Consider the following 144,179-nt stretch of genomic DNA (forward strand, 5'->3'; position numbering starts at 1 on the left):
GGGGGAAACCAGTCCAGCGACTGGCTCCGGCTCCTATTGTTTAGAAGGCCTTATATACCTTTTAGATTGTACATAGAGATCAATGGGTAATACAAAATTATGCAGTGTTAGCAGCCCAGACTCTTATCAAAACCAGGCTTTTCTCTCTGCATACCTAATTGTATACACAAGTCTTAGGTGATTTACATCATCTTCCAGCAAAAGGGGCCAATTAACATTTTACAGCCTTTTTTCTGATAAGGGTTTGTCAACCAGAAGACTTGTGTTGATCTTCCCAAGGTTTGGTGCCACTCTCAGAAAGTACTAAATAAAGTTACATTCTTACATAGCAAGGACACAAGAGGAGTGCAAAGAGAAGTAATTAACTCAAAAGTCTAGTGTTGCTGACATCAGAACTGCTATATATCTTTTTCCATATCCCGTTTACATTGATTAACATCCTCCCAGGTGCCTAAAAGATAAAGAATATGGAGGCCTGGCAGCAATCATTGAGTCAACAGTGAAATCCTGTCACCAATATAATTTTTAACTCTTTAGAAAAGGCTCTGTATCTTTAAGATGCTTTTAAGCTTTGTGCCTCTCGCGGTTGGGGGCTGCAAGCAATTCACAGGCTGTAAGAGGTCCAGGGAACCTGTTAGGCAAGCTAGAGAGCAATCAGAGGGGGTTAACTGACACATCCCTTTCAAATGCAGAAGACTAAAGCCCTGAGTTGACTTTTTTTTCCAGAGAATATCAGAAAAGTGGAAAAGCAGGCAGATTCTTATTTTGGGAGGGTGGATGCTCAGGAAATTCCAGGGGGAAAACCTGAGGTCTGATTAGCCTTGCCATCAGAGCTCTTGCCGCATGACCTTGTCACAGGTAGAATTCCTCACGCTGGCTCCAGGCATTCCTGGATGACTAATGTGATAGCTCAGAATTTGTGTTTATAAACTGCCCTTTGGAATTCAATGACTATCTGCATTTTCCACATTATTTTTCTTTCATTTTATTTAATATAATGACTGACTTTGAAATTATAAGTGAATATCCAACACAGTCTATCAGGTTCAGGTTTGGGGGCACTAGAATCAGACAGACTTGGGCGAGCCATTTATTGGCGAGTTGGCTTTTTAAGGTCTCAATTTCCTCCACTATAGAATGGGGTGCATAACTGTGTCTTCCTCCAAGGATTTAGTCCTGAACCTACTTGCCGGATGATGCTTAAAAAATACTTAACCCAGGGCCCGGCTCTTCACAAATACTAAATAAACATTAGGTATTCTTTTATATGGACTGAAGTGACTTAGCATGCATGCACACATTCTTTTATATATCTTTCATTATTTTGTTGTTGTTGTTGACATAGCCTCTAGAGAGCTCTTTATCCCCTAACCAAGCTGCAAGTCAGTCTCCCAGCAGAGCATGAGGGACACTCTGTAGAGGTCATTAACGAGTTCACTTTTGCCAGTTCCAGTTTGGTGTGTATACTCAGCTGGACTCATACTTCTTCCTCTCCACTGGATTTTTATGTTCGACACCTCCTTAGGGGACAGTTCCAGATCAGGTGTCATTTCACAGCAAGAAGCCAAATTGTATGACTGCTTCCATACACTCAAGAGCATGCACGCCACCAAGCTGACTGTTGCTGCTGGCAGTTCCCAGAACAGTGTTCCAACCTCCACATCCACAGGAGCATAAACCACAGACTTGTAAAAGGGGGCACTCCTGGGAAGCCAAGCTTGGGAGCTAATCTCTGAAATAGTTATACTTTTCATTGCCTCATAGATTATGTCTAATGCCCTTTTCCAGGGTATAAAATAATTGTCAGCACTTCTCTACCATAAACAGCTTCATCCTTCCATAAACCAGACCAGCTGCCCAGCTGGGAACGTTTTTCTGCAAGACAACGATGGCTCCTGAGGCTTCTGAGTAGCCAAGCCCTGGATTTAGTCCTCAGCTCTGCACTTCTCTGAAAGATGCCCTTGAGTCTTCATTCTTGCTCAGTGTCCTGTGAAATATGCTCAGGCTGCCACCACCTGATCCCAGTGGCTCATTACCTCCTGACCCTGATCTGTCAGTCTACTCTCCCTCATTTTTTCCTTCATAAACACAGCTCAGACATCCGTTGGGCTAGACGAGCGATGATGGTTGAGGTTAGGACAGGGTTCAAAAGTCAACAGAGGAATCCAATTACTTCTTTGCAGAAGCAAATCCAGTATGAATTCTAAGAGTCAGGTATGCTGCCTGGGGTGCAAGGTGGTGAAAATCCCAGATGGAAGACAAAAGAAAGGACTCAGTGAGGCAAACAACTTCCAGATCTGGTTCTCAAAACTAACCATCTGGTGCTATGGAAAAATGGCAATGCGTGCTGTCGTACTTATGAGAGTTCCTGAGCTCCAAAGAGAGAAGGAAATGGAGAACTAAAAATTCTTCCCCAAACAGGCATACCTCAGAGATATTGTGGGTTGGATTCCAGACCATTGCAATAAAGTGGAGGATGCAATAAAGTGAGTCACATGAATTTTCTGGTTTTCTAGTGCTTGCAAAAGTTATGTTTGCACTGTGCTACAGTGTATGGGGCTTCCCTGGTGGCTCAGAGGTTAAAGCCTCTGCCTGGAATGCAGGAGACCCGGGTTCGATCCCTGGGTCAGGAAGATCCCCTGGAGAAGGAAATGGCAACCCATTCCAGTACTCTTGCCTGGAGAATCCCATGGAGGGAGGAGCCTGGTAGGCTACAGTCCATGGGGTCACAAAGAGTTGGACACAACTGAACAACTTCACTTTCATAGTGTATTAAGTATGCAATAGCATTATGTTTTTTAAAAAGTATATACTTTAGTTAAAAATACTTTATTGCTAAAAAAAAATGTAAGCCATTATCTGAGCCTTCAGTGAGGTAAAGGGTTTGAAAAATTTTGAGGATTAACAAACTGTGACATAGAGCAGTGAATATATGAAAAATTTGTACCTTCCCCTTAATTTTTCTGTCAACCCTAAACTGTTCTTTAAAAATAGTCTCAATAATAATATTTTTAAAAGTGTGACACAGAGTGAGCAGATGCCCTGGAAAAGGGACTTACTTGATACAGGGTTGACACAAATTTTCAATTTGTAACAAAATATTGTATCTGTGAAACAGTAAAGCCCAGAGCAACAAAGTAAGATATGCCTGATGGAATTAATTCTTGTGAAAAAACTTAGGACTTCATGTCTTTTGGCTGAGATGTGACATGTTCAGGGACACTGAACTCATACAGCCTCATGTGTTTCTATTTTTAAAAACAAAATGAAAATAGCCTATTTCTTCAGGCTCTCCTCAGGCAAACTGTTGGACTAGTTTAGGCTGTTCTCCAGAGGATAATTTCTTTCCTTTGGACATCACAGGCAGGACTCGTAAAACACCAAAATCCACTTGAAGTCACATATCTGGTATGGCTTTCAGTAGGCTAACGGAAGTTAAGAAGAGTAACAAAGTATAGTTTTAAAGAATCACAGTGAATCTTTCATTAGAAATCTTTCTTTTAACTTGTTTTCCCCTGTAAGGGTCTTGGTTGCTATGTGCGGGCTTTCTCTAGTTAGGGCGAGCAGGGGCTGCTCACCAGTTGTGATGCAGGGCTCCTCACTGTGAGGGCCTCTCTTGCTGGGGATCGTGGTCTCTGGGACGCGCGGGCTTCAGTCGTCGCTCCACGAGGCCTTAAGTTGCAGGTCCCTGGCCCCAGAGCACAAGCTCAGTAGCTGTGGCTCATGCGCTTAGCTGCCCCGAGGCACGTGGAATCTTTGCAGACCAGGGACTGAACCCATGCCTTATGCATTGACAGGTGGATTCTTAACCACCGGACCATCAGGGAAATCCTAGAAATCTTTAAACAGGAAAAATAGTAGTAGTAATGATTCTGATAATATTTTTCCAGAGGGTGACAACTTAATTATTGATAGGAGAGTGAATTTCATGCCTAGTTATTTTTAAATCAGTTGATTACATCAGCGTGGTTATCCTCACCGTGACAGCTTATGATTAACTGTACATGCCACAGGTATTTTCTCACAGATAAACTGAGTGCTGAAAGTCAAAATGATGTTCTTGTTAGAGCAGATCAATAGGAGGAAGAATTTCCCTTTAACATATCTCTTGCACATGGCTGGAGGAATGATGAGTTATGTTTAATTATTTAAGAAGGAAATTCACCCAAATGTCATTTTTTCTTTTTGGTCCTTTGGGGAATATTGGATGTGAAAGATGGAAAAATACCTTTGAACAGATGCGTAAAAGCCAAAAACTCAACAACTAATATTTTTCTGCCTCACAAACCTCCAACATCTCCCTGATGATAACAGGTAGATAGGAGGCAATGAACTGCAAATTGTATGACCACATTTTGGTGCTTGAGGTCAGCCCTCTTATTTGATGCCATCCTGTGTGAAATGATGGAATGAGTGATTCAAGCAGACGGAGTCAGGCAGCAGGTGAGCCCAGGTGAGACATGTGACAGGGCTCTTTAAAGCTGAGAGTTCAGGCCCCCTTTCCAGTACCCTCTGGCCTTTCTAATATTATAATAAAGTGAATGTAAGATTTCACCAAATTTAGAGGGCTCCTCTGACTCATTTATTTGACTCCTTCTGAGGTTGCATGAAACTTTTGCTTCAGGACACTTTTAGTGGTTGAGTCAGGTTTCAGAGGACCATTAAGACATGCAGCTGAAAATGCATCTTGCAGAAGTGAAGGAAGGACACAGAATTTAGGGGGCAACTCCCCAAACATAAATGCTACAGCTCAGTCAGCAAACACTGATTGAATGCCTACTACATGCCAGTTACTATTCTAAATTTTGGAGACACCACAGTGAGTAAAGTGAAAACAAACAAACACCCCTGCCCTCTAAGACTATATGTTGCAGTAATGTTGTTATTGTTCTTTAACTACAATTAGCACTTCTCCTTTTAGGCCATTTCCACATTGTATTGTCAAACTCTATTTGTATTATACAGGGATGCATTTGGCTACAAGTAAGAAAAATTGACCAGAAATGGTTTAAACAGTGTTTTCTTTTGTACTTTGCAAGAGGCTGGATATATATTGCCTGGAGGCTTATGCAGTAGCTCAAACGTATCATGGAGGATTTAGGCTGTCTCTCTCTTAATGCTCTCCCAGGCTTAGCATGATGCTACTTCTCATGGTTTCAGGATGGTTGCTGGAGCTCCTGTCATTAAGTCTCTACTCACAGCAGCAAGAAGGGAGACAGGTATGAAGCCAGCTGTGTCTAAGATTTATTTAGAGAAGAAACTTTTCACAGAAACTGTACCAGCATACTTCAGATTATGCGTTATTGAACAGAACCGTGTCACATGACTACCCATATCTGCAATGGGTATTGATTGTCTTCCAGTGAGTCAGTTGTGAGGCTTATTACGTGAAACGACGCTCTAGACTTGGTCACATAGTAGTGATGATAACCAGTACACAGACACAGTCCTTGAGTACCTTCTCTCAAGTACTGTAGCCAAGGTTGCGCATATGATTTGTGAATTTGTGTACAGTAAGTATATAGTATTCACAGCCTTGACGGTGAAGGCAGTCAAGAAAGGTGCCAAGCCAGCTAACCTGTAGTGTAGATAACGGAGTCAAGTGACATTTAAACATAAGACTGGTTAATTTTTGCATTTGGTAATTTTCTTAATAAGTAGCTAAACGCATGCATGTCTTGTCAAAGTACACAATGTCCTGTGCATAAGAAGCTGAATAAGTCAATAACTGGATGAATGAACAGCCTGGTGAGACTGGCACTTGCAAAAGGCTTCCTGAAATGCTACATGAACTACTGCTTTGACCCTTTGACTCATTTGATTGCTTCTTTCAATGGAAATTATTAATATGTCTGAATATCATCTTAATTGACAAAGTTAGCATGTTTTCTTCTCTGTATCAAATTTACTTTAGCCATTGTAAAAGCAATACATGTTCATCATAGAAAATTTGAAAAATAAAGTAGACACAGAAAATAAAATGACCTAATGCCTCAATCCCCCTTCATATATTCACTCTATTGCATTTCCTTCTAGTCTGCTTGCTGTGCATTCTGAAGAAATGAAGTATAGTTGGTTTACAATATTGTGTTAGTTTCAGGTGTACAGCAGAACAACTCAGACAGATAAGTATTTATTCAGATTTTTTCCATTAGAGGGTATCACAAGATATTGACTATAGTTCCCTGTGCTATTCAGTAGGTCCTTATATAACAGTTTATTTATTTTAAATATAATAGTGTGTAAAGTTAGCATGCTTTTGAAAATTCCATTCAACAGTCACTTATCAACCAATGGTTATAAGAGGTGAGAGAGATGCAAAAATAAATACGATAAGGAGCAAATGGTCAAGAAGAAGGGAAAAGTGAGCAAAGGGGTTTTATTGGATCCTGAAGTGGGTCACGTAACTTTGCCTGGGGAAACGAGAGCTGTTGTGAAGTGTGTGTGTGCTTTTCCATGGTGAGTGGAGAGGGAGGTAAAAGGAAAAGGAAGAGGAGAGAGGAGTGAGAGAGGCTATTTCTGCCTCAGGGAAAGGCCTGTGAGGGTCACATAGGCACGCGAGTACACAAAAAAATAAGGCAAGCATTTTAGTGTCATTGCGTGGCAGAGTGAAAACTTGATGGATGTTGGAATCAAGCATATCTAAGTTTGAATCCCAATTCAGGTTCTTCCTTGTGAGACCTGTTAAGCTCCTGAATGTCTCAATTTCATTGACCCTAAAATGGGAATAAAAATACCTCTGTGACAGGGAATCTGGAGGATGAAATACGCAATGACATTTGCACAACTTTGGCTACAGTGGTTGAGATAAAGTACTCAAGGACTGTCTCTGTGTACTGGTTATCATCACCATTATGTGACCAAGTCTAGAGCGTCGTTTCCGGAGAGTAATGGAGACAAGGAAGGAAAGGTCAGCAAGTGTAGGTCAGGGAGGACACGTGGCAAGGTAGTCAGTTGCAAAACACAGCAAGTCCTCTACATAAGAGCAAGTTCGGAGGGCACGTTCTTAAGTCCAATTTATTCATAATGCCAACAAAGTTACCCTGGGTACCCAAGTGACACAACTGGCTATACAGTACTGTACTATCTATAAAGGCTTTATAATATAATAGGTTTCACACAGGTAATATGCACATTGAAAATAAAGAATGCATTCTTAATCTTACACTACCGTGCCTGGAAAGGCACAGTAGTACAACACAACAGCTGGCATCCAGGGTCACGTCTGCATCTTTGAAAGTTCACAACTCAAGTTTTGTGTGTAGGGGGTTTGCTGTCTGTCCACAGATTCCTTATACCCTTCTAGGCACGTGCTGCTGCACCTGCTGCTCTTCTACCAGGAGGAGAAAACTCTTTCTCCAACCTCTGAAATCTGGGCTGGTCTAGTGACTTATGTTGACCCAAAGGGTGTAGAATGGCTGACTGTGTGAGGAACTGAGGCCCCAGGAAGCATTTCCATCTTTGACTTTGACTCTCTTGGAATCCAGCTGCCTCTAGAGCATTTCCCAGCCAAACCTGTCACACTGTAGAGTCTCTGAAGAGGAGAAGGGAGGCACGCTGGCTGGCATCCCGAGGCAACCGTCATCTGGGGCCTGCCAGTTCTTAGCTGATCTGCCACCCAACAAACACAGAACACGTGAGTAAGCCTTGCAGATGCCACCGGGAGACCCAGTGTTATGGGAAAGTGTGTGGCTATTATTTTAAAGCACTGGGTTTTGGGGGTGGTTCCTCGTGCAGCGATAGAGATCTGAAAGGGAAGCCAGGAAGTTAAGTTTATCCCAGGAGAAGGCAAGAAATTGTTGGAAGATTTTAGACAAGATAATGGCCTCAGCAGAGTTTTATTTTACAGATTTCATCCCCATGTAGACATAGAGGGCACTCTGAATTGGGTCTTACCAAAAAGAGGTCGAGAAGATAGGAGACGTTAGGAGCAGCATAAAGGTAGAAACTTTATGAGGAGTTGGAAGAAAATAGGGACCACCTGATGCGAAGAGCTGACTCATTGGAAGAAACCCTGATGCTGGGAAAGACTGAAGGCAGGAGAAGGGGACGACAGAGGATGAAATGGTTAGATGGCATCATCGACTCAATGGACATGAGTTTGAGCAAGCTCTGGGAGTTGGTGATGGACAGGGAGCCCTGGCGTGCTGCAATCCACAGAGTCGCAAAGAATTGGACACGACTGAGCGACTGAACTGAACTGAACTGAGGAGAGCAAAGATAGGGTAATTTTTTTAACCCTTGTTTTTTATATTGGTGTACAGTCGATTAACAATATTGTGATAGTTTCAAGTGGACAGCAGAGAGATTCAATCACAGATATACAAGTATCCCTTCTCCCCTAGATTCATCTCCCATCCAGGCTGCCACGTAACATTGCACAGAATTCCCTGTGCTATAGAGTAGGTCCTTGTTCGTTATCCATTTTATCCATTTTTTTAGGTGCCCGCTCGGTCTTTGCTGCTGCACAGGTTTTCTGCAGTTGCAGTGAGTGGGGGTGCCTCTCCGTTGCAGTGCGGGCTTCTCACTGCGGCGGCTTCTCTGGCTGCAGAGCACGGGCTCTAGGCACATGGCTTCAGTAGCTGTGACAGTTAGGCTCCGGGGCCGTGGCTCACGAGGCCCACAGCGCTGGCTCCGGAGCCGTGGCACACAGGCTTAGTTGCTTCGTGGCATGTGGAATCTTCCCAAACCAGGGTTGAACCCATGCGCCCTACATTGGCAGGAGGATTCTCACCCACTGCGCCACCAGGGACGTCTTGGTTATCCATTCTAAATACCGTCGTGTGTACATGTCAATCCCATATTCAGATATGGCAATTTTCATGAGTGTGCAGCCTCAGAAGGGCTAAAGGCTCTACAGAATTCTTCTTGAAATTCTTAAAAATTTCTGACCAAGGAGCCCATTTTTATTTTGGGGCAGTCCCTACAAATTCCATAGCTGGTTCTGAAAAAAGAACTTACAGAAACACCTCCAGGCTCTGCATGTCAGGGAAAACCAACCTGACGCAGTATATTCCTGGCTGGGGCAGCTTTGAATTGCTCACAGCCTAGCTCAGCATTCGCGTGAATGTTGGAGTTCCTCGGGGGCAACCGAGCTTCGGCTACTCCCCTGCCACACAACAGAAACATCAAGAATAAGAAAAACATTTTCTGATCTCCCTCCCCAAAGCCACCTGAGTGGCCTTGAATGAGTCAAGCTTCTCCAGCCTCCTCATTCATGAAATGAGGTGATAATTCTGTGCCTCCCCAGCTCACAGGACGGTGACAATTAAAGGACAGCTGAATGAAGCACTTTAAATTCCCTGCAAAGGAATGCATTCAGCTAAACAGAAGTACTAAAAATAATGCACGTAATTCTCCAGGCAATGTCTGCAGCCCGGGTCCTCCAGTGTCTATGACTGCATGCTCTTCAGAATACTCAGAATCAGGCAGCCTGACCCTCTCCTGAGACATAAGGAGACGGTAGTAAATAGACAACCGTTGACCAGGCTGCTTCTGTGTTAAGAGTGCAAACTCTTTTTGTTTATTTACACTGTCTTATAGTTTAAATTTTCTGTATTCATTAATTCATCAAAAATTTATTGAACTCTACACTTTACTATGTACCAGGCGTCATGCTAGGTGTTGGGAGAGAGGAACGGATAAGGATACCTGCTCTTCATAAGCTCCCAGTAAACTGGAGTTTGACACAGAACAATGAGGGTGACATGCCAATGTTAAAACAGCCACAAACTGGAAACGCTATCAGAACATGCAGAAAGAATCCATTTATAGTGGCTGGAGGAGAGAATGAGGGCTTCCCCGAGGAGGTAACATTGAGTTGGTAGGAAGTCATGTTGACATGTCAAGAAGAAATAGAAATTCTCAATCTAGAGTGAATTTTCAACATTGGAAGATAAGTTCAAATTCTGAAAATAATCTCACACTCAGAATGCCATATACATATAGCTGCATTTTTTTTAAAAAACCACTGTATTGTTTTTGTTTTCTAAAAAACCAATCTGGATTTATTGTGTTTTCCCATGATTCGATACTGAATTGCCTAAACATCAATGAATACTTTGAGACCCTTAAACATTCTGAGTAAAAATGAGAGATTTAGAAATAGATAATTCATAGATTAACGAAAGTGAAAGTGAAGTCGCTCAGTCGTGTCCAACTCTGCGACGCCATGGACTGTAGCCTATCAGGCTCCTCCGTCCATGGGATTTTCCAGGCAAGAGTGCTGGAGTGGATTGCCATTTCCTTCTCCAGGGGATCTTCCCGATCCAGGAATCGAACCCCGGTCTCCCGCATTGCAGGCAGACGCTTTATCGTCTGAGCCACCGTCACAAAGTTAATCTATGTTTAAATTAAATAAGTCTAAATAAATACATTAAAGAGATTTTTAAAATCCAACAGAGTGATTTTTAAGTGAGTATATCAGTACACACTTGTGAAATGTTAGTAATTCGACATGGCTACTCTGAGGGATGGTGTTTATAATATATTCCAATAGTGCTACTGTTGTTCAAATTATTTTCTGCAACTATGTCACTGACTCAATGATTGAAGGACTTCAGTAAGAACAAACCTAAAGAATGGGGGGAGGGGGGAAGAACAGGGGAAAATTTCTCCCTAGAATAAGAAATCACTTTGAGATAGAACCAGATTTTGTATCAGAACTCCATCTCTCTGGCCCTCAATTTCTTTACAAACAAGGAAGGTCTATAAGCATGGACCCTGCCTAACCTAAAAAACCAAGAAGATTCAAATTCTAGAGTTATATGACATTGTTTCTATGAAGCATAATGTAAGTATCTTCCTTAGGATGAATTTGACTTCATATCTGAGCCTAAGCATATTAGGTAAACAGAGCAAACTCTATATGGGGTCATAAATGAGCAGTCATTGTTGAAACTGACTTTTTGAGTTGTATATAGGTTCTGAAGGTAACTCAGTGAGTGACTTTTTAGAAAGCACAATGACTTCCTTGTTAATCTGAAGATATAGGGTCCCCAGATGGCTTTTAAAATGCTACCAATTTAGAAACAATTATAGTACTAATACTAGAGTCACGACCCAAAGTGTGTTTTATAAGATTTCTAAAAACAACTGATAACGGAGATCAGCGTTGTAAGTCATTTACAACTGCTCCCAAAACTTCACCCAGTGGTACATTCCTATGGACTTTGCCACTCAAAGTGCTTTGCATGAGTCATCTCATTTGAGCCTCACAGCAGCATGGCAGGGTGTATTTTAATGTTATTCTCAGTTTTCAGATGAGGAAATTGAGGATTATCTGTAAAACAATACTGGACCAGTTGTTAACCTTCTTGAGCCTTAAATAAGCTACAGGGCAGAGTTTCAGTCCCATAGATCTCGAATCCCAAGTTCTCCCAAACTCACACACATATTTAGGCTGCTAGACATCTTCATCTCCCTGATGAATTTATTAAAGCTATGTCAAGCTCGTCTGAATGTCTGGAATTGTCTGAACAGCGGTTATTTCCTCGCCCCCGGAGAGGCCAGTGATCTGGGCTCATAAAAGGATTTAGCTCCCAGGCTATTTCCTGTCCTGAGGCTTCCCCTGGGGGCCATGTGGTGTGTCAGGCTCCTGGGCCCTTCTGGCGGAGTCGGGGTGTGGGGAGGGGCCTGTGGCAAGGCTAGAACAGAGGTGTGACCTGCCCACTGCCGACCCCTTCCTTCAGGCGTGCTAAGCTCCCCCCTTGAGACAAGCCGCCTCTTGTCAGCGCTCAGGCCTCACACTGGAAAAGCCGGGTGGGCGGTGGGGCAGCTCCTGGCCCCCAGCTGCCTTCACCCGTCTCAGACTTGCTCGCTTTACCCACAGACTCTCTTGTCTCCCCTCCACTCTCATCTTCTTCCTCCTTTTGTCACACACCCTAAGTGTCCACAGACGTCAAGTGTAGAGAAAGACACGTGGTGTTAATGCTTCAGCGCTGGCACACAGGGACTTCCTGCAGAAGATATGGCGCCTCGCGGAGCTGTTTTGGAGGCTGCCCATCTATATTTATCACCTCCCTGTGCTGCTTCTTGATTCAAATAGCCTGACAACTCTTGAGCTGGCATGATGCCACCTAGGGTATCAGTCAACGAGCCATCTAGCCATATCAAGGGCGGCTGTTAAGAGCAGGAATCCTGGCCAGGAATTTCTAAACTGCTGCCTGTGAAGAGGTTCTATGCGTTTTGGCTGGGGAAAACTTCCAAAAATAAAAAGTAGATACTGTGACCATTTGTTTGGACTTTGTAGATGAGTTATCAGTCACCAGGGGCCAGGATAGGCTGGCAGAGAAGACAGCATGAAATTAAATCTAATTAATCACCCTGACAGGAAGACAAAAACTCTGTTCCCAGAATAATGGTTGGAAATCTAAGAAATGGAAAAAAATAAAAGCATCTAGCCTTACTAAGATATATTTAATTCTTTGGAAATTGAAAATCCCGCATGGGGATTCCCTGGGGATCCAGTGGTTAAGACTCCACACTTTCAGTGCAAGGGGCTTGGGTTCTATTCTTGGTTGGGGAACTAGGATCCCACATGCTGCTGGGCCTGGGCAAAAATTTAAAAAGAAAGAAAATCTCAGGGGAATAGAAGCATGCAGAAAGTAAACAATGTAGCGATATGAGCAGTGTGTGCACCCCTAGAATTTAGGTGGAAGAGGGTCAGAGCAAACTTTGTTCCAGCTTTGTAATCAGCTTACTGCACATGGTGTAATTGATTTAGTTGCTAAGTCTGTCCAACTCTTTGGGACCCTATGCACTGTAGTTCACCAGGCACCTCTGTCCGTGGGATTTTCCAGGCAAGAATACTGGAGTGGGTTGCCATGCCCTCCTCCAGGGGATCTTCCTGACCTGAGGATCAAACCCAGGTCTCCTGCACTGCAGGTGGATTCTTTACTGACTGAGCGACCAGGGAAGCCTGCACATGATGTTTGCTTATTGAGACTTTCCTGCTGCTGCTAAGTTACTTCAGTCGTGTCCGACTCTGTGCGACCCCATAGACGGCAGCCCACCAGGCTCCCCCATCCCTGGGATTCTCCAGGCAAGAACACTGGAGTGGGTTGTCATTTCCTTCTCCAACACATGAAAGTGAAAAGTAAAAGTGAAGTCGCTCAGTCATGTCTGACTCTTGGCGACCCCATGGACTGCAGCCTACCAGGCTCCTCCGTCCATGGGATTTTCCAGGCAAGAGTACTGGAGTGGGGTGCCATTGCCTTCTCCGGAGAGTTTCCTGATGGAGGAGCAAATCCACTGCCCTTTTAAGTCGGAGCTCTGAGTGGCTTTCAGGGTTGAAAGCCTGGCTGAAAACCTTTGAAGGGTGTGAGATCTTTCACTGGGGCATCACGCATACATTTTTAAGAGCAGGGGCATTTGAGTCAAAACCTTCTTCATGCATGTTTCCCATCTGTCAAAAAGTAATGACAGAAACACAACTTTATAAGATGGTTGTGAAGAATAAAGAAGAAATTATACATAAAGAGCTGCCTGCTATTTAGTACGTTCCCAGTAAGTACTAATGGATGTCTCGTTGACCCACCACACACATGACTCACATACAGTCATGGAGTTTTTGTCTTTAAATATTCTTGGGTGTTTTGAGGCCGGTTTCCTTTTTCCTGGTCTCCCAGTGGTGTGCTAAAGCCAGCTTGTACTGGCTTGCAAGAGTCAACTGTTAAATTTTTAGGGATTTTAAGATCTGATTTTTAAATACTGCCAATATTTTAAAAATAGATGAAAAGGGAAGTGGCAGTTGCTCAGTCAGGTCTCACTTTTTGCCACCCCATGGACTGTGGCCTGTCAGGCTCCTCTGTGAATTCTCCAGGCAAGAATACTGGAGTGGGTCTCCAGGGGATCTTCCTGACCCAGGGATCGAACCTGGGTCTCCTACACTGCAGGCAGATACTTCACCATCTGAGCTACCAGATGAAAAGGAACATATGATTAAGTAAATTACATGTAAAAGTTGGATACTCAAAGTTTCAACTTGATACTCAAAATTCAATACTTCATAATTGTTTCACTGAATTTTACTGTTACCTGTACTCCTGAAGTTATTGACGTCTGTCTCATCTGTGTAGTAAACACTCTGAATAATGGCGCCTATCAGTGCACCCTTCCCAGCTGTGTTCCCTGACGTCTCTCTAGTGGCTTGAAAACAGAGAGCCCTCTAGTGGCTGCTGTAGGCCATTGCCCTACAAAAATAGGCAAATGCTATAATTGTTTTTCCCAGAGCCAATCACTAAATACTTACCATAATTTTACATATTCTTTCTATGTTTGGAAAAATTGGATTAATTTTATCTGAGTGTATATAAAAGTAATTCTGATAACATTTTTATGCTTTGTAGAATCCAACTCTTCGGAATGAGTCAGGAAACAAAAAGGAGTCAGACATACTGCGTGCCCTAGTAGAATTCTTTTATGAAGTGAAAAAAATGCGCCAAACAACAGAATTTCCATTTTTAGTGAAAACATAATGTCTATAAAACATTTACTAAACTTTTAAATGGATGTGAATTTATCAAACCTTTTGATTTCTTCTGGTTATTTTTTTAAGTATCTGAAATTTTACCTATTCTTGATTTGGAGGAATTACTAAAAATCCTACAGTTACTGCTATTTGTCTTCATGTACATAGAGAAGTTTCTAAATAAAAATACTGTGTCGATGCTGCTTTGTTTTTTAAAATGAAAACTTACCCAGCTCAGTGCCTGGCACAGGCTAGAAAAGGAGTGTAATAGAGGAAGGAGAATGAGATTTTCATTTGGAAGACTTGGGGCCAAGCACTGCTCATCCCTTAAGTGTTTGAGATCTTGGGCAGCAATCAGTTAAGCATCTGGAAAGCCAGCACAACATGGGTGTGTACTGCTAACAAGCCACAGGGTGTTGGGAGGACTATAGGAAGGATCCTGACACACAGTAGATTCTTCAACTCTTGTTAATTTACTGTGGAATCTAATTAATGTTTATTGATTAAATGAATTTAGGTCAACGGAGTATTAAAAGAGCCTCAGTATATGCAAGGGAGGAAAATCAGAAGACCAAATTTCTTTGGAGTAACTCACTTAATTTTGTCTGAATAAAACAACCTGTCTCCCAATTTAATAATCTAATGTCTCCAGAAGACTTTTTTCACCTTGGCAACTGCCCACCACCTACAAAAACAAGTTTCCGACTCTATTCTCCCGGTTCCCTTTCTTTACCTGACCTTCAGAGTCTTCCAGAATCCCTCTTCACTCTCTTTTTTCTTACCTTCTCTGGGGGTCTAGCCCAGGTGCTCCACTCCAGCCAAGCCTGATCCTTATCACTTTTTGATTCAGCCATATTCTTTTTTAAAAAATTAATTTGATTGGTGTGTAATTGCTTAACAGCATTGTTAGTTTCTCCTGTACGGCAAAGTGGATCAGCGGTATGTATACATGTATCCCCTCTTTGGATTTCCTCCAGTTTAGGTCACCGCAGAGTGCTGAGCAGAGTCCCTGAGCTATATACACAGCTCTCATTAGTTATCTGCCAGCCCTGCTCTTGATTTCAAATTTCTTCACCCAAAATGTCACCCTTTCCACTTCCGCATAGAGGAAGAGAATGATCATCTTTCAGTCACAATCGTTCATTCTTTTTTCAATACTTCTTGGTGATCTTCTCATACCACCAAGATGAACTCTTGATTTCCCCAACCTTTCACTTCCTAAAGTCCTTAATAACAACACCTCTCATTAGTGCCTTGATGTTTTGGCCTATCAATATGAACATATTTATCTCGTCACCTAGAGAGTCAACTTCTTGATAGTTCGATTTTCTGTAACTCTGCTCATCACCCAGAGCTTAGCACTATTCCAGGCAAACAGTGTGCACTTAGTAAACGCTGAGACCTGCAGGTGACGCTCAGCTTGTTTTTTCCTCCCTAACTATCTTTTTCTTTCCTTTACCTTTTTATAGATTTGAGAGGAAAATTGCAGTTTGGGAATTCAATATTCCAGAAATTTTAGATTTAATATAAAACAATGAACTTCTGGTTATTAAATAGATTAAAATAACATAAAAATCACTAAATACGTCATGAAAGAACATCAGTCATCAATTTTTCCCACTAGAGAAAGATCCTCTCTGCTTATATAAGGTTCAGGAAGAATAAATTACATGAAAAACAGCTCTAAGACCAAGACTAATAAATCAGTTCGTAATGTTATAGCTCTTCAGTTGACTTTCTGTCTAGCTGACTTACTTTTCAGGCCCCACAGGTACTGTTTAATTTAGACTACTGGGGTTTTTTTCCCCCATGTAGCCAGTCTTCTCACCCACAGTCCGAAGACAGCCAGAATGAAAAGTCAGAAGTAACAAAGGAAAGCAGGAATTATTTGCAATTTTTTTCTAACTGAATACTTTGTCCTTCCTCTTTCTCTCTACTAAACCTTTAGTACAATCCTTGAAGTGCTAGGGTGCTCTTTTTAAAGTATGGCTTACATTTTCTGAAACAATGAGTGAATGAACGAATGTGCCACAGCTAAGTAGACAGAAGTCACACAGGTCCAAGTTAGTTTAAAGGAAAATAAACATATAAAGAGACAGGGAAAAAAAACAAACCAGATCTTTCATGGCGTGTAACCCTAATGTGCTAACAGGAGATGTACAGCGTTATGATTCAGTCATATCCCTCATTGCTACATATGCCACGGTTTGCTTACATGCCTTGCTTCATGAATCGAGATGTGTGTCACATTTATAAAAGTTTATCCAAGATTGAAAATCAGTTTGTGAAAGAGAGTGTAAGAAACAGGGCATTCGATACAATCAAAATTCAACTGACTTCCAGCACATACATTTTTTTCATAGCAGATTGAGAGGGCATCTTTAATCGATAATCCTCCAGGGGTTTATGGAATTAGAGCAGGGATAACCACTTGTACTTACAGACTTTCATTGTTCTGTCCTGATTGGATCAGCAAATCATGAGCATCTTCTTTTATCAACATGAGGATTGCACAGCAGCTGGTAGATAGTCTCAATGGGGAGGGCCAGCGAAATGTAATAGAAAAAAAAAATGAATTCTTAACAAGAAATCTGCTTGTTAAGTTGCCCTCTCAAAGCTCTCCCAAATTTGTATTTTTGGCTTGACACCAAAAATAGTCAGATTGCTTCAAACAAGTCAGTTACTCTTCGCATATAAATGAAATAACTTTCATTATTCCACTGTCACGGCCCATGGTCATCCATTGTCTTCCCATTGTTACAAGTTCTCCCTCTGTCTCAGTCCCCTTAATTTTTTTTTTTTTTTTACCACTTTCATCTTTAAAAAAAAAAAAAAAATCAGAAGCCCTTCCTTATAAATTGCATTGACTTCACTCCTATTTCCTTCCAGTTTTTGTCTATTTTAAAATGAAGTTTCTGGCCCATTTAGACACAAATTTGGCTTAGTGACTGATTGGTTATTTCCGTGCCTGCCATGTAAATTTAGAACAGGCAGTCAAGTGGAAGCGCTCAATGGTTTAGAAGAAAATCAGAGAAGAGGAAGAATCCTGTAAAGTCATCTAGAGTCTTTCGTTTTCCTGGTAAATAAAAAATGAAGCAAGTCTCTTTCCCCTCCCTTAAAATAAAAACTGGCAAAAAGAAAGACTCTCGGCTACAAATTTAATCAGAGTTTTTGCAGCTGGCCACCTCAAAGCTTGAGCAGGGTCTTTGTAAAAAAGCCAAAAAGCATCTGTAAGAAGTCTGTGCTTCTGGCTCAGGTGGCTCAGCTCTCAGTCTCCTGTTTCTGGCTTGCTCCCTTCCATGCTCCTCTGCGTCTTCAGAGTCTACCTCCTTTAGTGTAAAAGGAGGTGGCTCACACAGAAGAAGCATCATACTTAAATATGCAGGGAAAGAAAGCTGTCTTAAAATATCCTTCATTGTTTTCCGTTTTAACTAAAAGAAACACGTAAGTCAGAAAAAAATGGCTTATTCATTTTGGGTGACGTTCTTTTTAGAATTCAGTGCTTCAAGGAAGAAAAGAAGTTTAATTTGTAAGACATTTGGAAAATACAACAAGGGATTAAGTTGACCTCTGGTATCTAGTTGAATTCCATAAATAATGGTTTCTCATAAGTGGAAGCTGGGCATATTTTCAGAACTAGTATATCAAAGGAATCCTCAACACATCGAAAATCACCTGTGTGTCCCATTTATGGGTACCTTTGATCTATTTATGAGAACAGAGTTTCAGTTTAGCTTTTTCTTCTTGTCTCCCCTGACAGCAGGACCATGAGCTCTGTTAGGATCTGTTTTTTATGTATATTTTTCTTGAAACAAACCTTTTTTCTTCCCATTATTAAGTCATACTAACCAGATCTGTGCTAATAGCAGGGAGTGGTGCCATCACCCAGCAAGCTCTGAGCAGCAGGCCCACTATAGGTCCCTGCTACTGAGTCATCAGTTTCCTCTCTTAACTGATGTCTTAGATCTGCTAAATTCCTTTCCGTAATGTGTGTCATTGGTTTAAGCAATTTCTGTTCATTTCATTGAATTCTTGTCTGTCTTTTCTGTTTTCCACTAACTAGAATAGAATGTCTTACAAGGCAGAGAAACCCTGGCAACTTCACAAACAAAACAAATAAGTGAATAAGCTAAAAGCTGTGATTAGGCCTTGACTCAGTGGTGTTTTGCATTCATGAACAAGATTGCTAATATCTCTAGGAATGTGGTCCTAAGAAACACCACAAATATTGCATCAAATTCATTCTTGTATACATTCTTCCCTGGTGACTCAGATGGTAAATAAACTGCCTGCAGTGTAGGAGACCCAGGCTTGATCCCTGAGTCAGGAAGATCCCCTGGAGAAGGGAATGGCATCCCACTCCAGTACTCTTGCCTGGAGAATTCCGTGGATAGAGAAGCCTGGTGAGCTACAGTCCGTGGAATCGCAGAGTCGGACACAACTGAGCAACTAACAGTTCAATTCATACATACTTCATCTCCTCCCGATCCCCTTTCCTGCTATGCTTTTGTTTAATGTGGTTTAAGATTTCTTACTGTTTTAAATGAATCGATGAGGAAATCTGTGGAAATATCTGAGCCTTAGGACAACCGGGGACATTTTTGAGGTCAAAGGAACTTTTTACCTATTTAAAGCTTCCCTGGTGGCTCAGCTGGTAAAGAATCCGCCTGCAATGTGGGAGACCTGGGTTCAATCCCTGGGTTGGGAAGATCCCCTGGAGAAGGGAAAGGCTACTGACTCCAGTATTCTGGCCTGGAGAATTCCATGGACTGTAAGGGGAATTTCCATGGGGTCACAAAGAATCAGACAACACTCAGAGACTTTTACTTTCAAAGAAACAAAAGTCCTTAAGACAATGATTCCTCAAAGTGTTGTTCTTTTGAAAACTATTCAGTTAAAGAGTTCTTTACCACTGCATGGATGATAATAAAATGTCCTTTGCCTAATTAATAGTTATTATTGGTTAAGCTGATTGAAGTAAGAGAATTATGGCCAGCTGTAAAACACTCTTCATGAGTGGTAAGAGGAACTAGCAGCTGGTTTTCCACTTGGTATGTAATCGTGTCCAACCCTTTGCAACTCCCATGGACTGTATCCCACCAGGCTCTTCTGTCCATGGGATTCTCCAGGTAAGAATATTGGAGTGAGTTGCCATTTCCTTCTCCGAGGATTTAACCCACCCGGGGATGGAACCCCGTCTCTTACGTCTCCTGCATTGCAGGTGGATTCTTTACCCACTGAGTTGTCTGAGAAGCCCTTCTACTTGCTATAAATATTTTTAATTAAAATTTGCTCACTGGTTTTCAATTTGTGTAATAGCAGGAATGTTTAGTTAGTTACTGTAGGGATAAAGGGATGTCTTTCCCTTCAAGCGCAGCTTTTTAATTCTGTTAACAATAACTATGAATAATAATGGTAGTTTCCTGCTGGGTGATAAGAAAATGAGTTGCAGAATGAAACTCTCATTCTTTTCTAATTCCCAAGAATTTCACGGTTTTAGTTGTTCACTTTTAATATTTGCATTTCCAGACAAAGAGTCGCTGCTGTCCATCAGGAGTTCTTAGAGTGAGGATAGTGAATAGATGTATGTTAGAAGTACCTAAATGGGGCTTGCATTAGAAGTACGGGTACCCCCCCCACACACACATAGTCTGAAATTCTGCGTTTTTGGCCTCTAGGACTTTCTTTCCATACCCTTGACAGTTCCCTTTCATCTCATCATCCATTTGATCTCAAATACTGATGTTTTCCAGGGTCCAGTTCCCAAGTCATTTCTACTCTGCATGCTCCTTTCAGATACACTCAGTTTCTTTGTTGTTTTAACACATTAATGGTTAATGTATTAATGATGCAAAATGCATATTGTCTAGCCCTGCCTTCTCCCTATGCACTAAGGAAAAGCTAGTGAGTCTGCTGCTGCTAAGTTGCTTCAGTCGTGTCCGACTCTGTGCGACCCCATAGACAGCAGCCCACCAGGCTCCCCCGTCCCTGGGATTCTCCAGGCAAGAACACTGGAGTGGGTTGCCATTTCCTTCTCCAATGCATGAAAGTGAAAAGTGAAAGTGAAGTCGCTCAGTCGTGTCCGACTCTTAGCGACCCCATGGACTGCAGCCCACCAGGCTCCTCTGTCCTTGGGATTTTCTACTAAGTACTTAATGGTCATTTGTTTTCCAACATCTGCTTTTTTTTTTTCTATTTTCTAATATCGGTTAATCATACCACGTAGCCAAAAGTCTGTGGGTTGCTTGAGAATTCTTTTTTCCCCTCACATTCTTGATTATATCTAATCAGTCTTCAAGTTCTGATAGTTCTGCTTCTTAAATATTTATCAGTTCTGTTCTCTCCACCTTTATCTTCACTGCTACAGCCCTTTATCTGAGCTGGGAACATTTTTGCCTAAAATGTTACAATAGCCTCTTAACTGGACTCCTTATTCTTAGATCGGACTTCTCACATTCATCATCTACCTAAAATGAAATTCAACCACATTGCTACCCTCACTAAAATTTTTCAATGGCTTTCCACCACCTCCAGGATAAAATGTGGAGTTTTTCACATGGAATTCAAGGTTATTCTCCATGTCCCAGACTCTCTTTTTTACCATCCCCCACTTCATACTCTAGGCTAAATGGTACTGAAGTGTTCTAATCCCTCACTCATCAGCCTTCAAAAATGTAATACCTTAAACACGACATTCTGATGAAGTTTTCCACAAAATCATTGTGGAAATCAGATTTAAAAAAAAAAAAAGCATTCATTACTTTTGTTTTAATGAGATAGATACTTTGTTAATGAAAACAGGAGATCTTGTCTGTTTCTTATTTATAAATGATAGTCAACCAAAACTATTTATTCTCCCCAAAATAATGACATGATGGAAGCACTCCTTATTGGTTTACTTATTTTACTTCCAATGACCTTAGACTTTTGTTTCCAACATCTTCCGAAGATGAATAGCTATTATAATGTATGACAATAATATAAATAACGTATGACAATAATATAAATGATCTTTCTAACACATTACAAAGAGACTATTTTTGCTTTTTTTTTTTTTTTTTTTAGCTGAGGACCAGGATTTAGAGGTGAATCTATAGGTCTCAACAGTCACGAAGTACATGGTTGAGACTGTTCATGTATACAAGTTGTCCTACCCCTTGGGAGAAATATAAAAAATTTCACAAAACAGAATGTTCTTTGTAACTTGAGTTTCTCTTTCTTTAAAAATTTCCATCAGTAATGCAGACTGACTTAGTATGGAAACCTCTCTTGCTAAAAATAGATGGAGGTGCTAAACAAAGTGAAATACAACCTAAGGACGCACTTGCACACATACAGGAATAAATAGCTGATATTTTTTAATTGACAGGGAAATTCTAAGTCATCAGAAGAGAAAACTCTCAGCTAATGGTGACAGCCTTGTGATCGGATACCTTAGAAGATCCTGATTGGCAGTTAGGACTGATAATGTTTCATTAAGAATAGTAAGTTTAGTCCTTTGTTGTGAACTGCTACTGTAACGGAAAATGCCTTGACATGTATACGCAACATCAGAAAGGATGGTAAATGGGTGACAGGAAAGTTTGTTTTGGCCTAAAGCTGAGTCGGGAAAAAAAAAGCTCTATTGGAAAACTGAAAAGCCTGTGTCAGACACAGACATGGGATCCAAATATATATATTACTACCTTTGTGTAGGATTCTTTAGGTTGAAAAATAACAGTGATGTGATTCTGGACCAAAGAACACTTTAGGGTAACCAGTAGAAGCAAATAGAAAACTGCTTGTACCAGCAGTTCAAAAACACAGAATACTTAAGACTCCCGGCAGAGACAAAAATTCCCAACTGAAGATGAATCCCAGTAGGAAAAAATTGCTAACTACTGGACTGACATTTGTTATGTGGGAAGGGTAGTAGATACAAACACTGGAAGGATTAACACTTTGTAACAATTTGAACTATTAGAGCAATCTAAAAAGACTGTAAAATAAATTAATGTATGGATATTTAAGAGATAAAAGAAAGACTAGAAACCAAAAGCAAAGAGAGAAGTCAAATATGAAAAAGAACTAAATAAAACTTATAAAAATAATACAACTAAAAAGGGAAATAGTGAATTGGATGACATTTCTAAGGAAATAGTTTAAAAGGAAGAATAGAGACACATAGAGATGCCAAGTATAGAAGAGCAGTTAAGAGAAATGGAGAACAGAACGACAACCAGAAAACTCTAATGGCAATTCCAGAAAGAGAAAAGAAGAAATTATATTTAAGGAGAAGATAGATGAAGAGGTCAATATTAATGAAAATATGAGTTTACAGACTGAAAACACACAGGTCTTAAGTAGAATAAAGGAAAAAAAAATTCCTATATAGATACATTGTAGTGAAACTACAAAATTCCAAAGACAAAGGAAAAATTTTAAAAACCACCAGAGAAAAAGCACAGATTACCTACAGAGAAACAATTATTACATTGATAGCCATAATGCTCTCAGCAACAATAAAGGCAGAAAGACTGAAAATATCCATAAAATGCTAAAATATGTAAACCTAGAATTCTATACCCCAGGAAATGTCTCCAAGCATGAGAATAGAATAAAGACATTTCTAAAGAAGGCTAGGAGGTAGCATTTAGCACTCTACACACCCAAGTACTGTGTGTACACCAAATTACTGCTAAATTACTCAAAGATATGTTTTGGCGAGAAAGGAACTGAATCTGTAGTGTCAGACTGTGGCAGCAGGGAGCAAAGAAATAGTAAACACATCATTAGATCTAAATAAGTTATAACTAAATATGTATGTATGTGTGTGTGTTATATTTGGATAATTGGAGTACATTTTAAAACAGTGTGTGATATCTCTATTCAACATTATACTGAGTGTCCACTCAGGCATGGTGAGACATAGAAGGTTAAACTGGGAAGAAAGAAACAAAACTACAACTATACAGAGATTATCTTATTGATTATGTAAAAATCCCACAAGAACCTACAAATAGAATATATGAGTGTCCTGAATGCTTGCTACATACACTAGTAATATATTAAAGTTAATTATATTCTTAATGATCTGCAATACAGGAAATGTAATTTTAAAAGATATCATTTAAAAGAAGAACACAATTGCTGGTACTTTGGAATACCTCTTAAAATATGCAGAAGTGTATGAGATATTATGGAAAGATCTTAAAGGAGACTTAAGTAAATGGGAAGATTATAAAATGCTAATAGATTAAAAATTCAATATATAAAGATGTCAGTTCTACCCATTAATTTTAAATTTACTTTAATCACAATAAAATCCCAATGTGTGTGTGTGTAACTAGAGAACTGATTCTAAACATTCAGTTAACCAAAAAAGAGACAAGAATAGCCCAGGCAAATTTTTTTAAAAGGATTACGCTGCAGAGAAACTCACTACTACATATCGTTATTTATACTTTTTTAACAAGCACAGCATTAGTACACAGATAGCTAAGTAAAGCAGTGAAACAGACTAGAAAGGCCGTATATGGAAACTTGATCTATGACAGAGGAAGCATTGCAAAGCCACAGGAAAGGATAGTTTTACTCAATAGTCTTGGGACAAATGGTTTTCCATGTGGAAATAATACAATTTGATTCCCACTTTATACTACACAGAAAAATTAATTCAAGCTGAATTAAGACAAAAATGTAAAAATAAAACCCTGAAACCCTGAAGCTATAGGAGGAAAAAAAAATGACAATATTTTATAATCATGGAGAGAAAATCTTTAAGTAAGACACAAAAATTGCAAATCATAAAGGAAGAGAGTTAAAATTTTAAATTTTTTAATTGTATTAAAATTTTAAATGTCTATTTATCAAAAGATGCCACAAAAAATAAAAAGAAAATCTATTTATCAGAAGAAATTGTTTGCAATACAGTGTAATACTATGCGGTGTATTTACCTATCTGATAGGTAAAATGTTGATAAGGATGTATATTGAAAAAAAAGCATGTTGTAAAATATGTTCAGTACAATACTTATATTCATCAAAATTGCACAAAACAATACTGTATGGTATTACGAGTATATTTACTGGAATGAGTTGCCATTTCCTTCTCCAGTGCTCTTCCCGAGCCAGGGATCAAACCTGGGTCTCCTGCATAGCAAGCAGACTCTACCATCTTAGCTACCAGGGAAGTCCCTTTATATATTATAAAAATGTAAAGATGTGCATGGAAAAGACACTTGCCAACCTTAGGACAGTGCTAATCATTGGACATGAAGGATTAAGCAATCTGAAAACCAAAATGACAAAGTGTTATTCTAGGTAGTGGGTACTAGGTAACAATTTCATTTTTTCTGTATTTTTCCTGTGTGTCTAAAACATCTCATAATTAAAATCTAAAAAAGCCTTGACTTCTAAATGAAAAATATGTAGGCACATGTGGGCATATATTTGATTAATCAGAGGATATTTATAAACAGTGTGTGATACTTCTATTAACATTATATTGGCTTTTTTTTTTTTTTTCCTTTTAAAAAGATTTATTTATTTGGCTGCAGTGGGTCTTTGTTGCCATGCACGGGCGTTCTCTAGCTGTGGTGTGCGGGTTTCTCCTCCCAGCGCTTCTCTCCTTGCAGAGCATGGGCTTTGGAGTGCTGCTCTGTAGTTGCGGCACATGAGTTTAGTTACCCTGAGGCATGTGGGATCTTCCAGGACCAGGGATTGAACCCAAGTCCCACGCATTGGCGGCTGGATCCTTATTCAGTGGACCACCAGGGAAGTCCTTGTATTGGATTTTTTAAGAAACAATGGCAATATTATTCTTATAAGAGTCTTGTGCCTTAATCTGGGCGACCCTCTGGACTCCTCTGTCCATGGGATTCTCTAGGCATGAATACTGGAGAGGGCTGTCATACCCTCCTCCAGGGGATCTTCCCAGCCAGGGCACAAACCCGAGACTCGTTTGTCTCCTGCACTGGCAGGCAGCTTCTTTACCACTAGCGCCACTTGGGAAGCCAATTACTTACATTACCCAAGTGTTACAACTACCCTGAGTCACCAGCTTTGATCGATAGACGAGTGAACAAACCATGTTTTCAGTCTGTGGGCACATCTGTGTCCCTGTGTGATCCTCTCTCTGAAGATAATAAGTGTACGGAAGATGGTCAGAATGGAATTGAAAACTGGAGGTAGATAAATCTAGTCTCCTAATAAACTGAATTACTGAACATGTCAAAGGGCATAGGCATAACTTAATAACATTAGAAAATCCAGCATGAAGCAAGGAGTTGTGGATGGCCGAGTCTAATTTACATTTGGAGAGGTTTTGGTTTACATTTCTCTTTTAGATGAGGCTGCAGAAGAGGGCATGAACAACAGGGCTGTTTCAATATTTTTGTCTCTCTCGGACACACCCTGCTGCCTCTCGTTTGGCAGTGATGTTCTAGCCTTGCATGCTTGCTGAAGAGGTGTTTGGCTGCTAAATACTAACGAGCTTTTCCTATTCACTTCCCACAAGCCAGATTTAGGAATTCTTTCTATGAGGGTGACTGAGCTGCCTGAGGTACTGCTGGCAAAGCCAATTAAAGACCTGATCTGCCTGAATAAAAATTATGGCTGCAAGGTTCTCCACCATTTGGCACAAGACTCTCAAGCTCTGCCAGTTCCCCTCCTCTGCAGCCTTTGTCTCTCTCCAGCTCCTGGCAAGGGAAGCCACAAGCCCCTCTGGATTCCCTGGTACTCCCACTACCCCTGCAGTCTGTGTTTACTCCTGGGATAACCCTTGACACTTGGAACACAGCATACATCTTCGGATTGTGTGTTTATGATTTGTGGCCCCTTTAAGGCCAGAACTACATCTTAAAGTATGCAGGTGACTTGCTCACTGTGGACCTACGATGTTTATGAAAGAATATATCTGTTGAATGCCTACAATAAAAGAAATTATAGGACTACATATACAAAATGCCTTTGTCTATTCCAATTTAGTGATCCTGGAACACACACACACTGAAAATATTTTTGAAATTGCTTTTGTTTTATATTAATATCTGTTACACTTTCCTTAAACTGATGTAGCATTCTCTATTACTTTTAAAAAATATTCTAAATTGTGACATTTTTGTTATTTAAGGGCTTCCTTGATGGCCCAGATGATGAAGAATCTGTCTGCAATGTAGGAGACTCAGGTTCAGTCCCTGGGTCAGGAAGATCCCGTGGAGAAGGGAATAGCTACCCATTCCAGCATTCTTACCTGGAGAAGTCCATGGACAGAGGCTGACGGGCTATGTCCATGGGGACAAAAAGATCCGGACATGACTGAAAGACTAACACTTTCACTTTTTTAAAACATTTCTGTATTACTTTTAAAAGATATTCTAAATTGTGACAAAATTTTGTTATTTTAAGGGTGAATGTGAATTTTGGAAATAGCTAAAAGCCACATAGTTTATTTTAATCAAAACATACAAAAGCCATCACATGGGATCTCTCAAATCTGCCAGAATTCTGTGTAAAGTGCATGAGTTTCTTCCTAGCCTTGGAGATAAAATGTTTATCAAGGATGTCTACTCCAATATAGGACTGTTTCACTCTGAATTCCTTTATATGAAAGAGAAATTAACTATCTAGTGTAGGCTGTGACTCTTTGGTTATTTTAAAACTTGTAACCAAACAAAATTAATGTAATTAAGAATGTATAGCTAGACAGCATATTAAAAAGCAGAGACATTACTTTGCCAAAAAAGGTCCACCTAGTCAAAGCTATGATTTTTCCAGTAGTCATGTATGGATATGAGAGTTGGACTATAAAGAAAGCTGAGCACCGAAGAACTGATGCTTTTGAACTGTGGTGTTGGAGAAGACTCTTGAGAGTCCCTTGGACTGCAAGGAGATCCAACCAGTCCATCCTAAAGAAAATCAGTTCTGAATTGGAAGGACTGATGCTGAAGCTGAAACTCCCAATACTTTGGTAACCTGATTCAAAGAACTGACTCATTGGAAAAGACCCTGATGCTGGGAAAGATTGAGGGCAGGAGAAGAAGGGGACGACAAAGGATGAGATGGTTCGATGGCATCACTGACTCGATGGACATGAATTTGAATAAACTCCTGGAGTTGGTGATGCTGCAATCCCTGGGGTGGCAGAGTTGGACACAACTGAGCAACTGAACTGAACTGAACTGAACTGAACTGAACTGAACTGAAGAATGTATAGAGTTCCTAAGAATATGTCCTGCGTCAACAAATTGGCAGACATCAACCTTTTCAAAAAACAATTTTAGTTGTTTATTTGACTGTGCTGGGTCTTTTCTGCTGCATGAACTGTCCTCCAGCTGCGGAGAGCAGGGACTACTCTATAGCTGCAGTGTGTGGCCTTCTCTCTGCCGCGTCTTCTTTTTTTGCGGAGCGTGGGCTCTAGGGCACACAGGCTTCAATAGCGGCATGTGGGCTCAGTATTTGTGGCTCCCGGGCTCGAGAGCACGGGCTCAATAGTTGTGACGCAGGGTTGAGTTGCTCCACACATGTGGGATCTTCCTGGATCAGAGATGAAACCCATGTCTCCTGCATTGGCAGGCAGATTCTTTACCACTGAGCCACCAGGGAAGCCCCCCGACAACAGTTTTTTTATCTAACCTGAGGCTCAGAAAATTACAATTCAGTATCTTCAGGCATTTCTTTAGTCTTCCAGCTCTATAGTAACAGAATCTGAAACCGTCATCTTATTGTCTCTTTGCAAGAATTTCTGGCTGACCCCAGCATGCCTATGGTAATCAGGGTCAATGGTTGAGCTCACTTCTCTTATCAGTTTATATTTTCATCCATAATTATAGATTGTGTTCATGAATAATGAATACTAGACAATTGTCACCTAAACATTCCATAGAAGGCCTGTGGCTCATCAAATAATGTTTTCATGATTTTTGGTTTTTTACTTTTAAGAGTTTCTGTTTATATTATTGTTGTCTAAAGTATTAATCTATTGTTAACAAGGTGCTTTGGTTCTATGTGTCATGTCGGTAGAAACCCAAAAATAGCTAACTGAGAGTTGATGAAATTTGTTTCTTGTTCTGTTTTCCCCCACTTGAGAATATTAGGTTTTAATGAATAATTCAGTGGCTTAAAGTTAATTCCCATATCACTGCTATCCCTCTTGAACAAACCAAACAACACTAATAAATAAATAACAGAGATACCAGAAAATTTGAGATGTTCTCATAATCCTAACAATACTATAGCTGAAAACAAGTTCTGGGAACTCAGAAATTAGTCCACAAAGACACTGGGGGCTTGATGCTTTAATGACAGCTCTTGTATGTGGCCCTTCAGAAATGTAATATGATAAAAAGTTGCCTATTCCTCTTACCTTCTTTCCTAGCAATCCTAGTTGATTATTTAACAAATGTTTGTTACAAGCCTACTATGTGCCAAACATCATGTTCGACACTGGACAAAATATTTCTTGACTCCAAAGAGTTCCAATAACTTCAACAAGTGTAGAGGGCTTATATTTCATCTATGAAAAAATATTACCAATGACCACATACCCATGAAGACTGATATACCTTAAACACATGAAAAGAAATTGTATAGCAATCTAAAATGAAACAGACAAACCTGCAAAGTTAGCCTCTATCCTGACAATTATAATAATATATAATACTTGGAAATTAACCTCTATCCAGTGTTTCTTTGCCAGTTTGTGTTGTTACAACAAAGTACAGTAGACTGGGTGGTTTATAAACAACAGGAATTTATTTACTGAAGTTCTAGAAGCTTGGAAGACCAAGAATGGGATGCCAACACAGGTAGGGTTCTGGTGAGGTTCCTCTTCCAGGCTGCAGATGGCTGTCTTCTTGAATCCTCACTTGAAGGAAAGAGGTTAATAAACCTCTCTGGGGTCCCTTTTATGAGGTTGCTAATCCTACCCATGGGCTTCCCAAGTGACTCAGGGGTAAAGAATATGCCTGCCAATGCAGGAGACATTGGTGAGTTTGATCCCTGGGTTGGAAAGATCCCCTGGAAAAGGAAATGGCAACCCACTCCAGTATTCTTGCCTGGGAATTCCTACGAACAAGGAAGCCTGGCGGGCTACAGTTCATGGGGTCACAAAAGAAGCAACAATAACAGTCCTGCTCATAAAGGCTTCACGTCTTCCCATCTGCTAATACTGTCCTGTTTGGGAATGGAATTTCAGCGTATGAATTTTGGAGGAACACAAGCATTTTGTTCACTGTACAGTGTATACAAGTCTTAGGAGGTAATTGCTGTTATTACTCCTTTATACAAATAAGGAAACTGGGCATTACTAAAGTTCCACTACTTATCCAAAATCACATCACCAATGAGAATTTAAGCACGGATTTGACACAGGTAGTCTGACTCAAGAGCCCAGGGTGAAGACATTTCCAAAACGCTTTTTGTTTAATAGGATGCAAGGAACTGCTCATATTCCTCCGATGTTTAAATACTTGTGAAATGTCTTCTCCGGAGTGGAAACTTGTGTTCAGCATGTCCCATAAGATGCCGCTTGTGGCAGCCTTGCATTTTTAAAAATACATGTTTTCAGGCTCAGACTCTTCTTTCAAATGGGGCACAGCATGACCATTCAGAGTGGTCACTCTGGACTTCTCAAAATTGAAAGGAACTTTATCTTCTTGTTGAGATAGGTTGGAGCTAGTAGCTTTGTTTCCATTCAGTTCAGATATTCCACTGTTTATTGATTAAAATCTCGTACTTGAAAGACAAAGCACTATGAAAGAACCTAGATAATTTTCTCCACTCAAACACAGGCAGGCATGTTCTGATCAATTTCAGGCTCCTGCTAACCAGGCCGCTGTGACGTTTCTATACGTGACCCTTCTGGATATAATCAGCATTATTAGTAAGCACCGTAAGTTAGGATGATATTCATCTGTGAGAAACAAGAACCCAATAAACAGATAAAATATCAGTTTTACTGTAGATGGTCCAAGGCTGAGGCAGCGTCTCTAAAACGTCTTCAAACAACTAGATTTTTCTCTTTCTACTCCATCAACCTTAATGATGACTTCCATTCTCACGGTATCATGATGGCTGCTCTACTTCCAGCCATCACAGGCTTGTTTCAAGCAGGAAGAATAGGGGGAAAACAAAGCAATAAAAAGCCCTCCCAGTCCCCAGGGGCTTCCATCTACATTTCATAAGCCATTACTGAGCTACATAGCTACTCTTAGCTGAGAGAAAGGTTGGGAGTTGAACACATTTGTTTCCTAGTCTCAGTAGTAGTTAAAACAAGAGGGAAGGGTTGGAAAAGGTATTGGAAGAGCCTTGCAATGACATTGACTATGGAAGTCATTTGCACATTTACCTTGGAAACTGGAAAAACTAGGGGTGGTTTCTATGTCTCTGTTTGTCTGTGTGACTCATCACTTATTTTGGTAATGAAAGGCCTAAGAAGATAATCTGGTCATTATCTTCTTGGTAATCCACTTGGTTACTTCAGGGAGAAAATGACAGGGCACAACCTTTTGAGGTGGCACCTTTGGGGCATGTAACAGCTCACTACGAACCAGAAGAGTATAGTATCCCCAGCTGGCTTGGTACACACGCAGAAAAGGGGGCCTGTGGGGAACAGACAGCAAGACCACACTGGGTTCCACAGGGCCCGTGGAGCTTCACTGTTGCCACCCTAGTGGTGACCAAAGGTGTCACCGTTGTTTATACTTAGTTCCCGAGAATTTCTCGAGTTATCCTTCCAGGGAAATGAATATGAACATACCACTGATACTGAAGAGATCTGAATGGAATTCTCACACCTTATCCCTGGAAGCAACCTTGAGAATTCATTTAGCCCATGCCCTCTTATGTTCCTCTGAGGACACAGAATCCCATGAAGTTATTTGCACTGGGATACCCAGATGAGGGTCGCTGGTGTCCTTTTCTATTCTACCACTTGGAGGAAGTGGGAGCACTCCTGTAGTATATCACCACAGCATTCAAACTTCCCACAGGTAACATTGAACTGCAAACGTCTGTCTAGTTTCCTTCACTTCTACCCTGTGGCCTTCCCTAGTGGCTCAGTGGTGAAGAATCTGCGTGCAATGCAGGAGACCCTGGGTTTGATCCCTGGGTTAGGAAGATTCCCTTGGAGAAGGGAATGGCAACACACTCCAGTATTCTTGCCTGGAGAATTCCATGGACAGAGGACCCTGGTGGGCTATAGTCCACGGGGTACCAAAGAGTTGGACACGATTAAGTGACTAACACTTTTCACTACACTGTAAACTCTCATGCAGGCGTGGACTCCGTCCTTCTTATTCGACGCAATATTTTTCTAAGATCTGATACAACTTTGGGACGTGATGTGTTTTTATGGAATGAGAAAATGGAAGACTAGATGATTTACTCCTGGCAGAGGTTGTCATCTTTTTTCCCCTGACTACCAGTATTGTCAAGGCCAGAATCATTCAGGTCATTGGCAGAAACTGGGTAAAGAGTCAATACCGAGTTAGACTAGGGAAGATCCTCCTACCTATTCCGTTTCTGACCCTCCTCATCATCCACTTTCCCAGGACTGAGGGGTATTTATAACTCCCTTGTTTTTGAAGGAAAATAGATCTTCAGGAAAATGTTCCTTTCACAGAGAAAATAGGGCTTACCTGACAATGCTGTAGACCTAGAAATTCTGGGTAGAAATTAAAGCAAATATATACTTTTAAGTCCAGAGTTAGAGATTATAACAGTATCTGTCACAGTAAATCCTAAGGAACCTTCGTTGATCTGGCTGGGGTGATATGGAATGTATAACCAGATCATAGAATCTTCTAGCTTATATGCTGTATCGGGTTGGAGCCCAGTGATAAAAACACCATATTTTGCCATATTGTTGGGGTCTGTTGTTTATCTTGTGTTCCCAACTGATTGCTTCTGAGAGATGGCAAAGTGTTTTTAAAGTTACAGAGGTGATTGTTCTAACTTCCTCCTAAACAGAGATGATATCTAGGGCTTCCCTGTGGCTGAGAGGTTAAAGCGTCTGCCCGCAATGCGGGAGACCAGAGTTCGATCCCTGGGTCAGGAAGATCCCCTGGAGAAGGAAATGGCAACCCACTCCAGTACTATTGCCTGGAGAATCCCATGGAAGGAGGAGCCTGGTGGTCTACAGTCTACTGGGTCGCAAAGAGTCGGACACGACTGAGCGATTTTCACTTCAGTAGAACACCGAGGGCCAGAGTATGTGTTCTGATTGCAGATTGCCAAGTCAGCAAGGCACGTGAGTAGTTGGAAATCTTTCAGTTATTTGTTATGCAAGGTAAGAATGTGTTACTAGGAAGACAAATCACTTGTTCTTTCTAAATTTATTTAGCAACACTTATGTTCATGTAGGATGAAGTATCATGAAATTAGCAATCATACAGATTTTGAAAAGTCAGAATTGGCTTATTTCAGTTAATTCTTAATAAGAGATAAGTCTCTCCCTAGTGGTTAGAGAAAAGATTTGAATCCTCTTAAAGGCTGTAAATTGAATATCATTGCTTTGTTTCCTGCTAAGTTACAGTCTAAACCAAATAGCTCTTAATGTTAAACTGATTATCCTACTCATAATTTTTTCTTATTATCATTCATTTTAAAATACTGGTGGGTCTCAACTGTTTTCATTTTACCAAATCAAGCTGATTCTCTAAAAATTATAATAAACAACTCATTTGAATTTTTAAAAATTTTGTATCAATAGTTTTTGTCCACCTATTCCACAAATAGGTGATAAACATAAAAAAAATGACCAAAATTATCTGTGTTTTTTCCTTTCTAGGTAATAGCTTTCTTTGAAGACAATTTTTTTTTTTTTTTCAAACTATCTACCCAGGTCTCCTTTTGGCAAAGATATATCACCTCTCCTACTAACATCATGGGACTTTACAATGAATTTCCCATAAACAGACATTTGAGGATTAGCTCATCTGGTATTAGACTATAGTTTATAAAAGGAATCAAGTTTGCAGCTTTTTTTCGTTTTTCTGACTCCTGTCTTAGCAAACTTTGATCACTATATCGTCAATTTAAAATACAGTATTATCATTTCTAAAACAGTGACTCAATACAGTATAATAATGCTAGATGTTGCCAGTTCATAGTGGCCATATGAAGTTACCTCATTTGAAAGCAGGATTTGAAAAGTCACCATTTAAATAAAAATGACACTCAAATTGAATTCTAGCAATAGTGATTTTTCTAGCCCATTCAGACTGCCATAGCAACGCACCATAGACCAAGTCAGCGCTTTCTCACAGTGGTGGAGGCTGGGGAGCCCAAGATCAGGGCACTTGCAGGTTTAGTGACTGGTCAGAGCTAGCTTTCTGGTTCATGAAGTGAAGTGAAGTGAAAATCGCTCAGTCATGTCCGACTCTTTGCGACCCCATGCACTCTACAGACTGTATAGTCCATAGAATTCTCCAGCTCTTTTTGCTTTGTCTTCGCATGGCAGGAGGTGGCAGAGGAGCTTTCTCTGGCGTCTTTTTGAAGGGCACTAACTCCCATCCCACCCACTTAATCACCTCCCAAAGGCCTCACCTCTAACACCATTAACTTGGGGGTTAGGATTCAACATATAAACGGGGAGAGAGGCAGGGACAGAAGCATTTGGATCATAGCAGTGATCTCCACTTTTCCCAGATTTTACCTAAAGCCAAATGACCTCTTTGGGGAGGAACTACATCTAATTAACTTCAACCACATGTAACCTCTGTGTTAATTGCATATGTATGTAATTTTTATTACAACCAATTATGTAAAGTGTTATTTTTCCTACTTTACAATTGAGAGAATGGAAATGTAGAGAAATTAAATAACTTGTCCAAGGTCACCCTGCTAGTAGGATGCGAAGGTAGGATTCAAATGCAGACCTTGGTCTCTTTATCCAATATCTGTTCACTCAACAAATATCTGTTAAGCATGTACTATGAGAGGAATAGTATGTGAAAGACTGAAGGAGCAAAGAAAGTAAGACAGAGTCACTGTTTTCAAAGAAGTCACTGCTACTTTTAAAAGAACATGTGCTATGTGCTAATTTGCTTCAGTCCTGTCCGACTCTTCGTGACCCCATGGACTGTAGCCCACCAGGCTCCTCTGCCCATGGGATTCTCCAGGCAAGAATACTGGAGTGGGTTGCCATTTCCTTCTCCAGGGGATCTTCCAGACCCAGGAATCGAACCAGCATCTCTTACGTCTCACATTGGCAGGCGTGTTCTTTACCACTAGAGCCTCCTGGGAAGCCCTTTAAAAGAATAAGGAAGTGCCTAGCAACAGACTCACAGGCTAGCACAGGGAGCCCCATCGTGTGTAAAAGAAGAATCGTTTATTCACTTGAATTCTCTAATGAATAATGCCCTTCCTTCAGAAGAAAATCAGTAAGTGAAGCCTCCCAGAAATTCAGGACTCTCAAATAGCTAGCTCGTTTCTTTCCTAATTGACTTATTTTCTTTGAGCGCAGAAGTGACGGTGACTCAGAGACTGTATTAAGAGACCAGCCCGGGCCCCAGGCCATGGGCCTCGAAGGGGCCTATTCCTTCAAGGCTGGCACATCCCACCTTCACCTTCTCCAAAGTGATAAGCTAGCAAAAAAAAAAAAAAAAAAAAATTCCTTATCAGATCTGCTTGTGTTAGCAAAGGTACAGACGTGAAGTCTAAAATGGGAAGATCCTGAATTGTATACCAAGAAACTACCGATTAGTGTGCAGACAATTAAACTGTGTTAGAAACTCGGGGGGAACACTTGCTTCCTTTCTTTCCCTTTCTCTCTCTCTCTTTCATTTATTACAGATACATTAGAAAGAGACCCTTGGAAAGATTATAATGATGCTATCACTTTACCCTTTCTCAAATGCATTATCATTGGCTGCAATAATCTTTTGTGGCTTCCCTGGTGGCTCAGAGGTTAAAGCATCTGCCTGGAACGTGGGGGACCAGGGTTCAATCCCTGGGTCGGGAAGATCCCCTGGAGAAGGAAATGGCAACCCACTCCAGTACTCTTGCCTGGAGAATCCCATGGAGGGAGGAGCCTGGTAGGCTACAGTTCATGGGGTCGCAAAGAGTGTAATGGTTGTTTCTCTTCTCTAGTTAGGGTGTTAGCACTGTATGTGTCTCATTTAGCACCAAGTACTCCACACCCAGAATTGTACCAGATGCAGTACAGACAGTAAACTTATTCAACAAGGATTCATTGAGTATGAAGGAAGGAAGGAAGGCTCTATTTTATCAGAACTTTTATGAGGCTAAAAACCGTATCCTCTAAAAAGAAATTAGCATACCCCATTTTATCAAACTGTAATTTTTTTTTCTCATTTCATTTCTCTGAAGGACTGTTCTATTTCCTTTGGCAAAGAGAGAGGGTCAAAAGGTATATGACCCTATTTTAAGTGGTGAAAGATATTTCAAATATTTATTTCTGGATAACAAACATCCTGAGAACATGATGACTCCTCAATACCAAATGTGTATTAATTCTCCTATTCCTGGGGTGGACAGTTCTTTTGTTTCATGTTGTCTACTAGAGCTGAAATGTTAAGGTTGCTTCTTTACTCCTCACATCTGCAGAATCAGCTGTGATGCTTGGAACAGCTGAGAGCTGACCGGCGCCTCTGTCTCTGTCTCTCCACGTGGCCAGCTCAGGCTTCCTCCTAGTGACATGGTCCCAAGGCAGCTGGACCCCCCCACACTGCAGCCCTCTTCCAAGAGAGAGGAAGCAGAAGCTCCCATCCTCCTGAAGCCTTGACCTGGTATTAGCAGAGTCAGAGCCAGAGCAACCGACTGGTCTAAGTCAGTCACAGGGCTGGTCCAGATTCAAGGGGAGGAGAAATAGGCTCAGCCTCTTGGTGTGAGGAATGGCGTGCATCTATAAGGCATGAAGCGCTCGATGGGGGCACGCCTTGGAGACCAGATTCTATCAGAGCACTCAGGTGGTTCTTCCAGGGTGGCCTGGCTGCCTTGTGACTGTCGCGACTGTGCACCAGAATGTACCCTACAGGGATGATGACCAAGGCAGGGTGTGCGTTGGGCAGATGTTACACTCTCCTTGCTTCTCACTTGATGCAACTACACATTAACATCACTTCATTGCTTTGGTGTGGCGACAGCTCCAACTCACTGCTGCCAGACACCTCTCCATCTGCCTTAAAATATGACTAATTACCATTATAATGATCCTTCAGCTTTATTAAACAACCGTCTTCTGCAAAATCAAATGAGATTTGTAAAGACTTCCTCATGAATCATCACACAGCATCCCTGTTGAGAGTTTGAAGGAGGTAGGTGTGCTCTCATTTTGGAAAGGAAAGAGGTGCAACAAAATGAAGCCCTGGAAGGTTACCAAGCTCATAAAGCTGGTCAGATAGAAAGAAGGGAAGAGGCAAGGGAGGAGAGAGAGAGAGGAGAGTAAGAGTGTGTGTGTGTCCTCAGGGAAATAATGGAGCATCATCAAAATTATTCTTTTTCTCTTTAACGCTATATGGCAACCACTTAAGTATCTTAGGGCTTCCCTTGTGGCCCAGCTGGTATAGAATCTGCCTGCAATGCGGGAGACCTGGCTTTGATCCCTGGGTTGGGAAGATCCCCTGGAGAAGGAAAAGGCTACCCACTCCATTACTCTGGCCTAGAGAATTCCATGTGCTGTATAGCCCATGGGCTGTAAAGAGTCAGACATGACTGAGCAACTTTCACTCACTTCACTAAGTATCTTAACATACTAAAACATTTCCTGAAGCAACAAACTTCTGATATAATCAAAGAGTTGCCCCTTACCCCCTGCCAAAATTATTGTAATAATTTTATCAGATTCAAATTGTATCAGATTCAGATTAGTGTTGCTTCTTTCTAGCTATATGTCCTTGAAAAGTACTGTCCCTCGTGTACTGATAAGTGTAAGTTTTAAAGGTTTGTTGTGCAGATTAAATGAAAAGCATCCACGTAGCACATAAGGTATGGTAGATGGCTCATAACAGACACTGAATCATACTTTTTTTGATCTTTGGGGATTAATAGGTTACTTTAAATAGAAAAGATTTTTTAAAAACCTTTCTCTATCCTATATGTAGTGATTTTAAAAAACAGAATTGATTCACAGTTACCTGGTCTGCATGTTATATGCAGCTGAGTCTGTGTAACCTTGGACCAGTCAATTAATCTCTAGCTATTAGAATCCTCCTCTGTGACCCAACAGGACTGAACCAGATGATCTCTAAGGTTTTTTGCTTGTCTGACTTAGGTGGCTCCCTGGAAAGAAAAAGTCTTTCAGTTCTTTTCTGAAGCCATCGTTTGTGACTATTTTGCCCTCTAGTGGCAAGAATCAAAGAAAACCATTCCTCCTGGGAGAACGTTTCATGCTCACTGTCCATCAAAACGTGCTGTTTTGATGAATGCTCAGACTTGCTGCAATATTGTTCTGGTTGTATAATGCAAAAAAATCACCACCCCCCAAATTAGCCATTGGAAACAACGAACATACAGCTTCTTCGTGGATCAGGAATTTGTGAGCAGCTTAGCTGGGTGCCTGTGGCTCAGGGTCTCTTAGGAGGCTGCAATCCCATTGTCAACCAGAGCGGCGCTCACTGGAGAGTTGGCCCACATTAGGAGAGTGAGAAACTTGGCTTAAAACTCAACATTCAGAAAACTAAGATCAAGAGATCCAGTCCCATCACTTCATGGCAAATAGATGGGGAAACAATGGAAACAGACTTTAATTTTTTTGGCTCCAAGATCACTGCAGATGGTGACTGCAGCCACAAAATGAAAAGACGCTTGCTCCTTGGAGGAAAAGCTATGACCAACCTAGGTGGCATATTAAAAAGCAGAGACATTACTTTACCAACAAAGGTCCATCTAGTCAAAGGTATGGTTTTTCCAGTAGTCATGTATGGATGTGAGTTGGACTATAAAGAAAGATGAGCACCAAAGAATGGATGCTTTTGAACTATGGTGTTGGAAAAGACTCTTGAGCGGTCTGTGGCTGCAAGGAGATCCAACCAGTCCATCCTAAAGGGAATCAGTCCTGAATATTCATTGGAAGGACTGATGCTGAAGCTGAAACTCCAATACTTTGGCCACCTGACGTGAAATGACTCACTGGGAAAGACCCTGATGCTGGGAAAGATTGAAGGTGGAAAGAGAAGGGAACGACAAAAGATGAGATGGTTGGATGGCATCATTGACGCAATGGACATGAGTTTGAGTAAGCTCCAGGATTTGGTGATGGACAGGGAAGCCTGGTGTGCTGCAGTCCATGGGGTCATAAAGAGTTGCACACGACTGAGCAACTGAACTGAACCGAACAGAGATGTGCTTCCAATCTCTCTTAGGAGGCTGATAGCTGGAGGTTTCAGTTCCTCCCCACGTGTATCTGTAGGGGTGTTGAAGACAAGGCAGGTGGCTTGGGGGAAGAGGGCGGGTAGGAGTACGAGAGAGACATTTCCAGATCATGACTGAGAAAAGCATGAATATCTCCATGGCATTGTTGAGGTACTAGATCCAGTTTCCAGGTAGGTAGGGCAATAAATCCTTTTTTTCATTTGTTACTTTGAGTCCCTATGACCTGCAGTCAAAGGAATGTTGTAAAGTATACCTTATACCTATATACAAGTGTACTAAAGTGTCCTAAAACTATAATTGTGGAAGGCATTGCCTATTTAAGGTAAAGGGGCCCTTCCAACCCCATGCCCCTCCTACAGAGCTTTTAACAGCAGGCAACTGGAGAGCTCTTAAGATCGGATCCCGGCTTCTTCTTCTTTCTTTGGCTGCGTTGGGTCTTAGTTGTGGCACTCAGGACCTTCGCTGTGGTGTGCAGGCTTCTCTTTAGTTGTGCTGTGTGGGTTTCCGAGTGCAAGGGCTCAGCAGTTGCAGCACGTGGGCCTAGCTTCCCCACGGGATGGGGGATCTCAGTTCCATGACCATGTCTCAAACTTGCGTCCCGAGTTGAAAGGTGGACTTTTAACCACCGGACCAGCAAGGAAGTCCCCAGATCCTGATCCTCCTGGGGTTCTGTGAAGAGTGTGACAGGCATGTGAACATCCCATCAAACTGTAGCTGAAAAGTTATGTGTACCAAAATACAGGCGCTTCTCTGGGGAAAAGATCTGTAGATTTCATCACATTAGTAAACGGACTGGTAAAACAAGAGGGTAGATCTCTATTTGATGATTAAAGGCAAAGAATAGTGTTAAAGTCTGAGTTTTCATGTCTCGAAGTGTGTCAGATAGCTAGACTTTTCAATTGGAGATTTTGAAACAGTGGAGAAGCAATGTCACCATCTTATTAACACCATGAAATGACTTGTTTAAATAAAAACCCATCTGATGTTTAAAATACTTCATCTGAAAGTTCATTTCATTGTGGGCCATCTGCAGTTACCACTATCTGAACGATGGAAGAGGCTTATAGATTTAAACGACTAGAAATTGCTCCCTGGAAAAGTTCAAATATCCCCCCAAGTGTCATGTAAACAAGTAAGACTGTAGTTTGCTTGTTCTATCTGCATAAAGTAATAATTCTCAGTAGTACCAATACATTCACACGCCACTGAGCAGATCTTGAATATTCATGCATGCATTAAAAAGCCTTCTGTTGCTATGGTGGAACCTCATATTGTGAAATGTGCTCCAGCTTTCCTTTAGAGAGAATATTATAACGGAGAATTAAATCAAAAGCTGTTGCTTATCAACAAGAACAAGCAGGAAGAGAAAGAGGGAAGATTGCCCTGCAAACAGTGGGAAAGTCTAGATTAGATTCCCAGTGAAATATTGATGTCTTGTGGGCCTGGCGTTTGGAGAGACTAATATTCTAGAGGTAATGTCTTTAGACCCCAATTATCTACTGTATATGGGCTTCTCAAGTGGCTTAGTGGTAACGAACCCACCTGCCGATGCGGGAGATGCAAGAGACACAGGTTCAGTCCCTGGGCCGGGAAGATTCCTGGAGAAGGGAATGGCAGCCCACTCCACTATTATTGCCTAGAAAATCCCATGGACAGAGGAGCCTGGCGGGCTACACTCCACAGGGTCACAAAGAATAGAACACAGCTGAGTGACTGAGCATGTACACACCCCTCCATGTGATTCTGAAAGTGGCTAAGGTTTAAGAAACAGTAATCTGGGCTTCCTTGGTGGTTAAGACTCTGAGCTACCACTGTAGGGGGTGGGGTTCAATCTCTGGTCAGGGAACCAAGGTCCTGCAGGCTGTAGGGGCTGTGCGGTGCACCCGAAAAAGACATAGTAATCTAACTCAATTCCTTTATTTCACAATCCAAGAATCAGAGGTTGAGTAAATGCCTACTCAGGTTCCAAACTTGTTAGCAGCCCCGGCAGTAAACCACAACTCCTTACCCAGAGAGTTTGCTAAGCATGGCCTTGCAGGAAGAGGTGGAAATCCTGCAAAGGTTATTTCCCTGCAGCCTGACACGTGAGACATCCTGCTGCACTGCAGAAAGCGTTCCAGGACTGGCCGAATATGTTTCTCAGAACTGGTCCCTCTTCTGGATTCCCAGGTAATGCAACAGGAAAGAATGTGCCTGCAGATACAGGAGTTCAGCGCCTGAGTTGGGAAGATTCCCTGGAGTGGAAAATGGCAACCCACTCCAGTATTCTTACCTGGAAAATTTCATGGACAGACGAGCCTGGTGGGCTACAGTCCATGGGGTCACAAAGGGTCAGACAGGACTGAGCAGGCATGCACAGTCGTGGATCCCAGGTTTCCTAGGCTTTCATCCAGAATACCTCATTTTTATTGCCGTCACTTTGTAAAAGACAGGGTAGTAGCATGATTAGTTTACAGATGGGCTTCTTTATTTTTTTTTTACCTGTTATCATGAGATCCCTTTTTAATATGCAATCATTTTTATAGTCACAGTTATTATTACTGTCATTCATGTTGATAGATAAATGTTGATTTCAGATTTTAAACCTGTCTATGAGGTTGACAGAAATAGAAAGCAGTTTATCTGTGTTAGAAAATAAAAATGTGCCAACCCTTTGTATGTGGGAAACCCTCCTCGATTGCTTATTTTTTAAAAAAATTAGTGAAAAAAGCCACAGAAGATTACTGTGGAAAAAAACTGTTTTTTATCTCTGATAAATGAGTGTAGAATGTTAAATGGAAAATAACACTTATTTGCCCACTTTTTTTTTTTCCTTTTTAAAATAAGCACAGCTGTGATATTGTTAAGCCACATCCTGACTTCTCTGCCCACCACCCTCTGGGTTAATTTTGTGGGAATTAAGGCCTTTAATTCCAAAGGAGAGTTGAGGCCAACTTGCTTTTCATGGGAAAATAAATGAGCAGGATGAGAGCTGGCAAAGTCATCATCTATAGGGAGATGGCTGCATGTGGGTCTCAGTTGCTTAACAGGCCAAAGAGGGGAGAAATCTCAACCAAACAGCTCTGCTTGCAGGACTTTCCCCCTGCCAGTGCCAAGGAACTCTGGACAGAGCATTTTTCCTCCCACTTTTAGTGCTATTTGTGCGATTTCTGGAAATCATATTGCAGATCTGAATACATATTTACATCCAGATTTCTAAGGAAGTTAAATGATATATATTGTGACTGATCTACAACTGTATTGTTAAGTTGCCATCCTTTGAAATGTCTCTCTATGAAGAGGCAACAGTCAACATTTTGGTGACTGGGTTTCCATAGCCTTTCTTATTGCACAGGAGCATACACGAATACAGACAGTTTTACATAAATAGATTCATACGCCTGCTGTCTTATCATGGACGTCTTTTTTTAAAGCCTTTTTGCCTACTTCGTTTTTCTTTTCTAATCACCTTCGTCCCTAAAGTAGCCAGCCTTGAAAGTTTAATGTATATCCTTCCAAATCTTTTCTCATTGTATAATCACATACACACACACATAATTATTATGTGCAGAACACAGAACAGAACCAAGTATTTAAAACAGTGTCTGCAGCATTATAGATACTCAATATTTATTAAATGAATGAATGGTTTGCTTCATAAAAGTGGGGTAATTACATGCATGTATATATAATTATTATAATGATTATTCCATATATATAATTATCCCATCTTTCTGTATCTGGCATTTATCCTTCAAAGCCTCTAGGTAATCTCTCCATATAGATTTAATTAATTCTTATGAATGGTTGTGTAATAGCTCACAGTTATGAAGACAACACTTCATATAACAATATATTTAACTATATCCCTAATTGATAGTCTAGATGAATTTACTTTTTTGTTACTATAAAAAAATAACAGCTAACACCTGTTGTGTTCCACAGACAAAGCATTTTTTTTGCAAGCACTTTATATGTATAAAGTCATTAAATTAAGATTATTCTCTCCATTACAGGAAACTGAACAGAAGTAGATTAAGAAACTTTCCAAAGGCTGTATAGGCAGTAGATGGCAAACTAGTCAGTGTGGCTCCAAGGTACCTTTCACGGAACTAGTTCTATACAGAGCAGCTGTCAGCACAATTGTACTTGCATCCTAATGGAATGGTGCCTTATTTCTAGTTGACAGTTTCCTAGGAGTGGAAGAATGTGTATATTTCATATTGATAGACTGCTTTGCAAAAAGAGTGTAACAGTTTACATTTCCATCAAAACAATATATGAGAATGCTCTTTTCAAGAGATTATCATTTAAAAATATTACGCATGTATTTTTAACCAACGTGAAGGGTGAAACGTGTGATTTCATTGTTATGTCTCTGTGCTTTTCAGACAGCAGTAAGGTTGAGTGTGATATGTTTATCAGCCGTTCGCATTTGCTCTACTGTAAACTGCTGTATGAGGGTTCTCCAGAGACACAGAATATATAATTACTTACGTGATTATGGAGGCCTGGAAGGTCCAAAATGTGGGCTTTGGGGCAGGGTGGGCCAGCAGGCTAGAACAGGTGATGCTGCGGTCCAAGTCCAAAGACTCTGAGGCCTAAGACCCAGCCCTCCTGCCAACACATTTGCAACAACTAACCCTTTGGGTATGGTGGCCTTTCTGGAGCTATTAAAATTTAGACTGCTTGGACGTGAAGTCTAGCTCTTATTAGTGATTTGAGTTCCTTAAAGTAAGGCTCTCGAAACCCTGCTTCATAGAGCTTCTAGGAAACCTTCTCACTTTGTAACTTTCACCTGTTATTTGTTCTATTTTAGGGATTGTCTTTTTTTTTTCAATAAATTGTTAAGAATATATGAAATTGTTGCTGAAACTTGGCCTCTGCTCATTGGTTCCAAACAGAAAAGCAGAGAGAGTTTGGGTGAAGTAGAAGAGTAGCTTTTATTGCTTTGCCAGGCAAAGGGGGCCACAGCGGGCTGAGGCCCTCAATACTGTTTGAGCCACCCTGGAGCGGGTAGGGAGCACTTTCTCAGTCTTTACCGAGCAGGGCTTGACCAGCTCCGGGACAATTCTGAGACTGGCTGGCATCAAGGTAAAGTTTCAAGCATCATCAACCTCCTTGTTTCAACCAGTGTAGGGTCTACGTTCCTATGGTCAGCAGTTTTCATTTAGAGAGGGTCTGCTTCCTGTAAAAACAACTTAGGAATGTGGATCAGGCCTTTATATCTTTCAGGGACCTGTGAGCCATGGTGAGTCCTTACGTGGCAGGATTATAGCCTAAGCTGTAGCCAGTTTTCTAACCCAACAGCTTTTCTTTGTTTTGACATCTTCATATTTCCCAATCATTAACTTGTGAGCCAGTTTACTTTGGAAGACAGGACACAGGGGCTTGTTTAAAGATCAGTGCCTGTCATTTAGAAGACACACAAGATTAAAGCAGAAATCTTTACATAATCAAGAGTCTTTTGATCTTCTGTTCCCAAGTAATTGATTTATACCTACACCTTATAAACGAGTATCTTTTATAGAAGATACAGGAGGGCGGACGTCTGATAAATGTCCCCTATTTCATTAATGTGAGAAATCCAACTTGTCAAATGCTTTCTCTATTTGTGCTGCAGATAAATTTAAAAATGGATAGCAATAAGACAATTTAACCAAAGAAGTATCATCTTTGTCGTGTGTAAGAACTTTTAGGTTCCTAGCAGTATAGAGTCATAGAAAGGACATCGTGACATCAGCCACGTATACCGTGTTGGGGTAGATAGGCGTTCGTCATTTTCCCAGCCTCTCAGCAGTAGAGAATCCGCCTACTAATGCAGGAGTCCTCCCCCCACCCCGGCCCGGTCAACCCCCACGCCCCCCAGCCCCTGCCATTGGATCCGTGGTTCCAGAAGATCTCCTGGAGAAGGAAATGGGTAACCCACTCCAGTATTCTTGCCTGGAAAATCCCATGCACAGAGAAGCCTGCCAGGCTACAATCCATGGGGTCACAAAGAGTTGGACTTAGCGGACTGAACAGGCTAGGTGGAAAACTTTAGAATTGTCGCTTAATTACTATATTTCTGCTTAGAAATGCCAGGACCCTAGACAGTAACCATCAGAAACAATGACTTTGAAAACTTATTAATATTGTCCCCCCCCAAAAAAAAAATCAATCTTAACTTTGCTTAACTTCGTCTTTGTTTCAAGGATTAGAAATAATGTTAAATAAATACCCTCCGACAAAATAGTCTCACAATAAATGGTATCTGTTACTGTCACGGCTCATATGTTCTCATATCTGTACCACCTCCCAACGCCTAGCACATACTGAAGTGAAGTGAAGTGAAGTCGCTCAGTCGTGTCCGACTCTTTGCGACCCCACAGACTGCAGCCTACCAGGCTCCTCCGTCCCTGGGATTCTCCAGGCAGGAATACTGGAGTGGGTTGCCATTTCCTTCTCCAGATCTTCCCAACCAAGGGATCGAACCTGGGTCTCCCGTATTGCAGGCAGACGCTTTACCATCTGAGCCACCAGGGAAGTCTCATATAAATATTTACCGAATGAGTGATAGCACTGAGATTCAAGTTGCACTCTAGCTAAGGCTTGGAGTCTTGCTTTTCGCGTTAGACCCTGAGTGCATGAGAAAACGAAGGATAAAAACCTTCTCCGACTTGATGCCAGTCTTAAATTATTAATTCCCAACACGCAATAGAACTCCGTAGTTACCCGCGCCAGGTCAAAGCAGTCTCCAGCTCTCCCTTGGCTACGCGGGAGCAGAGCAGAAGTTTATGCAAATACGCGGGCTCTAGCGTGCGCACGCGCAGACACTGCGCAGAGCCCTTCTGAGTTCTGTGGAACTCAATTTGAGTACGCGGATTACAGCCGGGAGGATTTACGGAGGTTTCGCTTCCGGTAGTACCGGAAGCAGCTTGAAGATGGCGTCCTCTAAGCAGAATGGGCCGACTATAGCGTCGGGGAAAAGTGAGCTTCGTACCCCGAAGCCGACGTCGGAGAACCGAGGTGAGGTTGTCTAAAAACCGAAGCCTGGAGTTTGTGGATTTTGAGTTGTTGTTTTTTTTTGCTTTCGCTGGCTAGGCACGTGTAACGCCGCCTTGGGCTTGTTCTGTGAGTTTGTGTACCTGTAATTGCCGATTTGGGGGGTTGTTGACCAGACTTGAGGACTGACCGGCCTGTATGGTGCCAGCCACGTGTTCCTAATTTATTGCTTCTGCTGAAAGCCTCCAAAGTAGAGATGTTGCTGCATGCGTGTTCTGTAAAAAATATGAGGATTAAGAAATTGAGGAGGGCGCTTCAGGGCCTTAAACTCGCGGCGGTGTTTGGATATCGTTGGCAGAATGAGGGATGAGGTGGGAGAAAGTGGTGGTTATGCACATGAGTGAACGAGTGGTAGTGATAATGAAGGACTAAGACAGCAGTAGTGGTAGAAGGAGGTAACCGACGTGCCCTTAGCCTCAATTTGTCAGCCGTCGAAAAAATTTCGGAACGTTTGTTGTTGTTCTTATTTCTCCGGTTGCTGAAGTTACCAGACAACCCAGCGCCTACTCTGTCAACTGCGTTGTTTTTAAATTGCTCTCTTGCTTTGCGCTCGCGCTCTTGTTTTATCCATTATCTTCTGTGTGGTAGACAGAGAAATAGCCTGGGGCCTGCTCAGCCAGACTTGCTGGAAATATTAAAAACCTCAAACTTCGATTCTATAGGCGTTAGAGATTAAAAGTGTTTTTGTTGTTTTAATTAAGGGTATGGCAGAGGCCGGTGCATAGACAGCTTAAAGAATAAAACCAGCAGGTGAAAAGCAGCTCGTCAGAGCGTTAAGAAGAATAGAGCATTACCCACCATATCTCCAAAACCCCCTACGTGCACCTCTCAGATCATTCTTTTACTTTAGGGACTTAAAGTAACCATTCTGAATTATGTTGAGTATTCTGTTTCCTTTCGTCATAATCTTTACCATCTATGCCCAAAATGTTTTAATTTTGTCGGGTTTTGAATTTTACATGAATGAAAAAGGATTGTAGGTATTTTTTTTGTGTCTTGCTTCTTAGGCTAAACTTTGTTGTTATTCAGTTAGGGCAGTACTTGTAGCTGTAATTTATTCTTTTTGCTACTGTATGATGTTCCCTTGTATGAATACACGCTAATGTATATTTTCATTTTAATATTGCTGGACGTTTGGATTGTTCCCGTTGTTTGTTATTATAAGCATCTTTATACATTTCTCCTGGTTAACAGATTCTGGAGTGTCTCTGTTTCTGTACATTACATGGGATTGGAATCTTTGTAGTGCAGGGTAGAGCATGTGCAAAGAATAATATATACTTCCAGAAGTGCTAGGACTGCTAACACTTGGCTGTTATCTGAATTTTAAATTTGTTGTTTTGTTAAGTATGAAATCATATTGTGGTTTTAATTCGAACTATCCTGATTGCTAATGAGATTATACTTCTTTACACATGTTTGGGGTTTATTTGTTGTTCTTGTATTGTGGAACTAAACTTTATCTCCTTAGCCAGGTGTTTTTCTTTTTCTTTTCTTTCTTTTTTTTTTTTAATTCACAACCAACGAGTTGTTTAAATTGGTAGGATCTTGGTCAGATAGGTTTTTGTGGTGGTTTAGTCACTAAGTCGTGTCCAACTCTTCCGACCCCACGGACTGTAGCCTGCCAGGCTCCTCTGTCCATGGGATTCTCCAGGCAAGAATACTGGAGAGGGTTGCCATTTCCTTCTCCAGGGCATTTTCCTGATGCCAGGGATCAAGATTGCAGGCATATTCTTTACCAACTGAGCTAGGAGGGAAGCCCAGATACGCATTTTAAGTAGTCAGTATTGCAGAATTTTAGGATTTTTTTCAGGATATTGAGGAGTAAATGGTAAATGAAGACTAATTCTCTGTGACTTGAGCCCTAAATAACAAAGTGGGTGTGAGGAAAAGAAACAGAAAGCAAATATATCTGACTGGAATGGCTACAATGGACCATAAAGACTTGCTTCTTAAACTTCAGTATGCACAAGAATCTCCTCATGACACCATTAAGACAGATTTCTGGGCTTCATCTCAGAGGTTCACATTTAATAGGTCTGGATGGAACGCAAGAATTGCATTTCTGGCAAACTCCCAATTTGTGCCTGTGCTGCAGGCCCATGGATCAGACCTTTGTGTAACAGTGAGTTAAAATATAGCTGTTGGGTTTAAGAGGTTGTTAAATCCAGGACCAGGAGTTAAGTGATATAGGAGACAATTTATGGACAGTTTTAATGAGAGGAGACCTAGACTGAGTCAGCTTCATATTCCCTTACGCAAGTCAATTGAGTGTTTTGAATGGAATATCTTTTCTAAAGTGGAAATAATAATACCAGTTCTTCCTTTCATAGTTTTGATGAGAGTATACGGAAGGAAGTCACCTGAAAGCTCTAAAACCCTATAGTAGTGAATATTAACTGAAAGTATACACTGGAATCAGGTTTTGAAAGTTTTGTGTATACACACATACAAATATCTATACATAGGCTCCACTTCAGTTGAGTCTGAAATGCTACTTTATTTAAAATAGTAATGTAAACCAAATAGTATTTGGATCCTCAACTCTAAAATAGTGTAATGCAGTAGAAGTTTGTGAGTATCTCCTGTATGCCAGGTATATGCCAGTAACTGTGGACCCAAGGAGCAGAGTCCCTGCCCTCAAGGAACTTTGTCTGTGACGCGACTGGAACACATACTACAGATAATTCTAATACAGTATGTTGATAATGACAGAGGCATGTTCTTGGACTGTTGAATGATATAAAAAGCAGGGAAGAAGGAAATGCATGAGAGTATTGGGAAACTTGTGCATGTATGCGTACAAGTGTTCAAAAAAACTTCAAAAGAAGTTAAATCTGATGTGTAGATTTTTCCTCCTCTGTAGATGAATCTGAACTCCTCACTGTTCCGGATGGTTGGAAGGAGCCAGCTTTCTCCAAAGAGGACAATCCCAGAGGACTCCTGGAGGAGAGCAGTTTTGCAACTTTGTTTCCGAAATACAGAGAGGCTTACTTGAAAGAGTGCTGGCCATTAGTACAGAAAGCCTTGAATGAACATGTATGCATGTTTTCTATATTTCTCTGAGATTGTTATTGCTTATATCTTTTAAGTAAGTGAATGTGTGATGATGGATTTCTATGTAAAGGTGCTAGCATAGCTGTTTAATTTGATTCGTTTGGTATTTTAAACACACTAGGTAAGCATTATCCTTACTGTTCATTTGTTCTTAGTTTTGTGAATAACAGATTACTTGGCAAAATTCACATGCTTTTACATTTTTAGGGGATTTAAATTTGTAGGGGTGTCTGAAACTCACTTGGAAACTCCAGATTTCAGAGTGTCTGCTCTCTGCTGTGATGATTGCCACGTACCTGTACGGTTTTGAGCTGAGGCATGCTCCTGGCACTGTTTAACATCTTATTGTCAATGAAAGATGATGGATGTGACCGACTTTCCTGTTTGTTGTTCCTGCCATGCTCCTAGAGCAGTGTATTCGATTTTATTTTTCAAACTGGATTGAGACCCCTTAGAGAATCAGGAAGTCAATTTAATGGCCATAGTGAGCTTTAGGAAAAAAAATATATCACATGTGGTAAGGATAAGTATCATTTTATGAAGCGTTTGGTTTGTCTCTGTGTGTTTGTGTACACACTAGGTTGTGATAGAAAATCTGTTTCTCAGCTGTGGGACTGCTCTAGAGTCATTTGTGCCCACCAGGCATGAGGGTGGTTAGCAAACCAGGCCGTATTTTACAGCTGTCTACATCTGGGATTAGACCCAATTTGTTTCTGTGTGTGTGTGTATTTAAACTGATAGACACCTAACCTTATGTTTAATTGTTCATCATTCATTGTATTGAAATATTCTTGAGGTCATGCTCACAAGTTAGAAAATAGCATTTTTATTTGCTTTGTTGAAGTGTGGTTCTTTTGAAAGTTAATGCATAGATTCTCTAGTTACTGCTTTTATTTTTACACCTATGACAGTTTGTTTTTACTTTGTATTTAGCTAATGTTGTTGTTGTTGTTTAGTTGCTCGGTTGTGTCCATGGACTGCAGCCCACCAGGCTTCTCTGTCCATGAGATTTCCCAGGCAAGAATACTGAAGTGAGTTGCCATTTCCTTCTCCTGGGGATCTTCCCACCCCAGAGATCGAACCTGCCCCTCTTCCATCTCCTGTATTAATGGGCAGATTCTTCACCGCCAAGCCACCAGGGGAGAGTTTGAAAGGGAAAGTCTGTTTTCACTCTAGGGGGAAGATTTTAGATTAGAGCAACATCTAGCCAGGGTAGCAAAATTATAAGCTTTACATTTTTACCTTTAAGTCTTAAGTATGACCTCATTTTGATTGATGTGTTTTTTTAGACTGGAGGTAATATTTATTCCAATAAGTGTAAATTATCCTAAAGCCAACTATAAATTTTTTCAATTACCTGAGTTTCTTATATTCTTTGAAATCTAAACGTAATCAAGTATCCCTTATTTACATTAACTTTCCAGCTTCTTCAAGGAGAGAGTTAAAGGATTTTGAGGTATCTTAATGGCACAGAAATGAATAGTTAGGCTGGGATAGGCTCTGTAATCGTCTAAAATGGAATTCATTTTCAGATAACTGTTGTTCACTCCTTTTGTAGCACGTTAATGCAACCCTGGACCTGATTGAGGGCAGCATGACTGTCTGTACTACAAAGAAGACATTCGATCCATACATCATCATTAGGGCCAGAGACCTAATCAAACTGTTAGCAAGGAGTGTTTCATTTGAACAGGTAAATTTAGAATTAAATTTAGACTTTGCTTTATCTGCAGCAACAGTAGAGACAACATATATCACTGCCGCCACCACCCTCCCCACTAAAACGTTTTCATTTTTGTGCTTAAATTTCTTGGCTTGGAAAACATTTGTACTTGTAAAGAATGTTGATGAACTATTTTCTTTATTTTCCCAAAAGGCAATACGAATTCTTCAGGATGATGTTGCATGTGACATCATTAAAATAGGTTCTTTAGTAAGAAATAAAGAAAGATTTGTAAAAAGAAGACAACGGCTTATTGGTCCCAAAGGATCTACTTTGAAGGTACTTTTTATTAGTGAAAAAGTATGTTGTCCTCTAATGTTAGTTTTTCAGTGTACTGAAGTTCAACTTTTTGCTCTTTTGATATAGGCATTGGAACTCCTGACAAACTGTTACATTATGGTTCAGGGAAACACGGTTTCAGCCATTGGACCTTTTAGTGGCTTGAAAGAGGTGAGATTTATGCTCTTAAATTAGTTTTAGCAGAGAATAAATGAAAGAATATGGGTATACTATAATAGTTCATTGGATAATGTATTGTTTCATAATTTAAAAAAATTGTGCTTTGTTTGATTTTCATTAGTAAATTCTTCATGTAATTTGAGGGAATAGCCACTGCTGAACCTTAACATATCATGGCCAACTTTTGGTAACTACAGAGAGATTCATTTCTGAATTCATCATTACTTCCCCTACTACAGGTTTTAAGTGGGTATTTTAAGATCTCAGTCTGTAGCAAACATTAGAAGACACATGGGTTTAAATGATTGGAGAATTGAGCAGATCTTGTTCTTTGCAGTAACAGGTACAGCCAGTAGAGGTCAGGCCCAGAAGACTTCTTTTACGATTTATTTTCTTTGAGTTTTAATATGTTAATGTTTCATGAATATTAGTTTGTCACATGTTATGAGAAAATCTATAGAGCACATACTGTTTCTATAAGCTCCTTTTGAGGCTTTTGTTGTGTGTATCTGGCTGTGAGCTCTTGCTTCCTTTCCAGGGCCTTTAATAATACTTCTTTTGGACCTCTTTCTCATAAGTATCTGCTTTTTTCACATGGCGCAACAACAACTTAGGTGTTTTGAGTATTTCATAGTTTTGTAGAGTCTATTATTTAATTCTTACCACAGATCCTTAAGGTGGTTTTATTTCAAATGTATTACAGAATTCAAAAGCTGAAGTCAGGAGGAAAATTAAGTGACTTTCCTCTATGAAGTCCCAGCATTTGCTCACATATTTTCTAACTCTGAGTCCAGCTCTCTTTCCCTAAATTGCACAGCTCCAGACTATTGTCTTAATTCTGCGTATCACTTTTTTAGCAGTAACATTGAGAGACTTCATTGTATCCAAGTGAGGTTAACTATTATGAAAGATCCAGAAGCCACTCAGAAGGGACTACTATATCCAATTTGGTAGCCATTGCCTGGTTCATAGGTTATTTTGCAATATATTAATCCTCTTCTACCTAGTTCACTAAAATGTTCATTATAAATAACCGATTCATTTTTCTTTGCAAATTTCAGGTTCGAAAAGTAGTCCTAGACACTATGAAGAATATTCATCCAATTTACAATATTAAAGTGAGTGTTCACTGTTCATTAGTATAACAGTGGTTATCAAATTGTTTTTAGCTCCAGAAACTTTTCTTGAAAATAAATCTTTTATGAAAGTCTAATATACAAAACAGATAAAGCAGAGCTATTTGGGTAGAGTTAAGCCCACTCAACACTATCCCAGTCCTATAGTTCCTTCTTTGAAAGCTTAGGTCTCTGAGGAGTATTGTATGAAAGAAAGCTGTTGAAGGGAGCTCTGTAATATAGTGATTCAGTTCTGATACAGATAAAATATGCTTCATGGAATTTGTTGTAAGTGAGTAAGTGAGGTTGCTCAGTCGTGTCCGACTCTTTGCAACCCCGTGGACTGTAGCCCATCAGGCTCCTCTGTCCAGGGGATTCTCCAGGCAAGAATACTGGAGTGGGTTGCCATTTGTTGTAGAGGGTACCAATTCAGTTTTCTTAGGCTAAGGAGCCCACAGACTGTATTTAAAAGTGTGATCTTTTAGAATTCTGCCATTTTCTGTAAGTCTGGAATAGTTCAGATTGCATTAAAACTTGTTTTGGAATTTAACACTCAAATTATAGGCTCATTGAGAGAGATGTTAAATCCCTGTATGCGTAACATTCAGTGATTATTCTTGGAGACATAACCAAGATGATGTTTTATGATGGATATTTGTTAAACAGTCCTTGAATTTGATGAATTTGAAAAGTCACTTTTAGATTGGGGTGAAAAAATGATTTTGAGTTTCATTGGGACATTAAAGAGAGCATGTCTTGGATCTGATGCCTACTTTGCATCCTGTGATGTTTTAGTGTCGATAAGATTCAGGTGGAGTTGGGGGAAATGTGAAAACGCTGGTTTCATTGATCATGAGAAACCTGAGTTTTTTCTTTCCCTACGGTAATGATATTTCATGTGCTACTGAAAGCTTCCTGCTTGTAGGAAACTTCACTAATTCAGCACTCTCTCTGTATAATTAAGTTGAATTTCAAAGGTTTTAATGAAAAACTTAGTCTTATTTTTCATCTCTATTTTAATGATTCTGTTTCTTAATCTAAATTTCTAATGGTTTTCTGATGCTTGGTTAGTTATGCACATTTGAGATTATATGCTTTTTCTTTACAGAATTGATTTAATCCTACTGAAGCAGCTAAGAGTTGTTCCTTTTAATTTTATTATTTGTAGGAACATTGTTTATAATGTCTTAGGTTGAGAAACATGTCACTTCTAAAATTAAAGTGTTTACTTTGTTCGTATATTACCATGACCCAGACCTTAATGATTAAACGAGAGCTGGCGAAAGACTCTGAGTTAAGATCACAAAGTTGGGAAAGGTTTTTGCCACAGTTCAAGCACAAAAATGTGAATAAACGCAAGGAACCAAAGAAGAAAACTGTTAAGAAACAGTATACACCATTCCCACCACCACAGCCAGAAAGTCAGGTCAGTATTAAATGTTGAATTTTGTTACATGAGAGGGAAACCATTTTAATCTGTTTTGTCAGAAACTTTGAGGGTATTTTAGGTGGAATTTCTGTGGGTGTTCGGGTGTGTAGAGATGCAAGAATCTGAAGGTAAGTGTAGATGTACTTATTTTGAACTAACTGTGTGGAGATGGGGAGTGGAAGCTTCATGTTGTGAGAGTAAAATGACATCAAGGTGGTTGATGATGGTTGTGTGTCTATACCTGTAGCCACTGAATGTTCCGTGGTTAAAACATGTCAGTGACGCAGCCCTGAGTGCTTTCAGTTCTGCTTTAGCCTCGTTCATGTGACATGTACTATATATTTTGCTCTGGATTTGAAATCTTAACTTCCAATATCTGTCCTTTTTTTTTTTTTTTAAAGATACGAATGCCTCTCATTTTGTCAACTGTCTTCTGGCATAATTTCTTTTCTCTCTTGCCTGTCGCTGTTTCCTTTCATACTCCCTTTTTCTGTCACACCTGTCTGACAGAACAGCCCTGAAACTTGCATCAGTCCTAAAACTTGACTTCTTTCCCCATTGTGTGGCTACTAAACATAGCTGAAGAAAGTCATCTCTTTGGATCATATTCCCTAAAAGCCCACGTTTCCAGCCTCAGATGGGCACAGCAGTATTCTCTGGCTGCTTTGTGTCCTCTTAATTCTTCTGCCACTCTTCCACTCCCAGTAGATGACGTTGCTTTTTACCCCTCAAATATTTGAAATGACCAGGCAAGAACTTTTTCAACTTGCTCTTGGCTCACATTTTTTTCCCCCATCTGCATCAGTCCATTCTTTGCTTGTTCTTTGAGTTCTTTCTTCACCTGTCTGCTGGAGGATCTTTCTTCATTATTCCCTCCCTTGGCTGTATGTTGAAGTTTTTCCTTTAACCCCCCCCCCTTTTTTTTTCTTTATACTATCTTGTCCTTCCCACAGCCCTGTGTTTGCAGTTTTTCAGGGAAGGTTTGATGAAAGGTCAGAGGTGAAAAAGTAATGATGATCATCATAGTGAAAAAAAAAAAAACCAGCTGTAAGTGTTGGATCTTGAGCTCTACATTGGAGAATAAAGTGAAGCCAGAAAGAAAGTGTTAGTTGGGGAAAAGTAGTGAGTGACTCAGGTACTAAAGCATGCTTCTGTAACACCTGGTGTATTCCATGTAGCCCTGTCCTGTACTCACTAGTTGTCTTATCTTCCTCTTCTATGACTGGAAGCTGCTTGAATCAGCAGTGTCTCGTTTGACTTAACTCTGCCACTTATTTGCTATGTTCAGTTGCCCAGTTGGGTCTGACTCTTTGCGACCCCATGGACTGCAGTACGCCACTCTTCCCTGTCCATCACCAACTCCTGAAGCATGCTCAAACTCATATCCATTGAGTTGGTGATACCATCCAACCATCTCATCTTCTGTCATCCCCTTCTCCTCCTGCCTTCAGTCTCTCCCAGCATCAGGGTCTTTTCCAATGAGTCAGTGCTTTGCATCGGGTGGCCAAAGGATTGGAGCTTCAGTTTCAGCATCAGTCCTTCCAATGAATATTCAAGACTGATTTCCTCTAGGATGGACTGGTTTGATCTCCTTGCAGTCCAACGGACTCTCAAGAGTAACACCACAGTTCAAAAGCATCAATTATTTGGCACTCGGCTTTCTTTATGTTCCAGCCCTCATATCCATGCATGACTACTGGAAAAACCATAGCTTTGACTAGACAGACTTTTGTTGACAAAGTAATGTTTCTTCTTTTTAACATGCTGTCTAGGTTTGTCATAGCTTTTTTCCCAAGGAGTAAGTGTGTTTTAATTTCATGGCTGCAGTCACCATCTGCAATGATTTTGGAGCCAAGAAAATCAAGTCAGTCACTGTTTCCATTGTTTCCCATCTATGTGCCATGAAGTGATGGGACTGGATGCCATGATCTTAGTTTTATGAATGCTGAGTTTTAAGCCAGATTTTTCACCTCTCTCTCACTTTCATCAAGAGGCTCTTCAGTTCCTCTTCGCTTTCTGCCATAAGCGTGGTGTCATCTGCATGTCTGAGGTTATGTTATTAATTAGCACAATTTAACACATTTGTGCCCCCAGTTTCTTTGGACATAAAATGAGGATGATGATCATACCTGTCTCAAAGAATTGTCTATGAGAATTTGAGAATTAAGCAAGTTAGTCATTGTAGAGAGCTTAGTAATAGTTTAGAGTGTTGCCTTAGATAGATCAATTGTATGTTTACTATTTAATGACTGAGTTGTTACTTGCTCTAATTAGTATTTAGTTGCTACATCCTGACAATTCTCGCTTTTCATTTTGTATGATGAACAAAATGAAACTTAAAAAAAAAACAAAACAGGGTTTTATCTCCTTTTTTCTGTTCCTTTTATAAAGTGTTACCTTGCTCTCTCCACTCTTCTCAGGAAGCTTCAGTGATTTCTAAATCACATCCCACCAACCTTACCTGTCATTCACGTTTCTTTATGTCCCAAACTCTTTCCAAGTGTCTTTCCTCACGTTTTGAGTCATTGACCTTCCACCTCCCCTGAAGCAGTCTGTTGAGTATTCCATGGACACATCACCTACTTTCCTACCTATGTGCTTTTGTGTATGTGTATCCTTGTCAGCTTTTTAGGCCACTACCTTACATAAGAGTTTCGACCCTACTGTCTTTAGCTCAAGGTCACTGTGAATTTCTTAGGAATTGACTTCCCATCTACATGATTTCTGAAGTAATTGTAAATACTCATTTCAACAGATTGATAAAGAATTGGCTAGTGGTGAATACTTTTTGAAGGCAAGTCAAAAGAAGAGACAGAAAATGGAAGCAATAAAGGTAAGACTGTGTCTAGCTTGCAACATTAATTGCAAAGTGCATAGATACTTTGGATTCTTACTTAACTGTGAAAACTTTGTTAACCATGTAGGCTAAACAAGCAGAAGCTCTTAGTAAGAGACAAGAGGAAAGAAACAAAGCTTTTATTCCACCTAAAGAAAAACCAGTTCACCTAAAGAAACCTAAGGAAGGTAATGCTGTTCTCTGAGTCTTGTTATGATGCTGAAGTCTGTTAGAGGAAAAGTAAACCCATAGTGAATTTGTTGCATCTCTGAGTTCACGTTAAGAAATAACCACATCTTTCATCAGTTCTCTCAGCGTTTCATTACTCACAAATCCTTGGGATGAGGTGACTGAGATAACCCATAATTTAGTACCAGCTCGTCGGGAAGATCCCCTGGAGAAGGAAATGGCAACCCACTCCAGTATTCTTGCCTGGAGAATCCCATGGAGAGAGGAGCATGGTGGGCTACAGGGTCACAAAGAGTCGGACTGAGCGACTTCACTTTCACTTTCACTGTCTATTTGAGAGTATCCCAGATTGACAGTTGCTTCCTGATCTCTGCTGTGCTAAGGAAGGACTCTTTGTTTTGAATGACAGAAACCAGAGCAGTGAATCCTCTGTAGAAATAGAGCGGGAAGATCCCTGAGCTCTGCTGTCATGCCCCTTAAAGAGCTTATCAAATTTATACTTTCTTTACTTGTATAATCTGTGACTTAAAACTTGATGCTTGTATTGTTAACATGGATTTCTCATCACCTTGGGCTAAAACACCACCAGCAAAATAGCAGGAATATCTTTCTTAGTTAGAGGCTATTAAAAAGACACTCAGAGAAAATATCATCATTCCTGGCCTTGTTTTGACCTACCTTCTCTTTTACATTTTCTTTTCCCCTAGTAACTTTTGTACTCTTCTGAAAAGTAACTCTCCGAAGTGGTCAGTGAGGGGAGGGAGGTCACCAGTATTATAAAGTTCCAGTATTGTACATCACCTATTGGTCTAAGCCGGATGTAACATTACTATTTTGTTAATATATATCAGTGTTAACAACTTAAAAAATAGTGTATTCTACTTCTTAGATCATTGGTTATATAAAAGTGAAAAATATCATAAGCATCATAATTTTTAGTCTGTAGAGTCAGTCAGTTATGTACTCTTAAGGTGTTCAAATAGTTTAATCTCACTTTAATACTGAGTAAAGTGTAGCTGTTCCATTGTAGTGGAGACTTGAAGTCTGCTCTCAAGTTGCTGGGGTGTTTGTATGATGACATTTTATCTTGTGGTTCTTTTATGTCCTGAATACTGTTCTTTAAATGATAAGAAAAAGTTGCCATTTTTTGCTGCTGCTTTTCTTTATTTTGTTCAAACTTCTGGTGTTAACTACATGGTTTGGTTCTGTTAGGACCTCCAGATACTCTCAGATTATTGTCTTTATTACCAAAATCTTGTTAAATGAAATAATACTAGTCGTTCATTGAACTAATAGTTAGAAAACTAAGTTTTTAAAAGAGTACTGTAAAGTTCTAGAATATGGAAATGAATATAAATAATTTCAAACAATTTAAGGACAGAAATGTAATTTCAACATAGTTGAATCCAGTAATTGGTTCAAATAGTTAAAGTGTAATGTCATTTTCATGTATATTCTTATTAGTCTGTTTAAGTACTTTGTTTTCTCCTAGTTTGAAGAAATTTCTAAGTTTCCTTTTAGCAGGTATTTTGTATTTTATAATATGACCTTTCAATTACAATAGAACTCTGAAATGATTCATATTTATGTAATCTTTGTTTTATTTGGTAAAATCTAAAGAATTACGTGTATTGTTTTTTAATTTATTTAGCTTCTACTGAAACTAAGATTGATGTGGCTGCCCTCAAGGAAAAGGTTAAGAAAGCAAAGAATAAGAAACTGGGAGCTCTTACAGCTGAAGAAGTTAAGCTTAAAATGGAAGCAGATGAAAAGAAAAAGAAGAAAAAGTAACACAAACTCTGAACTAAAATTTATTAAGCTATCTCCTTTTGTAAAGGATTTTGAAGTACTGTAGTTGGCAACATTAGTTGCCTTATCCATGAGAAGTAATACCCTGATCACTTTTTTCTGAGTTTGTGCTTTATTATAGTGTTAATATAAACAACTGTTCTTTATGAATTATTGTATCGTCCATATGTTTTTTGAAAAATTTCATACAAGAGTGGTATATATGTGTTTATATGCATTGTATCTAATCTATTCCAGGCAGGTTTTACCTAAGCATGATTTTAGGAGTAGTTTTTAAGGTTGTTTAGACTTTAAATGTCGGAGAAGGCAATGGGTACCCCACTCCAGTACTCCTGCTTGGAAAATCCCATAGATGGAGGAGCCTGGTAGGCTGCAGTCCATGGGGTCGCAAGGAGTCGGACACAACTGAGCGACTTCCCTTTCACTTTTCACTTTCATGCACTGGAGAAGGAAATGGCAACCCACTCCAGTGTTCTTGCCTGGAGAATCCCAGGGATGGGGGAGCCTGGTGGGCTGCCGTCTATGGGGTCGCACAGAGTCGGACATGACTGAAGTGACTTAGCAGCAGACTTTAAATATAATCATGTCCTAGCATTTGGTTTTGAGGAAGTGCTCTAATGTAATCTCATTTACATTTTGTTCCAAAATTAATTCATAATCCAAAAAAGCAAGGCTTTTTAAATTAATTCCCTTAATTACTATTCCAGTCTGCCTGAGGAAGTAGTAAGCCATAAGATATCAAATTGCAAGAGAATGTGGAAAACCAGATAGGTAGAGTTGGAGCAGCATGCATCAGGTTATTTAGAAGTGTTTTTACTCATGAGGGCCGGTGTGGTTTCTCAGACTCACCTAAATCTAGTTTTGTCACTTTACATATTTAGAAGCTGAGGCATATGGGGGATAGAGCTTACTCATTGCAAGTCACAGCTGCGGGAGCTTGGAAACAGTGCTGCTTCTTAAAAAGTGGAATGTAAAGATGAACCATTTCTTCTTTTGAGTAAGGGTTTGCTGCAAATCAGAAATACACCCAGTTGTTACTGAAACAAAAAAAACCATGTTTGAATGAGGATTTTTTTCCTCCTTGGATTATATTATTTCAAAGTAAATAAATGAGGGTATTTGCCCTTGGCCCAAATGATAATTATAACGCTCAGTATTAGGATTGGTGGAGTAATTAAGAGAAAAAGAGATGTGTATCTGTCACGTGGAAATATCGGCCGGTCTGGAAACACAGTAGAATAACCTGTGAAACAGACATGAAATATACTCATTAATGTTGTTCCCCATAATGCAGGAACACAGCTCACATAGATCTTAGACAATTTAAGGTTTATATACGTACGTGTCACTTTGTCTCGTTGTGGGTTAGCTGTAAAATCAGAAGAAAGAAAACAAAAATTAAAAGAATAGGTACTGGTGAGGCTTTTCTTTTTAAGAGCCAAGTCTCTTAATTATAGCCATTTACTGTTGCTTTGGCTTTATTGCAGTGATTTTCAAAGGTTAATTATTCAAGATTTTTTGTACTTACTGTAATAACTTGATATTCTTAAATCATCTTGTTTATATAAAACTTTTTATATACCACTACTATAAATGGAAACTCATTTTACATAAGCAGATAAAATAAATATAATAAAAATAAGACATTGCAGTTAAAAATAAGTATTAATAATAATCAGTGTGGGCAATTTGTTAAATATTTTCCTGAAAATTAAGTTTCTCCCTGAGAAGAATAATCCTATAATCAGTAGTAAAAGTGTCCTCTGATCTGTTCTAGTCTGTCATTAACTTATTAATAGGGCATTTGGCTATCAAAAGTCATAACTACTCCTCTCCACTTGACATTCCAAGACCTGGGGGGAAAAAATCCACATCTGCCATAGTATTCTTATATGTTTTATAAATGGTTAAACACCTTTTCTACACTGGATCCAGGCCAGCTGCAGCTGGACTCCTGTGGTGGAATCCTCTGCCTGCTCGTGAGCATCTCTGGCCATCATACCTGTGACTGGGCATTGTCTGTGGTGAACTGCCATTGAAGCTTCTGCTGCTTTAACTTTTCTTGGCACTTACTTCCATGAAATCAAGGTGTGATGTGCTGCTTAAATTTTTTCTTACATATATATATTTTTGAAATGTTAAACATCCAACTTTTGAGTAGTGAAACAGATATCATCCACGCACAGGCACTAGCTCAGATCAGCTTGTGTACCTTTGGTATTCCCAGTGCATTTTGCAAAACCATCCTAATTTGGCCTCCATTGATATTTACGAAAGGTTTTTTTTCCCCTCCAGTGTTTGCTGTAATTTGTCAGAGATGGAATCTGGTAGATAAAAGCCTTTATCCTCCAACCCTTACCTCTCTGCAAGGTAGCTTGTGTTTTCCTTTGTCTTAAGAGTCCAGGGGTTTTTCATTATTGTTGGACTGCAGTCTTAAATTTCTGAATTTTATCCCACAAGATTAGAGACCATTTCAAGCTAGATCTCCAAGATCAAAAGCTAAAAGTCCACAAGTTTTCTTCTTGTTATTGTTCTGGTGCTGTTGTTACTAATTGTCTAGATTTTTTAAATAGAATGATTAAAAAAAAATTGCAGTCAAATTAGTGGTCATTTGTCAGCCAGACTAGGCACTTCAGTTGGTTACAAAGGTGAATTAGATAGGCATAACTTCTGTCTGTTTGGAATTCAGTCTAGTGGGAAAGACGGTTAACCAGTAGCAACAGTAAAATTACTCTTAACATAATTTAAAGTAATTGTCCTCATCACTGATTCTAAAGAAGCATTGTGAGGATTGTTTGAGCATAAAAACATCACCTAAAACTTTGGGCATAAAGATGCTACCAGAATACCAAAGCAAACAAGTTTTGAGATTAGAGGGAGGATGAACTTGGGGATAATAGGTAATATTTATCAAGTGTGTGCCAGGCACTTGTTCCAGATTCTCAGAAAAAGTGGTTGAACTGCAGAGAAATAACTGGCTCAGCAAGGTGGTCAAATATTGCTATATGGCTGGAATAAAAATGAGAATTTAATGTATACAAATCAGGAAGAAGGGAACAAATGGTTGAGAGGAATTGGACTTTGAAAACATGTAAGCAATAGAACACTTTGGCCAAACAAATATGTATGCTGTTAAACTCAGCCCAGTCCAGCCTCCTGCTTCGGCCACCCCCACCAGTTCTGCAGCCCTGAGAGGTTCAGCTGGTTACAGATAAAGGCACAAAAGTAGTAGAGGATTTGCACAACTGTAATGGCTTGATTGAGGTTTCCCTTCACACCTTGTCAAAAAGTAAAAAATAAAAACTAAGATGGGAAGGAATGTGTCTGGAACAGAAAACATAAATGACTCTTGGCCAACTGTGTATTAATGCTTTAAAGTGATGTAAAGCATCCTTGGAAAGTTATCTTCATTGACCTTCTAAACTGTTTCTCATTAAATGCTGTCTTACTAGTGAAAAGTGCTACATTGCAACTTTTATTTCATTCAGTTCTATAGATGAAAATTTGATTCTTGAATGCTTTGGACAGGTAGAATTCTACCTGAACACAATTCAGAATTATTTTGGTTAACTTTGTTACATTTTTGATCTTGCAGAAATTAGCAAATCTTGGGTCTACAATTTCCCATAATGAGTCATTTGTTCTTCTGATTAGTGCTAACTATAAAGGATATTTGCTTCTTTAAATTTCTCTTGAACATATAGTCATTCCCAGGACAGTAAGTCATTGCTTTGATTGCTATCTGGTGCCCTTTTTCCTGAAAAGAGCTATTAGGATAAAACAAAATGTTTTCATTCTTCAGTTCAGTTGCTCAGTCTTGTCCAACTCTTTGTGACCCCATGGACTGCAGCACACTGGGCTTCCCTGTCCTGAATCACCAACTCCTGGAGTTTACTCAAACTCATGTCCATTGAGTCAGTGATACCATCCAACCATTTTATCCTCTGTTGTCTCCTCCCGCTTTGAATCTTTCCCAGTATCAGGGTCTTTTCAAATGAGTAAGTTCTTCACATCAGGTGGCCAAAGTTTTGGAGTTTCAATATCAGCATCAGTCCTCCCAATGAATATTCAGGACTGATCTCTAGAAAGTTATGAGTTTTGAACACATTGTATTATTGGTAGATTGTTTCTTTTACTCACTGCAAAGATTGTCCAAACAGTTGTCACTCTTGGGGCAGGCACTGCACGTGGATCCTTTTTTATATGGCCAGGTTGGGTAATTGCCTCTGTGAAGAAGAAGAAAACTATCCATTAGGAAAACTATCCTCCCCAGCTACCCCCGCCCCATTGCAGTTTATCATGGTCCTTGGCTGAACACTGGACTTCCCACGTAGCTCAGTCGGTAAAGCATCTGCCTGCAACGTGGGAAACCTGGGTTCAATTCCTGGGTTGGGAAGTTCCCCTGGAGAAAGAAATGGCAACCTACTCCAGTAGATTCCTGGAGAATCCTATGGACAGAGGAGCCTGGCGGGCTGTGGTTTACGGGATCACGAGAGTCAGACACAACTTAGTACTGTCTTCTTTTTGGCTAAATCCTAGGATTGACGTCCACAAATTCAGAAGATTGATTAGAGAAGTGGAGAGAGGGAAGCAGAAATGGAAGCCTGCTAATATTTGCCAAACTCATTCTAAGTGCCTGCGTTAGGAACCTTTGTCTTAATCATCAGTTAATTCCTGAGACAACTCTGGGAGAAAGTTACTTTTATTTCTGTTTTATAGGTAAGGAAACTACAGCTCAAAGATTAAGTTGCCAAAAACCACAATGTACAGATATCAGAGTCAATGAGACCTACTACCCTAGGTTTGATTTTAAAGAAATGTTCCCTCTAGTTAATGTCTGGCCTGTGTGATCACTGCCACCCATAAAACTGTCCATCTTAGAAAAGCTCTCATGACCCACATTTTTGTTGTCAGTCCAGCAAACCTCCATGGTTATTATTGGATAGGAGCCTTTTGGCTGGGGTAAGCGTCTTCCAAAAGAAAATAACAAGAGCTATGAGGGAGTTCCTAAAGTGCAATTTGTTTTCAGATAAAAGATGTGACACTGATAACATAATTACTGAATACTCATGTACTAGGCACTGTTCTAAGTGTCCTTGAATGAATCAATCTTCACAATAACCCAGTGGGGAAGATACTAATTTTTTAAATTCCCATAGCTAGAGGCTTAACACTCTGTTAAGTAACTGACCAGGATCAGCTTAGAAAGTGAAATAATATCCAAACAATTTACATCTCCATAAATAACTTCAGAGTAGTAATGATGAGAGGCTGTACATTTATTTCAATGAACTTGCCATTACACTAATCTTTTTTTGGAACTTTGCTTTTGGAAAGGAGTTCTTGACTTTTTCGTGTCATGGACCCTTTGGCAGCCTGGTGGAGCCTATAGGTTCTTTCTCGAAACAGTTTTAAAATAGCTAAAATAAAATTCATAGGATTACAAAGTAAGCCAATTAAATTGAAATAATAATTAACATGTTAAAAATACTTGTGATATACAAACATACTTCTCTGTGTATTAGATCAGAGCTAGCAAGGAGCCTGGCCTCCCAGGTGGCTCTAGTGGTAAAGAACCCACCTGCCAGGGCAGGAGACATAAGAGATAGGGGTTTGATCCCTGAGCCAGGAAGATCCCCTGGAGAAGGAAATAGCAATCCACTCCAGTATTCTTGCTTGCCTGGAGAATCCCATGAGCAGAGTAACCTGGTGGGCTATAATCCATGGGGTCGCAAGGAGTCGGACACGACTGATGCAACTTAGCACAGCACAGCAGGGAGTCTAATAATTAAAAGTAATTTTAGTGATGAGTACAAACTATATTTTGAGAGAACTACAACTAGAATGTGATATGAGATATTTGACATTTATAAAGACACAAGTAGTGCTGACCAGTCCTAAGTATTGCTGATATGACTGGAATGTTAATTCATAAAAAATATTTTCTATAGAAGTTAGTGAAAAAGATGTAACGTTTTTCTAATTCAAATTCATGGACTCCTATCCTCTAATGCTATACATTTATTTTCAAAGTTAAGAACTTCCCCCTTTAGAGACATTACTTTTTATTAACACCTCAATTCCAACTAAAAATACATGTTCAAATTCTTTGGCTCCAAGTTAATTTAGGTTGTTTCAGAAATTAAATTTAGCCCCCGCTTACTCTATACTGTAGAAAATAGTCTAAGGAATACAGTAGAGGTTCTGATAACAACTATGGAAGATATCCAAAATAGACATTAGTCCTTGGGATCTCTTTCATTGTTAGAAAGCACAGTACTCTTTGAATTAAATTCTAGAATGTTTTTAATGCAATCACTTATACTACTTCATACTTTGTTTAATTGTGCATTCTGTACTATTAAAGAAGAGGAAAAAATTGCTACTTCAAAAACAAGCTAAAAGTAAGGCAGTTGTGACTTGCAGTGAAATGGCAGAATTCACCTTGGGAAAAAAAATGTTCTGCAAAGACCTGGATTTTGTCTAGAAGGCAATGATTAAGACCAAGAGACCTACAAACTCTGTGCAATAGAAATAAAAGCAAAAATAAACAAACGGAACCTAATTAAACTTACAAGCTTTTGCACAGCAAAGGGAAACCACAGATAAAATGAAAAGACTACCTATGAATTGGGAGAAAATACGTGCAAATGGTGTGACCCACAAGGCTTAATTTCTAAAATATACAAATAGCTCATACAGCTCAATAACAAATCAACCAATCAAAAAATGGATAGAAGATCTAAATAGACACTAATCCAAAGAAGACATGCAAATGGCCAACAGGCACATGAACAGATGCTCAACATCACTCATTACTGTTGCTGCTGCTGCTGCTGAGAGATGTAAATCAAAACTAGTGAAGTGCCACCTCACACTGGTCAGAATGTCTACAAATAACAAATGCTGGAGAGGGTGTGAAGTAAAGGGAATATATATGGAATGTGGTGGTGGTTTAGTCGCTAAGTCGTGTCCGACTCTTGCGACCCCATGGACTGTAGCCCGCCGGGCTCCTCTGTCCATGGGGATTCTCCAGGCAAGAAAACGAGTGGGTTGCCATTTCCTTCTCCAGGGGATCTTCCCGACCCAGGAATCGAACCCAGGTCTCCTGCACTGCAGGCAGATTATTTACCAACTAAGCTATGAGGGAAGCCCAATATAAGCCATATATATATATATATATATGGAATATAACTGACCATAAAAAAGAATGAAATAATGCTATTGGCAGCAACATGGATAGAGCTAATAATTATACTAGGTGAAGTAAGAAAGACAAATACCATATGCTATCATATAAATGTGAAATCTAAAATATGACACAAAATTTATCTACAAAACAGAAACAAATATAGAGAACAAACTTGTGGCTGCCAAAGGATAAGGTGGGGGAGGGGTGGATTAGGAGTTTGGGATTAGCAAATCAAACTATTTTATATGTATAACTGAATTGGGCTTCCCTGGTGGCTCAGTGGTAAAGAACCCACCTGCCAGTGTGGGAGATGTAGGTTCATAGAAGAACGTGGCAGGTTGCAGACCACAGGGCTGCAAGAGTCAGACATGACTTAGCGGCTGAACAACGGAATCACTGCTGTATGCCGGAAACTAATACAACCCTGTAAATCAACTATACGTCAATAAAGTAAAATTTTATAAAAAGAGACAAGGGAGCCTACGTATTCTGCCCAATGGAGAAGTAGGAGGTTTCAGTGTTCCCCTGGTTGCCTGAGGGTTGGGGCCCTGGGACTCTGGTGAAGAGGAAAGAAAGATCTTTATAAAGAAAAAAAGCTCAGAGATGAGTAACAGTCCCCAAGGCAGTGATGGCCAAAGGACGCTGCGTCCTGTACCGTCTGCTTATGGAAGCAGTTGTTTCCACTTCTGTGGTGTAATCGTCTCCTCAGCCATCTGCGTGGAGGTGGGGCCCACGGTGACGAAGAAGAGTCTGTGTTCAGGATGCTGCCGATCGGGGAGACCCGAGGCGACCGGGAGGGGAGGAGTCGACACGGCCGAGGCAGTGGAAGCAAGCCGAGGGCAGGACTCCAGAGCTGAGCGCCCAGAGCCCATTCTGAGGGCGTTTCAGAAACACTGGGGAGGGACTCGACTTTTCAGAATGACATGGTAGTTCTTGTGTAGAGAAGGAAGAACAGGCTCAGATGGACACGAGGACCCTTTTCACTGGTCCCTGGGCTCCCCTCCACTCACCTTCCAATCCTGTCCCCACAGGCATGCCCGGTGAGCTCCAAATTGAAGGCACGTCTTGTCACCTTCTGCTTAAAATACCTGGATGGCTTCAGCTCGTGGGTGGGTCAAGTCAACCTGCAGAGGCCTACAAGGCCCTGGGTGATCTGCGCTGCCTCCCCCGCCAGCTTCATCGCACTCACGGGCCAAGCACCCTGGTCTTCTTTCTGTTCTGTCATCCTTTCCACAGGAGCTGGTCTTTTGTTTTCACGACTGAATATCTAACTGGTTCTGAGATTCTTCACGTGCCTGGTTCCTTCTCACTCTTCATGCCTAAGCTTAAATACATTGCAGAAAGCCCTTCCCTGAGCATTTTATCTAAAACAAGGGCCCTGCCTCATAGTGTCAATTACAGCATTATTTCTATTTCCAGCATGGCTCCTATCATCATGCAGTTATTTTATCTGTACTTTTATTGTCTGAATGCCACAGACAATAAACTCCAAACGGCCAGGGACTGTGTCTGGCTTGTTGTCCTATGAAGTTGAGTGAACACATATTTATTGAATAATTGAATGAATATGTGCTTTTATTTGTATGAATAAATGAATGTTACTCAGTGTTCATAGAAACATTATGTAATGTGCTGTGCTTACTCAGTTGTGTCCAACTCTTTGCAACCATGTGGACTGTATCCCACCAGGCTTCTCTGCCCATGGAGATTCTCCAGGAAAGAATACTGGCATGGGTTGCCATGCCCTCCTCCAGGGGATCTTCCCAACTCAGGGATCAAACCCAGGTCTTCCACACTGCAGGCAGATTCTTCACCACCTGAGCCACCAGGGAAGCCCAAATATGAATTTGCTTACAAGTTTTACAACTTAGCATTGTTTATATCTCTGAAATCAAGAAAAGTGAGTTTAAACCAAGAGAACTCACTTTTGTACATTATTAAGGACATGCACTCATCTCTTCTGCGAAAACAACAAAATTGCAACTAGCTGAACAACCATTGACAAGAGGTTATTATTATTATCTGGGTCATGAAGATCTTTTTTGTTATAGTTCTTCTGTGTATTCTTGCCACCTCTTAATATCTTCTGCTTCTGTTAGGTCCATGCCATTTCTATCTCTATTGTGCCCATCTTTGCATGAAATGTTCCCTTGGTATCTCTAATTTTCTTGAAGAGACCTCTAGTCTTTCCCATTCTATTGTTTTCCTCTATTTCTTTGCCTTGATCACTGAGGAAGGCTTTCTTATCTCTCCTTGCTATCCTTAGGAACTCTGCATTCAAATGGGCATATCTTTCTTTTTCTCCTTTTCCTTTTGCTTTTCTTGTTTTCATAGCTGGTTGTAAGGCTTCCTCAGACAACCATTTTGCCTTTTTGCATTTCTTTTTCTTGGGGATGATTTTGATCACTGCCTCCTGTACGTTATGAACCTTCATCTATAGCTCTTCAGGAGCTCTGTCTATCAGATCTAATCCCTTGAATCTATTTGTCACTTCCACTGTTTAGTCATAAGGGATTTTATTTAGGTCATATCTGAATGGTCTAGTGGTTTTCCCTACTTTCTTCAATTTAAGTCTGAATTTAGCAATAAGGAGTTCATGATCTGAGCCACAGTCAGCTACTGGTCTTGTTTTTGCTGACTGTATAGAGCTTCTTCATCTTTGGCTGCAAAGAATATGATCAATCTGATTTCGGTGTTGACCATCTGGTGATGTCCATGTGTAGAATCTTCTCTTGTGTTGTTGGAAGAGGGTGTTTGCTATGACCAGTGCATTCTCTTGGCAAAACTCCATTAGCCTTTGCCCTGCTTCATTCTGTACTCCAAGGCCAAACTTTCCCATTACTCCAGGTGTTTCTTAACTTCCTACTTTTGCATTCTAGTCCCTTATAATGAAAAGGACGTCTTTTTTTGGGTGTTAGTTCTAGAAGGTCTTGTAGGTCTTCATAGAACTGTTCAACTTCAGCTTCTTCAGCATTACTGGTTGGGGCATAGACTTGGATTACCGTGATATTGAATGGTTTGCCTTGGAAATGAAAAGAGATCATTCTGTCATTTTGAGATTGCATCCAAGTAATGCATTTTGGACTCTTGTTTCCATTTCTTCTAAGGGATTCTTTCCCACAGTAGATATTATGGTCATCTGAGTTAAATTCAGCCATTCTAGTCCATTTTATTTCTCTGATTCCTAAAATGTCGATGTTCACTCCTACCATCTCTTGTTTGACCACTTCCAATATGCCATGATTCATGGACCTAACATTCCATGTTCCTATTTAATCTTGCTCTTTACAGCATTGACTTACTTTCATCACCAATCACATCCACAACTGGGTGTTTTTGCTTTGGCTCCGTCTCTTCATTCTTTCTGGAGTTACTTCTCCAGGGACCTCCAGTTGCATTTTGGATGCCTACTGACCTTGGGAGTTCATCTTTCAGTGTCCTATCTTTTTGCCTTTTCATACTGTTCATGGGGTTCTCAATGCAAGAATACTGAAGTGGTTTGCCATTCCCTTCTCCATTGGACCACGTTTTGTCAGAACTCTCCACCATGACCTGTCCATCTTGGGTGGCCTTACATGGCATGGCTCATAGTTTCATTGAGTTAGACAAGGCTGTAGTCCATGTGATCAGATTGGTTAGTTTTCTGTGATTGTGGTTTTCAGTCTATCTGCCCTCTGATGGAGAGGGTAAGAGGCTCATGGAAGCTCCCTGATGGGAGAGACTGACTGAGTGGGAAACTGGGTCTTGTCCTGATGGGTAGGGCACACTCAGTAAATCTTTAATCCAATTTTCGATTGAAGGGTGGGGCTGTGTTCCCTCCCTGTTATTTGACCTGAGGCCAAACTATGGTGGAGGTAATGAAGAGAATGGTGCCCTCCTTCAGAAGGTCCCCAAAATGCACAGCTACACTCAGTGCCCCTGACCCTGCAGCAGGCCACCATCAGCCCACCCCTCTGCTGGAGACTCTAGACACTCACGGGCAAGTCTGGGTCAGTCTCTTGTGGGGTCACTGCTCCTTTCTGCTGGGTCCTGGTGCACACAAGGTTCTGTTTATGCCCTCCAAGAGTCAGTTTCCCTAGTCCTGTGTAAGTTCTGGTGGCTCTATGGTGGGGTTAATGGGGACCTCCTCCAAGAGGGCTTATACCATACCCAGGTCTGCTCCCCCCAGAGCCCCTGCCCTGCAGCAGGCCACTGCTGACCTGCACCTCCTCAGGAGACACCCAAAATCGTCTGCATAACAAACCACAAACAGAAAGACAACATATGGAATAGGAGAAAATAATTGCAAATGATGGACCTGACAAGGGATTAATTAAAAAAATAAAGAAACAGTTCATACAACTCAGTATAAAACAAACAAACCAAAACAAACAACCCAATTAAAAAATGGGCAGAAGATCTAAATAAACATTTCTCTAAAGAAGACATACAGATGGCCAAATGGCACATGAAGATACTCAACATCATATGCAAATGCTCAACACATTTGTATCCAAGAAATGAAAATCAAAACTACAATGAAGTGTCACTTCACACCAGTCAGAATGGCCATCATAAAATGTCTACCAATAATAAAGATTGGAGCTGTAGAGAAAATGTAACCCTCCTACACTGTTGATGAGAATGTAAGTTGGTACAGCCACTATGGAGAACAGTAAGGAGATTCGTTTGAAAAACTAAAAGTAGAGTTGCCATTTGATCCTGCAATCCCACTCCAGGGCATATAACCCAAGAAAATTCTAATTCAAAAAGATACATTCACCCTAATGGTCATAGCATTACTATCTACAGTAACCAAGACATGGAAACAACCCATAGATTATTACTCAGTCACAAAAAAAGAATGAAATAATGCTATTTGCAGTAACAGGGATGGACCTGGAGGTTATCACACTAAGCAAAGTAAGCCAGACAAAGACAAATATCATGTGATATCACTTATATGTAGAATAAAAAGAATGGTACCTATTTCTAGACCCAAAGATATAGAAAATAAACTTATAGCCACCAAAGGGAAAGGAATGGGGGAGGGATAAATTAACAGTTTGGGACTGACACATAGAGACTACTACATATAAAATATAAAATAGATATTACATAGATATAATACATATAATAATACATATAGATAATCAACTAAGACCTAATGTACAGCACATAGGACTATACTCAATATTATTTATATATCTCTCTCTCTAAGAGGAAAGAATTTGAAAAAGAAAATATACATATACATAAAACTGAATGTGCTGTACACCTGAAACTAACGATAATGTAAATCAACTAGACTTCAGTAAAAATAAATAAGTAAAAGAAAACACAGGGAACAATCTCAGTTCTTCAATAGGGTGAGCTGTTCCTAACAAGAAAACAGACTCGAGCCAGACCTCCCAAGTCACAGTCCAACTATGACACTCACTAACTGTGCAGGCCAGTCACTGTGTCAGGGCCTCAGCTGTCTTAAATGCAAAACAGGGGTAAGAGCAGAATCTATATCACAGACTCTTTACGAAGATTAAATACCTTTAATATAGGTGAAGCACTTAAAACAGTGCTTAGCACACAGTGAGCTTTATACAATTCTTACCTCATTGTTTTTAATTACTGTAACCCATTAAAAAACTTTAATGCCATGGAAAATGTCCATACATAATTGTAAGTAAAAACTAGAAAAGCATGTATTTCCTTTATGACCTCTGTTTTCTAAGTTTGCATTTGATGCAAAAGAACACATGTATACATTTAAAGGACGTTGGGGGAGGTGTCATATTCCCAGTTTTCAAAAGGAGAAACATGTCTTTCAAAAACGAAACTGTCAAAAGTAAGTGAAAAGTTATACAGACTGAGGAGTTCAATTCAGAATGGGTTTTTTTGTTTGTTTTGAGAAATTTATAATTAATATAGTAGAACATTAGAGAACATCTTCCCATCTTGTGGTATTATTACCATATCCAATTAATCTATGTCCCTGAAAACATTTTAGTCTTGCTACCCTTATACATATGTGTCTCTTTGTGTGCACTTACATAGTGTTTATAAAGGTGTTATACACACACCCACAAGCAAATACACAAAGAAAACTGGACAGAGGAATTAATGGGCAACATTCATTTTCTCTTTTACACTTGATTATATTATCCAGATCTATTTTCTGTATCTATTTAATGAAGATAAATACTTCTAAAATAGTTCTTTTTTCCAAAAAGTAATAAATTTCAGCACTTACGCTGGTCCGTAGTTGCATATAAAATGTGCTCCATTGATAAGAGCTTCGAAGCCAGAAACTCGAGGACAAAACTGTACTGCACAGCCAACTTTGTAACTATTTGCCCAGACAACCTGAAAGAAAATGCGGACTGATATGAAGAGGAGAGACAATAAAATGAATACATAAGTATGATTAGGCCTTCCTAAATACAGGGAGGAGAAGGCACCCCACTCCAGTACTCTTGCCTGGCTAATCCCATGGGCGGAGGAGCCTGGTGGGCTGCAGTCCATGGGGTCGCTCAGAGTCGGACACGACTGAGCGACTTCCCTTTCACTTTTCACTTTCATGCATTGGAGAAGGAAATGGCAACCCACTCCAGTGTTCTTGCCTGGAGAATCCCAGGGACGGGGGAGCCTGGTGGGCTGCTGTCTATGGGGTCGCACAGAGTCGGACACGACTGAAGCGACTTAGCAGCAGCAAACACAGGGAGGCCTGGCGTGCTGCGGTTCATGCGGTCGCAAAGAGTCGGACATGACTGAGCGACTGAACTGAACTGAACTGAACTGAACATGGTGAGTTACATTAACTCTAGTGAGATAAAGCAGTTCCTTACCAGGAAAGTGTTACGCAGTAAGAATTTGGTTGGAAACAAATCGTGCGTGTGTGCGTGCATGTACGCGTATGTGCAATAAACATAGAAACACTAAGACATTCTGACAGCTAGTGCAGTGAGGAAATAAAGCAGGCTAACAGGACAGAGTGTGACTGCTGGGGAGGAAGCGGCTTCCACTGCAGGGAAGCTGTCTCTGGAGTGTGCAGGAGGCCTTTGAGCTGAGGCCTGAGTGGGGAAGAGGCAGCACAGGAGAACAAAAGGCTGGAGGAGGAGCAGACGGCGCAGCGGGGGCCCGGGGGGCAGAGGCCTTGGGACCGAGTCTGCTGGCACGCGAGGGCGGCAGGATGAAGGCTGGGGCAGTGCAGGCTGTGAGATTAGAGACGGGGCAGCGCCCGGGGAGCCTCGCAGTGGAGGGAGGGACAGCCCTTTACCAAGTCTCAGAAAGGCCCGCTGGCTGTCACATACTAAAGGGACTGAGAAGATCAAGGGTGAAAAGAGCAGCGGGGTTTGGGAGGCTGCTTCACTGGCCCTGGAGAGAGCAGGTGCTGACTCCCACTTGGCTGCCGGTAGTGGGGTTTCCTGGAATTAACCAGGTTCACCAGGTGGGGCTAGTGGTAAAGGACCTTACTGCTAATGCAAGGAGATGGTTGGATCCCTGGGTCGGAAAGATCCCCTGGATGAGGGCACGGCAGGCAACCCATTCCAGTATTCTTGCCAGGAAAATCCCCACAGACAGAGAAGCCTGGCAGTCCACAGGGCTGCAAAGAGTCGGACACGACTGATGCTTGCTTAGCACAACACACCACACATGCTTCGTCTTCTAGGTAAAGCTGAAAGAATTTGCTTTTGCATTGAGAGTGGGGAAAGAGGGGAGGACAAAAATCAAGTTAATGTTTGGGTCTAAACAACATTTACCAAGAGGAAGAAAATTAGCAAAGAAGGAGGTAGGTAGGAATAGGGACAAGGGGTTGTGTTCAGCTCCTGTTGCTCCTGAGATGCGCATCAGATGGCCAGGGGTACACATGTAAGCGAGAGCATGCAAGAAAGAAAGAATGAAAAGTGGTGGCCTAGGAGGGAGACCAAGAACAGGGCCAGCCGCCGGGAGCAGGACCGTGCCGTCCCACTGGACCCCATCAGCAGAAGGGCCGTGTGCTTGGTTTAATTCGGTGCTGTCACACATTAAAGCATTTTTAGCAGCACTTTCCCCCCGATTTTTGAGAAAGGGCATCCACATTTTCATTTTGCATTCTGCCACAAAAGTATACAGCTTATCCTGACACTGTTTGCTGTAATAGAAACCTAAAGAAGAAAGTATCCGAAGTATTTAAAAAATCTAGTAACTGGAGATAAGCTGGCAATTAAATGCACTCTTTTTTATAGTGATACCAAATTGCATTTGGAATTATTTTTACATATATATGTTACCAGTCCTAGCTCACTCTGCTTGCCACACAACAGGCCAATGAATCCGAGAGATAAGCGGTTGAGGCAACGAAGAGACTTTAATGGGGGAGCCAGCTGAGAGCAGATGGCAGGCTAGCCCCTCAAAAGAGCTATCTTGTCACGGCCTGGTTGCCAGGTTCTTTTATGGATCAGAGATATAGAGGAGGTGAGGAAACAAAGTAAAAAGACTATTCAATTCTTGCAAACGTCCCCTAGGATGGAGAGCCTCAGGCAGGGCAATGTGCTAGTTTCCCTTCCTTGTAGTCTAGCAGTCCAAGGGGTCACAAAGAGTCAGACAGGAGTGAGCAACAACAGTCCTTCGCTGGTTGGTGGCTTAGGCGATCTCCCTGAGGCAGGCCAGGGTGTGTATTTATAATAACTAAAACGGGGTGAAAGTCACAGAAGCAGACCCAGTGTAAACATAAAATTCACCTTCTGGGTTACAGCTCCCTCCTTTCACTATGCATCCCACAGTCCTGGGGGAGGAAGGAGGCCGTTTTGCTTGTCAGATGTATCTTCCTGGGAGTCCCCCCGTCTGACAACCAAAACGGCCCCCTTTGGTGCTGGGGTTTTTAAATGATGAGACCTGTCTTCCTCTGCTCCTCTCGGAAAAGTGCCTACTTTATGCCTGTACACTTAGAAATACTGAACTTCAAACGTAAGAGGGCATCTCAAGTTAGGAAATTTAGTGCTTTGCTATGCATGGGAAGATGCAAGAGTTGGGGCTCATTAAATCCTATTTTGAACATCTTAGCTAGCTGGGGCCTGCCATTCTGCTTTCTCAGTGTTTCCTCCAGGTTCACCACAGGGAGTGGGTGGAGTGGCTGCCGTCTAAGGACTGCCAGGAGGCAGGCGTTCCCCTTTCCCAGGGCTCCCTGGCTCCCATGAAAGGGCTGCAATCGCTGACTCCACCTCTCAGGTCTTCCCCTCTTGGTCATGAATGACCATTATCTGAGAAACATTTCATGATCAACTTTTGTCCCATGGCATTGGGCGGCTCATCCCAGTTCAGTCAAAATATTCTTGATATGTCACTCCAGGTGTTAAGTTTTGAACCAGGCCCCATCAATAATTAAAATTCTCTGGGTTGTGTCTAACTATAATCCAGGAGATATTTTCTCCTGTTGCTTCTTTCCATATCTAGTTTCACCCTATTACCATTATTTCCTCAAAAGTGCTTAGTCACAGAAGTTTTCTTGGAGGCTGCTTTACACACTGGTTACTGTAAGAGACACAATCTTACAGATTAGACAGGATATAAGGCAGACGACATAGGGCAGCAGAGACACAAAGCAGGATTGGAAAACAAAGAACAGATTTAACCAATGATTAGTATAGGTAGTTATGATCTAGTTATAATAACCACCATAACTGATTTACTGAGCTGTCTGCAGTTTCATTGAACTGGCCATGCATGCCAGAAAGTGAAGTCGCTCAGTCGTGTCCGACTCTTTGTGACCCTGTGGACTGTAGCCCAACAGGCTCCTCCATCCATGGGATTCTCCAGGCAATGGAGTGGGTTGCCATTTCCTTCTCCAGGGGATCTTCCTGACCCATGCATTCCTAGGCACAGTTTAATCTTTGAGACAAGTATATGTTACTGGCAGGATCAACCAGGTAGAGAGAAAAAGTAATTGTTCCAAAAGGCATAATCTACCAAACTAGTTATTGCAAGTCATGATTAATTGAAGGAGAAGTTTTTTTCTTACACCTGGAAAACACATTTAAACCAGTAATCCTTTGAGATAGAGACCATAAAAATTACAACCAGATTACCAGTTTACTCAGTTCTATGTAACTAATCCCTTTTGTTAACAGCTTTATGAAGTCATTAGGTTTCTCATTAGAATTCTTCAATTTATTTATTTTTTATTCAGTTCAGTATTATTTTCTGAAAGTCAGAAACTTGTATTTATCTGAAAGTCCTTTTCATAAATTTTCTTGAAGAGGAGGCATTTTTACAAAGGCATCAGAGCGAAACCATAACTGTGTATAGTAACAAAAGACTTAAAAGAAGGTTAAGTTTAAATCCGATTACTGCTGTGGCATAGAACACCTTCATAACTACAATTATGACTCATGATATTCTATCAGGACATATCAAATTCTGAGGAATTCCATATAATCTCTAGAATATCTGTACCATTTACCATATAATATAACTTAGAGTTTATTATTTATTTGACAACAGTTCCCTTCTAGTTTAAGATACCATATGAACCTATTAGTTTAATATCTCCCTTTGGCTCCCTCAGAGACCCCTTTGGAGCACCCCAAAGTTAGCTGGAGTTCAAAGGAACTTTATTATAATTTGATTTGGGAAGCCTTGTCAAAGGAGCACCAAGTAACATGTTAAAATACAACTGGACCATGGGTCACTGTGAAACTGAACCAGAGCAACAATAAAATATTTTGAAGGCAAATACAGATTAAATAAGCTTAAACTCTGTTATCAAAAGGCAGTTTAGCATTGTCAGAAAACTTCTCTGTTTTAAGAGAGAGAAGCCAATTTATATTTTATATGAGCTTATAGTTTCATTTACTCAAACTTGTTTTAAACCATAGTCAGTCCTAACTGACCATGTACAAAACCCTTTCATCACTTATTTTTAAGTTGTAGATATCTAGAGAGATCCTGAAACATATATTTCTCAGTTTCTTTACATTTAATTGGGCCTCCACCCACTTGTATCACTCAGCTTGTTGTTGTGTTACAAAGAGTAAGAGTGTATATTGAGGTTCAAGGTCTGGGAACTGACGAGTCCATCATCCTGGACCCATTTGCTTATATGTAGACTATGTAATGTCCTTGGGTTATGTGATTCTTTCAAAGATTGTGCCCCGTCCTCTTTCCTTCTGTGTCATTTCCCCCCTTAGATTTTATTCCCATATTTTTATGGGAAACAGAAGGGTGAAGATCTACCTTCTGTAATTGCTTCAAGCCTGAGTACGGTGTCCCTGCCTGTCAGGGAGCAAAAAATCTCAGGATACCTGGTCTAGGGGTACCAGGGGCAGGACAGCTCCTTTGTTATAATCTGTATGGGTGGGAATCCTCCAGTAGTCATCATTTTAATGTGGAACTGCTAGAATTATTTCTATAGCCTTCCTGTGAATCTCCTCGATAAGGAAGCCCTTTCTGTACATCATCTGAGTACAAAAGTATCTTAATAACATAAGACTTAAAAGTCATGGTTAAACATTTGATCAATTGACAATGGGGCTTGGATAATACTTATTTGTTAACCAGGCTTCAATAATACATGAACCAAGAAGATCCAGATGTACAAGCTGAATTTAGAAAAGGCAGAGGAACCAGAGATCAAATTGCCAACATTTGCTGGATCATAGAAAAAGAAAGGCAATTCCAGAAAAAAACATCTACTTCTGCTTCATTGACTATGTTAAAACCTTTAACTGTGTGCATCACAACAAATTGTGGAAAATTATTAAAGAAATGGGAATATCAGACCACCTTATTTGCCTCCTGAGAAACCTGCATGCAGTCAAGAAGCAGCAGTTAGGACCACACATGGAACAATGGGCTGGTTCAAAACTGCGAAAGGAGCATGTTGAGGCTCTATACTGCCACCCTGCTTCTTTAACTTATAAGCAGAGTACATCATGTGAAATGCAGGGCTGGAGGAAGCACAAGCTGGAAATAAGATTGCAAGAGAAACATCAACAACCTCAGATATGCAGATGACACCACCCTTATGGCAGAAAGTGAAGAGGAACTAAAAAGCCTCTTGATGAAAGTGAAAGAGGAGAGTGAAAAAGTTGGCTTAAAGCTCAACAATCAAAAAACTAAGATCAAGGCATCCAGTCCCATCACTTCATGGGAAACAGAAGGGGAAAAAGTGGAAACTTGATGAATTTCATTTTCTTGGGCTCCAAAATCACCGCAGATGGTGACTGCAGCTGCACAATTAAAATACACTTTCTTCTTGGAAGAAAAGCTGTGACAAACCTAAACTGCATATTAAAAAGCAGAGACATCACTTTGCCAACAAAGATCCATATAGTGAAAGCTATGATTTTTCCAGTAGTCATGTATGGATGTGGGAGTTGGACCATAAAGAAGGCAGAGCACTGAAGAACTGATGCTTTCAAAATGTCATGCTGGATAAGACTCTTGAGAGTCCCTTGGGCTGCAAGGAGATCCAACCAGTCCATCCTAAAGAAAATCAGTCCTGAATATTCATTGGAAGGACTGATGTTGAAGCTGAAGCTCCAATACTTTAGCCACCTGATGTAAACAGCTGACTCATTGGAAAAGACCCTGATGCTGGGAAAGATTGAGGGCAGGTGAAGGGGACGACACAGGATGAGACGGTTGGATGGCACCACTGATCTAATGGACATAAGTTTTAGCAAGCTCTGGGAGATAGTGAAGGACAGGGAAGCCTGGCGTGCTGCCATTCCTGGGATCACAAAAGGCCTACTGAAAACACATTATCTTAGTTTTCTTAAAGTTTTTTCCACACTGAGGTATATTTTGGCTGACAAATCTCTAACAGATATATTTTATTTATGTTAAACCTAGGCACAATGAAAGTATTATACTTAACATTGTATTTAACGTGTTGATGACTCAAGACATCTCTATATTATTATTATTAGATCAGCAAACTTAAACATTAATACTAGGTACTAATTTAATATTAAATATTTCCCAGTTCACGTGAACCTAAAACTCAAATTAACCGTGGCAATGTGACTAAAAAAAAAAAAAACAAAGACACATACAGGCATATACATACAGTGAGGCCTCAGTTCTTATTTCAATCCTGAGTCAGGTACAGTAATATAAAGCCCATTAGTTTATAACAAGGTTGGATTAAAATTGGGGTTCTCACAGAGGAACCAAGTCAGGCTCACTTGGATAGATGGCTAAATATTAATATCTGTAGGAAAAGCAACTTTTAATTACCTTGGACAAGTCAGCTTCTAAATTATTTTACCCTTTCTAAAATGTCCATTAAAAAGACAGTAGAAATAAGGTTTCTGAGAAGACCCGAGAGGACATTTGCCTCTCAAAGATATAGGCAAATTCTTTCTAGGGTTATTTTGTTTCCCCTTTGTTTAACATTTACAGACTTCATAAGATGAAGCTTCTGTGGTGGCTCAGATGGTGAAGAATCTGCCTGCAGAGTTTGGTCCCTGGGTCAGGAAGATCCCCTGGAGAAGGGCACGGCAACCCACTCCAGTGTTCTTGCCTGGAAACCGCATGGGCAGAGGAGCCTGGCAGACCACAGTCCATGGGGTTGCAAAGAGTCAGACATGACTTAGTGAGTAACACTTCCTTTATGAGATGAACAGGGAAGGTTTGGGGAGTGGTGAAAGGATTTTTGGAATCACCCTTCTGGTCTGTTAAGACTACATTTGTAAACCAAAGACAGTTTTGTTTTTCCATCCTTTCCCGAAAGAATTGGGTGGCCTTCCTAAGCAGGACCGACACATCTATCTACCCATGTTGGAAAGCTTCACCCCTCCCTCTAGCCTGAGGGAGAAGGCCTCTCTGGAAGGCTCAGAGGCAACACCCAGGCTCCAGCAAAGCAATCTGGACAAAGAGGCAAAGGGAGCAAGAGGCACAGGGAACAGGAGACGGGGGAAGACAGACTGAGGGGTCCGCCCTGTGATCCAAGCAGCCAGGGAGGAGAGGCAAGGAGGGTTCCCTCCTGCCGAGATGGCACGGGGGGGGGGGGGCTGTGGGCCTTTGGGACATGCAGGGAGTAAGCGCTGCTGCCCTGCGGCTCCTGTGGCGGCCTGCCTTCAGGGACGGGGGCTCTGGCAGCAGCAATCTTGGGAGGCACAGTGCGCAGCTTAAGTTCTCTGGGAAGAGGTTGCCATTGGCCCCACTATAGAGCCGCTGAGCAGGCAACCCACAAACTGGAGAACAATTGCACCAAAGAAGTTCTCATAGTGTTGCAAAAGTTCTAGGGCCCACAACAGACTTCCCAACCTGGGGATCCAGCAAAGGGACTGAGAATCCCCAGGGAATCTGACTTTGAAGGCCAGTGGGATTTGATTCCAGAACTTCCACAGGACTGGGGAAACAGAGACTCTTGGAGGGCACAAACAAAACCTTATGTGCACCAGGACCCAGGAGAAAGGAGCAGGGACCCCACAAGACTGAGTCAGACCTGCCTATGAGTGTCCAGGAGTCTCCAGCAGGGTCATGGGTTGATCTAGTCTCAGGGTCAGGGACATTAACTGCAGCAGTCCTGGAAGGCGTGGCATGCTGGCATAAGCCCTTTTGGAGGAGGTCACCATTACCCCTACCATACTTTCGCCTCAGGACAAACTACAGGGAGCAAACACTGTCCCAACCATCAGAACAAAAATTGGATTAAAGATTTACTGAGCATGACCTTGCCCACCTGAGCAAGATCCAGTTTTCCCCATAGCCAGTATCCTCAAGAGGATAAGTACAAGCCTCTTATCCTCATCCATCAGAGAGCAGATAGAATGAAAACCACAATCACAGAAAATTAACCAAACTGATCACACGGACCACAGCCTTGTCTAACTCAATGAAACTATGAGCCATGCCGTGTAGGGCCACCCAAGACGGACAGGTCATGGTGGAGGCTTCTGCAAAATGTGGTCAACTAGATAATGGAATGGCAAACCATTTCAGAATTCTTGCCTTGAGAACCCCATGAACAGTAGGAAAAGGCAAAAAGATATAACACTGAAAGATGAACTCCCGGGCTGGGAGGTGCTAAGTATGCTACTGGAGAAGAGTACAGAAATAACTCAAGAAAGAATGAAGAGATGGAGCCAAAGCAAAAACAATGCCCAGTTGTGGTTGTGATTGGTGATGGAAGTAAAGTCAGATGCTGCAAAGAACAATATTGCATAGAAATCTGGAATGTTAGGTCCATGAATCAAGGTAAATTGGAAGTGGTAAAACAGGAGATGGCTAGAGTGAGCATCAATATTTTAGCAATCAGTGAACTAAAATGGATGCAAATGGGCAAATTTAATTCAGATGACCATTATATCTACTACTGTGGGCAAGAATCCCTTTGAAGAAATGGGTTAGCTCTCAAAATCAAAAAACAGTCCAAAATGCAGTATTTGGGTGCAATCTCAAAAACAACAGAATGATCTCAGTTCATTTCCAAGGCAAAGCATTCACCATCAGAATAATCCAAGTCTATGCCCCAGCCACTAATCCCAAAGAAGCTAAAGTTGAATGGTTCTAAGAAAACCTTAGATGGACCCAGATAATCACGATGGTGTGATCACTCATCTAGAGCCAGACATCCTGGAATGTGAAGACAAGTGGGCCTTAGAAAGCATCACTACAAACAAAGCTAGTGGAGGTGATGGAATTCCAGTTGAGCTATTTCAAATCCTGAAAGATGATGCTGTGAAAGTGCTGCACTCAATATGCCAGCACATTTGGAAAACTCAGCAGTGGCCACAGGACTGAAAAAGATCATTTTTCATTCCAATCCCAAAGAAAGGCAATGCAAAAGAATGCTCTAACTACCGCACAATTGCACTCATCTCACACGCTACTAAAGTAATGCTCAAAATTCTCCAAGCCAGGCTTCAGCAATACATGAACCATGAACTTCCAGATATTCAAGCTGGTTTTAGAAAAGGCAGAGGAACCAGAGATCAAATTGCCAACATCCACTGGATCATGGAAAAAGCAAGAAAAACATCTATTTCTGCTTTATTGACTATGCCAAAGCCTTTGTGTGGATCACAATAAACTGTGGAAAATTCTGAAAGAGATGGGAATACTAGACCACCTAACCTGCCTCTTGAGAAATCTGTATGCAGGTCAGGAAGCAACAGTTAGAACTGGACATGGAACAACAGACTGGTTCCAAATAGGAAAAGGAGTACGTCAAGGCTGTATATTGTCACCCTGCTTATTTAACTTCTATGCAGAGTACATCATGAGAAACGCTGGGCTGGAAGAAGCACAAGCTGGAATCAAGATTGCCAGGAGAAATATCAATAACCTCAGATATGCAGATGACACCATCCTTATGGCAAAAACTGAAGAGGAACTAAAAAGCCTCTTGATGAAAGTGAAAGTGGAGAGTGAAAAAGTTGGCTTAAAGCTCAACATTCAGAAAACGAAGATCCTAGCATCTGGTCCCATCACTTCATGGGAAATAGATGGGGAAACGGTGGAAACAGTGTCAGACTTTATTTTGGGGGGGCTCCAAAATGACTGCAGATGGTGACTGCAGCCATGAAATTAAAAGACGCTTACTCCTTGGAAGAAAAGTTATGATCAACCTAGATAGCATATTCAAAAGCAGAGACATTACTTTGCCAACTAAGGTCCGTCTAGTCAAGACTATGGTTTTTCCAGTGTTCATGTATGGATGTGAGGGTCGGACTGTGAAGAAAGCTGAGCACCAAAGAATTGATGCTTTTGAACTGTGGTGTAGGAGAAGACTCTCGAGAGTCCCTTGGACTGCAAGGAGATCCAACCAGTCCATTCTAAAGATTAGCCCTGGGATTTCTTTGGAGGGAATGATGCTAAAGCTGAAACTCCAGTACTTTGGCCACCTCATGCGAAGAGTTGACTCATTGGAAAAGACTCTGATGCTGGGAGGGATTGGGGGCAGGAGGAGAAGGGGACGACCAAGGATGAGATGGCTGGATGGCATCACTGACTCGATGGACGTGAGTCTGAGTGAACTCCGGGAATTGGTGATGGACAGGGAGGCCTGGCGTGCTGCGATTCATGGGGTCGCAAATAGTCGGACATGACTGAGCGACTGAACTGAAGAAAACCTATGAGCACTTCTAGAACTAACACCAAAAAAGAATGTTCTTTTCATCCTAGGGGACTGGAATGCAAAAGTAGGAAATCAAGAGATTCCTGGAATAACAGGCAAGTTTGGCCTTGGAGTATAAGATGAAGCAGGGCAAAGACTAACAGAGTTTTGCCAAGAGAACACACTGGTCATAGCAAACACACTCTTCCAACAATGTAAGACATGACTGTACACATGGACATCACCAGATGGTCAATACTGAAATCAGATTGATTATATTCTTTGCAGCCAAAGATGGAGAAGCTCTATAAAGTCAGTTAAAAAAAGACTGAAGCTGACTGTGGCTCAGATCATTACTCCTTTTTGAAAATTCAGACTTCAATTGAAGAAAGGGAAAACAACTAAGACATTCAAGTATGACCCAAATCAAATCCTTTATAATTATACAGCAGAAGTGACAAATAGAATCAAGGGGTTAGATCTGATAGACAGACTGCCTGAAGAACTGTGGATAGAGGTTCGTAACACTGTATAGGAAGCAGTGATTAAAACCATCCCCAAGAAAAAAGAAAGGCAAAATGATTGTCTGAGGAGGTCTTACAAATAGCTGAGTAAAGAAGAGACGTGAAATGCAAAGGAGAAAAGGAAGGAAATATCCATCTGAATGCAAAGTTCCAAAGATTACAAGGAGAGATAAGTAAACCTTTGTAAGTGAACAACACAAAGAGGGAGAAGAAAATAATAGAATGGGGAAAGGCGTGAGATTTATTCAAGAAAATTAGAGATACCAAGGGAACATGTCATGCAAAGATGGGTTCAATAAAGGACAGAAAGGGTATGGACCTAACAGAAGCAGAAGATATTAAGAAGAGCTGGCAAGAATACACAGAAGAACTGTAACATAAAGATCTCAATGACCCATATAACCATGATGGTGTGATCAACTGTGGCATTGGAGAAGACTCTTGAGAGTCCCCTGGACTATAAGGAGATTAAACCAGTCAATCCTAAAGGAAATCAGCCCTGAATATTCACTGGAAGGATCTTTGGGGAAGATTCCTTAATTGTGAGCCTTTCAGGGGCCATTGTTCTTCTGATCTTAATATATCTAATGTGGACCCCAAAGGTCTTCCAATGAAGCAGGGCAATTGAAATGAACTATTTCCCATTTTTATAAACTTTATAACACCAAAACACAAATGATGCTGAAGCTATAGCTCCAGTATTTGGCCACTTGATGTGAAAAGCAGACTGTTTGGAAAAACCCTTATGTGCAAAGATTGAAGGCAGGAGGAAAAGGAGACAACAGAGGACAAGATGGCATCACCCACTCAATGGACATGAGTCGAGGCATGAGTTTCACCAGGTTACAGCAGATGGTGAAGGACAGGGAAGCCTGGAGTGCTACAGTCCACGGGGTCACAAAGAGTTGGACACAACCGAGCGGCTGAACAACAGCAAGAGAATAAGCCTGCCCACAGTTCCTCCGTTGTTCCCACAGCCGCTCAGCTGTTCACAGTGGGTTTGAGGAGAAAGAAATGAGAAAACCGTAAAGGAAGCCTTAGAGGAAACTCGTATTACCAGATGTTTGCACATTACCGAAGTAACCAGAATAAGCTGGAAAGTCATATTAACATGACCTCACAGTCCCATTAGACCAGTGACCTTCCCCAAAGCGCCTTATAAACGCAGTTTCCCTTCATAGGGAGAACACCCCAAATTGGAGCCAGTGTACCCCAGACTGGTCAAAAAGGCCGTGGTAGAACCTTGATACCACGCTGTTCTGGGGAAAAGGTTATTGCATGTTTAACTTACAAAAGAGAGTAGTTTCTTTTAGAGAGTCAATCACCTTGTCCCCCACTATCAAAGTTACCTGGGGCTCCTATAGAGGAAATTCATATTGGATGCCTCAAGTCCGAGAGAGCCCCTGGGCCTATTCAATATGAGTGTTCCTCTCCTTTGTAAAGTGCTTCTGACCGCCAGATTGCTTACTTGTGAGCCATTCAGGGGCCATTGTTCTGATCTTAACATATTTACTATGGACCCCAAAAATCTTTCCTTCGGGACAGATGAAATATTTCCCATTTTTATATACTTTATAACACCAACACACAAAAGACGCAGATGAATTCCAACAAAAATAGCACAAATTTCAGCATCGTAGCACAGATGAACTGATTTCCCCAATTAGGTATAAGTTTACCTTACAAAACAGATGAACTAACTCCAGCTAGTCTGCCCACCCTCACAAGAACTAGCTCCCCAATGAACCGGTTCCAACTGAACTGATTCCCAAATCAGATAAATAAATTTACCCTATAAAACAAATGAGCTAATTCCAACCAGGGTGGTCTTGCCCCACAAGAACTAGTTCTCTAAATGAATCAGATTGGGGTAGAGTCCAACAATACTTACCCTCTCCAACAGGGTACCTCAACCATATAGGCTTGTCCTGTAAAGGAAGAGCCCACATTAAGGGGGGAAAAATGTTCCTCGTGTGCACACTGGAGCGACTTACCCTCCAAAATTGAGCTTGTCAGTTCATAACACAAAAGGGTACACAAAACAAGTGAACCAGCTGAACCAGCTATCGATTTGGGTAGACAAATTGAGTCCATGGACTCTATAGAAATTTGTGGGTCCCTTGTCTCAGTGGCCAAGTGCCTGGAGGTAGCTGGTGCCACTTCAGGGACTCTTGAAAGAAAGAACCTCAGGACAAATGGTCTCAGCAGCTGCTGGGTCTTGCCCCAATATTCCCTGATCAGGGCTGGCTAGCTATGAGCAGCAAGGCTCCCGGCTGGCTCAGCTAAATTTTACCTCATCCAAGCTCGCTCTGCTTGCCCTGACAGGCTCGCTCTGCTCGCCCTGACAGGCTCGCTCTGCTCACTCTGATAGGCCAATGAATCCGAGGGGTCGAGGCAATGAAGAGACTTTAACTGGGATGCTGGCTGACCCAGAAGATGGCAGGGGAGAATCTCAAAATAACTATCTTGTCAGAGCCTGGATACCAGGTTCTTTTATAGATCAGAGATAGGGCGGAGGAGAGGAAACAAAGTAAAAAGACCTTTTAGTCCTTGCAAATGTCCCCTAGAATGCCAAGCCTCAGCAGGGGAGGCTGCTTTTCCCTTCCTTACAGGCCTTCACAGGGGGGCAGCTCAGGTTATCTCCCTGAGTTGGGCCATGATGTATGTTTATAACAAAAAAGGGTCAAAGTCACAGAAGCCGATCCACTGTACATTTAAAATTAACCCTTCTTGGTTACATACATATATATAAAACACCAACTCTCTCTCTCTAATATATATATATATAAATTCTGGGACTGAGAGTGAAAGTGAAATCACTCAGTTGTGTCCAATTCTTTTCGACCCCACAGACTGGTCCATGGGATTTTCCAGTCAAGAGTACCAGAGTGGATTGGCATTTCCTTCTCCAAATTCTGGGACTAGTTGTGCCAAATAGGGGGGTTAGAAAGGTGAAGCCCTGGAACCAGTGTGTGCCTTCACTAAATGCGGAGAGCAGCAGTCCAGAAACCACTGCACACAGGTCTTGAGGTCTCTGAAGAGGAAGCAGAAGGTGTTTCAGGAGTTGGTAGCAGGGACCCTGCTCTGCGTGAGTGAGGCTGATGCAGAAGTGAGCTGGCCTGGGAGCAAGGAGAAGTCTCCCAGCAGAGGGCACCCTTGGGGAACCAACCCTGAGGTGGGAAAGATTCACAGAACTGAGGCCAGTGTGCCAGTGTGCCGGTTTGACCCAGGAAAAGGCCAAATTTACTTTAAAGAAAAGAAAAGAAAAACAATCATTTAAGATCAGCTCTCTGGGGAAAGAGTATAGCACGAGGGAAGAGAATTGGAATGGAGTCTGAGCTTCTCCAAGGCTTACTGATGGAGTGAAGTGAAGTGAAAGTTGCTCAGTCGTGTCTGACTTTTTGCAGGCCAGAATACTGGAGTGGGTAGCCTTTCCCTTCTCCAGGGGTTCTTCCCAAACCAGGGATCAAACCCAGGTCTCCCGCATTGCAGGCAGACGCTTTACCAGCTGAGCCACAAGGGAAGCCCCGATTGGTGGAGTAGGAGGTGGCGGAAGGCCTGTAGGGGGCACTTTGCATTCCGCCTTCTCTTTGTGTGACAACTAGGGAGGAGCTGGGGAGGCAGGTTCTGCTCTCGAAGAGGAGCAGTGCTCTCCTTTGGTGAAAGACGACCCCTCACTGCTCCCAGATCCAAGTGAGGCATTCCCCTTCCCACCTCTCACCCTAGAATCCCTTGCAGGGAACTCCAGGTAACCAAGTGAATTAAGCCTCTCTCTCTTCCTGAGAGCACCTAGCCATTCATTTTCAAGTTTGATTCTTGTACTTTAATTTGCCCATTATTTTTGAATTTACTTTAAAAATGTCTTCATTTCTATCACTACATCTCAAATTGACTTCTCTTTGAGTGCTTTGTTTAAAATGCAGATTTCTGGGCCCATCTCAGTTCTACTGCATGAGAGTCTCTGGAATTGTCCTTGAAATCTGATTTTTTTTAATTGAGCTGTAACTGACATAAAATTATATTAGTTTCCCATGTACAGCATGATTCAATATTTGTATATACTGCAAAATGGTCACCACGGTGTCTCGTTAATACCTATTACTACACGTGGTTACAACTTCTTTTCTTGTGATGAGAACTTTTAAGATACAGTCTCTGTAAGAAATGGAACTTGAAGTGGTCCATTTTTGGAACAAAGTAGCTGGCCTTGGGTGGAAAATTATTAACAAATGGTTTCCCCCTCAGAGCTAGTTAATTTTGTCTTGAAAAATTACTGGCAAGCTAGTCTTGCCTAACAGCTTACAACTGGAGAGTCTCTAAGCTAACAGGATATTTGGGAAGGGATAAACTAAAGTCCTAGTTGAGAAATGTGAACTTAGGATGGGAAGGGAGAAGAAAGAATACCCTATGAGAAGTAGTGAAGTCTGGGAAGTTTGCAACCCCATAGTACTCAGCCAGTGAGGAACCGGGGGAGGCATTTGTGCTCCAGGGAATAAAAGTGCTTGCTGTAACTGTCCCGGGTGTGTCTGCCCACCAGACACCGATCTTGCGAGACCATCATTAGGAGTTTTGCTTTTGCTGTGCTTCATGTCTCCGAGTCCACCTCTTGGTTTTGGGCTGTTTCTCACATTCTTTTAACAACTTTCAAATACATAATACAGGACCGTTAAGTGTAGCCACCATGCTACCCATTACATCCCCAGGACTTACTTATAACTGGAAGTTTTGACCATGTTCACCCATTTCACCTGCCTGTCCCCTTTGGCAACCGCCAATCTGTTTTGCGCTTGTAAGTGTTTATTTTTTTAGATCTCACACATGAGTGAGATCATATGGCGTTTCTCTCTCTCTGACTTATTTTCCTTAGCACAATACCCTCTAGATCTATCCATGTTGTTGGCAAATGACAGCATTTCCTTAAGGAAAACGTGGTGTATATGTACACAAAATCTGGAATATTATTCAGCCTAAAAAACTTGTAATTGGGAGGGGAGTTTGGGGAAGAATGGATACATGTATATGTCTGGCTGAGTTCCTTTGCTGTCACCTGAAACTATCATAACATTTTTAATCAGCTATACTCTAATGATGCTGTGAAAGTGCTGCACTCAACATGCCAGCACATTTTGAAAACTCAGCAGTGGCTACAGGATTAGAAAAGGTCAGTTTACATTCCAATCTCAAAGAAGGGCAATGCCAAAGAATGTTTAGACTATCACACAATTGCACTCATTTCACATGCTAGCAAGATCATGCTTAAAACTCTTCAAGCTAGGCTTCAACAGTATGTGCACCGAAAACTTCCACATGTTCAAGATGGATTTAGACAAAGCAGAGGAACTAGAGATCAAATTGCCAACAGCTGTTGGATCATAGAAAAAGCAAAGGAATTCCAGAAAAACGTCTACTTCTGCTTCATTGACTATACCAAAGCCTTTGACTGTGTGGATCACAACAAATTGTGGGAAATTCTTAAAGAGACAAGAATACCAGATCACCTTACCTGCCTCCTGAGAAACCTGTATGCAGGTCAAGAAGCAACAGTTAGAACTGAACATGGAACAATGGACTGGTTCAAAATTGGGAAAGGAGTATGTCAAGGCTGTAAATTGTCACCCTGCTTATTTAACTTTTACATAGAGTAGTTCATGGGAAATGTTGGACTGGATGAAGTACATACTGGAATCAAGATTGCAGGGAGAAATACCATAATAACCTCAGAGATGTAGATGACACCACCCTAACAGCAGTGTAACTAAAGAGCCTCCTGATGAAGGTGAAAGAGCAGACTGAAAAAGCTGGCTTAGAACTCAACATTCTGAAAATTAAGATCATGGCATCCAGTCCCATCACTTCATGGCAAATAGATGGGGAAACAATGAAAACAGTGACAGACTTGATTTTCTTGGGCTCCAAAATCACTGCAGATGGTGACGGCAGCCATGAAATTAAAAGATGCTTGCTTCTTGGAAGAAAAGCTATTACAAACCAGAGACATCGCTTTGCTGATAAAGGTACATATAGTCAAAGATATGGTATTTCCAGTGGTCATGTATGGATGTAGGATGTGAGAGCTAGGCCACAAAGAAGGCTGAGAACCAAACAATTGATGCTTTTGAACTGTGATGTTGGAGAAGACTCTTGAGAGTCCCTTGGACTGCAAGGAGATCAAACTAGTCAATCCTAAAGGAAATCAGTCCTGAATATTCATTGGAAGGACTGATGCTGAAGCTGAATCTCCAATACTTTGGCCACCTGATGTGAAGAGCTGACTCATTAGAAAAGACCCTGATGCTGGGAAAGAGTGAAGGCAGAAGGAGAAGGGAACGACAGAGGATAAGATGGCTGGATGGCATCACCGATTTAATGGGCATGAGTTTGAGCTAACTCCGGGAGATAGATAGTGAAGGACAGGGAAGCCTGGCGTGCTACAGTCCATGAGGTTGCAAACAGTCAGGCCTGAGCAACTGAACAGCAACAGTACTCCAATAAAAATAAAGGTTTTTAGAAAAAGCTTATTTTAACAAGTTCCTCAGGGGAATTCTTATTTCACGCTGACTGGCAATGTCATATGAACTATCATCTGAGTCTCGCGTTTTATATTTTTATCCTTTTGTCTTTGAGCACTTCTTGATAGTGCTGTATCTTGAGTAGTCTTAATCTTTGTATTCCTCCCCCCTACACCTGTAATGCTATGTGCTATTTTATTTGTTTTGTTACTATTGGCAGGTGGGTTCTTCACCATTAATGCCACCTGGGAAGCCTGTTGGTCTCTAAGTCAGGTTGTAGTTAACGTAAAAGACATCTTTTTAGGTGCACAGTTCTATGAATTTTGACAAAAGTGTGTAGCTGTGCATCTGCTACCATATTCAAGATCTAGAACATTTCCCCCAAAGCTCTCTTGTGTGCCTTTGTGGTCAGTTCTTACCCCTCAGTTCAGTTCAGTTCAGTTCCGTTGCTCAGTCATGTCCGACTCTTTGCGACCCCATGAATCGCAGCACGCCAGGCCTCCCTGTCTATCACCAACTCCTGGAGTTCACTCAGACTCACGTCCACCGAGTCAGTGATGCCATCCAGCCATCTCGTCCTCTTCTCCTCCTGCCCCCAATCCCTCCCAGCATCAGAGTCTTTTCCAATGAGTCAACTCTTCACGTGAGGTGGCCAAAGTACTGGAGCTTCAGCTTTAGCATCATTCCTTCCAAAGAAATCCCAGGGCTGATCTTCTTACCCCTACTTCCAGGCAATCACTAATCTGTTTTCTGTAGTTTTGCTTTTTGCAGAATATTATATAAATGGAACCAGTTTAAATGTAGACTTTTCAGTCTGACTTTTTTCACTAAGTACAAGCATTTGAAATCCATTATGTTATTTAATTCGCGAGGAGTCACCCTCCTTTTCATTGCTGAGTAATGCTTACTGCATGGCTATATCAGGTTTATTTATCCATTTATGTTGGTCTCCTTTTAATAGCTTCATGGGCATTCAGGTTTGGGGTGCAACTTTGTAGGCTCTAGGACTATAAAGACCAAGTTCATATTCCAGCTCAGCCGCTCAGTGTGTGACCTAGACCTCAGCTTCCTTGTCTATTAAATAGGATAACAAAGGTACTCACTAGGCTTATTGTGACAATTTAAATGGGCTTAGAAGAAAGCACTTGAAACAGCTTCTGAAACATAAGCTTTCAGCAAATGTTCATGTTTTATTTTCTTTTGACTAATTTTCTTTTGCTTTAAAACTTTTGAAAAAATTTTTTATCAGGCAGATTCTGGTTGCATGTTTTCATTTCTTTTAATATGCTAAACAAAAAGTAAAAAATAAGAGCTACACATTGAGAATTTCCCTAGTGCCATGATAGTGTTCAGCACATGACATCATGTTTAATCACATAACAAATCAATAAACAGGTATTGCCCCAATTTTTATAGATGAGGGGTGGAACCTAATTCCACATACCTGACCACGAAGTACTAAGACAGTCCACGCCCTAAGCAAGATGCTTCCGGAGTGTGTTCCTTTTTAGCAGAATTAGGAGCTTATACTTAACAAAAACATTGCATCTGGGGAACTCAACCAAGCGAGAGCAGGCATGTCTCTTTCTTCGTGACAACTCCCTTTTACCTTCTTCTCCTTTCAGTTCTCAGTTCATCTGACTTATTATCAATCATACACAACATATATAAAATCAGCCAGACAATCTGAGACATCGTACTTTCCATCAGTTCTTCAAGGGTGTAAAAATTAAAATGTAAACGTGTGTGTGTTGGGGGGTAGGGTGGGCGGAATGAAACCAGAAATGAGATCAATAGTTCCTTCTGGTGGACACTGTTAGAACTATCAAACCTGAGCTGCTGCCTTCCCAGCTATTTAAGTCAAACTATTCTGAAACTGGCAACCCACTCCAGTACTCTTGCCTGGAAAATCCCATGGATGGAGGAGCCTGGTGGGCTGCAGTCCATGGGGTTGCTAAGAGTCAGACACGACTGAGCGACTCCACTTTCACTTTTCACTTTCATGCATTGGAGAAGGAAATGGCAACCCACTCCAGTGTTCTTGCCTGGAGAATCCCAGGGACGGGGGAGCCTGGTGGGCTGCCGTCTATGGGGTCGCACAGAGTCGGACACAACTGAAGTGACTTAGCAGCAGCAGCATTCCAAAACTTTATAGAGCAAATCTGTTGGCAACAAAATATCTAATTTGAATAATCTTCCATATGAATCTAGTCAAATTCTTCCACAGTTCAAATTTATCTCTAGTGAAGACAGAACTAAATTGTTAACATGTCCAGAAATAGCACACTTTCATGAAGTGATAATGAATCTTTATCTATTATCTTTACTCTATACAACCACTGCTCGCCAACCAAAATCTAACAGATGAGGCTAAGTGGAAAGTTAAAAAGTTACCCACTCAAGATCATTTCCAGCATGATTTTAAAATGGCAACTGAGCAATCCTGAACACCCTAGCAAGGTTTCTTGCAAGGATAAAAACAGGAAGTCTTTAACCAACCTGTCAGAGCCTTCTTCCAATATAATTGGTAGAAAAATAACTCATAGAACAAATCTAAACTTTGTTCAATGACTACTAAATAATAGTAGTTGACTAGGTAATTTCAGTTCAGTTCAGTTCAGTTGCTCAGTCGTGTCCCTGACTCTTTGCGAACCCACGAATCGCAGCACGCCAGGCCTCCCTGTTCATCACCATATCCCGGAGTTCACTCAGACTCACGTCCATCGAGTCAGTGATCTCATCCTCTGTCGTCCCCTTCTCCTCCTGCCCCCAATCCCTCCCAGCATCAGAGTCTTTTCCAATGAGTCAATTCTTTGCATGAGGTGGCCAAAGTACTGGAGTTTCAGCTTTAGCATCAGTCCTTGCAAAGAACACCCAGGACTGATCTCCTTTAGAATGGACTGGTTGGATCTCCTTGCAGTCCAAGGGACTCTCAAGAGTCTTCTCCAACACCACAGTTCAAAAGCATCAGTTCCTCAGAGCTCAGCTTTCTTCACAGTCCAACTTTCACATCCATACATGACCACTGGAAAAACCATAGCCTTGACTAGACAGACCTCAGTCGGCAAAGTAGTGTCTTTGCTTTTGAATATACTATCTAGGTTGGTCATAACTTTTCTTCCAAGGAGTAAGCGTCTTTTAATTTCACGGCTGCAATCACCATCTGCAGTGATTTTGGAGCCCAAAAAAATAAAATCTGTTACACACATTATATTATTTAATCTTTGCAGCATATCATATCTGACTCCCGACTCTTCCTCTTACTAGCTAAATGGCACTGGAATAACAACTTCTTGATCTGTCTGAGCCTGTTTATTCATCTATGGATAACAGCATCTCTTAGAAGTGTATAGGGAGAGTTGAATGAGATCTTAAATGCAGAGAGCTACATACCTTAAAAGGTTATATATTTTATGTATTCACTTAAAACAGTAGTTGCTGGTGCTGCATCTTTCCAGACCCAGGGGGGCCCTGGACTGCCTCTCCATCATCTGAGGTGGGCATAGACTGTAGTCTTCTCTTTAAAAGAGCAGGTTAGGATAACTCAGTTTGGGCTCTGCTACCTTTCTACCCAGAAGTGGATTTAGGAACTGTTTTATGTCCCAAATACTAGCCCTCCTTTTCCCTCCTAGCTACAAGAGGAAAATTTACAATTAAGTTCAGTTAATCTGGGGAGGGCCATCTCTGAAATCTCAGTTCTCTGTGATGTATAATGAAGTTTCCTCCTGTATTGTCTTCCTAGAATGATGGACATGAAGTTGTCTCTTAACCTGGAAACTTTAGGAGTCTTGTCAATTTAACAGTCTTTGAATCATTATGTATTTGATGGGCTCGGTTGCTTGCCATTCTTCTGAAACACTAAGCTCATTTGTGCACATTGTATATCTTCTTTATCTTGTTAATTTTGCCTGTCATTCTCTTTGCATTCTTTTTCATTTGACAGTCTCATTCAGTTTCAGAACCAACTCATGTATCTCCTGCTGTGTGAACAAGTCCTATGTCTCCATACTTCCCTTTGGCCAAGTAAGCTGTTCTGTCCCCATCGCTCGCATGGCATATTGTCAGCTTCTTCGAGGTGCGCTAGTCATATGCTGTAACACATCCACTTACACAGGTCTTTTCCCAAAGAAAGTCAACTCCTAAGGGCTAAGAAATGACTCATTGGAAAAGACTCTGATGCTGGGAAAGATTGAGGGCAGGAGGAGAAGGAAGCGACAGAGGATGAGATGGTTGGATGGCATCATTGACTCAATGGACATGAGTCTGAGCAAGCTCTGGGAGATACTGAAGGACAGGGAAGGCTGGCGTGCTGCAGTTCATGGGGTCGCAAAGAGTCAGACACGACTGAGCAACTGAATGAGAACAACAAGGGCTGGGGGGCCATCCCCAGCTGTGGCCCTCATTTCCTGCCATGCTCCCCATTTCTCCCCCCCCCACTTCTCTGTGATTGTACTCTAATAAAATCTTGCAAATAAACTGTTATATCAGGCTCTGTTTCTTAGGAGTCTGAACTAAAACACGTGACCCATACTTTACAAAGTACCTGGTATAGAGGAGAAGCTTAAATACTGAGAGTCAGCACCTTCAAACTGACAATGATTTCTGGAGATTAACACCCCGATGCATAATAGCACCACATAACACTGTAGGCAATCTGGATCTAGTTTTCTTGTCCTTTAGGGATTTGTGGGAATCCAGTGAAATTTATTTTCTGGTTAAATTTATTGGTTAACATAAACCAAAATTAATGGTTTAGTCTAGAGGAGATCTTATTTATATTTCCGAGAAAGAGACCAAGGCTAACGATGATTTGATAGCTCCTCCTTGATTACAGTAAACTTCAGAGGAAGATTTCACTGAAATCAGCCCTTTCCCTTTCATTAAAACAATTGCCTGTAACTGTGCCAAATGTGTTTCACCTATAACGAGACCAGTGCAATCAGAATCTTTTTACGACTGAAATATATTGAGACTTCTTCTATGAACATTTTGCTCTTTAAAAACACCTTCAGACTTTCCTGGTGGCCTAGTGGCTAAGTTTCCATGCTCCCAACGCAGGAGGTTGGGGTCCTGATCTCTGGTCAGAGAACTAGATCCTACATGCCACAACTAAGAGTTTGCATGCTTCAATGAAGATAGAAGATCCTGCATGCTGCAACTAAGACCCAGCACAGCCAAAAAATATGGAAATAAAAAAACCAGAAACATCTACTGTTCCACCTTCACTGGCTTGTTAGAAATGTTTTTGCTCTCAGACATTATTTCCCTGATAGCTCAGTTGGTAAAGAATCTGCCTACAATGCAAGAGATGCTGGTTTGATTCTTGTCTGAGGAAGATCCTCTAGAGAAGGTATAGGCCACCCACTCCAGTGTTCTTGGGCTTCCCTTTGTGGCTCAGCTGGTAAAGAATCCGCCTGCAATGTGGGAGACCTGGGTTCGATCCCTGGGTTGGGAAGATCCCCTGGAGAAGGGAAAGGGTACCCACTCCAGTCTTCTGGCCTGGAGAATTCCATGGACTGCATAGGCCATGAGGTCACAAAGAGTTGGACACAACTGAGCCACTTTCACTTTCATCATTTCAACAATTTTTTTTCTACATTAAAATCAGTCATACATAGGTTCGCTGCCTTTAGTTATTTGACAAGGACTGACAGGAAATAAAAGTAAATAAACAAGATGTGGCCAGTATATGGAGGCAGTATATTAAAAGACGGAAGTAGATGCTTCCTAGGGATTTGTTTCCACCATGCTGCAAATGTGAGTTAGGATTAGGAAGCCAAAAACAGCTTGAAATTTTTTTAAAAACAATCTCATTGGGAGACTTTGAATGTAGCTATTGAAACTTAGACTGTAGATTTGTGGGCAGGATAGCTGCAGGATTGTCTGTACAAGTTTTTATGTTGGTCTTTCCACTGAGGCTGGCACTGTGGGGTTTTTTCTTCCTCTTTACATCATAGATGTTTAGTCCGTGTTTGAAAGACTAAGAGGATGAAGAAGAGCCAGTTCTTGTTGATGTTTCGGTCTGAGAGGCTTACTTCTCCTAATTTTGTAGTCCCGGAACAGATGCCTCAAATTTCCTAGAGGACAGGTTCATATGCGCTCGGTTGTTCGGTCGTGTCTGACTCTTTGAAACCCCATGGGCTGTATGCACTCCATCAGGCTCCCTTATCCATGGACATTTTTGAGGCAAGAAAACTAGAGCTGGTTGCCATTTCCTCCTCCAGGGGACCTTCCCTACCTAAGGATCGAATCCATATCTTTTATGTTTCCGGCATTGGCAAGCAGATTCTTTTACCACTGCGACACCTGGGCCTGGAAATAAATCTACTCACTCATAAGGCCCTTTGATTGTTCACAATGGAACAAAGTACCACGGGCAGAAGGGTGTTATCAGAATTAATCAAAGGCTGTCCAGATTGGTGGGCCTCACATTTAATGTCTGTCCAAGTCATATACTCTTCAAGAACCATTTCCTCTGGTATTGAACTCTGTTCTATTTATCTATTTTTGAAGAAAGCCTCTCATCCCTACTGTCTCATATTTATAGGGACACTGCTTGCTGCTGCTAAGTCACTTCAGTCGTGTCTGACTCTGTGCGACCTCATAGGCGGCAGCCCACCAGGCTCCCCCGTTCCTGGGATTCTCCAGGCAAGAACACTGGAGTGGGTTGCCATTTCCCTCTCCAATGCATGAAAGTGAAAAGTGAAAGTGAAGTCGCTCAGTCGTGCCCGACTCTTCAAGACCCCATGGACTGCAGCCCACCAGGCTCCTCCATCCATGGGATTTTCCAGGCAAGAGTGCTGGAGTGGGGTACCGTCGCCTCCTCTGATGGGGACACTAGCATACTCTATTTTCTTCACACCAGATTCCAGTTTTTCCCTCACCCATGAGATGACCATTTCTAGAGAATATAGGTCAGATACGTACCTGAGTGTAATGGCCACAGACTTTGTCGCATTTCCGAGAATTGAAGTCATAGTATTTAACTTCATCGTACCAGGCTGTGATGGCTGAAGACACAGAAAAAATGGATAGAGACCCAGTCCAGAGGTTTTCTCCCAGTGAAGTGAAATTTGGGTGCAGCTTGTTGGGTGGTTTCAACCGTTTGTTGTGTGCGAACTCACAATGGCTTGCCCATGCTTTTGCAATCTGAGCCAGTAGTGGGTCCCATGTCTGCAGAAATAAATGGAAACAGTAGGAGGGTCAAGCCTGCAACTCGTCACACAGCACTGCAACCGGCGCATGCAAAGCGGGAATTTGCGCGGGAGGCGAGGCGCTCCGGCCGGAAAGGGGAAGGACCACAGGGACGGAGCTCCTCCTCTTGTGGGAGATCGTGTTATAGTCTTTTTCACTAGGGTTCGTGGGAGACATGATAATCTGGTATCAAGGAATTTAGAATCAAAGAGAGTGACACAGACCAACATTTCACTCAAAGCCAATTATGTTGCAAAATAACATACGCTGGTTTCACATAGTTTCTGCAATTTTCATACCCCAAATAGCCTCTCCACTAACAGGCTCCAAGAGGTTAAAAACCAGGCCGAAACCACAGACCCAGCATTTAAACTCAAGCCTGATTAAAATCCTAGCCTTTCCCCTGGGTCCCCTGCTGCCCTCCTGAGAAAGCCAGCACTCTGCCAGCAATAACAAAAAAAAGCTGAACAATGAAACAACAAAACCTCATAAAAATTAACAGACCAAAAAAGAAAAAAAAAGAGAGAGAGAGAACTAAATTCCACCTGAGACCCGAGGAAAGGAAGTGCCCCAAAAGAAAAGTGAAACATACTAGCTGAACTTGCTTATAACAAGAATTGAGTAGGCAGAGCAAAGCTGGGTTTGCTTTGATCGCAGATGGTGAAATTACTGCACACTTTCATCACAGAAGAAAATGATCACAGGGTTACCAAGGATTCACCACCCAAATCAATCCACATCCCTTGTTTTTGACTGACTTCCGCCTCAAGCACTGAAGTTTTCTTACCATGTACAGCATATCACTGGCTGCTGGAGTCACTGATGATCGGAACTTGTTGTGCATTCGAACACAGTCTTTGATAAAATCTTCGTTTTTGATATCTGGCAAAGTATTTGCTGGAGAGGAAGAACTGGAGACCACAGAGAGCATCCAGGCTGTCACAGCAAATGTGACTTGCGTGCTCAGACTGTCTGACATGGTGCCCCAGGGGCTGGAATCCAGAAGCACCGTAGGTTCCGAGGGTGGGTGAGTAAGCTTTACAAAGCACCACGGACTTCAGCTTTGAGAAAACGGGAAGCAAGACATGAGTTCATCACAAGTTTGAAGGAAAGGGTTTCTCCATATATGGTTTGTGGCTCATTTTGTGCTCTTAACCCCGTCTTTTCGGTGATTCTCAGTGACAGAGCACCTATTGCAACATGGATTTTTAAGAGACTACACCAGACTGTCATTTGAGTTGGAGGATGTTTCCAAAGGAAATTCTGGAATCTCCAGAAATAATAGTCTCAATTTTTAAAGAGGTTCTGGCGGTGAAATAAAAACATATCTCTTATTTCATTAAATGTCTTGCAAAATACTTAAAAACATTTTTTTGGAGTCAAATCAGCACACTGTGGTTAGAATATCTGGTAAACATCATCACTGGACCTAGAATGCATTCACAGTGGTGAATGTGATGGGAATGAGTTGATTTTGTTGATCCTCCCCCACCAAATGAAAAAAAAAGTTATGTAAATTTTGCCAGCTGCCAGTGGATTCCTACTTTTGCAGTCCTTGCCAAACCCAAACAAACTTCTTGGCCAATCCAATATATTGTCATGAAAATAGTGGGACTGCTGCAGGCATGCTAGGGCGATGTTTGTCTCAGACACATCCTAAAGCTTGTTTCTCATGCAATCAGATCCTGTGGCGTCAAGCGTGCTCTCTTGCTTACATGCGGAGCGCGGCTGCTGCCTTGATTGACAAAGCCAGTACGCATATGCTAGGCTCCCCCCTTCATCTCCATGCTCCCCGGGTGGGGTCAGCTAGTCTCTAAGTTCACAGGATGTAGCACCTGTCCGCATGATGACAGATCACTCACGAGCTGGATCTTTCATCCTCTCACATGGTTGCTAATACTTTTGAATTCAGCGACTTCCCTACCCCTCCCTGATGAAAGGGAGTCCTGCTCTACCCCACGTGATTGCTTTGCAGCTGCAGAAATGGTCTCAAAGCCACAAGTTGCTCTCCAAGACACCCCTTTAGATAACCCAGACTGACTTCTATTTTGTGATGGTGCCTGTCAGTGAGATTTCTGGGGAAACATACTAATTGGTGATGCCACAGTTTCTCCTCTGAGACTCCTGAGGCTTCTTCTTTAGCCACAGTAACAATTGGCCCAGGTTGCTGAACTCAGCTCTTCCTGGAGCTTGTACCCCAGCAGAAGGGAAGATGGCTGCTATTCACAGACTTCAGATGTGCTTTTGGACAAGTCGTCCTCTTGGCACATTTGGAAATCCCATGAATTCTTAACCTCTGTAGCTATACTCTTACTGGTAATGGCCATATGATGGCTTCCTTATTACAAGACATCATCTCCCTTCTAAAACCGCCACTGTTCACGGTTCAGCTCATACCAAGGAAGTGCTATATCTTTAAGAAAATGGTCAGGCTAAAGGGGTTGCTAAACATCAAGCTCCAATGGACACCCTTATCCCTTCTCTACCCAATTTAAAATACATTTTATTAAAAAAAATTAATTTTATATTGGAGTATAGCTGATATGAATGTTGTGGTAATTTCAGGTGGACAGCAAAGGGACCTGACCATTTAAATCACACAGAACAACTGAAGTCCTTACTTCAGGTAGAGGGTATGTGTGCTCCGTTGTGTCCAACTCTTTGCGACCCCATGGACTGTTACCGCCAAGCTCCTCTGTCCATGGACTTTTCCAGGCAAGAATACTGGAGTGGGTAGCCATTTCCTCCTCCAGGGGATCTTCCCAACCCAGGGATCGAACCCTTGTCTCCTGCAAGTCTCCTCCGTTGGCAGGCAGACGCTTTACCACTGAGCCATGGGGGAAACCCTGGTTGTGTATCCATTCTCCCCCAAAGCCTTTCCTCCCATCCAGGCTGCCACATAATGCTGGGCAGAGTTCCCTGTGCTATAGAGTAGGACCTTGCTGATTATCCATTTTAAATACCGTAGCGTGTACATGTCCATCCCAAACTCCCTAATTATCCCTTCCCCCGACCCTTCCACCACAACAACCATAGGTTCATTGCTTTTATTCTTTTATTTTTTTCACAGTAGCAAGCGAATAGGATTTATTTTAGAGAAAAAAGTACAAAGCTCTCAGCATGACACTGAGAGGGTGTAAAGTGTCCCCATGTGCTTTTATTCTTGACTGATATTATCAACCATTAAGCAAATGTCCCACAATCTGAAGAAGACAAATGAACACAAAAGGGTGCCAAAAAATTACCGGATGGATACATCAGGCTAAACGGACTTTCTGTAGCCTCCTCTCCTTTAATCTTTTGACTGATACCCCATCACGTGAGATAAATGTGCAGATGGGGGAGAGATGAGGAACAAGAAAGCTGGTTTTGCCTCGGCATCCATAAAATTTCTGACCCAATTATTTCCCTGTGCACTCCTTGGAAACCTCCCCACACTTCTGAGAAATTCCTGGGATGCCCCAGGAAATCCTCCAAGGCCACTTCCCCTTTGGGACACTCCAAACGAATTTTATGGGTTTCCCCCAGCTTTAGGCTATTCTCACTATTTTGCTGCTGTCTGCATGTTTCAGGGATGGACTGAATCCTCTTTGACTTACATGTGGTAAAGACATTCATAACTGAGGTTCTTCCTCACTGTGGCATTCCTTTATGTATTAAATCAGATCGAGGAGCTAATTTTACAAACATAAACCACTTGCAAAAACTCTGGGGTACTCTTTAAAATTTCATGCTCCATATCATCTTCAGTCATCAAGGAGAGTGGAATGTAAAAATCTAGACACGAAAAAACTTTAGGAAAGATCCCAAAACTGGACTTTAATGGCCAGATCTGTGCTGATGGCCCTTTTAAAGAGCCAGAATACTCCGAATAGGGCGCATGGACTGAACCCTTCTGAAATGGTCTCTGGATACCCCAGTGTCAATCGGCATCTCTCAAACTTCCGCTTCTGGGTTAGGTGAAGATGATGGGAACTTAAGCGAACAATCTGATGTTATGATTAGCTATGTTCAAGAATGAGTGTGCTTGAAAGATATAGCCAACAGGTCACAGGGCTTGACCTCTGCCAACTGACAAGCCTTGCCATTCTTCCAACAAGGAGCCCAAGTGTATATCAAGCTCTTTAGAAGAGAACATGTGGTGTTACCTCCATGGGAAGGACCTTATGAGGTTCTAAGAACCACCTACACTGCTCCCCAAAGGAGGAGCCTCCTGGATCCACGCAAACCACGCCAAAACAGGCCCCGAACATCCCTCTCAAGACGGCTGGAGGAGACAGATACTCCCGGTCACTTTAAGGATCTCCAGGGCCAATTCCCAGGTCACAGAAGTAGTCAGCATCATGAAGTGGACAGCTTTTCCCAAGATCACACATCAAGAAACCTCACTTTCATTTATTTCCCCATCCCTGCTTTTAAGACTCCCTGTATACACACACTAAAGAGAAAAAACAACAGAAAACCACCTTTTCTTATTGACGAATCCTTTCTCCACATGTACTAAGCATTTATTGGAAGCCTAGCTGGAGAACACTTTTCTCTTTCTATCCTATTTGTCCGCTAAGTCTCCACTGTGGGCTGATTTTCAACTTGTGTCTTGCTCTTACTAACCCTCTCATAAGGGGGTAAACCTTATGCCAATTTACGGAACCCTGGCCACATGAACTAATCAGTCTATTGATTATGTCAACACCCAGAGAGTGCAAAATAGCCTCCACTAGTCTTTGGTCCTACTACTGTGAACACAAAGTGGGCCAAGTACAGAAGGTGGATGAGGGGCCGGGTATGATATCCACAAGAAAACCACCACTCTGCCTCTCTTTAGTGAGTCATTTGGGCCCCAGAAAAACTCTAGAAGCCCAAAGGCTGTCCCTTACCCAGATAAAGATAATAGGTGAAAAGCTTTCCTTTTGCTTTGAAAACAAACACCACACTGTCTCTTTCCTGGGTAACCTACCAGGACAAAATCGCAGAACAAATTCTGTGGTTTGACTCCACAGGTGTAATCTTTGAGTCTCTTAAGGAAATTGTAAACGACTCTAGCATCTCCCTTTTGGCACAAATGTCTGTCAAATCACCACATATCCTGGATGTCTCAAAAGTCACCTGCTGGACTTCACTGGTAGTCCAGGGCTAAAACTGCACTGTCAGTGCAGGTGGCCTGGGATGGGGAACTAGATCCCACATGCCACAAAAGATCCTGCATTCTGCAAGGAAGATACAAGATCTTTTGTGTCACAACTAAGACCCAGAAAAGCCAAAAAATAAAAAAATAAAAAATAAAGACCCTTGTATACTCTGGGCTACTGCAGCTGTCCCCATGATAAGGCTGCCCCAAACCATAAACTATATTTGGGTGGACCAAAAATCTAAACTTACTTGGTTAGGTGACAAATTAGCTTTATAGCTGCCAAAACCAAACTATGGACCTCTTACATCAGTTATTTTTTTCTCGGTTTCTCTCTCACAGACTGACAGGAGCACATGGAGAATAGAAGTGTTTGGACACTATCAGTTCAGTTCAGTTCTGTCGCTCAGTTGTGTCCGACTCTGCGACCCCATGAATCGCAGCATGCCAGGCCTCCCTGTCTATCACCAACTCCCAGAGTTCACTCAGACTCATGTCCATCGAGTCAGTGATGCCATCCAGCCATCTCATCCTCTGTCGTCCCCTTCTCCTCCTGCCCCCAATCCCTCCCAGCATCAGAGTCTTTTCCAATGAGTCATCTCTTCGCATGAGGAAGCCAAAGTATTGGAGTTTCAGCTTTAGCATCAGTCCTTAGCACCACTTAAAATGGTCATCCACTTCCAACAACACGAGAGGACTCTACACATAGACATCACCAGATGGTCAGTACCAAAATCAGATTGACTGTATTCTTGGCAGCCGAAGATGGAGAACCTCTATATAAGTCAGTGAAACAAGACTTGGAGCTTACTGTGGCTCAGATCATAAGCTCCTTAATGCAAAATTCAGGCTTAACCTGAAGAAAGTAGGGAAAACAGCTAGACCACTCAGGTACGACCTAAATCAAATCCCTTATGATGATATGGTGGAGGTGATGAATAGATTCAAGGAATTATCTCATAGACACATTCAAAAAACTAAGATCATGGCATCTGGCCCCATCACTTCAGGGCAAATAGATGGGGAAACAATGGAAAGAGTGACAGACTTTATTTTCTTGAACTCCAAAATCACTGTGGATGGTGATCGCAGCCAGGAAATTAAAAGATGTTGGCTCCTTGGAAGAAAAGCTATAATAAACCTAGATGATGTATTAAAAACCAGACGTCACTTTGCTGACAAATGTCCATATAGTCAAAACTTTGGTTTTTCCGGTCATCATGTATGGATGGGAGAGTTGGACCATAAGAAAGGCTGAGCACCAAAGAATTGATGCTTTTGAATTGTGGTGCTGGAGAAAACTCTTGAGAGTCCCTTAGACTGCAAGATCAAACCAATCAATCCTGAAGGAAATCAGTCCTGAATATTCATTAGCATGCTGATGCTGAAGCTCCAATACTTTGGCCACCTGATATAAAGAGCGGACTCATTGGAAAAGACCCTAATGCAGGGAAAGATTGAGGGCAGCTGGAGAAGGGGGCAACAGAGGATGAGATGGTTGGATGGCATCATCAACTCAATGAGTACGAGTTTAAGTGAACTCAGAGTTTCCTGGTGGCTCAGCTGGTAAAGAATCTGCCTGCAATGCGGGAGACCTGGGTTTGATTCCTGGGTTGGGAAGATCCCCTGGAGAAGGCAACAGCTACCCACTTCAGTATTCTGGCCTGGAGAATTCCATGGAGTGTAGAGTCCATGGGGTCGCAAAGAGTCAGGCATGACTGAGCGACTCACTTGAGCAAACGCTCAGAGATAGTGAAGGACAGGGAAGCCTAGTGTGCTGCAGTCCATGGGGTTACAAGAAGTCAGACATGACTTATTGACTAAACAACAACAATAACAACCACAACATGCTAGCCTTGTTTGTAAACCACTCTTGTCTTTTTAATGTGACAACCAAATGTGTAAAGGTTCCCACCTAAATGGTCAGGATGATGTGAGTTTGGATACCAGGGTCCTTCTGTGACCAAATACAGCACTGTAAATGCCAGCCAAATTATAAACATAAGTCATTTTGCTCATAAACTTGTGCCAGATAAACACACTAGCTGAGAAATCACAGAGAATCTGCCGTGTATCACAATTTCAAGGTCTTTTCAGCACTGAGGAACTTATTCCCAAGCTTGAAAGACTGTAACCTGGAAAAAGCAATCTTAAAAATCTTTTCAAAGTAATAGAAAAAGACTTCAGTACTGCTATGTAAACCTTGAAAATACTACACTCAGAAGTTACTAGCTTAGCCTTTGTGATGTTCTAACATCATCATGAAATGAATGCACTGATATTCAGCAAGGTGCACCTTGTTCAATCACTGGTGAAAAACAGCACCTTTTGTGGATCCAGCAGGGCAAATAATATCTAATTTACATCTGCTAAAAGAAGTTTAACGGTTTTTCTGGACCAAGTGCTGAGAGTGTTAATAGCTTCAGTAGGGAAGTCAGAGGTCTCCAGGCTGCAGGAGGAAACGAACTACAAGTGGCAGACGGGTTTTTTCTTTTCTCTTCTAATCCTGCGTTGTCATGGCGACACCTGGTTCCACCTGAACTGAACTTTGTCTCAGACCTTGAGTTAACCACTGTGTTTTTCTTGGAAATGTTTTCTTAAGCTATATTAATGAACTATGTATTTGCTTGGGAATCTGCCTTTCTTCAAGATTCATGTCAGTTGTTTTGTGGCCAGGGATGACTCACCCTGTGCCAGTGCTATCTCAAAATGCATGTTGTGGGGGAGGGGCCTGGTGCAACTCTCAGTTTTGAGGCGTTTCCTTCCTCTAATTAGCAGCTTGCTAATAGGTATGTAACTCCTTGCTAAAAACTAGCAAGGGGGCACTCTTTTTGTCCCCTTCTGATGTCTATGTCAGAAGCTTTCTCTATCTTTTATATACTTTAAAAAGACTTTATTACACAATAAGCTCTGAGCAATCAAGCCTAGTCTCTGGCACTGGATCAAATTCCTCTCCTTCAGAGGCCATGAATCCTGGCATTGCACATTCAGTTCAGTTCAGTTGCTCAGTTGTGTCCGACTCTTTGCAACCCCATGAATTGCAGCACGCCAGGCCTCCCTGTCCATCACCAACTCCCGGAGTTCACTCAGACTCACATCCATCGAGTCAGTGATGCTGTCCAGCCATCTCATCCTCTGTCGTCCCCTTCTCCTCCTGCCCCCAACCCCTCCCACCAGCAAAGTCTTTTCCAATGAGTCAACTCTTCGCATGAGGTGGCCAAAGTACTGGAGTTTCAGCTTTGCATCATTCCTTCCAAAGAAATCCCAGGGCTGATCTCTTTCAGAATGGACTGGTTGGATCTCCTTGCAGTCCAAGGGACTCTCAAGAGTCTTCTCCAACACCACAGTTCAAAAGCATCAATTCTTGGGTGCTCAGCCTTCTTCAAAGTCCAACTCTCACATCCACACATGACCACAGGAAAAACCATAGTCTTGACTAGACGGACCTTAGTCGGCAAAGTAATGTCTCTGCTTTTGAATATACTATCTAGGTTGGTCATAACTTTTCTTCCAAGGAGTAAGCATCTTTTAATTTCATGGCTGCAGTCACCATCTGCAGTGACGTGGCTCATAGCAAAAACCTTTCAGTCCCAGGGTTGGGGGACTTATGTAACAGGATGCGGAGAAATGTGGCCCAGTTGGTTCTTTTCTGCTTGTTCATCTTCATTTTCTGTTTGTTTATCTTCAATTTTGCAATAAAGAGTTCATGATCTGAGCTACAGTCACAAAAACAAGACTAGGAGCTGACTGTGGCTCAGATCATGAATTCCTTACTGCAAAATTCAGACTTAAATCGAAGAAAGTAGGGAAAACCACTACATCATTCAGGTATGACCTAAATCAAATCCCTTACTATTATACAGTGGAAGTGACAAAATAGATTCAAGGGATTAGATCTGATAGACAGAGTGCTTGAAGAACTATGGAGAGAGGTTCATAACACTGTACAGGAGGCGGAGACCAAAACCAGAACCAAGAAAAAGAAATGCAAAAAGGCAAAATGCTTGTCTGAGGAGGCCTTACAAATAGCTGAGAAAAGTGAAGGAAATGGCAAAGGAGAAAAGGAAAGATATATCCATCTGAATGCAGAGTTCCAAAGAATAGCAAGGAGAGATTAAAAGGTCTTCTTAAGTGAACAATGCAAAGAAATAGAGGAAAATAATAGAATGGGAAAGACTAGAGAACTCTTCAAGAAAATCAGAGATATCAAGGGAATATTTCATGCAAAGATGGGCTCAATAAAGGACAGAAATGATATGGATCTAACAGAAGCAGAAGATATTAAGAAGAGGTGGCAAGAATACACAGATGAATTACACAAAAAAGATCTAAATGACCCAGATAACTATGATGGTGTGATCACTCACCTAGAGCCAGACATCTTAAAGTATGAAGTCCAGTGGGCATTAGGGGACATTACTATGAACAATGGTAAGGAGGTGATGGAATTCCAGCTGAGCTATTTCAAATCCTAAAAGATGATGCTGTGAAAGTGCTGCACTCAATATGCCAACAAATTTGGAAAACTCCACAGTGGCCACAGGACTGGAAAAGGTCAGTTTTCATTCCAATCCCAAAGAAGGGCAATGGCAAAGAATGTTCAAACTACCATACAATTGCAGTCATTTCACATGCTAGCAGAGTCATGCTCAAAATCCTTCAAGCTAGGCTTCAACAATATATGAACCGAGAACTTCCAGATGTATAAGTTGGATTTAGAAAAGGCAGAGGAACTGGAGATCAAATTGGCAACATCTGCTGGATCTAGAAAAAGCAAGAGAGTTCCAGAAAAACTTCTGCTCCACTGACTATGCCAACGCCTTTGACTGTGTGCATGCATGCCTGCTGAGTCACTGCTGCCGTGTCCAACTCTGTGCAGCCCTACGGATTGCAGTCTGCCAGGCTCCTCTGTCCATGGAAATTCCCCAGACAAGAATATTGGAGTGAGTTGCTATGCCTTCCTCCAGGGGATCTTCCCGATTCAGGAATGGAACCCACATCTCTTATGCCTCCTGCATTGGCAAGTGGGTTCTTTACCACTAGCTCTACCTGGAAGCCCCTTTGACTATGTGTATCACAGCAAACTGTGGACAATTCTTAAAGAGATGGAATACCAAAACACCTCACCTGCCTGCTGAGAAACGTTTATGCAGGTCAAGAAGCAACAGACCCAGACATGGAACAAAGGACTAGTTCCAAACTGGGAAAAGAATATGTCAAGGCTATATATTGTCACCTTGCTTATTTGACTTATATGCAGAGTATATCATGAGAAATGCTGGGCTGAATGAAGCCCAAGTTGTAATCAAGATTGCTGGGAGGAATATCAATAACCTCAGATAGGCAGATGACACCATCCTTATGGCAGAAAGTGAAGAACTAAAGAGCCTCTTGATGAAAGTGGAAAAGGAATGAAAAAGTTGGTTTAAAACTCAATATTCAAAAAACTAAGATCATGGCGTCCAGTCCCATCACTTCATGGCAAATAGATGGGGAAACAATGGAAGCAGTGACAGACTTGATTTTCTTGGGGCTCCAAAATCACTGCAGATGGTGACTGTAGCCATGAAATTAAAAGATGCTTGCTCCTTGGAAGAAAAGCTATGACCAACCTAGACAACATATTGAAAAGCACGGACGCTATTTTGCCAACAAAGGTCCGTCTAGTCAAAGCTATGATTTTTCCAGTAGTCATGTATGGATGTGAGAGTTGGACTACAAAGAAAGCTGAGTGCCAAAGAATTGATGCTTTTGAATGTGGTGTTGGAAAAGACTCTTGAGAGTCCCTTGGACAGCAAGGAGATCAAACCAGTGAATTCTAGAGGAAATCAGCCCTGAATATTCACTGGAAGGACTGATGCTAAAGCTGAAACTCTAATACTTTGTTCACCTGATATGAAGAACTGACTCCTTGGAAAAGACCCTGATGCTGGGAAAGATTGAAGGCAGAAGGAGAAGGGGATGACAGAGGATGAGATGGTTGGATGGCATCACTGACTCAATGGACATGAATTTGAGCAAGCTCTGCGTATTGGTGATGGGACAGGGAAGCCTGGTGTGCTGCAGACCATGAGGTTGCAAAGAGTCAGATACGGCTGAGTGACAGAACTGAATGACACACCCAGAGGTGCCATGACAGTTCCAAGACACTGTTAAAAGACCAAGAAGTGGGCAGGGGCCCAAATTCTGGAAATCTCCACCCCTTCCCCAAAATAGTTTGAATTATCCTCCCACTTATTATCATATGAAATTACCCAGCCTATAAAAGCTAACCATGCCACATTTCGAGGCCATACTCACCCTCTGCAATAGCCCACAATCTTTCTGTGGAATGTGCTTCTCTCTGAATCTGAATAAATCCAGTTCTTACCTATCACTTTTTCTCTCACTGAATTCTTTCTGTGATGAGACATCAAGAATCTGAGCTATATTAAGCCCTGAAACCAGGTTCCATGGGTTTGGCTGGGTTCTAGTCCCAGTCACATATGTTGAAGTCCCAAACTAGGTTTTGGCTGGCTTAAAGTCCCAATACCTGGGTTCAAGTCCCAGGCAGGGGTTTGTCTGGGTTCGAGTCCCAGTACATGGGTTTAAGTCCCAGTCTGAGGTAAACGGTTTCAGAAACAGTGACACACTTTATTTTCTTGGGCTCCAAAATCACTGTGGACGTTGACTGCAGCCAAGAAATTAAAAGATGCTTGCTCCTTGGAAGAAAACCTGTGACAAACCTAGAAGTGTATTAAAAAGCAGAGACATCACTTTGCCAACAAAGTTCCATCTAGTCAAAGCTATGGTTTTTCCAGTAGTCATGTACGGATGTGAATATTCAGGGTTCATTTCCTTTAGGATCGACTGGTTTGATCTCCTTGCTGTCCAAGAGACTCAAGAATTTTAGTTCAAAAGCATCAAATCTTCAGCACTTAGCCTTCTTTATGGTCCAACTGAGCACCAAAGAATTGATACTTTTGAACTGTGGTGTTGGAGAAGACTCTTGAGAGTCCCTTGGACTGCAAGATCAAACCAGTCAATCCTAAAGGCAACCAACCCCGAATATTCATTGGAAGAACTGCCAATGCTGAAGCTCCAATACTGTGGCCCCCTGATGCAGAGTTGACTCATTAGAAAAGACTTTGATGCTGGGAAAGATTGAAAGCAGGAGGAGAAGGGGATGACGGAGGATGAGATGGTGGGATGGCATCACTGACTTGATGGACATGAGTCTGAACAAGCTCTGGGAGTTGGTGATGGACAGAGAAGCCTGGCATACTGCAGTCCATGGGTTTGCAAAGAGTCAGATGCAGCTGAGCAACTCAACAACAATATCATTCTAATCTATGTTCTTTTATTTCTTTGCAATCTTACCAATTTATTACTTACTTTTTTCTGTACAGTCACCAGGTCAGTTTTTTATAGATGAAATTATTAAGGAAGTTTCATTAGAGGGAACTGATGGGGTTCCGGGGATGCTGCCCCAAGATGCATATTATTATCTGACATGCAGATTAATTCACACTGAAAACAAGCAAGGCCCAAAAGACTCAGGAAGAACATTTGACTGCCCTTCTAATTTCCTAGAGACTTTCAGATAGAAGGCCCATTCTAGGGAGGAGTTATCACCATAGATAACTCTTGGTGTTGTTCAGTCACTCAGTCATTTTGGACTCTCTGCAACCCCATGGGCTGTAGCACGCCAGGCTTCCCTGTCCTTCACCATCTCCTGGAGCTTGATAAATAACTATAGTATGTTGCAAACTAGGTATGGTAGACAGGAAAGAACATAGCAAGGTCTGTTTGATCAATGTCCTCTCTTGAGTCCCACTGTTTCTAGATGGCCCAGCAAACATTTGTTGATCACGCATTAACTCTTTTTGTGCATTCCCCATATGTACATATTAAACTTGATTTTGTCCACTTAATCTGCTTTATGTCATTTTAATTATTTGATCAGCCACAAAGAGTCAAAAGGGAAGGGAGGAACTTTCTCCTCCCCACTGTTGCACATGTGTACGTGTGTGCACGGAGTGGGGGAGCACACCCATGAGGCAGAGGGGACAAAGAACAATAGAGACAATACTGGTCTCAGTTTCAGATTTTAGTTTAACCCCTGTTCCTAACTAGCTGTAAACTCTGGACAAATTGCCAGACTCTTTAACCTTCAGTCAGTTCAGTTGCTCAGTCATGTCCGACTCTTTGCAACCCCATGGACTGCAGCACGCCAAGCTTTCCTGTCCATTGCCAACTCCCAAAGTTTACTCAAACTGATGTCCATTGAGTCGGTGATGCCATCCAACCATCTCATCCTCTGTCGTTCCCTTCTCCTGCCCTCAATCTTTTCCAGCATCAGGGTTTTTTCAAATGAGTCAGTTCTTTTTGCATCAGGCGGCCAAAATATTGGAATTTCAGCTTCAGCATCAGTCCTTCCAATGAATATTCATGATTGATTGCCTTTAGGGTGGACTGGTTGGATCTCTTCCCAGTCTAAGGGACTCTCAAGAGTCTTCTCCAACACCATAGTTCAAAAGCATCATTTTTTTTGGCACTCAGCTTTCTTTATAGTCCAACTATAATGAAGTAATGGGAAATAGATGGGGAAACAGTGGAAACAGTTTCAGACTTTATTTTTTTGGCCTCCAAAATCACGGCACATGGTGATTGCAGCCATGAAATTAAAAGATGCTTATTCCTTGGAAGGAAAGTTATGACCAACCTAGACAGCATATTGAAAAGCAGAATTAGTTTGCCAACAAAGGTCTGTCTAGTCAAGGCTATGGTTTTTCCAGTGGTCATGTGTGGATGTGAGAGTTGGACTGTGAAAAAAGCTGAGCGCTGAGGAATTGATGCTTTTGAACTGTGGTGTTTGAGAAGACTCTTGAGAGTCCCTTGGACTGCAAGGAGATCCAACCAGTCCATCCTAAAGGAGATCAGTCCTGAGTGTTCATTGGAAGGCCTGATGTTAAAGCTGAAACTCCAATACTTTGGCCACCTGATACAAAGAGCTGATTCATTTGAAAAGACCCTGATGCTGGGAATGATTGAATGCAGGAGCAGAAGGGGATGACAGAGGATGAGATGGTTGGATGGCATCACCGATTCAACGGAGATGAGTTAGAGTAGACTCCGGGAGTTGGTGATGGACAGGGAGGCCTGGCGTGCTGTGGTCCTTGGGGTCACGAAGAGTCGGACACAACTGAGCGACTGAACTGCATAATGCACGTTCTTTCTTAGTTGCTTCAGTCATGTCTGACTCTGTGAGACTCTGGACTGCAGCACACCAGGCTCTTCTGCCCATGGGATTCTCCTGGCAAGCATACTGGAGTGGGTTGCCATGCCCTCCTCCAGGAGATCATCCCTACCCAAGGATCGAACCAGTGTCTCCTGCATGGCAGACAGATTCTTGAACACTAGGCCACCAGGGAAGGCCATATATATTTATTTATTTAATTTTTGACTGTGTTGGGTCTTGGTTGCTGCGTGGGCTTTTCTCTAGTTGTGGCAACTGGGGGCTACTCTGTAGTTTCAGGGCTTCTCTTGGTGCAGAGCACAGATTCAGTAGTTGTGGCACATAGGTATAGTTGCCCCATGGCATGTGGAATCTTCCCAGACCAGGGACTGGACCCATGTCCCCTGTATTGGCAGGTAGATTCTTAACCACTGGATCACCAGGAAGTCCTATATATATTTTTTAGTCTTTTCTGTATTGTTTACATTTTTAAAAATAAGATATACTATCTTTTGATTAGAAAATAGATTGAAATGGTTATTTTGGAGAACCATGGGATCTGTATAATTGTTAAAAAATAAGAAAACAAAAACAAGAGGTCCAAAATGAAGTCACCTTGCTAAGCTCACAAAGACTTAATACCTGACCTAATTGCAGTTACAACCTCTCCCAGAAATGTAGTCTTGATTGCTCAGTCTGGAATTTTCTGGTCAGTCCCAGTGAGGTAATCTGCCACATACCGTTTTCCCCATCACCCAAAAGGAGACGGACTTTCCATTTTGTACAGCTCCTCAGTGCTTCTCTTTTCCTAGATGGGATGCTGTCCAATTCATGAGTTCTCACATAAAGCCAATTAGAGCTTCACATTTACCAAGTTGAATTTTTGTTACTTAACAGATTTATTGACAGTGGGATCCAAAGTGATCTTCTGATGGCATTTAGGGACAAAAACATGTGCAGTACTCCCCAAAATCTTTGAGTTCACTGTCTTTCCTGCCATTTTTCAGTGGTCACTGGTAAGTTCCTCTTGGGTCTAAGGCCCACTCTCTTTGCAGGGAGCTTCCTGTCTAACTGGTGTTTTGCAATTTCCCGTTTGAAAACTCTGAACTGGGTTTTGTTTCCAGATTCCACGGTGGTTGCCAGCCAGAGTTGACTGGATCCTGCTCAAAAACCAGACTGAGTGTGAGATTGGCCTGCATCTCACTTGAGTTAGACTAAGTTTGGCAAAGGCTAATTGATAACGGAAGAAAGTAGAAGTGAAAAAAAAAACAAAAAAAAAACCTGCCAAAATTGTTGGGTATGCATCGCACATTTAAGAACTGTTACAGCACCCGCTGGGCTTCCCAGTGGGCTCAGTGGTAAAGAATCCACCTGCCGGTGCAATAGATGCAGGAGACTCGAGTTCAGTCCCTGGGTCAGGAAGATCTCTCGGAGGAGGAAATGACAACCCACTCCAGTATTTTTGCTGGGATAATCCCATGGACAGAGGAGCTTGGTGGGCTACAGTTCATGGGGCCATGAAGAGATGGACACGACTGAGCAACTTCACTTAGACTCTTCACTTTCATGTATTGGAGAGGGAAATGGTAACCCACTCCAGTATTCTTGCCTAGAGAATCCCAGGGATAGGGGAGCCTGGTGGGCTGCTGTCTATGGGGTCTCACAGAGTCGGACACGACTGAAACGACTTAGCAGCAGCAGCAGTCATTCACAGCTGGGCCTGGCCATGATGTTTTCTGAGAGGCAAAGTTCCCAGAGGTGAGCTATTTTGTATAATTCAAGCTGATAAGCAACATTACTTTCATGATTAACTTGAAATAGAAAACAAGATTTCTTCCTTATTCAGAGTCAGTAACAGAGACATCCTTTAAAGGGGGATCTTACATGTCTGAAGCAAAATCCTGGAACAATACTCCACTCTTTGTGACAGACAGAAGGCAAGACACGGCAGTCATCTTTGCTATGGGATGGTGAGGGATTGGTGGGGGGAGGAGAAGTTACCAGTTATAAAGGGAATTGACCTCAGGTTGGCTCTTTGGTTACCAGGGAAACCAGCAGAGGAGCACCTCTTTTTGTCCTTTTGATAAGGTAGTCCTAATCTTTAGAGCTATCATAATCTGGGCCTGGGGCAAGTAAGTATGTAGGCAAGCACTGATTAGGATCTACCAGCAAGAGGAAAGCTCAGTCCTGTGAGTAGGGTGAAGGTAAAGCAGAGACTGATAGAGCAGGGGGTGTACAGAGAGCAAGTGAACAACCATCTAGGGCGAATTGATCAGATATGATCATAAAACATTATGCGTCACAGAAAAAACAAAGTATCCTCCAAATTCCATTATAATCACTCGAAGTCTTTTGTCATTTACAGAAAGTTACTGTTTCACTCAGATGCTTTTGTAAAAGTGTTTCTGCAAAAATATTTCATCTTCAGAGAAATTCATGGAAAGGATTTGGACAAGTACTGGCTTCTGTTAAGGTTAAGAAAATAAAATTGAATTGGGTAAAACATGCCAGAACCAATGAAAAAACTAGATTCAAGCAGAACAAGTATTAATTACATCAGACTGAGCAAACTGGCGAGGATGATTATAATTTTTATGACATTTTGTTTTAAACTTTGCCAGTTCTTTTATATTATGCTTTTCCAAAGCTAAGGAAACTTCTCTCAAGCTACCTATATCTTGCAGCATTTTGGTAAAGTATACCCTAGTAAACAAAGATGAAATATTTACTTTTTCTCTCCACTTGATCCCTCTTGAATTTGGAAACCCTTAAGTATTCTTTTCATGGCAATAGAGTTAGTTATTTGCATAAGTTCATTAAGCATCTGGTCTTTTATAACAGGGCACAGCTGAAAATATTTGCTGTATTACTGACAGGGACAGAGTAAAGGGACAAAGCAGGTGATTAGGTAATCCCATCAGGGGCCTATAAGTAGCAAATGTATGGGAGACCCCCTGTAAGTTAAATGATGGCTCGAGAGAGCAGGCTTGCTTAGCAACGAAACCAGGCAACAGGAGCGTGAGACATGACCCCAAACAATAACGCAATGGTGAGACCCACATCCTGCCCAGTGAGCTCAGTAAGTTAATGATCCCTGGGACATGCTCTCTGCACACATGATAAACGATAATTTGTGGACCTAACTTGGACACGTACGGACAAGAAAACGCCTCTGCTCAATCAGGAGGAGGAACTGTTGATGAAAGCATGACTTCTGCTCAAGAAAGACAAAGAAGGCCTCCTCCCCTCCCCGCTTTTCCTTTGATTATAACACTATAGCCCAGTGAGTTCCCGGGGCGTGGCACTTCTCACTTGCCCACTGTAAACCTCACAAGCATTCTACTCTAATGAATCACTTCCTATCTATCACTTTGCCTCCCTCTGATTTCTTTTCTGCACTGAGACATGAAGGACCACACTACTAGAACTTTTCAGAGCCCCTGAAATGACCCAAGTGGTTTCATTACCAAGGGTTTGACTGGATTGTCATATTTGAGGGAGAGAAGCATAAACTCAGATATGACCAGACAGCTTTAAGGAATTGAGGTTAGCTTTATGGAGCCAATAAAGCTTCTTGGAAAAGTCAACCCAGCACCTTGCTTCAGCAAAATAGTCTTAAAAAGGTCTTATATAGTCATTATAAATTATCAGGCCAACTTTAGTGAAAATAAATTAGTTTTACTAAGATTATCTTTGATAAAAAATGGGGATGATAGTAGAGAGAAAATTTATGTTTGTACCTTTCTCTCTATTAGATTCTAATCCTGTTAATTTTGTCTTTGAGACTTTGTATGTACCTGTAAACTGGACTGAATCCTGAATTCTAATTTCCTCAGATATCTGGATTCTCCAAACTAATGGTTCTGACTTTTTCCCACACTTCTGATTTGGAATCTGTAAGAACAAAGACTGCCCTTGATCTCTTTGAAAGGGACCATACCAGGCCCTCCCCCACCACCTAGATGGCAACCAGACTTCAGGGGCTTGAGCCTTATGACTTCCCTGGGGGCTCAGATGGTAAAGCGTCCTGCTTACAATGCGGGAGACCTGGGTTCGATCCCTGGGTGGGGAAGATCCTCTGGAAAAGGAAATAGCAACCCACTCCAGTACTCTTGCCTGGAAAATCCTATGGACAGAGGAGCATGGTGGGCTAGAGCCTACTGGGTCGCAAAGAGTCGGACACGACTGAGCGACTTCACTTTCACACATTTCACAGAGAAAGACTTCATTTGACATCTGCTCTGGTACAAATGTTGGAGATCTACAGATCAAATTGATTAGGAAGAGAAGCAGCTGACAACAATGTAGACTGCTTCCCCTCGAGGCACCAGTGTTTTCTTCCTCAAGCAGAGCAAACCATATCTAAGATTAGTAACTCACACTTCACTGTCCCTTGCCTACAACTGCCTAACATAAGACCACACAGCTCAGCAAAGTCAACTTGCAATAAACCCTTGAAAGTGAAAGTGAAGTCGCTCAGTCGTGTCCGACTCTTTGCAACCCCACGGACTGTAGCCCACCAGGTTCCTCTGTCCATGGGATTTTCCAGAAAAGAATACTGGAGTGGGTTGCCATTTCCTTCTCCAGGAAATCTTCCCGACGCAGGGATTGAACCCAGGTCTCCCGCATTGTAGGCAGATGCTTTGCTGTCTGAGCCACCAGGGAAGTTTGCTGCAAACACGTGTCATCAGACTTTAACTTTCTGCACTGCGGGCACCCTGGCACATTGCTCGATTATGATTTCTACCCACGATCTTTTCTATCTCAGTTATGTTACAGCCAAGGCCCCAAAATGCTCAGGTCAAGATCTAGGAGTCACCCTTGAAATACACCCAGAGTTCAACCACTTCTCCCCAATCAATCTTTACCTCTCACCTGGAATATGGTGATGATCTCCTCAGCAGTCTCCTTGCTTCCTCCCCTGCCCCTGCATTACGTTTTCCTCCCAGCAGTCAGAATTGTCCTTTTATGGTTTAGGTCAGTTATATATGGTCCCTCTGGTCACTTGGACATGAGTAACATGTGGGAACTGCTTCCTCATTCTTTCCATTTTTGCTTGCTGTGTGGCACCAAACATGTACAGCTTCTGGAGGTTGCAGTTTAGGAGTAGCTTTCTAGACTTCCTGACAGCCAGCAGCTGTACAAAAATCCCGTTGCTAGCATTTCTTACACAGAATCAGCCAGATCTGGGCATTGCTCTAGGACTGTTTTTACAGAACCCTCATCCATTCTGTCAGCTACATTATTTGCTTTAATAAATACTTTCTCTGCTTAACCTGGTCAGAGTGGCTTATTCTGTATCCACCAAAGAATCCTGACTCTTTTTTCAGGCGTGCCTAGTGGCTTGTGGGATCTTAGCTTCCCAAACAGGGGTTGAACCCAGGCCCTGGGCAGTGAAAGCCCCAAGTCCTAACTACTGGACCACAGAGAATTCCCAGGAATCTTGGCTTTTTGAAAAGGAAAACCAACACCTATCAGTCCGCTTCAGAAGAGGCCCTCCAGCTTTTAACCTTTTGGTGTACTTCTTTCAGTGTTTTGTGTTCATATAGATACATTCACATACATATATATGTTTTTTTTAATATATATGTAAAATACACATTCAGAAATTTGTTAAGTGTGGGCATAATTTTGATTCTGGGAAAAACTGAGGGTCAGAAGGGAAGGGTACAACAGAAGATGAGATGGTTGGATGGCATCACTGACTCAATGGATATGAGTCTGAGCAAGCTCCTGGAGATAGAGAAAGACAGGGAGGCCTGGCGTGCTGCAGTCCATTGCGTCGCAGAGTCGGACATGACTTAGTGACTGAACAACAGCGACATATGCAGAAATTTGTTAAGTGTGGGCATAATTTCATGCAATTTAGTATGCTGGCTTTTTTTCTCTACTTACCACCATTTCATAAGTACATTTCTGGTCATTATGACTTTTCATAAAGATTTTGAGGGCTGTACAATGTTTCCTCAAATCATTATGAGTGCCTCATAACATTACATAGCAAACTATTGTTGGGCATTCAGATTCTTTTTTATTTTTCTTTATTATAAATAATGTTGCTGTGGATATCTTTATATATAAACCATATATAGTAGGATTGATTCATAGAAATAGAATTACTGAGTAACAAGATATGAGTGTTTTAAAGATTTCACATAGAGAATGCCCAATTACCCTCAGAACTTGTACTAATTTGCACTTCCATCATTATCATATGGACATTAAGACCATATAGTATCTTTATAATTTATTTTTTTATTGAAGGATAATTGCTGTAAAGAATTTTGCTGTTTTCTGTCAAACCTCAACATGAATCAGCCATAGGTTTACATATATCTCCTCCCTGTTAAACCTCCCTCCCATCTCCCTCCCCGTTCTACCCCTCTAGGTTGATACAGAGCCCCTGTTTGAGTTTCCCGAGCCATACAGCAAATTCCCATTGGCTATCTATTTTACATATGGTAATGTAAGTTTCCATGTTACTCTTTCAATACATCTCACCCTCTCCTCCCCCTCCCCATGTTCATAAATCTATTCTCTATGTCTGTTTCTCCATTGCTTCCCTGCAAATAATTTCTTCAGTACCATTTTTCTAGATTCCATATATATGCATTAGAATATGATATTTATCTTTCTCTTTCTGACTTACTTCACTCTGTATAATAGTTCTAGGTTCATCCACCTTATTAGAACTGACTCAAAGGTGTTCCTTTTTATGGCTGAGTAATATACCATTTGTGTATATGTACCACAACTTCTTTATCCATTCATCTGTCCATGGACATCTATGTTGCTTCCATGTTCTAGCTATTGTAAATAGTACTGCAATGACAATGGGATACATGTGTCTCTTTCAATTTTCGTTTTCTTGGGGTATATGCCTAGGAGTGGGATTGCTGGGTCATATCATGGAAAAAGCAAGAGAGTTCCAGAAAAACATCTATTTCTGCTTTATTGACTATGCCAAAGCCTTTGACTGTGTGGATCACAATAAACTGTGGAAAATTCTGAAAGAGATGGGAATACCAGACCACCTAACCTGCCTCTTGAGAAATCTGTATGCAGGCCAGGAAGCAACAGTTAGAACTGGACATGGAACAACAGACTGGTTCCAAATAAGAAAAGGAGTACGTCAAGGCTGTATATTGTCACCCTGCTTATTTAACTTATATGCAGAGTACATCATGAGAAATGCTGGACTGGAAGAAACACAAGCTGGAATCAAGATTGCCAGGAGAAATATCAATAACCTCAGATATGCAGATGATACCACTCTTATGGCAGAAAGTGAAGAGGAGCTAAAAAGCCTCTTGATAAAAGTAAAAGAGGAGAGTGAAAAAGTTGGCTTAAAGCTCAACATTCAGAAAACGAAGATCATAGCATCTGGTCCCATGACTCCATGGGAAATAGATGGAGAAACAGTGGAAACAGTGTCAGACTTTATTTTTTGGGGCTCCCAAATCACTGCAGATGGTGATTGCAGCCATGAAATTCAAAGACCCTTACTCCTTGGAAGAAAAGTTATGACCAACCTAGATAGTATATTCAAAAGCAGAGACATTACTTTGCCGACTAAGGTCCGTCTAGTCAAGGCTATGGTTTTTCCTGTGGTCATGTATGGATGTGAGAGTTGGACTTTGAAGAAGGCTGAGAGCCGAAGAATTGATGCTTTTGAACTGTGGTGTTGGAGAAGACTCTTGAGAGTCCCTTGGACTGCAAGGAGATCCAACCAGTCCATTCTGAAGGAGATCAACCCTGGGATTTCTTTGGAGGGAATGATGCTAAAGCTGAAACTCCAGTACTTTGGCCACCTCATGCGAAGAGTTGACTCATTGGAAAAGACTTTGATGGTGGGAGGGATTGGAGGCAGGAGAAGAAGGGGACGACAGAGGATGAGATGGCTGGATGGCATCGCCGACTCAATGGACACAAGTCTGAGTGAACTCCGGGAGTTGGTGATGGACAGGGAGGCCTGGCATGCTGCGATTCATGAGGTCGCAAAGAGTTGGACACGCCTGAGAGACTGAACTGAACTGAACTGATGGTGGTTTTATTCCTAGTTTTTTAAGGAATCTCCATACCATCCGCCATAGTGGCTGTATCAGTTTACATTCCCACCAAGAGTGCAAGAGAGTTCCCCTTTCTCCACATCCATAATTTACTGTCTGTAGACTTTTTGATGATGGCTGTTTTGATAGATGTGAAGTGATATCTCATTATAGTTTTGATTTGCATTTCTCTAATAATGAGTGACATTGAACATCTTTTCATGTATTTGTTAGCCATCTATATATCTTCTTTGGAGGAATGTCTGTTTAGGTCTTTTCCCCACTTTTGATTGGGTTGTTTTTCTGGCATTGAGTTGTATGAGCTGCTGGTATATTTTGGAAATTAATCCTTGGTCAGTTGTTTCATTTGCTATTATTTTCTCCCATTCTGAGGGTTGTCTTTTCGCCTTGCTTATAGTTTTCTTTGCTGTGCAAAAACTTTTAAGTTTAATCAGGTCCCGCTTGTTTACTTTTGTTTTTATTTCCATTACTCTGGGAGGTGGGTCATAGAGAATCTTGCCTTGATTTATGTCATCGAGTGTTCTGCCTATGTTTTCCTCTAAGAGTTTTATAGTTTCTGGTCTTACATTTATATCTTTCATCCATTTTGAGGTTATTTTTGTGTATGGTGTTAGGAAGTGTTCTAATTTCATTCTTTTACATGTAGCTGTCCAGTTTTCCCAGCATCATTTATTGAAGAGGCTGTGTCTGCCCCATTGTATGTTCTTGCCTCCTTTGTCAAAAATAAGATACCCATAGGTGCATAAGTTTATTTCTGGGCTTTCTATCTTGTTCCATTGGTCTATATTTCTGTTTTTGTGCCAGTACCATACTGTTTTGATTACTGTTTGCAGTTATCATCTGAAGTCAGGAAGCTTGACTCCTCCAGCTCCATTCTTCTTTCTCAGGACTGCCTTTTCTATTTGGGGTCTTCTTTGCTTCCATATGAATTGTGAAATTTTTTGTTCTAGTTCTGTGAAAAATGCCATTGGTAATTTGATAGGGATTGCATTGACTCTGTAGATTGCATTTGGTAGTATAGTCATTTTCACAATATTGATTCCTCCTACCCTGGAACATGGAATATCTCTCCATCTGTTTATGTCATCTTTGATTTCTTTCATCAGTGTCTTATAATTTTCTGTGTACAGTTCTTTTGTCTCCTTAGGTAAGTTTATTTCTATATATTTAATTCTTTTTGTTGTAATGGTGAATGGAATTGATTCCTTAATTTCGCTTTCTGATTTTTCATTGTTAGTATATAGAAATGCAAGTGATTTCTGTGTACTGATCTTGTAACCTGCAGCTTTGCTAAATTCACTCATTAGCTTTAGTAATTTTCTGATAGAATCTTTAGGGTTTTCTATGTACATTATCATGTCTTCTGCAAACATTGAGAGCTTTACTTCTTCTTTTCCAATCTGGATTCCTTTTATTTCTTTTTCTTCTGTGATTGCTGTAGCTAGGACTTCCAGAACTATGTTGAATAATAGTGGTGAAAGTGGACATCCTTGTCTTGTTCCTGATCTTCGGGGGAATGCTTTCAGTTTTTCCCCTTTGAGATTAATGTTTGCTGTAGGCTTATCATATATGCCCTTTACTAGTTGGGGTCAGTTACTTCTATGCCCATTTTTTGAAGAGATTTAATCATAAATAGGTGCTGAATTTTGTGAAAGACTTTTTCTGCATCTGTTGAGATCATCATATGGTTTTTATCTTTCAGTTTGTTAATATGATACATCACATTGATTGATTTGTGTAAGGACCATATAGTATTTTAAACATCAGAGCTATGTGTTATATGTACCTGTTTGTGCATATTGTCAAAGAGAACCAGAGCCAGACACTAGTTAAGGCAGTAAAGATAGATTTAATTTGGAAACAATTGCAATAGGGGGAAAAAAACTAGTTTTTTTCTGTCGTTTTAATTTACCCTTTATTATTGGAGATTGAATTATTTTTTACATATTCATGTATCTATCATTGTTTTAAATTCTTTTCCCATTTAGGTTGCTACTTAACATCAAACAGAGTTCCTTGTGCTCGACAGTAGCTCCTTATTGGTTATTCATTTTAAATATAGCAGTGTGTACATGTCAATCCCAAACTCCCTAACTATCCCTTCTTCCCACCCTTCTATCCCGGTAACCATTAATCCATTCTCCAAGTCTGTGAATCTGTTTCTGGTTTGTAAATAAGTTCATTTGCATCATTTTTTAAAGGTTCCACATATAAGCAATATAATATGACATTTGTCTTTCTCTCTCTGACTTCACTCAGTATGACAATCTCTAGTTCCACCTATGTTGCTGCAAATGGCATTATTTAATTCTTTTTAATGGCTCAGTAATTTCCCATTGTATATATGTACCACATCTTTTTATTCATTCCTCTGTTGATGGACCTTTAGTTTGCATTCACAAAGAGACTTTAGTTTAGCACTGGGTTCAGTTCAGAACAAGTCAGCCAAAATTTATAGCCAAGGAACAGAGTTGGTGTGGCAAGGAGAGATTTGGAAGATGGAAAATTACTAGTAGCAGGCCAGAGTGATCAAGTATCAAGGGTGGGAGAGGAGATATTTAATGAGCTATTAAGAGCAATCAAATCTAAAGAGTAGCAGAAATTTTCTCTAAACTGATTTGGTAGGATTTTCCTCGAAATTGGGCTAAGCACAGTTGAACAGGATGGAGAAAAGTGTGCAAAGTCAAGGCCCCCCATGAGGAACAGGGTTTAGAGAAGTCTGACTAAGACTTTGGTCAGGAAGAGTGTCTTATCAATATACATATTTGACTACTTCCTGTTTGTCTTCCTTTTTACACTAGATTTTAGTTTATCATATCAACTTTAGCTGAATTTGATGCATATTTTGCTCAAAAAGAAGGCCACAGTGGAATTTTTAAATTTCACCTTTGTATTATATGTCAAGAGAGACAGAATGCAAAGAGTTATTAGCACTGGGATCAATTCTGCTCATACTTTAACAGAGTGGCCACTTTTAAAAGTATGAATTCAAAGATGATGTTAAGATAAGAACTGAGTAACGTACATTTTAAACTCTCATAAATGAGGGGCTTCTCAGGTGGTGCTAGTGGTAAAGAACTCGCCTGCTAATGCAGGAGATGTAAACAACATGGGTTTGATTCCTGGGTTAGGACGATCCCCTGGAATAGGGCATGATAACCCACTCCAGTATTTTTGCCTGGAGAACTCCATGGACAGAGGAGACTGGCAGTCTACAGCCCATAAGGTCACAAAGAGTCATACTCGACTGAAGTGACTTACAGCACAAAAAAGCTGCACTTGTCTATCTACAAATATTTCTAAACACTTTCTTTAGCATACATGTTTCGGGGAAGAAACATTTACTGAAGGTTCACGTCCTCTTGTGCTTCTTAATTTGATAAATAGTCCAAATATGAGTTAACTTCAGCATAAAAAGCTGCCGGGTACTTCCTTTTCTGTTTCTCTATGGAGTAGTGCTGTTCTGAGTTCGTAAGGCAAGAGAGAAGTTCTTACTGTGTACTCCATTAAGTTCCTTCAGGGCCTCTCTGCTGGGGTGACCTAAGAATGACTCATACACTTCAGTGGTTATGCTACTAGTTCCTTACTAGTTGAGCAAAGATCTCTGTACACACTGCAAATTGCGTGCAGGAAAATCAGATGCTATGTGGAGAGGCTGAGAGAGCTGGCACTGTGTCTTTTATTTTCTGCCTTTAGCTTCTGCACTGCCCAAGACTGGGGAAGCCTAATAACTGCATGCTGGACTATTCCTCTTAGTCCAAGAGGCATCTATCTTCTGTCAGTTCACTATGGCCCATTGACAAGACAGAGACCCACGACCCTTCACCTTATACTTTCTGCAGTATGGCATGGTGTGACCTGGCATGTTCTCAGTTAGGGTTGAGTTCATTATGGTCCTGGAAACTGTGTGTTATTAGCCACATTTGGGGGCCAGCATTAAGTAAGTTGCTCAAGTTCACACAGTTAGTAAATGAAAGAAGTGAATTAAACTCAGGTTTATCTCTCTTCTTTACACGGATGACTCACACACCTTGGTGTGTGGACCATTAGAATGTTCACACTGTAACAACTCATCACTGCTTTTAATCAACTCTTCCCAGTGTTTTAATCAGCAGAATTTTATTTCTCACAGTTTTGGAGACTGAGATGTCCCCACCATCTGGGTGCCAGCTGATTCAGCTCCTGGTGAGGCCCTCTTCCTGGCTTGCAGAGGGTCACCTTCTCAAAGTGTCTTCACAGGCTGGAGAGGGAGAAAAAGAGAGAGAGAAGACACAGATCCCATCCTGGGGACCCAGTCTTCATGACCTCATCTAAATCGAGTTACTTCCCCAAAGTAATTACCTCCTAACCATCAAATTGGGGGTTAGGGCTTTAGCATGTGAATTTTGAGGGTTCACATTCAGTCAATATACCATCTAATTCAGAATCTCCACCTCAAATCATACTAAGTAAGCAGATGCCTACTTGGTTATTGGAAAAGATAAGCTCTGGAGTTACAGCACTTGTAAGAGCTCAGTCTTTAAATCTGTGCTGTATAGAGTTAGAACCACTAGCCACATGGGGCTAATAAGCATTGAAATGTGGCTGATCTAAACTGAGATGTATTTGAAATGCAAAACACACATCCAGTTTTAAAGACTTAGTATGAAACGAAGGATGAAAAACATTTCCTTTATACTTCTAATACTGATTATGTGTTGAAATGATAATATTTTGAATATGTTGATTAAATAAGGTTTATTATTAAAATTAATCTCGCCTGTTTCTTTTTACTTTTTTTTTTAATGTAGCTACAAGAAAATTCAAAATAACATATGTGGTTGCTTTTTATTTCTTTAGACAGTGATGTTTTAAGTAAATAACCTGATTAAGTAAGTAATGTAACATTAAGTAAGTAACATCATTAAGTAAGTAATGATGTTCAGTATGAATATACTAACACATAAGTAGGCACTGATAGAGTTAAGGCATATTATTACCTAGGAACTCTGTGTATAAAACTGTAATTACAAGAATTATTTTCTATAATTCTCCAAATATATAATAAATTCTATTTTCTTATCAACATGAGATTGAAATTAGAACTTGGTACCAATGCTAGTTCACTTCAAGTCAGAAGGGTCTATAGATTCTGTCCTAACATACTCTTGCATAACAGTTAAAATATAGCATTCTTATTATTCAAGTGTTCATATTCAAATCAATACAGTTACCGGGTGACATAGGCCTACAGCAGGCCTAACAGACATAAATTTGTTAATAAACTTATATACATTACTTTCAATTCGAGCATTCCTATTTCCTTATCACTAACACCTAATCCTTATACTTTGATTCTTCAAAAGAAAATTCCTTTTAAATAATCTCCCACATTTCATTTTGAATTCTTGGTCCTCATTTAACATGTTTTCCTTAAACAGTCCTTTTCTGATACAGTACAGTTATCCTAAAATAATTGACATGGCTACATTTTCAAAATCACTATAAATTCTAACAGGATATAAATGTACTTTCTAAATCAATAAACATCCAGAAATGAATAAATATTAATAGATGAGTGTTTGTGTAGTGCTTACTTTATACTGAGTAATGCTGCTAGGTTTAGTTATTCATGAGTTAAATTTGTTAGACATCTAAATATGACCTGATGTTTTCATGTAGGAATACAAGGTATAAATGGTCAAAGAGATAATGGAGCCAATATAATCTTATAGCATTGAGACTTATCCAAAGTTTGCACTATTCACATAGCTACACATTTCAGCCTAGTTAATTTCTCAATTCTGAAAAGGAAATTATCTTGAACTTGCTGTACCCTAAGGAAATGGTGCTTTCAACAGCAATTTAGTTGCTTCCTTTGAATTTTTTTCCTGGCTTTTTTTGTGGGGGGAGTTTCACTGCTAAAGCAACTTCTAAAACATTTTTTGTTAGTTATGGTTCTGGGTAACTATGTTATGTTTTTATTAGAGGCATTATAGGATTATTTGATTTCTTAAAGTATGCAACTTTTTGGGGGGTGTTAGTTCTAAAACGTCTTGGAGGCCTTCATAGAACCGTTCAACTTCAGCTTCTTCAGTGTTACTGGTTGGGGCATAGGTTTGGATTACTCTGATATTGAATGGTTTGCCTTGGAAACGAACAGAGATCATTCTGTCGTTTTTGCGATTGCATCCAAGTACTGCATTTTGGACTCTTGTTGACCATGATGGCTACTCCATTTCTTGTAAGGGATTCCTGCCCACAGTAGTAGATATAATGGTCATCTGAGTTAAATTCACCCATTCCAGTCCATTTTAGTTTGCTGATTCCTAGAATGTTGATGTTCACTCTTGCCATCTCCTGTTTGACCACTGCCAATTTGCCTTGATTCATGGACCTAATATTCCAGGTTCCTATGTAATATTGCTCTTTACAGCATCAGACCTTGCTTCTATCACCAGTCACACCACAGCTGGGTATTGTTTTTGCTTTGGCTCCATCCCTTCATTCTTTCTGGAGTTATTTCTCCACTGATCTCCAGTAGCATATTGGGCACCTACCGACCCAGGGAGTTCCCCTTTCAGTATCCTATCATTTTGCCTTTTCATACTGTTCATGGGGTTCTCAAGGCAAGAACACTGAAGTGGTTTGCCATTCCCTTCTCCAGTGAACCACATTCTGTCAGACCTCTCCACCATGACCCACCCGTCTTGGGTGGCCCCACACGGCATGGCTTAGTTTCACTGAATTAGACAAGGCTGTGGTCCATGTGATCAGATTGGCTAGTTTTCTGTGATTATGGTTTCAGTGTGTCTGCCCTCTGATGCCCTCTCGCAACACCTACCATCTTACTTGGATTTCTCTTACCTTGGATGTGGGGTATCTCTTCATGGCTGCTCCAGCAAACCACAGCCGCTGCTCCTTACCTTGGATGAAGGGTATCTCTTCATGGCCTCCCCACCTGACCTTGAACACGAAGTAGCTCCTCTAGGCTGGAATGCAAAAGTAGGAAGTCAAGAAACACCTGGAGTAACAGGCAAATTTGGCCTTGGAGTATGGAATGAAGCCGGGCAAAAGCTAATAGAGTTTTGCCAAGAGAATGCACAAGTCATGGCAAACATCCATTCCAACAACACAAGAGAAGACTCTACACATGGACATCACCAGATGGTCAACACTGAAATCAGATTGATTATATTCTTTGCAGCCAAAGATGGAGAAGCTCTATACAGTCAGCCAAAACAAGACCGGGAGCTGACTGTGGCTCAGATCATGAACACCTTATTGCCAAATTCAGACTTAAACTGAAGAAAGTAGGGAAAATCACTAGACCATTCAGTTCAGTTCAGTTCAGTTCAGTTCAGTTCAGTAACTCAGTCACCTCCGATTCTTTGCGACCCCATGAATCGCAGCACACCAGGCCTCCCTGTCCATCACCAACTCCTGGAGTTCACTCAGACTTACATCCACCGAGTCAGTGATGCCATCCAGCCATCTCATCCTTCGTCATCCCCTTCTCCTCCTGCCCCCAATCCCTCCCAGCATCAGAGTCTTCTCCAATGAGTCAACTCTTCACATGAGGTGGACAAAGTACTGGAGCTTCAGCTTTAGCATCATTCCCTCCAAAGAACACCCAGGCCTGGTCTCCTTCAGAATGGACTGGTTGGATCTCCTTGTAGTCCAAGGGACTCTCAAGAGTCTTCTCCAACACCACAGTTCAAAAGCATCAATTCTTCGGTGCTCAGCTTTCTTCACAGTCCAACTTTCACATCCACACATAACCACTGGAAAAACCATAGCCTTGACTAGATGGACCTTTGTTGGCAAAGTAATATCTCTGCTTTTCACTATGCTATCTAGGTTGGTCATAACTTTCCTTCCAAGGAGTAAGCATCTTTTAATTTCATGGCTGCAGTCACCATCTGCAGTGATTTTGGAGCCCCCAAAAATAAAGTCTGATACTGTTTCCACTGTTTCCCCATCTATTTCCCATGAAGTGATGGGACCGGATGCCATGATCTTCGTTTTCTGAATGTTGAGCTTTAAGCCAACTTTTTTGCTCTCCTCTTTCACTTTCATCAAGAGGCTTTTTAGTTCCTCTTCATTTTCTGCCATAAGAGTGGTGTCATCTGCATATCGGAGGTTATTGATATTTCTCCTGGCAATCTTGATTCCAGCTTGTGCTTCTTCTAGCCCAGCATTTCTCATAATGTACTCTGCATATAAGTTAAATAAGCAGGGTGACAATATACAGCCTTGATGTACTCCTTTTCCTATATGGAACCAGTCTGTTGTTCCATGTCCAGTTCGAACTGTTGCTTCCTGACCTGCATGTAGGTTTCTCAAGAGGCAGGTCAAGTGGTCTGGTATTCCTATCTCTTATAGAATTTTCCACAGTTTATTGTGATCCACACAGTCAAAGGCTTTGGCATAGTCAATAAAGCAGAAATAGATGTTTTCAGGTATGACCTAAATCAAATCCCTTATGATTATACAGTGGAAGTGAGAAATAGATTTAAGGGACTAGATCTGATAGACAGAGTGCCTGATGAACTATGTATGGATTGACATTGTACAGGAGACAGGGATCAAGACCATCCCCATGGAAAAGAAATGCAAGAAAAGCAAAACGCCTGTCTGAGGAGGCCTTACAAATAGCTGTGAAAAGAAGAGAAGCAAAAAGCAAAGGAGAAAAGGAAAGATATAAGCATCTGAATGCAGAGTTCCAAAGAATAGCAAGGAGAGATAAGAAAGCCTTCCTCAGTGATCAGTGCAAAGAAATAGAGGAAAACAACAGAATGGGAAAGACTAGAGATCTCTTCAAGAAAATTGGAGATACCAAGGGAACATTTCATGCAAAGATGGGCTCGATAAAGGACAGAAATGGGATGGACCTAACAGAAGCAGAAGATATTAGGAAGAGGTGGCAAGAATACACAAAAGAACTGTACAAAAAAGATCTTCATGACCAAGATAATCACGATGGTGTGATCACTCACCTAGAGCCAGACATCCTGGAATGGGAAGTAAAATGGCCCTAGAAAGCATCACTACAAACAAAGCTAGTGGAGGTGATGGAATTCCAGTTGAGCTATTTCAAATCCTGAAAGATGATGCTGTGAAAGTGCTGCACTCAATATGCCAGCAAATTGGGAAATCTCAGCAGTGGCCACAGGACTGGGAAAGGTAATTTTTCATTCCAATCCCAAAGAAAGGCAATGCCAAAGAATGCTCAAACTACCACACAATTTCACTCATCTCACATGCTAGCAAAGTAATGCTCAAATTTCTCCAAGCCAGGCTTCAGCAATACGTGAACTGTGAACTTCCAGATGTTCAAGATGGTTTTAGGAAAGGCAGAGGAACCAGAGATCAAATTGCCAACATCTGCTGGATCATGGAAAAAGCAAGAGAGTTCCAGAAAAACATCTATTTCTGCTTTATTGACTATGCCAAAGCCTTTGACTGTGTGGATCACAATAAACTGTGGACAATTCTGAAAGAGATGGGAATACTAGACCACCTGACCTGCCTCTTGAGAAACCTATATGCAGGTCAGGAAGCAACAGTTTGAACTGGACATGGAACAACAGACTGGCTCCAAATAGGAAAAGGAGTACATCAAGGCTGTATATTGTCACCCTACTTATTTAACTTATACACAGAGTACATCATGAGAAACGTGGGCTGGAAGAAGCACAAGCTGGAATCAAGATTGCAGGGGGAAATATCAATAACCTCCGATATGCAGATGATACCACCCTATGGCAGAAACTGAAGAGGAACTAAAGAGCCTCTTGATGAAAGTGAAAGAGGAGAGTGAAAATGTTGGCTTAAAGTTCAACATTCAGAAAACAAAGATCATGGCATCTGGTCCCATCACTTCATGGTAAATAGATGGGGAAACAGTTGAAACAGTGTCAGACTATTTTTGGGGGCTCCAAAATCGCTGCAGATGGTGATTGCAGCCATGAAATTAAAAGATGCTTACTCCTTGGAAGGAAAGTTATGACCAACCTAGATAGCATACTGAAAAGCTGAGACATTACTTTGCCAACAAAAGTCCGTCTAGTCAAGGCTATGGTTTTTCCAGTAGTCATGTATGGATGTGAGAGTTGGACTGTGCAAAAAGCTGAGCGCTGAAGAATTGATGCTTTCAAACTGTGGTGTTGGAGAAGACTCTTGAGAGTCCCTTGGACTTCAAGGAGATCCAATCAGTCCATCCTAAAGGGTATCAGTCCTGGGTGTTCAGTGGAAGGACTGATGCTAAAGCTGAAACTCCAGTACTTTGGCCACCTCATGTGAAGTGTTGACTCATTCGAAAAGACCCTGATGCTGGGAGGGATTGGGGGCAGGAGGAGAAGGGGACAAAAGAGGATGAGATGGCTGAATGGTATCACTGACTCGATGGACGTGAGTTTGAGTGAACTCCGGGAGCTGGTGATGGACAGGGAGGTCTGGCGTGCTGCGATTCATGGGGTGGCAAAGAGTCCAACACACTGAGCAACTGAACTGAACCGAACTGAACTGAAAGTATGCATATGTAGATGTTTCATATAAATAAAATTTAAGAAACAAAATTGTTTTAAAATGCTTTATTATCATTGTTGTGAGTAAAGTACTTTCCTTTGTTTCCGACCCACAAGTATTACATTTTCTCTAAGTAACACTGACTAAGTTGTTAACTTGCTGGCAGGATACAGTCTCAGACCTCTCATTATTTTTGACAGGAGTCCATTTCAAATTTTTTTCTTTATTCTTTTATTGGTTTTGGAAGTGGATTCATTCAAGAATTTGATCATTTCTTCTAAATTTTTGAATGTAGTGACAAAAAGTTACTCATGTCCATTTATCATTCTTTTAATTTCCCTAAATCTCTCACAGTGTCCCTTGTTAATCCTGATATTGGTGATTTTCGTTTTCTCTCTCATTTGTTTTGATCAGCCTTGCTCATTGCAGGTAAGCTCAGCCAGGATGCCACGGGTTTAAAAGCTTCAGCCAACATCTGGTTTGGGAAGTTGAACCAGGCATAAAGAAAGGATGGAGAACTTTAACCTGTCAAATCAGAAACCAAAACAGGGAACTTATCAGTGGGCAGTGTCTGAGGTCATTTGACATCTAGAATCAGAGCCAGCAAAGATGAAGTCAGACATGTGCATAAGTGAGTTGCTACTGAAGAGTTCTTCTGTGAGGAGGATACTCCCACTGCAAGACTGTCACTATCAACTTCAAGAATAAGTGTAGAAATAGAGGAGGTCACACTTTGATTTAAAATAGAAAATAAAAACCAGAACTAAAACATATACTATTTGTTATTTAAATTAAGATGCCAGCTACTTGTATTGAGTTGCAGAGGTGTGCCAATACTAAATTACTGATAAACATGATTTACTTCATTAAGCTTGCATAAGCAGTTAGCCCAGGAGAAGCAGTCCACTAACACAGCTGTTTTGTTTTGAGGTTGTTTTTGAAAAGAAGTAGGGTTGCACAAAAGCTCATCTCCAGTGACTTAACTACAATGGGCTATACTTTTTCTAACATAATAATAAGTCCAAAGGTGGGGAGTCCAGAGCTGGTGCAGTAGCAACACGATTCCAGCTCTTCCTGTTTTTCCGCTCAATCATCTTTAGCATGTGGCCTTTCTACTCATGCTTCTTATCTCACGGTCACAAGATAGCTGCTCCCGCTGTAGGCTCACATTCACATTCCAAGTATGAAGAAAAAGATGGCAGGAAGGGATGGTGCCCTTACTAGACTGGGGATACGATGAAGCTAGTTAGCTTCTGCTTTGTGTAGGAGGGTGAAAGATAAAAGCGACTTTAACAGAAGTTATTCAGAGAGATTTCAGCAGCTCCAGTCAAGGGGCTTATTATGGATTGCGTTGAGCCCCTTCAGAAGCTCTGTGGGAGCCCTAAGCCCATGAGCCTCGGAATGACATCTGGAAATGGGGCGCTCACAGATCATCAAGTCAGGATGAGCTTTTTTGGATGGGTCCTAATTCAATATGACTAGTGTCTTTATTAGAAATGGGGAAGAGATACAGCGAGGGGGATGCCACGTGAAGACACAGAGGCAAAGAGAGAGGAGGCCACGTGAAGACGGAGGCAGAGACCGGAGTCATGCTGCCACACACCAGGGAATGGCCCAGGCTACTAGATGCTGGGAGAGGAAAGGAAGCTTAATCTGGAGGCTTCAGGGGGAGAACGGCCCAACCTATATGTTGACTTTGAACTTCTAGTCTCCAAAAATGTGAGAGAATTCTCTCGTTTTAAGCCACCAGTTTGTGGTATTTTGTTATAGCAGCCCTGGGAAACTAATGCAGTCTCCAGCTTGGATTTGAGGGATGTTAATTCTTGAGTTCCAGAACATGAGAGGACAATAATAAAATAGAACCTGCTTAGAGGAAAGTTTCCTGGGGTATCATGCTGGTAGGGTGGCAACACAAACATTATTATACCCCTGTAAAGCCATCGGAAGTACAAATAGTATAGAAATAATTAAAGTCAAAGTACTGACATTTTTACAATAGGACATAGTTTTTAAGTTATGTTTACAAAAATACTGTTTTTTCTTGCTTTTAAGTTATATAAATAATTCAACAGAACACCTAAGGCTGCAATTATAATGTATTTTTTAAAGAGAGTTAAATATTTAATGTGTGTTTAATAAAACTGATGTTCATAATTTTGTTTATTAGAGTATAAATAATAAATATACCATTAAAATAGGTACAGAATAACTTTTACTCAAAAATCCCTTTGATATTAAATAAACTATTAATTGAGATCATTAACTTTTATTGAAGTCCTAATTATGCATAACTTATAAGACTATTAAGCTGCAGTCAAATGTATACATATGCTTATATTACCTGGTTATAATACAGGAATGTATAATATCAAGACAGCAGGCATATCAAGGAAAATGCAAGAGATGTGGGGAAGAAGGCCTCAAGGAAGAAATAGAAAACATAGTGGAAAAGAAGTGGAGAGGTAGAACAAAAATAGTGTCACCTAGAGGAAAGCAACTAAGAAATGAGTACATAAATGCATTGAATAAATATGGAAATAAATCTTAGAGTTGGAAAACTGCATTGAGAGGTGTCAATTTTCCCTAATTTTAATATAAATTGAATACAATCATGGACATGACTGATCGACTGCACAACAATCATAATAATGATAATCCCAATGAAAGATACCAGTGAGGTTTGTTTGTAACTTGACAATATATTCCCAATTCAGAAAATTGGAAATAGCAAAAAAAATATTTTGAAAAAAGAAGGGATAAGGGAAGAGTCCTCTGACAGAACTGAGAAAATGTACTAGATTACTGTAGTAAGAATAAGAAGAATCTTACCAGTTTAAGAATGAATAAATTGACCTCAAACTCCTCATATTCATTCCAGTCCTCTTATTCTACCCTGAGCAGGAATATTAAACTTTGTTAATCATATGTCATTGCACTGTTATTTGGAACAGAGCATTCAAAGGAAAAAAAAAAGTCCTAATACACATGGGTGTGATTTCTTTTCTATTTTTCTTCCATGCGTGGGGACATCTCCCTCTGGAGTTCGTAGCACTTCCATCTTTACTCATATAGGATAGGCCTGGGATATACACGTGCTATTTGTTTGCTTCTGTTTCCTCTGGTAACTAGCAGATGTGGATTTCAGTTTATCTAGTGGCAAATCGTGAGATCTAGGGATAGGTATTGAGGTGAGAAATTGCACAGGTCATAGCTGGACATAGCTTAATCAAGCTCACTTTGCTTCCTTAATGGGAACTTGGGGATAAAGTCTTTGCTAAAGAGTTTCTTTGCCCTCCATAATTCTCACACAGTGAGGGAGTGTGTGTTGAGGAAGGGAAGAGCGTGAGATGGCTGTGGTACCCGTAGGTCTTTTGGTTAACATCATCTTAAGGGAAGTTGCTCAGTCGTGTCCGACTCTTTGTGACCCCATGGACGCAGGCTACTCTGTCCATGAGATTTTCTAGGCAAGAGTACTGGAGTGGGTTGCCATTCCCTTATCTTAGGGGTATCAATATTAGTCTTCTCCAGAGAGACACAACCAAAGGACATATACAAATACATAGAAAGGAATCCATTAGGATAGACTTACGTGAATACAGAGGTTGAGAAGTCTCCTGGCGTGCCATCAGCAAGCTGGAGGTTCAGGAAAGCGGGCAGTGCAGGGTTAGACCAGGCCTGAAGGCCTGAGAACTGGAGAAGCCAATGGGTGGGAAGTCCCCATCTGAGTGTGAGGGTCTGCGCATCAGGAGTGCTGATGTCTGAGGGCGGAGAGGAGAGAAGACCCAGCTCAAGAAGAAAGAAAATTTACCTTTCCTCCACTTTTTTGTTGTTGTTGTTCTTTTGGAGCCCTGAGCAAATTGGATAATGCTCATGCACATTGTGGGAGGGGACCTTTTCACTCAGGCTGCCTGTTCAAATCTTCTGGACATACCTTCTTAGCATGCATGCTCAGTCATGACCGACTCTTTCTGACCCCATGGACTATAGTCAGCCAGGCTCCTCTGTCCATGGAATTTTCCAGGCAAGAATTCTGGAGTGGGTTGCCATTTCCTCCTCCAACCCTCACAGAAACACCCAGAAATAATGTTTCACCTGCTATGTGGACATCTTTTAGCCCAGTCAAGGTGACAGATAAAGTTAACCATCATCTCAGTATAATCCATTTCTTACCAATAACCTAACTAGACAGATCAGAAATAAAATATGAGTCCAAAAAATTGCAAGTGTTTACAGTGAAGTGAAGTCGCTCAGTCGTGTCCGACTCTTTGCAACCCCGTGGACTGTAGCCCACCAAGCTCCTCTGTCCATGGGATTCTCCAGGCTAGAATACTGGAGTGGGTTGCCATTTCCTTCTCCAGGGGATCTTCCCGACGCAGGGATTGAACCCAGGTCTCCCACATTGCAGGTAGACGCTTGAACCTCTGAGCCGCAATCCTAGGTAGGCAAGTGTTTATAAGAATTTAATATATGGCAACATTTTTACCAAACTATATTTTCTTGAAAACAGAGAAGAAAATACGTGAGAAAGTACTTGATGGTAAGAAGGGTGGAAAAACTCTTCATATTCTACACACGATTCAAAGATCCCTAGTTCACATTTAGTCTATTAAAGTCTCAGAGAATTCCTGTAGTATACAGTAAAGAAATCTGTTTAACTTTTTAAATTCAGCATTTTCAAGTGCATAAATTTCAAATCAAAATAAAATGGAGTTGGAGAAAGGTCCAGAGGAGACCAGTGAACAAAGCAGAAGGGACTTAGGACCTGCACTCTTCTCCTATCAACTGGTCACTTGTAGAAATCTTACACTTGAACAGTACTAGACTTTGTTAGCTCTTCTTAATGGGACTTATGTGGCAATGGGGCAAAAAGGAAGAACTTTCTCCCATGTCCCCATCAAGTTAGAACTGAATTCAAGTAGTAGGGAAACTCTTTTGAGCAGGAACACCAATAGCCACTGTTATCCATGTAATGTGTCAGAAAGAACACAAACATCCAATGAAAGGAGACAGGTAATAAAAAGAGCATTCACACAGTGGACATTTTTGCAGCCATTAAAAAGTATTTAGATACGTGTTATTAATATGAGACAAGAATGCATAGTACATTGAGACTCCTTTCCCAAGAAGGGCATTATCAGGCAGTAAGACTAGTCTCTCCAGTGGGAAAGGATGGGCCTGAGAACCATTCTCTTGGAGTATACTGCATTTCACAAGGTCCACTAATGGTCTGCCATGTCACTGCTGATCTAAAGTGAGTCAAGATTTTTTCTCCCTTGAATTGCGATAACAGAATTCCCAGCCATTTTCTGAAAATGTAAGTTTAGATCGTCCATGTTCACAAAGCTTCAGCAACTCTCACTCTTGACCAAGATTCAGAAACAGAACCTCTTCATGGGCTCCCATTTTACTGTTTTTTCTTCATTACATCTCTGCTTTCATAAAAAATCAGCTTTGTTTTTAATCTGATTCATGGCTTCTAAACCAATCATCATGGCACCCTGTTATGCCGACTATACTTTTTATATAGGATTTAGAAACCATCTACAAAAGTAATGCTATTTGGTATTATGTGAAAAATGTAGTTATACATAATGTAAGCCACTTTCAGATCTTCACTATTGTATTTAGGAACTTGGCATACATTTCAATTGTTGCTGTTTAGTTGCTAAGTCGTGTCTGACTCTTTTGCAACCTTGTGGACTGCAGCCTCTGGCTCAGGGATTTCCAGGCTCCCCTGTCCATGGGATTTCTCAGGAAAGAATACTGGAGTTCTTCTCCAGGGGAGCTTCCCGACCCAGGGATCAAACCCGTATCTCCTGCATTGCAGGCAGATTCTTTACCCCTGAGCCATCAGGGAAACCCAAATATTTAATAGGTCTAGGTAATGTAAGTACTCATATAGATAAATTACTGATTTCAGTTTTATGAGAGCAAGTTTACTGCATGGATTATGTTTCAACAGCCAACAGGGAAATCACCGATATCACTTATCTTCAAGTTCATGCATCCTCCTACTGCCATTTAAGTGGAGGACTCGAGATAGCATTGGCTCACTGACACTTTGTCAATATTTATCGACTAAGTGTCCTGAGTCTGTCACACTCTTTTTCAAGCCCTTAGTCAAATCAAGGGCAAATAGAAAACCAACTTGGTATCACAATATCATCTCTGTCCCCTTTATTATCTGAGAGTTTTCCCTACAGAAATATATCCATATGGATATGAAGTCTTTGTGTCATTTCCACTGGCTGCTACTTTGCACAACTGCTGTTAATAACAATGTAAATGGACTGACAGATAAACAAGGCACAAACACTGGAGAACATCAGTTTTTACTCACGTAAAGGACACAAAAGAATTTTAGGATATATGGCAGAGAGCAGCAACATTCTCCAGGACCAAAGCAAAAACTTCCTAGTGCTAAGCCTCACCAGCCCATGCATGATTGCAGAGGTTAAAATATAAATGACGGAAGGACTAGAAGTCTATCTGTTTTCTTCTGGCCTAGTCATCTACGGGGGTATACCTGCACGTAATGCCGTATACACACTTGCTGGAGATGACCTTACCAGGGTCAGGAGCATTTCTGTATTTTTAGTTTTATAGTGCTGAATGGAATACACAATGCTTTAACAAGGAATCAAATGCTCATCCATCACCCCAGCCTATCCGTGCTAGAATATCTGGTTAAAGTACATTCCTGAACTCAGTGCCATGGAAACAGAACAAGGGTAATTTCCCCATACATCTCTGGGATTCATACTAATAATCCCTTGAGCTAGCTGAAGGAGTTCACCTGTGGCTTGCATATTAAAAATAAAAACTAGCATTCTAAGTACATAGGCTGTGTGGTTCTCAGTTCAGTTCAGTTCAGTTGCTCAGTCGTGTCCAGCTCTTTGTGACCCCATGAATCGCAGCACGCCAGGCCTCCCTGTTCATCACCAACTCCCGGAGTTCACTCAGACTCATGCCTGTCGAGTCCGTGATGCCATCCAGCCATCTCATCCTCGGTCGTCCTTTTCTCCTCCTGCCCCCAATCCCTCCCAGCATCAGAGTCTTTTCCAATGAGTCAACTCTTCTCATGAGGTGGCCAAAGTACTGGAGTTTCAGCTTCAGCATCATTCCTTCCAAAGAAATCTAGGAGGGCCAAAAACAAAGATACGGGAAATACTACTGAAGATGAAACTATTCCTTTGACCACATGATGACACGAAGAACATCTATGGATTGAGTTTTTGTTCATGCTATTTCAAATAAAGAAAACCTTAATTAAAATAACTTTGTAGTAAGAATGTCCTTCAGTTGATACAGTTAGAGAAATTGAACTTGAAATAACCTAATAAAATAGAAAAATCTACTGAATGGAATTAGGATATACTCTGAAAAAAAACAAAACAAATGGTTCATGTGAAACAGTGGGATGAAAATAGGCACCAGAGACAACAGTCTTTCCCTGTTTCTCTCTGTTTGGATTTCATCTTTCTTTCCATGTGGTATGCTGTATCGCCTCAGAGCCTCATATACTAAAATTTTAGCCAGCAATGAGGACCTGCCTCAAATGTCTGCCTGGACCCCCCAAACCAAAGACCATGACTGGACCCAGCTGTGGTCAGTGGACCATCACTCAAACTCGGGAGGCAGAATCACGATAATGACACTGTTAACATTTTGGACCAGATGATTCTTTACTGCGAGGGCTGCCTGTGCACTTTAGGATGCTGAGCAGCATTTCTGGCCTCTAACCATAGATACCAGCAGCACCTTCCTGGGTGTAACCATCAAAAATGTTTCTAGACATTGTCAAATGTCATGGGTGGTGAGGTGGCAAAATGGCCCCCAATTAAGAACCCCTGGCCTACAGCAATCATACTCCATGAAATCACCAGAGAATATGTTGAAGAGCAGATGTACGAGAGTGGAAGTTACATGTATAGATACATATCAGGTTTGTCCCAGCGGGAATAGAACACGGTATCCTGAAGAATGCTTACTTACAAATGCATCAGAATGTTCACAAATCAATTTGTTCTCAGCCCTAGAGTGAACCACTTCGCAAGTGCAGTTTCCTCAGTTTAAAAGTAGAAGCAACACCAACTACAGAGAGTGGCTTTGAGTATTAAATAATTATGTAAAGCACTTTGGAAACTATGAAATGGCCCATAAATATAAGATAATAATAATAAATAAAATCTCTGTGGTCCACTGGGGAAGGGAATGGCAAACCACTTCAGTATTCTTACCTTGAGAACCCCATGAACAGTATGAAAAAGCAAAAAGATATGACACTGAAAGGTGAACTTTCCAGATTGGTAGGTGCCCAATATGCTACTGGAGAAGAATGGAGAAATAACTCCAGAAAGAATTGAGAGAGTCAATTCCTAGGCAGACTGATAAGGAAGCTGAGGGTCCCCAAGGAGGAGGTGGGGTCTGGGGCTCTCGAAGAGGAAATAGGGGGTCTGGAGTTCTCAAGGAGGAGGAAAGGACAAACATCTTCCCCCCCACCCCCCTACATTCCTTAGTCTTAGTCACATAAAATGTCTTTTTCATTAAACCTGGAACTGATGATTACACAACAAACAACTCAGTTTAAACTCTGTACTAGGGATTATATAACAACAATGTGTCCTGCTTGAGGACAGTTTCTCCTTCCTGAAAACCTTCTGACTAATGCTGATGTTTTAGAATGTATATTATGGGAGTGGTCTGGTAAGATCTTTCTATTGTTAAGTTCTAATCCTGTTACCTTAAACTGTAAATTGTGGGAGTGATATGAAGTGAAGTGAAAGTCACTCATGTCCCACTGTTTGCAACCCCATGGACTACACAGTTCATGAAATTCCCCAGGCCAGAATACTGGAGTGGGTATCCTTTCCCTTCTCCAGGGGATCTTCCCAACCCAGGGGTCGAACCCAGGTCTCCCACATTGCAGGTGGATTCTTTACCAGCTGTGCTACCAGGGAAGCTCAAAAACTGGTCTTGAAGTGAAGAGATTGTGGGAGTGGGTATGGTAAAATTTTTGCAAACTTGAGATTTTTGATTTATTGTAATAACCAATTTAAAAGGTATATAACTCCTTAGCTTAGACTAATGAGGGGGGAACTCTCTGTCCCTCTTCTGATGTCTGTGTCAGAAGCTTTCTCTGTCCCTTTCTTACTTTAATAAAACTCTGCTACACAAAAGCGCCTGAGTGATCAAGCCTGGTCCCTGGTCCTGAAGCTAAATCTTTTTCGGAGATCATGAATCTGATGCCATTCACTGTAAGCTATCAGAATGAAGAGACGGAGTCAAAGTGAAAACAACATCCAGTAGTGGATGGGACTGGTGATAGAAGCAAGGTCCGATGCTGTAAAGAGCAATATTGCATAAGAACCTGGAATGTTAGGTCCATGAATCAAGGTCCTATCTTTGACCTTAAGGTCAAACAGGGGATGGCGAGAGTGAACATCAACATTTTAGGAATCAGCAAATTAAAATGGACTGGAATGGGTGAATTTAATTCAGATGACCATTATATCTACTGTGGGCAGGAATCCCTTAGAAGCAATGGAGTGACCCACATAGTAAACAAGAGTCTGAAATGCAGTAGTTGGATGCAATTTCAAAAACCACAGAATGATCTCTGTTCATGTCCAAGGCAAAGCATTCAGTATCGCAGTAATCCAAGTCTATGCCCCAACCAATAATGCTGAAGAAGCTGAAGTTGAATGGTTCTACGAAGACATTCAAGACCTTCTAGAACTAACACCCCCCAAAAGATGTCCTTTTCATCCTAGAGGACTGGAATGCAAAAGTAGGAAGTCAACAGATACCTGGAGTAAAGGCAAGTTTGGCCTTGGAGTACAGAATGAAGCAGGGTGAAGTCTAACAGTTTTGCCAAGAGAATGCACTGGTCATAGTAAACACCCTCTTCCAACAACACAAGAGAGGACTGTACACATGGACATCACCAGATGGTCAACACTGAAATCAGATTGATTATATTCTTTGCAGCCAAAGGTGGAGAAGCTCTATACAGTCAGCAAAAACAAGACCGGGAGCTGACTGTGGCTCAGATCATGAACTCCTTATTGCCAAATTCAGACTTAAATTGAAGAAAGTAGGGAAACCACTAGACCATTCAGGTATGACCTAAATCAAATGTCTTATGATTATACAGTGGAAGTGACAAATAAATTCAAGGGACTAGATCTGATAGACAGAGTGCCTGAAGAACTATGGACTGAGGCTTGTGACATTGTACAGGAGACAGGGATCAAGACCATCCCCATGGAAAAGAAATGTAAAAAGCAAAATGGTTGTCTGAGGAGGCCTTACAAGTAGCTGAGGAAAGAAGTGAAAGGCAAAGGAGAAAAGCAAAGATACACCCATTTGAATGCAGAGATCCAAAGAACAGCAAGGAGACAGAAGAAAGCTTTCTTCAGTGATCAATGCAAAGAAATAGAGGAAAACAATAGAATGGAAAAGACTAGAGATCTCTTCAAGAAAATTAGAGATACCAAGGGAATATTTCATGCAAAGATGGGCTTGATAAAGGACAGAAATGGGATGGACCTAACAGAAGCAGAAGATATTAAGAAGAGGTGGCAAGATACCAGAAGACTATACGAAAAGGATCTTCATGACCCAGATAACCATGATGGTGTGATCACTCACCTAGAGCCAGACATCCTGGAATGCAAAGTCAAGTGGGTCTTAGGAAGCATCACCATGAAAAAAGCTAGTGGAGGTGATGGAATACCAGCTGAGCTATTTCAAATCCTGAAAGATGCTGCTGTGAAAGTGCTGCACTCAATATGCCAGCAAATTTGGAAAACTCCACAGTGGCCACAGGACTGGAAAAGATTAGTTTTCACTCCAATCCTAAAAAATTGCAGTGCCAAAGAATGCTCAAACTACTGCACAATTGCACTCATCCCACACACCAGCAAAATAAATGCTCAAAATTCTCCAAGCTACTCTTCAACAGTACGTGAACTGTGAACTTCCAAATGTTCAAGCTGTATTTAGAAAAGGCAGAGGAACTAGAGATCAAATTGCCAACATCCGTTGGATCATTGAAAAAGCAAGAAAGTTCCCCCCAAAATGCCTACTTATGCCACAAAGCCTTTGACTGTGTGGATCACAACAAACTGTGGAAAATTCTTCAAGAGACAGGAATACCAGACCATCTAACCTGCCTCCTGAGCAATCTGTATGCAGGTCAAGAAGCAACAGTTATAACTGGACATGGAACAACAGGCTGTTTCCAAATTGGGAAAGGAGTTCGTCAAGGCTGTATATTGCCACCTTGCTTATTTAACTTATATACAGAGGACATCTTGAGAAATGCCGGGCTGGATGAAGCACCAGCTGGAATCAAGACTGCTGGGAGAAATATCAATAACCTTAGATATGCAGATGACACCACCCTCATGGCAGAAAAGCAAAGAGGAACTAAAGAGCCTCTTGATGAAAGTGAAAGAGGAGAGTGAAAAAGTTGGCTTAAAACTCAACATTCACAAAACTAAGATCATGGCATCTGTTACCATCACTTCATGGCAAATAGATGGGGAACAATGGAAACAGTGACAGTCTTTATTTTTTGGGCAGATGGTGACTGGAGCCATGGAATTAAATGATGCTTGCTCCTTGGAAGAAAAGCTATGACCAACCTAGACAGCATATTAAAAAGCAGAGACATTATTTTGCCAACAAAGGTCCATCTAGTCAAAGCTATGGTTTTCCCAGTAGTCATGTATGGATGTAAGAGTTGGACTATGACGAAAGCTGGGCACCAAAGAATCGATGCTTTTGAACTGAGGTGTTGGAGAAGACTCTTGAGAGTCCCTTGGACTGCAAGGAGATCCAATCAGTCAATCCCAAAGGAAGTCACTCCTGAATATTCATTGGAAGGACTAATGCTGAAGCTCCAATATTTTGGCCAGCTGATGGGAAGAACTGACTCATTGGAAAAGATCCTGATGCTGGGAAAGATTGAAGGCGGGAGGAGAAGGGAACGACAGAGGATGAGATAGTTGGATGGCATCACTGACTCCATGGACATGAGTTTAAGTAAGCTCTGGGAGTTGGTGTAGAACAGGGCAGCTGGTGTGCTGCAGTCCATGGGGTTTCAAATAGTTGGACCTGACTGAGTGACTGAACTGAACTGAACCGAAAATCACTGTGGAGAACCAGTTCTTTTTCCTACTGCAGGCTTTTTCTCAGGAGGGTGGGTAGAAAAGATGCTGACTTCATGGAAATTATATATATGTATATAAAACTATATATAAACATATAAATATACATAATTGTATATTAATTAGTATATATTATATATAAATTGTGTGTATAATGCTGAATTCTTATATAACAAAAAAGGCAAGTGAAAACAAATAAGCAAAAAAGCAGAAACTATCAAATATAAACTATCAAATACAACAAGCAAATTCATTGCTTTTTTGTGTAATTCTCCAGTCCCATTTAAGAACAGGTTTTTAATATAACGGGCCTCCCTTGTGGCTCAGCTGGTAAAGAATCATCCTGCAATGTGGGATATGTGGGTTGATTCCTGGGGTGAGAAAATCCCCTGGAGAAGGGAAAGGGTACCCACTCCAGTGTCCTGGCCTGGAGAATAACATGGACAGTATAGTCTGTGGGGTCACAAAGAGTCGGAGACAACTGAGCGACTTTCACTTTCACTTTTAATATAATACAGTTAATAAATAAAAAGTTTACACCATTTGATGTATTTTGCTTATGTTAGGTATTTTTACTCGGTTCATTTATTAGTACTACAAGTGGTAAGTAATTAATTTATATTACTAACTTATGAACTTTTACTATATATAATAAGTAGATAACTATTATAAAAATTTTATTTTATTTTTAACATAAATTTGGAAGCAGCCAGATTGCTCTGATACAACTAATTAAACTTTTGACATTTATTAGCCCTTGGTGTCAGCAAATTATATAGTCTAGTAAAGAATTACAGTAAAGCTTTTGAAATACTGAGCATGAAGTAGAAATAAAAAATTTGCGTGCTAACAGCATGTACAAATACTACTTACACCATTCTAAACACATATACTACAAAGATAAATAATGGTATTAGAAGTCTTGATAACACATGGGAAGTATGGGCACCATTATCACCACCACAAGTAACAATTATGATAGGAGTGATAAAAACAACAAAATCAAAGGTTATCAAATGGTTGTCCTGAACTTGGAATGGTCCTAAGTACATTACATGTATAATCTTATTTAATACTTGAGAAAGTTTCTAACCCATTTAAAAAATATTTAAAATACAGAGATAGAAACATATTTAGAAAGTAGAAATTTCATCTTTTATCAAAATAATACAGTGAAAGCTTAAGATTAATTAGACTGGTCAAATCTTTTTTTAGTATTTTCTGTCATCATGTCTTTATTTGTTCTTAGTGTGCAAGAAGATGGTTTATAGTGCCTATTACAAAATACATGTTTTTTTGTTTTTCAAATTAAAATTTTTTCAATAAATGTGGGAAAGAGAAGGGAATAAAAGGTATTACAGAAGTGGTTTGTGCATATTATTTTTTGTTAAAGCTCAGTGGGTTTTTTTCCCCAGTGTATTTTATTTTGTTTTTTATTTTTTGTCTTTTTTTAATATTACAATTTTATCCTATGACAGTGGTAAGTCTTATCCCTCCTCTTTTTCCTCCTCCTCCTCTTTCTCTTCTCCCGCCTCTTCTTCCCCCTCCTCTCCACCCTCCTCTCCCCCCTCCTCCTCTCCCTCCTCCTCCTCTCCCTCCTCCTCCTCTCCCTCCTCCTCTTCCTCCTCTCCCTCCTCCTCCTCCTCCTCTCCCTCCTCTCCCCCCTCCTCCTCTTCCTCCTCCTCTTCCTCTTCCCCTTCTCCCTCCTCCTCTCCCCCCTCCTCCTCCTCTTCTTCCTCCTCCTCCTCCACCTGCTTCTCTTTCTTTCCCTCCTCTTTTGTTGGCCCAGTTTCCACAGGGGTAAAAACCATCTCTTCTTCCACTAATATATTTGGAAAATAAGACTGTATTATCAAGACAATTGTGGCACTCAGTGAAAAACACATCATTCTCAGAAATAAAATCAATAAGCACAGTGGATCACACACAATTGGTCGGGGTACTTCCCATCTTGGATACCAATATCGGTAATCTGTAAATAAAGAAGTAATTGAAAGCTGGATTTCACATGAAGTAGTTAAATCGTTCAAGAAATAAAGAACAACAATACATACATATGGCTTGGTCACGATCTGCATTGCCTAGAAAGAAAAAGAAAGTTCACAAAGAATTACATAAAATTTCTTCTTTTTCTAGAATATAAGATACTTTTCCCAACAATAATAATGTATTCTTCTAGTTTTCAGGTACCATACCCTCATCTTTGATGTCCCCCC

The 144,179-nt window shown here is 41.2% G+C and overlaps 3 protein-coding genes across 5 annotated transcripts in view; 1 reads left to right on the plus strand and 2 right to left on the minus strand.

The window, feature by feature from the left end:
* The first annotated feature begins 45,620 nt into the window (after positions 1–45,620).
* Positions 45,621–60,990, plus strand: KRR1 (KRR1 small subunit processome component homolog). The gene is made up of 10 exons (XM_040233868.1): positions 45,621–45,772; positions 48,675–48,847; positions 50,424–50,558; positions 50,742–50,867; positions 50,955–51,038; positions 52,109–52,165; positions 53,418–53,588; positions 56,347–56,424; positions 56,516–56,615; positions 58,268–60,990. Exons 1-10 carry the CDS (start codon positions 45,688–45,690, stop codon positions 58,405–58,407), a joined length of 1,149 nt encoding a protein of 382 aa, XP_040089802.1. The 5' UTR covers positions 45,621–45,687; the 3' UTR covers positions 58,408–60,990.
* On the minus strand, positions 59,020–116,297 carry GLIPR1 (GLI pathogenesis related 1). Of its 3 annotated transcripts, XM_040233870.1 has the most exons (7): positions 116,085–116,297; positions 97,652–97,925; positions 96,598–96,843; positions 71,844–71,956; positions 62,566–62,651; positions 59,768–59,794; positions 59,020–59,668 (listed from the first exon to the last, which is right to left on the minus strand). In XM_040233870.1, the coding sequence occupies exons 2-7, from the start codon at positions 97,841–97,843 to the stop codon at positions 59,517–59,519; spliced, it is 816 nt and encodes a 271-aa protein (XP_040089804.1). In that variant the 5' UTR covers positions 97,844–97,925; positions 116,085–116,297; the 3' UTR covers positions 59,020–59,516. The 3 variants fall into 3 exon arrangements, with proteins under 3 accessions (XP_040089804.1, XP_040089803.1, XP_040089805.1); XM_040233869.1 differs by having other exon boundaries at positions 59,483–59,794; positions 116,085–116,174; XM_040233871.1 differs by lacking the exon at positions 96,598–96,843 and having other exon boundaries at positions 59,483–59,794; positions 116,085–116,171.
* Positions 116,298–143,549: 27,252 nt separating this feature from the next.
* Positions 143,550–144,179, minus strand: part of GLIPR1L2 (GLIPR1 like 2) — a gene marked incomplete at its 3' end in the record, with an annotated part of 24,156 nt that continues 23,526 nt past the window's right edge. Inside the window, exons 5-7 of the mRNA XM_040233981.1 lie at positions 144,018–144,044; positions 143,760–143,935; positions 143,550–143,642 (exon numbers count right to left, since the gene is read on the minus strand). Of these exons, the coding sequence (XP_040089915.1) occupies positions 143,550–143,642; positions 143,760–143,935; positions 144,018–144,044 (296 nt within the window). The remainder of the gene's footprint in view (positions 143,643–143,759; positions 143,936–144,017; positions 144,045–144,179) is intronic.

This window comes from Oryx dammah, unplaced genomic scaffold, assembly GCF_014754425.2.
Source record: "Oryx dammah isolate SB20612 unplaced genomic scaffold, SCBI_Odam_1.1 HiC_scaffold_29, whole genome shotgun sequence".
In the NCBI taxonomy this organism is placed as follows: domain Eukaryota; kingdom Metazoa; phylum Chordata; class Mammalia; order Artiodactyla; family Bovidae; genus Oryx; species Oryx dammah.

What these genes read in the sequence shown, in the direction of transcription:
- KRR1 (XM_040233868.1), top strand. Translation starts at nt 45,688, where the DNA reads ATGGCGTCCTCTAAGCAGAATGGGCCGACTATAGCGTCGGGGAAAAGT. An exon ending in GCCGACGTCGGAGAACCGAG is followed by an intron (nt 45,773 to 48,674) that starts GTGAGGTTGTCT and finishes CCTCCTCTGTAG; the next exon opens with ATGAATCTGAACTCCTCACT. An exon ending in AGAAAGCCTTGAATGAACAT is followed by an intron (nt 48,848 to 50,423) that starts GTATGCATGTTT and finishes CTCCTTTTGTAG; the next exon opens with CACGTTAATGCAACCCTGGA.
- GLIPR1 (XM_040233869.1), bottom strand. Translation starts at nt 97,843, where the DNA reads ATGTCAGACAGTCTGAGCACGCAAGTCACATTTGCTGTGACAGCCTGG. An exon ending in CCAGTGATATGCTGTACATG is followed by an intron (nt 96,844 to 97,651) that starts GTAAGAAAACTT and finishes TTATTTCTGCAG; the next exon opens with ACATGGGACCCACTACTGGC. An exon ending in CTGTTTGGACAATCTTTGCA is followed by an intron (nt 59,795 to 62,565) that starts GTGAGTAAAAGA and finishes CTGATTTTACAG; the next exon opens with CTAACCCACAACGAGACAAA.